At 35.7% G+C, this 144,179-nt stretch overlaps 6 protein-coding genes and 3 pseudogenes across 9 annotated transcripts; 7 read left to right on the forward strand and 2 right to left on the reverse strand.

Moving 5' to 3' along the window:
- Positions 1–16,259: 16,259 nt before the first annotated feature.
- On the reverse strand, positions 16,260–17,170 carry LOC148122818 (olfactory receptor 4C46-like; annotated as a pseudogene).
- Positions 17,171–29,382: 12,212 nt separating this feature from the next.
- On the forward strand, positions 29,383–30,315 carry LOC125399501 (olfactory receptor 4P4-like). Its single transcript, XM_048432919.3, has one exon. It carries the CDS (start codon positions 29,383–29,385, stop codon positions 30,313–30,315), a length of 933 nt encoding a protein of 310 aa, XP_048288876.3.
- Positions 30,316–46,680: 16,365 nt separating this feature from the next.
- On the forward strand, positions 46,681–47,607 carry LOC146895369 (olfactory receptor 4C11-like). The gene has a single exon (XM_085685949.1). The coding sequence runs from the start codon at positions 46,681–46,683 to the stop codon at positions 47,605–47,607; it is 927 nt and encodes a 308-aa protein (XP_085542075.1).
- Positions 47,608–61,194: 13,587 nt separating this feature from the next.
- On the reverse strand, positions 61,195–66,014 carry LOC146895368 (olfactory receptor 4C46-like). Of its 2 annotated transcripts, XM_085687429.1 has the most exons (2): positions 66,004–66,014; positions 61,195–62,113 (listed from the first exon to the last, which is right to left on the reverse strand). In XM_085687429.1, exons 1-2 carry the CDS (start codon positions 66,012–66,014, stop codon positions 61,195–61,197), a joined length of 930 nt encoding a protein of 309 aa, XP_085543555.1. The 2 variants fall into 2 exon arrangements, with proteins under 2 accessions (XP_085543555.1, XP_085543554.1); XM_085687428.1 differs by lacking the exon at positions 66,004–66,014 and having other exon boundaries at positions 61,195–62,133.
- A 10,680-nt stretch (positions 66,015–76,694) lies between these two features.
- On the forward strand, positions 76,695–80,702 carry LOC125399284 (olfactory receptor 4P4-like; annotated as a pseudogene).
- Positions 80,703–94,326: 13,624 nt separating this feature from the next.
- LOC148122819 (olfactory receptor 4C11-like) lies at positions 94,327–95,253 on the forward strand. The gene has a single exon (XM_087896746.1). It carries the CDS (start codon positions 94,327–94,329, stop codon positions 95,251–95,253), a length of 927 nt encoding a protein of 308 aa, XP_087752872.1.
- Positions 95,254–111,304: 16,051 nt separating this feature from the next.
- Positions 111,305–112,207, forward strand: LOC148122820 (olfactory receptor 4A16-like; annotated as a pseudogene).
- An 11,927-nt stretch (positions 112,208–124,134) lies between these two features.
- Positions 124,135–125,062, forward strand: LOC146895367 (olfactory receptor 4C13-like). Its single transcript, XM_085685948.2, is given in 2 exon segments — positions 124,135–124,863; positions 124,865–125,062. Coding segments are annotated over 2 exon segments (927 nt in total).
- Positions 125,063–133,462: 8,400 nt separating this feature from the next.
- LOC146895366 (olfactory receptor 4C46-like) lies at positions 133,463–141,211 on the forward strand. Of its 3 annotated transcripts, none has more exons than XM_087896761.1 (2): positions 133,463–133,477; positions 140,297–141,211. In XM_087896761.1, exons 1-2 carry the CDS (start codon positions 133,463–133,465, stop codon positions 141,209–141,211), a joined length of 930 nt encoding a protein of 309 aa, XP_087752887.1. The 3 variants fall into 3 exon arrangements, with proteins under 3 accessions (XP_087752887.1, XP_085542068.2, XP_085542072.2); XM_085685942.2 differs by lacking the exon at positions 133,463–133,477 and adding an exon at positions 137,645–137,656 and having other exon boundaries at positions 140,294–141,211; XM_085685946.2 differs by lacking the exon at positions 133,463–133,477 and having other exon boundaries at positions 140,270–141,211.
- The last annotated feature ends 2,968 nt before the right edge of the window (positions 141,212–144,179 follow it).

Consider the following 144,179-nt stretch of genomic DNA (forward strand, 5'->3'; position numbering starts at 1 on the left):
AGTATTGTAAATGTTACTAAAAATACTCAGTCATTACATAGCAAGTAATTCATTTCCTTGATTTTTTAAATAATAAATTTTTATTTGATTTGATGACTCAGGTTTGTAAAAGGACACTTTATAATTTGCTGTATTGTAAATATAAAATTTCTCACACAGTTTTATTGTCTAGTTTCTTGAGTTCTTTGTATATTTTGGAGATCAGGCCTTTATCTGATGAAGGGTTGGTGAAGATCTTCTCCCAGTCAGAAGGTAGCCTTTTTGTCTTAGTGACAGTGTCCTTTGTTTTACAGAAACTTCTCAGTGTCAGGAGGTCCCATTTATTCATTGTTTCTCTTATTGTCTGTGCTACTGGGGTTCTACCTAGGAAGTGGTCTCCTGTGCCTATGTCTTGTAGACTACTTCCCACTTTCTCTTCTATCTGGTTCAAAGTGGTCAAATTAATGTTGATGTCTTTAATCCATTTGGACTTGATTTTTGTGCATGGTGATTGATATGGATCTACTTTCATTCTTCTACAGGTTGACATCCAGTTATGCCAGCACCATTTGTTAAAGATGCTTTCCTTCTTCCATTTCATACCTTTAGACCTCTTGTCGAAAATCAAGTGTTCATAGGTTTGTAGGTTAATATCTGGGTCTTCTATTTGATTCCATAGGTCGACTTCTCTGTTTTTATGCCAGTACCAAGCTGTTTTCAATACTGTAGCTGTGTAATAGAGTTTGAAGTCAGGGATGGTTATACCTTCAGACGTTCCGTTATTATATAAGATTGTTTTGGCTATCCTGGGCTTTTTGTTTTTCCATATAAAATTAATTATTATTCTCTCAAGATCTGTGAAGAATTTTGATGGGATTTTGATGGGGATTGCACTGAATCTATAAATTGCTCTTGGTAGAATTGCCATTTTTACTATGTTGATCCTCCCAATCCAAGAGCAAGGGAGATCTTTCCATTGTCTGGTATCCTCCTCAATTTCTTTCTTCAAAGACTTAAAGTTCTTGTCAAATAGGTCTTTCACTTCCTTGGTCAGAGTTATCCCAAGATATTTTATGCTATTTGTGGCTAACGTGAAAGGTGAAGTTTCTCTGATTTCCCTCCCTGCTTCTTTATCCTTTGTGTATAGGAGGGCAACTGATTTTTTGGAGTTGATCTTGTATCCTGCCACATTACTAAAGGTGTTTATCAGCTGGAGTTCTTTGGTAGAGTTTTTGGGGTCGCTCATGTATACTATCATATAGTCTGCAAATAACAAGAGTTTAGCTTCTTCCTTTCCAATTCGAATCCCCTTGATCCCCTTATGTTGTCGTATTGCTATTGCTAGAACTTCTAGCACTATATTGAAGAGGTATGGGGAGAGTGGACAGCCTTGTCTTGTTCCTGATTTCAATGGAATGGCTTTGAGTTTCTTTCCGTTCAGTTTGAGGTTAGCTGTCGGCTTGCTGTAAATAGCTTTTGTTATATTTAGGTATGATCCTTGTATCCCCAATCTCTCCAACACCTTTATCATAAAGGGATGTTGGATTTTGTCAAATGCTTTGTCAAAATGGGGTGCTGATCTGAACAGAGAATTCTCAACAGAAGAACTCCGAATGGCCAAAAGACACTTAAGGTCATGCTCAACATTCTTAGCGATCAGGGAAATGCAAATCAAAACAACTATGAGATACCATTTTACACCAGTCAGATTAGCTAAAGTCAAAAACACCAATGATAACCTATGCTGGAGAGGATGTGGAGAGAGGGGAACTCTCATCCATTGTTGGTGTGAATGCAAACTTGTGCAGCCACTGTGGAAATCAGTGTGGCGGTTTCTCAGGAACCTGGGAGTCAACCTCCCTCAAGACCCAGCAATTCCACTCTTGGGAATATACCCAAGAGATGCCCTATCATACCACAAAAGCATTTGTTCAACTATGTTCATAGCAGCACTATTTGTAATAGCCAGAACCTGGAAACAACCTAGGTGCCCCTCAATAGAAGAATGGTTAAAGAAGGTGTGGAACATATATACACTAGAGTTTTACTCAGCGATAAAAATCAATGACGTCTTGAATTTTGCATGCAAATGGATGGACATAGAAAACGCTTTACTGAGTGAGGTAAGCCAGACCCAAAAAGAGGAATATGGTATGTATTCACTCATAAGTGGATTCTAGCCATAATTAAAGGTCTTTGAGCCTATTATTCGAGATCCTAGAGAAGGTAAATAAGAAGGTGAACCTGAAGAAAATCATTTACTTATCCTCCTGGAGATTGGAAATAGACAAGAGTCCCAGATAACCTCGGGTGCATGGGGTGGGTGGGTGGGAGGGTTGTTGGAAGGGGAGAGGGTTAGAGAGAAGGGAGTAGGGGAGGAATGGGGAAAACTCGGGGGACTGAGATAGGGGGTGGGAGTAAGGATGGATATGGGATCAGGGAAGAATACATCTCAACTAAGGGAGTCATTTTAGGGTTTACAAGAGACTTGATTATAAATGGGATCCCAGGTCCAAGAAGAGATCCCCAGATTGTTCTCTGGACAGAGGAGAGGGTGCCTGAACCGGCCTTGGCCTATAACCATACTGATGAAGATTTTGCTTATCACCATAGATCCTTCATTCGATGATGGATGGCGATACAGACGGAAACCCACATTGGAGCACCAGACTGAGCCCCCCATGGTCCAAATGAGGAGCAGAAGGAGGAAAAACATGAAAAAAAACCTCATGACCGCGAGGGGTGCGATCACCCTCTGATACAAGGGGATCCAACCAGATTTTCTGAATGTGGCCGGATTCTCTGAATGTGGCTGGCCCGGAGACTTTCTGAAAAGCCATTGACAATGACACTAGGACTTGTTTCCTCTGCATATACTGGATTTTTGGGATCCAGTCTGTTTGGATACTCACCTTCCTGGACCTGGAGGGAGCAGGGAGGAACTTGAACTTCCCACAGGGCTGGAATCCCTGACTGCTCTTAGGGATGGAGAGGGAGGAGGAGGGGGAGGGGGGAGAGGGAGGGTGTTGGGATGAGGGGCGGAAATGGAAACTTTCATAATTTAATAAACTTTGAAAAAAAAATTTCTCACACAGGCTTTTGTTTTTGAAAAGTTATTCTACCGGTCCTATAGAAAGAACATTGCCCCAATAACAGCTGGAGGTTATTCTAGAAGACGACATCCTTTCTCCCAACAAAGTTTGTCCTCAGGGTTAGGAACATCAATTAGGGATTGATTATAACTGATATAGAGGTGGGAGTAGGGGTCAAAATTATGTAGGTTCAGGAATTTCTTTTGGAAAAAAGACAGGAAATTGAAGAGGATAATAGGTAGATTAGTGTGAGTTTACCCACACTAATAATAGTATTGAAAAATAGAGTGAATACTTGTGATCTTTTTTTTATAGACAATTTACATTGCTATAGATTCCTGTATATTTTACAAATTCAAACTGTATTTGTTATATTGAATATGTTCCTATTTCTGTTTACAATAGTTGTAGACTTATGCAGTTATTTTGTCATATTTTATGCATGCAAGTTTCTACCACTGTTTAAGACATTTTATACTGATACAATTTTAGGACATATTTATCATATTGAACTATACATTTCTACCTTTGATCAAAATACTTATATACTGTTTATATTTTGAGATCATTGTCCTCATTTGTTTAACAATTGTCTAATATTATAATGTAAAACCTTAGTCCTTAAGCTATATAGGTATTAAGAACAATAGGTTAATAGTCATCCATGTTTACCATACTTATAGTTAGACTAATTGGGTTCTCTAGATACATAGAGAATATATTCCACATAGATAGATAATCTTCAACCTCTGCAATAGATTGTAGCATATGACATTTAAGTAACTTAGGGTTCTGATGACTTGAGATACAATTGCTCCTGATGAATGTCTATATCCCAGTACTTGGTAGAGAGTATCAGCTTGATCTCCGTGAGTTCAAGGCCGACCTGATCCACAAAGCAAGTTCCAGGACATCCAGGACTGTTACACGGAGAAACTCTGTCTTGCAAAAGAAGAAGAAGAAGAAGAAGAAGAAGAAGAAGAAGAAGAAGAAGAAGAAGAAGAAGAAGAAGAAGAAGAGAGAGATTTCTTGTGCTTTTTATAAATGGTAAGATAGAGAGGAGGCAGGAGACTTAAATGGACTCAGCAGGCAAATTTCCTTGCCCCAAGAACCCAAAGTCCTGAGTTCAGACCCATCATGGCAGCTTTTGCTTCTGTGAAGAATTCACTTATATCATGGAGTTTTGCACTAAATTTTCTTAGACTGGAAGACAAAACAAAGTTTTAGGACAAATTCTGCATACCATCTGCCAAGATGATATGTGACACTAGGGGTGTGAACTCTAAGCTTCACTCTTTATCAAAAGATTTTTGCAATTACAGCAGTAGATTTGTTACAAGGAAATGTTGTTGGCCCAAGGGGCAGAACCTGTGTGGAACAAAAGAAAAGGACTTGGCAATGCAGACATTCAAGGCCATTGGCACAAGCATCATCACAATATATTGCTACATTTTGAAAGAAAGGTACAGGATTTTGGTTTTGTTCAGTTTCATTTTTCTTTTGTTTTGTTGTAACTGTTTCTTCTCACAATCCTGTTCCTTCTTTTTGTAATAAAAGGTTTATTCTGTGCATTATATACATTGAAGAATATTAAAGGTGGGCTAAATAAATTTTTTGTGTGTCAAGATGACAATAAACCTCTGTGATTAGAAATAGATTGTTATACTTTGAGTGAGAAACATCCGTGTAATCTCTTGTTTAAATTATTGTTTCCTATCACCTACCAGATGGCTCACGGTCACTTCAGGTCCAGTGCCTCCTTCATAGGCACTGCGGATATGTGATGCACAGGTATATATGAAGATAAAACACACATACACATAAAAAATAAAAACACATGAGATATTATTTTTCTCAATTTTTTAGTTTAATGTGCATCCCAAATTAGTCTGTCTAACTATAACTGCATACCATTCTGAAAGAACTGTAGCCAGCCTGAGCATGGTGAACATTATACATGGCTATGAGTTGAAATGTGAAACTATGATAGAGATAAAGAAGACAAATAGGTACATGCATGATAAACAGGTGGGTAGAAGATGATAGAGGAATAATTTATTCTCTGAAGTTATTTAAAATATATGACATATTACTATATGATCTAGAGTCATAGTGATGTTCAATAGATCTAAAGTCATTCATTGTGTCTAACAATGTCCTCTTACCTACATATAAACACCACTCCCTGACCTTTACAAACCATGAATCTACTATGCCTCTGTTCTACAGTCTTATGTTTCAAGTGTAACTGAGATCACATGGTGTCTATCTTACGTCAAGCTTATTTCAGTCAACACAATGTCCCTAGCATTGTTCCCATAAACAAAATCTCAGTTATACTAAAATCCATGACAGATTCTCATCAGAGTGATAGTTTCTAAAACACTGGGATGTAGCAAACAGGTGTTGGTCAGAGGACAAACATAGACCTGAATAACAACTTGAGATTTATTATACAAATGTTACCTATAGATAACAATAGTAACATACTGTATTTCAAAATGTCAGAGCACATTATTATTGCCAACAATAACAACAATATTATTGCCACAAAATACATAAGGTGATGAATCAGTTAAACATTTTAGTTTAATCATATCTATCTATCCACCATCTTGCTTTTTATGTATCTATATATCTATATAAACCTTTATCATCTTTTTCTTCCGTTCATCCTAGTATCACCTAACTCAAAGCTATATGTAATATGTAATTTTAATTTTTATAAATGAAAGACCTTAAGTAGAATATTACAAAATGAGTCGGAAACTTCCATATGCATTTTACTCTATTTCACGTGTTGATAAAATTAGGAGCTTAACTCACCTAGCTGTAAATTGAAATAAAAATTCAGAGAATTGTTCTGCGGCAGGGTCATCAGTGTTCCACGGGATGCTTCCCTGCCCCCACTGTCGCCCTTTTGTCTCCTGTGTCCTTGGAATACCAGCTGTCCCTATTTTAGTGCTAAGGAGTTCTATCTAGAGAGGTGAGTAGGTGCTAGCCAGTGTGGACTGTCCCGGAAGAGAGCACAGTGCACCCCCCCAGCTTCTGCAGCAGGGTCTTCGGTGTTCCACAGGACGCTTCCCTGCCCCAACTGTCGCCCTTTTGTCTCCTGTGTCCTTGGAATACCAGCTGTCCTTATTTCAGTGCTGAGGAGTTCTATCCAGAGAATGTTGAGGAGTTCTATCCAGAGAGGGTCGCCCTTCTGTCTCCTGTGTTCTTGGAATACTGGCTGTCCCTGCTTCAGTGCTGAGGAGTTCCATCCAGAGAGGAGGGGATGGGCAGGCACCAATGCAAGAATTCCTCCAACAACCTGACAGGCAACATGACATCACCAGAATACAGGAATCACGAAACTAGAAGAATTGAACACCCTACTCCAGAAGAAATAGAAGTAATCAACTCTAAAAAGAACTTTATGAAAATAATAGAGGAACTTAAACAGGAGGTGAAAATCTGCCGTAAAGAAATGGAAGAGAGTATAACACAAAGATTGAAGAAATGAGTAAAGAAATGGAAGAGAAGTATAACAAAAAGTTTGAAGAAATGAATAAATCCGTAATGAAACCCTGGGAAACCAAGAAAAAACAATCAAACAGGTAATGGAAACAGTTCAAGGTTTGAAAACTGAACTGGAGACAATGAAGAAAGCACAAACCGAGGGCCAGCTGGCTATGGAAAATCCAGGTAAATGAACAGAGACTTCAGAAACAAGCATAACCAAGAGAATACAAGAGATAGAAGAGCAATTCTCAGACTCTGAAGACATCATAGAAAAAGAAACACTATGACTAAAGAAAACAGCAAATCCAACAAATTCTCATCACAAAACATTCAGGAAATGTGGGACACAATAAAAAAAATCTAAGAATAATAGGGGTAGAAGAAGGAGAATTGCAGATCACAGGCAGATTTATATTTATGAATATAAATATATTCAACAAAATTATAGAAGAAAACTTCCCCAACCTAAAGAATGATATCCCTATGAAGGTTCAAGAAGCATACAGAACACTGAATAGACTGGATCAAAAAAAAACATATGATCATTTCATTAGATGCTGAAAGAACATTTGACAATATTCAACATCCCTTTATGATGTTGAAGAGATTGGGGATACAAGGATCATACCTAAATATAATAAAAGCTATTTACAGCAAGCTGACAGCAAACATCAGGAATGGATGATTGGAGAGAAACTCAAAGCCATTCCACTAAAATCAGGAACACGACAAGGCTGTCAATTCTCTCCATACCTCTTCAATATAGTGCTTGAAGTTCAATCAATAGCAATAAGACAATATAAGGGGATCAAGGGGGTCCAAATTGGAAAGGATGAAGTTAAACTTTCGTTATTTGCAGATGATTTAGTAGTGTACATAAGCAACCCCAAAAACTCTACCAAAGAACTCCTACAGCTGATAAACACCTTTAGTAATGTGGCAGGATACAAGATCAATTCCAAAAAATCAATTGCCCTCCTATACACAAAGGATAAAGAAGCAGAGAGGGAATTCAGAGAAACATCACCTTTCACAATAGCCACAAATAGCATAAAATATCTTGGGGTAACTCTAACCAAGGAAGTGAAAGACCTATTTGACAAGAATTTTAAGTCCTTGAAGAAATAAATTGAAGAGGATACCAGAAAATGGAAGAAACTCTTTTGTTCTTGGATTGGGAGGATCAACATAGTAAAAATGGCAATTCTACCAAAAGCAATCTATAGATTCAATGCAATCCCCATCAAAATCCCAACAAAATTCTTCACAGACCTTGAGAGAACAATAATCAACTTTATATCGAAAAACAAAAAACCCAGGATAGCCAAAACAATCTTATACAATAAATGATCTTCTGGAGGTATTACCATCCCTGAATTCAAACTCTATTACACAGCTACAGTATTGAAAACAGCTTGGTATTGGCATAAGAACAGAGAAGTCGACCTATAGAATCGAATAGAAGACCCGGATATTAACCCACAAACCTATGAACACCTGATTTTCGACAAGGGAGCTAAAGGTATACAATGGAAGAAAGAAAGCATCTTTAACAAAAGGTGCTGGCATAACTGGATGTCAACCTGTAGAAGAATGAAAGTAGATCCATATCAATCACCATGCACAAAAATCAAGTCCAAATGGATTAAAGACATCAACATTAATCTGACCACTTTGATCCTGATAGAAGAGAAAGTGGGAAGTAGTCTACAAAACATAGGTACAGGAGACCACTTCCTAAGTAGAACCCCAGTAGTACAGACAATAAGAGAATCAATGAATAAATGGGACCTCCTGAAACTGAGAAGCTTCTGTAAAGCAAAGGACACTGTCACTAAGACAAAAAGGCTACCTTCTGACTGGGAGATCTTCACCAACCCCTCATCAGACAAAGATCTGATCTCCAAAATATACAAAGAACTCAAGAAACTAGGCACTAAAACTCTAATTAACCCAATTAAAAAATGGGGTACTGAACTGAACAGAGATTTCACAACAGGTGAACTTCGAATGGCCAAAAGACACTTAAGGTCATGCTCAACATCCTTAGCAATCAGGGAAATGCAAATCAAAACAACTTTGAGATACCATCTTACACCTGCCAGATTAACTAAACTCAAAAACACCAATGATAGCCTATGCTGGAGAGGATGTGGAGTAAGGGGAACACTCAACCATTGCTGGTGGGAATACAAACTTGTACAGCCACTGTGGAAATCAGTGTGGCAGTTTCTCAGGAAACTGGGAGTCAAGCTCCCTCAGGACCCAACAATTCCACTCTTGGGAATATACCCAAGAGATGCCCTATCATACTAAAAAAGCTTTTGTTCAACTATGTTCATTGCTGTACTATTTATAACAGCCAGAACCTGGAAACAACCTAGGTGCCCCTCAATAGAAGAATGTTTAAAGAAAGTGTAGAACATATACACATTAGAGTTTTATTCCGTGGTAAAAAACAATGACATCTTGAATTTTGCATGCAAATAGATGGAAATAGAAAACGCTTTACTGGGTGAGGTAACCCAGAACGAAAAAGAGGAATATGGTAATATGGTATGTACTCACTCATTAGTGGATTCTAGCCATAGTTAAAGGTCTTTGAGCCTGTAATTCGTGATCCTAGAGAAGCTAAATAAGAAGGTGAACCTGAAGAAAATCATATAGTTATCCTCCTGGATATTGGAATTAGACAAGATTGCCAGGCACACTTGTGTGCACAGGGGGTGGGGGCATGGAAGTGAGGGGAGATGGTTAGAGAGAAGGGAGAGGCAGAGGATTGGGAATGACTTGGGGGAATATAATTGTGGGGAGGGAGGAAGGATGGATATGGGAGCAGGGAGGTATATATCTCAACTATGGGAGCCATTTTAGGGTTTGCAAGAGACTTGATTCTGAAGGGGTTCCCAGGCTCAAGGAGAGATTCCTCAGGTTGTTCCTTGGGCAACAGAGGAGAGAGTGCTTGAACTGGCCTTGGCCCATAACCATAATGATGAATATTTTACATATCACCATAGAACCTTCATCTGGCGATGGATGGAGATAGAGACAGAGACCCACATTGGAACACTGGACTTAACTCCCCAGGTCCAAATGAGAAGCAGAAGGAGGGAGAACGTGAGCAAGGAAGGCAGGATCAGAGGGAACCTTTATTCGACGATGGATGGAGATAGAGATGGAGACCCACATTGGAGCACTGAACTGAGCCCCCACGATCCAAATGAGGAGCAGAAGAAGGGAGAACATGAGAAACGAAGTCAGGACTGCGAGGTGTACGTTCACCCACTGATACAAGGGGACTGATCTAATGATAGCTCACCAAGGCCAACTGGACTGGGACTGAATGAGCATGGGATCAAACCAGATTCTCTGAATGTGGCTGACATGGGGGCTGACTGAGAAGCCATTGACAATGGCACTGGGTCTTGTTTTGTCTGCATGTACTGACTTTTTGGGATCCTAGTCTGTTTGGATGCTCTCCTTCCTAGACCTGGATGGAGGGGGGAGGAACTTGAACTTCCCACATGGCAGGAAACCCTGACTGCTCTTAGGACTGGAGAGGGAGGAGGAAAAGGAGTGGGGGAAATGGGAGGGTATTGGGAGGAGGGGAGGAAGTGGAAATTTTTATAAATAAATAAATAAATTAATTTAAAAAAGAATTCAGAGAATTTACAGCAGATATGCATTTCAGTGACGTCCAGAAGATTCTCCCTAGAATTTTAGAAAGTCTTTTACCTTGGTCCAGATTCATTGGGTGTGTTACAAAATCCATTTTCACACTGTATTTTGATAGCCTGACTTTTTCCTTTGCACTCCCAGGAGTATTTTACATTAATGATGTAAGGAGTCTAGGGGAAGTCATTTTGTAATAAGTCCCCATTCTCTCAATTAAGAAATATAAGACAAAATAATTGAATTTTTTATCTTCTCATACTATGGAAAAGCTGATGGAATATACTTATGATTATAGGTATTAATGGAGGAATCTAGAAATTAAACCTGAAAGTCATATCCTATCCATATCTGTTATCTTATTGCCATTCACAAGAATAGCTCTACAGCAATCATGAAAGTGTCCAAATTTCTTCAACATGTTGATTTTAATCCCCTTGAAAAAAATAAAAAATTTCTAACTCATGAGTGGGGTTGCTAGATGATATGACAATTCTGTTTATAAGTTTTAGAAGAAGGTCTGTTTTTTTTTTCTTTTTCTTTTTTTTTTTTTAGCGAGAGAGATTGTACTGGCTACATAGTTTCTGTAAGGACCTGGGAATTTTTATGGAACTTTTTGCTTGCTTAGGAGCTGGTAATGGCACTGGGTTCAAATGCAAGATGTCTAGGGCTAGTTGAAAACAGGATGTCTAGCTAGGACACTGAGCTCAAAGAGCAGACCACAAAGTGTTCCTGGTGACAGGCTACCTGTTAACACCTAGCTCTGTGGTCTATCAGGGAACAGTAAAATTGACCAGTATGGGGAGGAGGGCTTGCTAGAGATAAGTGAGCATGTTACAGATAAGGTACACCTTCTCTTTTGAAAGACCAACTGCCTTGACCCAAAATGAACCTAGCTTTTTTTTTTAATTAAAAATTTCCACCTCCTCCCTTTTTCTTTCCCCTCCCCCCCCACCCCATCCCCCTCCCTCTCCAATCCAAAGAGCAGTCAGGGTTCCCTGCCTTGTGGGAAGTCCAAGGTCCTCCCCCTCCATCCAGGTCTAGGAAAGTGAGCATCCAAACAGACTAGGCTCCCACAAAGCCAGTCCATGCAGTAGAATCAAAACCCAGTGCCATTGTACTTGGCTTCTCAGTCAGCCCTCATTGTCAACCACATTCAGAGAGTCCAGTTTGATCACAGGCTCCATCAGTCCCAATCCAGCTGGCCTTGGTGAGATCCCTTTAGATCAGTCCCACACGTCTCAGTATGTGGGGCCCACCTCTCATGTCCTGCCCACCCCTTGCGTCCTGACTTGCTCATGTTCTCCCTCCTTCTGCTCCTCATTTGGACCTTGGGAGCTCAGTCCAGTAATGTCAACCCCAAATGATAAGGAACCTCTCCTACCTATGTGCTGTGTCCTGAGTAGTTGACGAGTCCCCAGCCTGCAATCTTTGAATTTGCTCAAAATCTTCATCATTACATGCTATCTTTAGTCTTTTCAAAGTTACTTAGCTTTTTTAGAAATATCCCCATGAATATTGCAATTGCACAATTTCTATTCTTTCTTTGAACATGGATAAAAAATAAAATGATAAATTAGAAAAATCAGTAAATAGGAATCATGATTAAATTTTGACAATGCAGCATACTTAATATAAAATTATAACTTGGGAAACTGCATATGAATATATATTCATATGTTTATATTTATATGTATATATATATGCAATTGGTGGTATTTCTACAAACTACTTTAAAATATAACTCTATTTAAAATTTGAACTAATCAAAAGAAAAAATTTTTAAATGTTAGCATATGTGCCTTATTGACTTGATAATCCAACTAAATCCATCAAAGATTCAAATTTTTATTTGTCTTATTGGTCTACATTTTGAGAGCTATTAGGTAGAAAAGCATGATTCTATAGAGAAATTCATCACTCATATTTTTCTTTGTAATGTTGCTGTAATTTCACATTACATAAAAGATATTATCTTACCCACTTACAGCAAACAATTCATTATTATGTTCACTCACACTGTTAGTAATTATCAGGCCCCACATCTTTTCCCTTGATCGATTCCTTCATTCTGAGGCTATGAAGGTCAAACTATCAGAATATTAAATTCAAGAAAACAAATGTCCTTTTCGGTGCACTAAATCTGCATGCCACCCAATCACAACCACTTCCTAGCCCATTTTAATACAGAACTCTTCTTTTTCTCTAAAAAATTACATCTGCTATGTCATTTGCTGCTGTTTTTCTGCCTGAGTCACGTTATTCCTAGAACACCAGTAACCCTCAAAGATGACCCTGGAGATTAAATCCACAGGCAAAAGCAAAGAGCCTTTATTCAAGTTTGAGTTTGGAGATCCTCCATGTGTTTGATGCAGCAGTATGATCACCAAGTGCTGAGCTTGGGCAGGGTAAGGTTTTCATCATAGTAGAGGTTGGGGGTGAAGGGATTTCCAGAGTTCAAGACCCTGTTTGGCTGATATTTATGAGGGTGTCCTAATAAAAGGGGAATAGGTGTGTGCCAGACTCAGGGGTGCCTAGTGATCTTATCAAATCTTATCTAAAGGTTGGAATGCTCAGAATATCAGGTTCTTTGCCTTAGATATTGTCCAGGTCCTGAGTGGTGTCAGTTTATAGCTTTTCCTGGAACCTGCCAGTAAACTGAAAATCAGGACTACTCTCTTGACTGGTTGCTCAGTGTTTTAAACCTCTTCTTGGCAGTCATAGTAGTTTCTGTTTCTTCCAGACAGCAGGACTTCTCATAGTACTTCCAGCTTGCCTTGTCTAACAGTAATTTCATTAGTTTCTGTTGTTTACTCTTGATATAGAGGGTTTAGTGACTTTGGTGAGATTAGGAACTTCCTGAAGCTATCTTTTGTTGTTTACTTTCTGTCTTAAGGTGCTTTTCTGTAGGATGGACTATCTCTGAGAAAATTGTTATACAATATAAAGTGTTCAATATCATCAGTTTCTTTTTTTTTTGTTCTGCATCTTTTTTTAAAAATTTATCTATTATTTATTTATTAAGAATTTCCACCTCCCGCCTCTCTTTTCCCTCCCGCTCTCCACCTCCCCCTCCCTTTCTAATCGTAGGCACTGGGTTTTGATTCTACTGCATGGTCTGACTTTGTGGGAGTCTGGTTTGTTTGCATGTTCACCTTTATAGACCTGGATGGGGGTGGGAGGACCTTAGACTATCGTCAGTTTCTAAAGAATGAAAATGACAATTGCAAGGAGATGCTATTTCAACCTAATTACAAATGCTTCTATCAAGAATACTAGAGATTACAAAGGATGAAAGGATGGTAAAGATATAGAAAAAGTTCAACTACTGAAACATTGTAAGGGAATGTATTTTAATATAGCCATTATGAAGTACTGCTGTTTGGAGATTTAAACACACACACACACACAGAGAGAGAGAGAGAGAGAGAGAGAGAGAGAGAGAGAGAGAGAGAAATACCGATGAGCCAGCAATTACACTGAGTACATATACACATGACAGAATACAGTATTTCTAATGAGATATTAATATTGCTGATTACTGTATCTTTATTAGCAATAGACAAGGTATGTAACCAATTGAAGTTGCCATCAAAAACAATTTTTTATAAAATTTTATAAAGAATAAAATTTTTATAAAGAATCAAAATTTTATAAAGAATAGACAATGAAGTATATATATATATGTAAAATAGAAGTAAATCTTATCAAAGATGGGGACATTTGTTGACTGAAATAAGACTGACATAAAATAGACATCATGTGATCTCAGTTATACTTGAAATATAAGACTGTAAGAAACATAGAAATGGTTAAGTTATGGATTTTATAAGTCAGAGAGTGGTATTTATAAGTAGATAATAGGACAATGTTAGACACAAGGAGTGACTTTAGATCTATTGTACAGCACTGTGACTCTAGGTCATATAGTAACATGTCATGGAAGCTTTTAGGACTAATTACAATGACAGGTAAAATAAGAACTGCTGCCAATGGAAACATGACATTCTGAGTCCTAAATCTGTGACTCTAATCACCAAGTTGGATAAGACAAGGGTCAAAAAACTTGCCACTAAACTCCAAGTGCACAATTCTATGTTTTCTGTAAATAAATATAAATTATAAAATTAGAAATATATATGGATTTTGGCTTTTTTTTACAACACAATTTCCAACAATTTTGAGATGGTCTTAAATAAGTTTCTTTCATTTTGTCAGAAGTAGTGTTTAAAACATTGTTGATTATAAATTCATAATTTTGTCAACTCTGAAAATACATCAAGATGCTATGTGCTGCACAAAATATTTAATCAAAATTTAATATTTATGTTAAAGTTGACAAGTATATCTTACCCCATATAAATTTTCTATCTTCTGTGATACATGATAAAATTATAAACATACTAAAAAATTGTTCTAAGAAATAAGAAATTTTACAAATAATTTTAATCCATATTATTGAATATTTGATTTATATACCCATTTTATTACTCAATACTTGAAATAATGGAAAAGTTTCTTATGTAGTGGGCTTATCAGGAGAAGGGTTTAATAAAGCCCTGAGTTTGACAAAGTTAGGTTTTACAAATCTTACTTTGTTAAAATAATACTAACAGGATTAAAATATCTTGTAAAAATTAATGATTTTTTTAAGGTTCAAAAACATTTCATTATATAATTATATCACATTTTCTGCATGCAACCATATGGCAATAGGCATATAATTCTCTATCATATATGGCTTATTTTGGGTAATGTTTTATGGCATTAAGAACATTCATTAGCTTGTGAGTCTCATTTCCATGATTTTGTATAAAATCTCGGAATTGTACTTTCCTGGATCAAGGTGTGATCTCTGTGACTCCCATATGCAGTGGGAAGGTTGGTCCTGCCTCAACTTGTTATACCAAGCTTTGTTGACAACCATGCAAGGCTCTACCCTTTCTGAGAACTGCATGGGGAATAAAAAGGAGGTGGGGGAGGGAACAAGAGAAGAGGAGGGAGGGAAAACTGTGGTTGATATGTAAAATAATAAAAATATTAGTAAAAAATCAGATTCCCATTTCAGGTTTAAAGAATTCTCAGATTATTATGCAGAGATTATAAAGAGTCAAGCCCCAAGTTTTGACTTATATTCCTGAATGAGTTTAAAATAATACAATGGAAAAGATAAATATTTTTAATGGTTAATAAACTTGTCTTTATATGCAACAAAACTGTCTTTAAATTGCACCTTGTAGTCTCAGGTCAGAAGGATTTTTTTTTTTGTCTGAGAAAACTATCATGGCCTTCTGTGAGAGCAGGTTACTGCAAGACAGCACTTATCCTCCTTTGGGATTACTCCCACCACCCACACTCACTTCTACATCTAGGTTTACATTTATCTCAAAATGAGATCGGTGAGCTGATATACTACATCACAAAGGCCTGTATGAATAGACTAATTTATCCAGAGACTATGAAATTGATAAAAACTGTGAACTTTTGTGAATGCCTTAACTAGTTCTCTAATCACCATTCTCTTCAGTCAAAACTTACTCTAGGAAAAGTCACTGAATTGGAAAACATCTACGCTAATATACAAATGAAATTATGGGATGGCAAAGGATCACTGATCAGGACATAACTTCCAAAAGCATTGTTTGCACAGTTACATAATGAACAACATTGAAAGTAGAAGCCAGAATTTTCTGACCTGAAAAATTCTATAAATTTAGCTTATCAGATGAGAGCTTTTCTAGAAGAGTGTTAATATAGTCAGTTGGAAATCGGCTAATGGCAGATGAATGGTGTTTGCGTGTGTGTGTGTGTGTTGCTTAGGTTATGTGTCTATTGTGACAAATATGGAACCTGAGTTAGCCTCTTTGCATCTGGGGCACTCATTTCTGCTTACCTCAGTACAACACACATTTAACAGTTATTTATGTATTGTGTAAGTCTTCCATACTGAGATCATCCAAACTATCTACTCCATTTGGTCTCCAGTTCATCTGAAGTTGCATGATTGCTGGTTTATTTGTTGTCTGGCTGAATTTTTCTACTAAACAATCTCTTAATGGCATTTTTCATCTGATTATTTCTCAAGGTGTAGATTAATGGATTTAGCATGGGAGTTATCACAGTATAAAAAATAGCAACTGCTTTATCCATGGGTAATGTAGCTACAGGTCTCATGTACACAAATATGCAGGTACAAAAAATAAGATCACCACTATTATGTGAGAAACACAGGTAGAGTGGGCTTTGCGTCTTCCTTCTGCACTGTGGGTCCTTAGGGAGCACAGGATGACCATGTAGGATATGAGCAGAAGGAGGAAGTTTAGCAGACAGATAAAGCTACTGTTGGCAGCAACAGAGACCTAGAATATGTGTATCAATACAGGCTAAATCAAGCAAAGGGTTCAGATCACACATAAAGTGATCTATGACATTAGGGCCACAGAAAGGAAGTCCAATAATGAAAAGAATTTGTATATCTCCATGAAGAAACTCTTAGCCCAGGACACTCCCACAAGTAAATTACAGAGTTGTTGGTTCATGATGGCTGCATAGTGCAGAGGTTTGCAGATGGCAAACATGACAGTAAGCAAGATGACCTCAGCACATCCAATGAAATGTTACCCAAAGATTTGAGTCAGGCATCCATTGAATTGAATGGACTTCCTTTCATGAAGTGAATCAACAATCAGCTTAGGAGTACTGATAGAGGAGTAGCAGGCATCAATGAAGGAGAGATAGGCCATAAAATAGTACATAGGGGAACTCGGCAGTTGGCTGCTTGCAATGGTGATCAGAATGAGCAAATTTCCTACCACAGAGAAGATATAGATTACCAAAAATACAGAAAAAACAGTTTTTTGCATGTGTGGGTTATGTGTGAGTCCCAGGAGAACAAACTAAGTCACATTGTTCCTGTATTCCATCTAGTTCATGAGACAGGTAATCATATTTCCTGAGGGAAAATTAACACATCCTCATGTTTATTTAATTTCTGTATTATAATAATTAGTGCTTAAATTCTGTTAATCAATAAAATGCAACAATATTTTCTGTAAAAAATTCAGAAAGAATTCTAGATACTTATGACTACTTAAGACTATAGGTTTCCTCCTTAGTGAAAATAACTGAAAGTTTATGGATATGAGCAATGTATATAAATATACTAGAAAATCTTAAGTGTGCTGAATATTTGGGGTGACTCGTAATATAAGAGGATTTATAATTATACTCTCAGAGGCAGCTAAATCCACAAAGCATAGTAGGGTGTATAGTTTTTGAATGGAGTGTGCATTAAAGTAAAGTGAAAATATTTACAGCTTATTTATAGGAAATGGACTGTAAGAAAAGTTAAATCATGATTTGAGTAGAAATGTATTAGTGAACTCAAGTAAGAAAGAAACATGGACACTAACATCATAAACTGAGCATTGGCCTTGACTTAAACACATTGGCACTCCCTAGTTAGTAGCGGCTAGAGAAGCTAATAGCAGTAGATGTTGGAGAAGAAGTTCTAGTAATAGATTATTAATGGCACCATTTTCAAATTACTTTTGAAAATCCAAATATTTTGAGCCATGTCCAAATTCCATGTTATATGTAATTGCAATAACAATATAAAGCAACAAAGCAGAACAGAAATTGATGCAAAAAGTGTAGGGTAGATAGTGCTGAGGGTACAGAGAAAATATGGGTTATTGTGAAAGAATTGTTAATGCTTAAGCCTACATGATAATTCTGAAATAGTCCATAACAAGACTGTATTCCTGCCATGGCTACTATGTGCCTTGCACCCAGGACTGCCTTTAGCACTTTAAATAGTCAGTATTATTGTTATTCTTCATCAATTAAGAGAAAAGTACTGCTCTCTAAGTATAAAAACAAAAGCATGAAATGAGATCACAAAACACTGGCTGTTAGCTAACAATTTTTTTTAAAACACTTGTTGGTTCAGTTCTTTGTATACACCAAAGAGACTGTTGGAATATTTTTTTACAAATAGTCATGTTTTCTTCTTTGAAATATTATAACAAAGAAATTATGTTTCCTTCCTCATATAAACAAATAAAATGGCAATGTTAATTATACTACTTTGCTTCTTTTTTCTATTTTTATCTTCCAGTTTTAAAGTATTAAATGCTTCAAATCATTCAACTATATAACCATATTATTACTATGTTAAACAAATGTTGGTCTATAAACTACTTCAAATATGGAATAATGACTTACTAGTATATCATTTTAGAAACAATTTCCTTTGGTGAACATATATAGATAGGCTAGATCATAGGGTGGTACATAATGATTTGACACTTCACTCAATAAGACAATGAGTGTTTCTGCATTCTTAGAAAGATTCTTTCATCTTATCACATCTTTTGATCACTCTTCTTATATATAACTATATAAGAGAGGTTGAAAAACTCTTGGGAACACTGGAAAAATGTGCTATAACTGTGATCTAGTACTTTAATTCAAGAATTATAGGGAAAAATTGATAATTCAAGTTCTTCTTCTAGTCACTCACCTTGGGTTTATTTCCTGACAATTCACACACCTACTTATCACCTTCCCTGTTCAAATCTTATTACAGCATAATTAGTTTAGCTCCATTCTCATTCTGCACCATTTCGACAACCTTCCTTTGTTCAGGCCTCTTCTTGTACCCTGTGGCATAGTTTACAAGATTCTTGGTCATTGCTACAATCATTCCAAATTGAACACAAAAATTAACACACAGCTATAATATTGAAGCAAGAGAAAATATTTGGCTTTTCTTTCAGATCCTCAATTACTTTAGTTTATAATTTTTTAATGTTGGGTTTTTACTGCAAATTTCACAGCTCAATTTTTTCTTAATAATGGGTAAAATTATCTTGTACATATCTACTTCATTTTAGGAATCCATTACTTATTTTTTAGCTTACTGACATCTCTGGTCATTCTATCTTCTAGCTTTTGTGAAGAGAGCATCAATGAACTTAAATGTGTATGTATCTCTACCTAAGCATATAAACTCCTTTGATTATATACCTAGGAGTATCTTATAAACATCCAACATATGTTTATAACTTTTGAGAGCCATTTCAATATTGGCTGCATAATTTTACACCTCCCTATGAACAGAAATGCATAAAACTGCCCTGTTTCTCACCAGAATTTATTTTCAGTTATTTTGTAGATAAAGGCCCTTCTTACTAGGATGAGACAAAATCTCAAAATAAAATTAATTTGGCATGTTTTGATGCCAATTGATTTTGTCAATTTTAAAGAAGGGGTTTAGTTAATTGTGATTATTCTTTCGAGAGCTGTTAATTTCATAGATTATTTTTGGGACATTTTTAAGACTTGATTAATTGCCATGGGAATGTTACACCATCAGTGCTGTTACTCACTGGAATCTACTCCTAAAAGAACCACTCTGGCACCCACTGCCACATAATGCAGCATCCTACCCTTGGCCTGCAATGTCAACAGCACTTATAGGCAGGCATGAGCACCACCTACACCAGTTGAAAGAAAAAGTGAATGACTGATCCCCCAGTTGAACTTCCCAAATTCCTAGGCCTTAAACCCCAGGGCACATCCTGTGCCCCTCCCCTTTCCATGTCAGGCTCAGCAAAGCTGCTGGTTCCTCTGCCAACCAAGCACACCATCCCCAGCTTCATCCATGTGGACAGCCCTCTCTGGAAACATCAACAGATCTTATAGGCTCAAGTGCCTCCCACACTGATTGGAAGTACAACAGTCCCAATAAGCACAAGCACCACTTGCAACATTTGGTACAAGAGATGGGTAAATGCCAGTGTAAATGGCATAAAGGTCAATATGACTCTACAAAGAACTATTGGTCCTACAGCAGCAACACCTGAAAATTCCAATGTAGATGACAAAGAAGTAAAAGTCTTAAATATAACTTTATAAAGATGATTTAGGACTTGGATGATGAAAAATTCCCTAAAAGGAATCATGGAAAATACAAACAAAACTGGAAGAATTCAAGAAATGTCTTTTAAAAAGTCAATAAAAAAACAATAAAACTGTTGAAGGAAACCATTCATGACTCGAAAATTGAAATGAAGACAATAAAGATACGACAAACTAAAGAAATTCTGAAAATAGAAAATGTGGCTAAGCAAACAGGAACTACAGATGTAAACATCTCCAGGAGAATGCGGGAGATGGAAGAAAGCAATAGATTTATCAGTAAAGAAAAATGTAAATCAAAAAATACTTAACACAAAATATCCAGAAAATATGAGACATAAATAAAAAGACCAAAATTAAGAATATTAGAATGAAAGTAGATCCATATCTATCACCATGCACAAAATTCAAGTCCAAATGGATTAAAGACCTCAATATTAATTTGACCACATTGAACCTCATAGAAGAGAAAGTGGGAAGTAGTCTACAAGACGTGGGCACAGGAGACCGCTTCCTAGGTAGAATCTCAGTAGCACAGACAATAAGAGAAACAATGAATAAATGGGACCTCCTGAAACTGAGAAGCTTCTATAAAGCAAAGGACACTGTCACTAAGACAAAAAGGCTACCTTCTGACTGGGAGAATATTTTCACCAACCCCTCATCAGACAAAGGTTTGATCTCCAAAGTATACAAAGAACTCAAGAAACTAGACACTAAAACTCTAATTAACCTTATTTAAAAAATGGGGTACTGAACTTAACAGAGAATACTCAACAGAAGAAGTTCGAATGGCCAAAAGACACTTAAGGTCATGCTCAACATCCTTAGCAATCAGGGAAATGCAAATCAAAACCACTTTGAGATACCATCTTACACCTGCCAGATTAGCTAAACTCAAAAACACCAATGATAGCCTATGCTGGAGAGGATGTGGAGTAAGGGGAACACTCAACCATTGTTAGTGGGAATGCAAACTTGTACAGCCCCTGTGGAAATCAGTGTGGCGGTATCTCAGGAAACTGGGAGTCAACCTACTTCAGGACCCCGCAATTCCACAATTGGGAATATACCCAAGAGATGTCCTATCAAACTACAAAAGCATTTGTCAACTATGTTCATAGCAGCACTATTTGTAATAGCCAGAACCTGGAAACAACCTAGGTGCCCCTCAATAGAAGAATGTTTAAAGAAAGTGTAGAACATATACACATTAGAGTTTTATTCCGTGGTAAAAAACAATGACATCTTGAATTTTGCATGCAAATAGATGGAAATAGAAAACACTTTACTGGGTGAGGTAAACCAGACCCAAAAAGAGGAATATGGTAATATGGTATGTACTCACTCATTAGTGGATTCTAGCCATAGTTAAAGGTCTTTGAGCCTATAATTCATGATCCTAGAGAAGCTAAATAAGAAGGTGAACCTGAAGAAAATCATATAGTTATCCTCCTGGATATTGGACTTAGACAAGATTGTCAGGCAAAATTTGGGTGCATGGGGGTGGGGGTTGGGGGTAGATGTCAGGGGAGATGGGTAGAGAGAAGGGAATGGGGAGGATTCGGGAAAGCTTGGGGGAACGAGATGGGTGGGATGGAGGAAGGGTGGATATGGGAGCAGCTTAATTAAGGGAGCCATTTTAGGGTTTGCAATAGACTTGATTCTAGAGAGGTTCCTAGGTCCAAGGAGAGGTCCCCAGATTGTTCCTTGGGCAGCAGAGGAGAGGGTGCCTGAACTAGCCTTGTCCATAGCCATACTGATGAATATCTTGCATATCACCATAGAACCTTCATCTGGCGATGGATGGAAATAGAGACAGAGATCCACACTGAAGCAATGGACTTAGCTCCCAAAGTCCAGATGAGGAGCAGAAGGAGAGAGAACATGAGCAAGGAAGTCAGGACCACGAGGGGTGCGTCCACCCACTGAGATGGTGAGACTGATCTAATGGGAGCTCACCAAGGCCAGCTGGACTGGGAATGATGGAGCATGTGATCAAACTGGGCACTCTGAATGTGGCTGGCAATGAAGGCTGACTGAGAAGTCAAGGACAATGGCACTGGTTTTTTATTCTGCTGCATGGACTGACTTTGTGGGAGCCTGGTTTGTTTGAATGCTCACCTTTATAGACCTGGTTGGATGGGGGAGGACCTTAGGCTTCCCAAGGGGCAGAGAACCCTGACTGCTCTTAAGACTAGAAAGGGAAGGGGAGGTTGGGAGGGGGAGGGAAAAGGGAGGCGGGGAAGAGGTAGAAATTTTAATAAGTAAATAAATAATTTAACATTAAAATAAAAAAGAATATTAGGGATAGGAGAAAGAGAATTCCTTAAAGGCACAGAAAATATCATTCAACAAAACCATAGAAGATAGTTTTCCCAAACTAAAGAAGGATATACCTGAGAAGATAAAAGAAACTTACAGAATACTAAATAAACTGGATTATAAAAAAAGTACCCTCATCACATAGTAATCAAAACACTGAAGATACAGAATAAAGAATAATATTAAGTTCTACAAAGAAAAAAAGGCCAATTAATATAAAAAGACTGACCTATCAGTATTACATCTGACCTTTTAATGGTGATTATAAAAGTCAGAAGGTCCTAGACCTTCTGCAGATACAAAAAGACTATGGATGCCCACCCAGACTACTATGCTCAGCAAAACTTTCAATTGCCATAGACATGAAAAACAAGATATTCCATGAAAGAAATACATTTAAGGAATTAACCTATTCACAAATGCAGTCCTACATAAAGTATTAAAAGGAAAACTCCAAGGAGGTTAGCTGCACCCACAAAACCCAGACAATAAACAATCTTACACAAGCAAAACCCAAAAGTGAAAAACACACACACACACTACCACTGCCACCACAAAACCCAAAATATATCAGGAATTAACAATCACTAGTCATTAATATTTCCTCATATCAATGGTTGTAATTCACCTATAAAGAGGCATAGGCTATACAAAATGGTTACCAAAACAGGATCTATCTTTCTGCTGCATACACATCTCAACCTCAATGGCAGACCTTAACTCAGAGTAAAGTATTGGCACCAAGATTTTAAAGTCAAATGGACATACGAAGCAAGCAGGTATAGCTATCCTAATATCTAACTAAATATACTTCAAACTAAAATTAATGAATTCTGAATTATACATTACATTTTTAAATGAGCTACACAATCACAATACCTTAATCAAGATCAGAAATATACAGATAGCAAGATTGACCTTAAATTTGTATCAATAAACCAAAATCCATACCAATGCAAATTATTCCTATCTATAGCATATCCCCTTTTAATCTAAACAAATAATTATAAACAATATTTGGGAATATGGGTGTGGTTCTGTCCATACTGCTTCCTGCTGTTTGGGGCATTGTTAATCAGGTCTTTCATTGTGTATCTTGTGTGCTAGGTTCATCTCAGTCAGCAGTTGGGCAAAATAATTTTGAGCAAAGTAATTTTTTGGGAGGTGTTCTCAGCGACCATTCAGGAGGTTGTGCTCTATCAAATATTTGTCTGGAAGGATTCCACAGATTCTCATCCTCTGTGGGAACAAAAGAGAAACCTTTTTTTTCAAAGCAACATATCCTTAGACCCAAATTTGGAAGTCATGATACCTTCATAATATACATGCTGGTTTAGCTTAGCAGCCCATACAATGAAATATCTCTTTGTATTTAGCTCCTTCACAGTCAAAAAATTCAAAGAAATCACAATAATATACATAATCCAGACTCTCTATTAATTTTCCCTCTTTATGTGGCTTTTTCTTTATTTATTCCTTTTAATCTATGACTGTTTGTACTCTGTCTCTTTAAAGATTTTATTCTTTTTTTAAGCATTAACTTTATTTTATGACTCTCTATACTCCTTTTCTTCTCTCTCCCAAGCCTACATACATTTATCAAACAGTATGACTCATCTGGATTTGTCTTTATTGCATATCTGTAATTATTTACTGTCCAGGAATGATTTTTAAAAGGGCAAGCACTCCTAAAAATTTAAGCTGTGTCATTACTAGATTAAATACAGTAAAACAATGCTTGCTCTACCCAACCCAGCATGGCAGAGCCACTTGTGTCTCTGAGCCATGGGTATACTGCCCTACTTCCTGGCACTTAGCTGATTCATTTGCCACCAAGCAAGCAAATTTTGTTCACAAACCCCATCCAAATGCTCTGTCTCCAGAGCCAGGGGTCGCACTGGTAGCATAGCCCAGAAAGCCACTTTTTTCTACTATGGCTGAATCAGGAAAATCTCTCTTAACAGAGATGTGGTATGCCTCCATCAAACAGCAAGAAGCTGTGTTACGCTCCATGTTTTTGTTTCTAGAATTCCTTTTCTAGCTCTTTCGGGTTTTAAGTGGATTCAGTTGTCCATGAGGGCAACAATCTGTAGGAGGAGGGCCTGCTTGTTCGTTCCTGGCCTCTGTCTAGGTTAGAACCAAAATAACCACACAGAACCTATACTAATTAAAACACTGCTTAGTCCATTAGCTCTAACTTCCTATTGGCTAACACTTATATTAATTTAACACATTTCTATTATTATGTGTGTTACCATGTAGCTGTGACTTACTAGGTAAAATTCCCAGCGTCTTCCTCCAGCCGCAGATCCATGGTGTCTCTGACTCCACCCGTCTTTCTCCCAGCATTCAGTCCAGTTCTCCCTGCCTACCTAAATTCTGCCCTATCAACAGGCCAAGGAAGTTTTTTATTCATTAATGGTAATCACAGCACACAGAGGAAACTCCCACAACATTGCTCCTTTCTCAAGAGTCAAACAATTCAAAGACAACACAAAGCATACAGCTCTCAGACTTTCTGTGCATTTTCCGTGGCTTTTTTTTAACTCTTTTTTAATTGCTAATTTTAATTTTTGCTTTTCTGAGATGTTTTCTCTGTGTACTTTTGACTGTTCTGGAACTCACTCTGTTGATCTGGTTGGACTCAAACTCAGAGAACCAACTGCCTCTGGCTCCCAAGTGCTGGGATTAAAGGCATGTGCCACCTCTTCTATTTTTAAGGACTTTTTCTATCCTTTTCTCTCTCAAGCCTGTATGTATTTTTAAAAGCATTGTAAACCATTTAGAGTTTTCCCCCATCTTAATCTGTCCTTCATGTATATCTGTATTTTTTTCTGACCATGTGAGTCATTAATCAGCTAAGCATTATGGCAAGGATTAAAATTGCTGCTTTACCAGCTTGCTCGACCCCTTTCCTTATGTTTTTGAAAGTTTAGCTTGTAGAGGTGCAGGCAAGAAGCACGTGTTTTGCCAAAACTCTGTGGAGTTTCTAGATCCATGTCATCACCAAAAAAGCATGCTAGTGACTGCTCATAATTATCATTTAAGTGTTTGTTGGCAGACCCTCTTAAAATAGCTGAGAGGTTTATGCCATTAATGCTGAGTCAAAAAGCCCCTCTAAAAAAAAGGTGCACTTCTGCTCACCAACACAAAAAACAGAGTACTAGAGAAAACCAAGCTGTTGCATTTGACTCTGTTCTTGTCAGTCTCAAACCCGTTTTTGTAAAGCTTTCTCAGGTTTTATGTGGAAATTCTTAGCAAGCATTTGAGCGCCAATGAATTATTCACAAAAATGTGCATCTTAAGTTGCAAATATCATGCAAGTTGCTTCTAATAAGAGAAAAAGTAATTCTGTATATTAAAAATAACAAGAACAATTATTTAGGTACTGGAGATTTTTCCACTTTAAGCATTACCCTAATGTTAGTGAGTACTTTTAAACACAAAGTGTTATATAGGTCATCTAAATTTCCAATGAACATAATTAAACATTGAGGAAGAATTTTAAAACCTCCATAAAATAATGATTTTTAGGATAATATTGATAAGGATAATTTAACAGTTGAAAGTTATTCCCTGAACAGGGATATAGTTACATTAGAAGAAATCCAACATTTATTACATATGTCATAAACACATCACCTATTGGCAGCTTCTGTTTTTTTTTTAAAAAAAATCTCAAAACAAAAAAGTAAAAAAGTTACAGGACTTTATTACTACCAGCATAAATATTGGAGAATTCATGTCAAAGATCTAATACATGTATAAAATAATTATTTAATGTGTGAACACTCCATAGTGTTGACTTTACAATCAGAGCTGTAACTACTGTCCAGGCCAATTGCAAAATGTGCTCCTGAGACTGTTCCCCTTGGGTTCACCAGTCTTTTAGCTTAAAGTATTTTAGGCAATGAATCTATAAAAGCTGCAGTGGACTAAAGATTCATGGGAAAAATAGGTGCTTTTCACATCTATTCTTTTGTTTCATCTAAAGGTCACAGAGAAAAAAGTGAAAAAATTTCAAAGAACACAAGCTATCCCAGAAAAATTTCCTGAGAGAAGTAAGTATTGTAAATAGTGCTACATATATATAGCTATGATTATAAAAATACTTGGGGTATTGTTTTTATTCTACATAAATTTTAATATTAATAAATATCACTTGTAAATTCATTTCCTGAAATATCTTTGCTCACAGTTTTTTTTTTTAAGAAAATAAGACACGTACTATGGAAATTTCTAGGGAAATTTAGTTTGACAGCCAAGATTTCAAGTCATTTTTAAAATTACGATTTTCAGAAATATGCAAACAATGTTGAGCTACAAGTTCCCTGTTTGTCCTATGCAGCCTTGCTCTGTTGTGTGCCTATTTAGAAAACAGGCCTAAGTTAAAATGCACAGGATTCATCAAGTCACCATGAAGAAACAATAGGAAAAGTGATGAAAGCTATTTAATGCTATGTTCAAAAAATTATTCAAGTTAAATATAAAACATGTAAACTCTTCTTTTCCTCTAATTGCATGAGTCATTGAGATTATGTAATTTTACAGTTTCTTTCAATAAGGTAAGCTTATTCAATGTAGCATAAAAATCATAGAACAATCTTCCTGAAAGTTAACACTGATAAGATATTCTCTTGGTTTTAACCTTTTATTTAAGTCTCAAGTGTTACATTTCAATGCTGTATATCATTTCTATTTTTTCCAGTCATAAACTGGTTAACATATCTTTGTAAAGATTTTGATTCAGAGGACTTTCTGAAGAGATGAGAAAATGGGGAGAGTAAAAGTCGGGTAGAAAGAGAGAGAAAAAGGAGAGAGAGAAGGAGGGAGATATTGATCTCAGTTGCGTAGGAATATAAAAATTAAAAAAGAGAATAGCATGTGTCTGACATGACAATCATCAAGTAAATGTTAGAAATAGAGGAAGGAGATGAGCTGGATGGGATTGGGTCATAGAAGATGAAGGACCATACAGAAAAGAAGGATAGAAAAACCTACAAATTAAAATGCTGTTAACGGAACAACACTATTCTCTCCATTTCCTGAATTTGGAAATGCAAAAAAGCGATCCACTTCATACTTCTGACTGCATAGTTAGAGACACTCTTAATGCTATAACTTCTCTGCCATGATTAGGTGTATCTTCAAAGTTGGACCCCAAATGAGCATACCCCTTCCTACCTCCCTCATTCCAGAATTTCGTCCATCATCTCCCATCCTTCCTTCTTTGGCTCATCCTTTTTTTTCTCCATTATCCCTTCCCTATCTATTTCTCTTCCTTCCTTCTTTGCTTCTTAAAAGTCAAAGTAAAAAGAGAACAAAAGAGACATTGGGAGAGAGTAGAACTTTAGGATATTTCAACATAATGGTACGTTTTCATTGAACTTCTAGTACTCTATGGAATAACCTTGGAGTATTTCTGTCCATACAGATCTTCATTTGATTAGATAATTTGATCATTGCAAGTAAGATAACCCTAGATTTTTATGTTAAAAGAATTTCATAATTACCTAAATATCTTGGGAAACTTTGAGCTATTAAGATTTGTGCTTTGTACAGTTTTGATTCTCTAGTTTTTTTCTTTGACTTTTCAGTTCACAGATTTTTTTTATATAATATAAACTTGAACTAACTAATATAAAGTTAATACTTTCTTTTTTCTATTTAATAGTTGCTTAATGTGATGACAACAAATATTCTTGTTGGGAAGCATAAAATCCAGAGTATCACATCTTCTGACCAGTTGAAGTATGTTGCATGGAAATTTCCTCACTTGTAGAAAAATAAATTCACAGCATCTGAGCTTTATATTCTTCTGACCTTACAACATCTACTGAAAACCCAGATTTGTTTAAATCTATAGTCTTTAAAAATAAAGTATTGTGTTGCTGAAGAGAACCTTGAAAAACTGTTAAAACATGGTACAAATGAGTGCTTATTCCATTTGTTTTCCAAAATGTCAACATCACATGTCTACAATATTCTCAGCATGCAATGAAAAGAGCAGGTAATGTCACTAGGAAATGAACATGTCTCTGTAGTTACTCTACCATTTCAGCAGTTAGTTCTAAAATGTACTTTTATATTTTAAATGAAATAAAAGAAAATGTAGTTTCTATTGAAAAGGCAGGCATATAGTTACATCAAGTTCTTTATTCATAGACTTTCTGTGTCTTGAACTTCATTAGAATTATCCAAAGAAAAGCCCTGAAAGTCTTGTCAGTTAACTCAGGCTATTTCACTGGTGTAATTAAGAGCATTGCACCTTTTAGAAAATGACTTTTGATTCCACATGATTTATGAAATGCTAATTTTGGCTTTGAGTTGTTATAGATAAGTCATGTATGACATACAGAGAAAGGAATTTTGAGATATTTTATATTTAATAAATGCCATAAAAATGTAATATAATATAATTATTATTCACAAGGAAGAAAAATGGGTGGAATTCTTGTTATTGGACAATATTACAGTGGAATTAATAGAATGGAAGTAGGAAATATATTCAGCACTTAGATATGCTTCTTATGTAACAATGTGTTTTATTTGCTTAGATTGGCTATTTCTATAATTCTTCACATTTAGAATGATTGTCAGAACAGACCTCAATTGGTTCTAAATGAGTTAAATATATGCAAAATATTTATAAAATTTCTAGGAAGAGAAAAGTAATTAATAATATTTAGTAAAACATTGGTAGTATGATTATATATTTTATCTCAAGGAATTAATTAATGTTATTTAAAAAATCGAAATATGATGATTGTTATTCAATCTGCAAATTTCTAGAAAACTAAAAGTGCTATAAAAAATGTGCCATTAATTTTTTTTAATTTCGGATGGACTTAGTTTCAATTCAGCATTTTGTACCCACCTAGAGTTCATGGGAAATCATAAAAATATCACTGAGTTCGTTTTCATAGGCCTTTGGGAAAATAGACAAATTGAGCTGTCGTTCTTTCTCTTGTTCCTGTTGTGTTACCTGGCTGTCTTAATGGGAAACTCCATCATTCTAGTCACCATCACCTGCAGTCACTTAATTGAACAACCGATGTACTACATTCTATGCCACCTTTCCCTCATGGACCTCTGCTACACATCCACTGTGGTTCCCAGGCTCATTAGGGACTTGGCTCCTACAAGAAAGAACATTTCCTATAATGAATGCATGACCCAGCTCTTCACTGCCCACTTGCTGGCAGGTGTGGAAATCTTCATCCTGGTGTCCATGGCCTTGGACTGCTATGTTGCCACTGTCAAACCCCGGCACTACATGATAATCATAAACAGAAAGAGGTGTCATGTGCTGATTGCTATGGCCTGGGTAGTGGGTTTCTGGCACTCTATTGCTTTACTTCTTATGGTGCTCAGTCTGCCTTTCTGTGGTCCCAACCACATCAATCACTACCTGTGTGATGTCAAGTCTCTTTTGAAACTGGTCTGCAAAGATATCCATGTCGTTAGCATTTTAGTAATTGCCAATGCTGGGATGGTGGTCGTTGCCATTTTTCTTGTTCTAGTTTCTTCTTACATACTCATACTGTATAATCTGAGGACAAGATCATCTTCCGGGCGCCGCAAAGCTCTCTCAACCTATAGTTCTCACGTGACTGTGGTAGTTTTATTTTTTGTGCCCTGCATTTATATTTACATTCTACCTGCAGGAAGTGAGAACAAGGATAAGGAAATTTCTGTGTTTTACACTGTGATTGCCCCCATGCTGAATCCCCTCAACTACACTCTGAGAAACAGGAAGATGAAAAGTGCCATGCACAAGGTGTGGTCTCGAATGTCGCACTCAGAGCTGAATAAATGAAACATCCCGGTGATTCTTGTCCAATGTTCCCAGGTCAGATATCATTTGAAAGATCACAGAAAGCACAAGTTATATGTGTATGTTTGGGGGAGATGGAAGTGGGAGTTATGCATCCAAGAAGCAACAAGTTCTCCCAGAGATGATCACATGGATGTGAAAACTGCAAAAACGGCCTTGGTTTGGTATAGTGTTTGCTTAGGACAGAAAAACCCTACATTCCTTTCCTAGCCACCCCCTCAACACACACACTCAAACTGAAGCTCATCTTTACCTACTTCATTCTGCTGTCTCAGAAAAAAATTGTATGAAACTGTTTTTTTTTTTGTTATAGGAATTTAATCCATCTTTCTCACTTGTTTATTTTTACTCTTTTCTTGGTTTTATGTTTACCTATTGTCATGTATTCATTGTACATGATACTGAATTTTCTAAAACAATTTTCTCATATGTATATGGCATACTTTGAACACATTATGTTTCCACATTTATATCTCCTTACCCTAATATCTCTTCCACAGCTAATTTGGGTCTAAATATATAATGTGAGGGCTCACTATGCTGGAATAGGTATAGTGCTATGATTATAGACTTTGGGATTTGGGGAGTTTTGGGAGACTTTTTGTCTATGTAACACTTGTTCTCTGTGTTTACTATTCTGTAATAGTTATATGAGTATATTTTCATGGTATATATATCAGTCTGTAATATTTCATAAATGGAGGATCTCAGTTAATCAATTGAAGTCATAAGACGGCTTGTGTTATGAGATACTTTCTTTTATCCCTTCCTTTCTTCAAGTCAGGTCCTGCGTGTGAATGTACTCCAGTATTTCTCCCAGATCCAGTGCATTTTTACTTCATCCCGTCACCCCAGCTTTCTCTGTTTACTTGGATTGAGAGTCCATGTCTTATATATAACCTGTTCTTACATTCTCAGGAAGATTCTGGAAACGTATAAATAGGCCTCAAACTCCTTCCTATTTCCAATATTTCTATGTCTGAAGATTTTTCTATTTTTTAAATAATCCTGTATTTGGGAACAAAATTTCTTAAAAACAAAATATTCACAATTTGATTCAGCCAGGTTATGAATATAATTTACCCATATTCACATAAAATAAATGTATAATTGTTTGTACCTTATTTTTCCATGAAATGACTATCAAAAATTAAGGGCTAAATACACATACCTACTGACACTAATATATGCTGGATTTTTTATATTTATGTTCATTGCAATGTATCACTGAATTATAACCTCTATTTTTGTGGGTCTTTTATGAAAACATATTTTCTATGCTTTTAATTCTGTATTGTATTCTGATGTCACCTGAAGTCATTTATTATGATAAATAACTTTCAGAAAAAATGAACTCAATCAATGAATGATTCCACAAATCTCTCAAAGAGACAATAGAGTTTAGCCTGCTCAGAGTTCCTTGTAAAATATCACTTATTTTCTACACTAGAAAGATATTGCTTCTCTACTTGTTTTCCCATGTTTTATACAGTATTAGCAATAAGTATTCTGTCTCTCAGAACAGTATATTTATTCTCTTTGTTTAGCTATTTTCCTCTACCAAGCAATCTGTATTTCTTCGGTCAGAATTCCTGAATTCATTCTGTACATAATTCCTTGAATGAGCTGTTTCTTTCTTAGGACCATGTGGATATGAGGAAGGGGAGAATCTTAAAGTCATTGCAGTACATCTGTGGTGTCATGAACTCTTCTACCTTTTTTTTAAAAAAAATAAATTACATAGTATCCCCAGGTCCCTCTCTCTCTTCTTTCCCCACCCTCATTTCTTCCATCCTATTATCTCTAAGAACTTAATCATGAAGGATTGTTGGATTTTGTAGAATGCTTTTTCAGCTTCTAGTTAGATGATCATGTAGTTTTCTTTTTCAGTGTGTTTATATGATGGTTTATTTTGACAGATTTTTGTATCTTGAACCAACTCTGGAATAAAACTACTTGTTCATGGTGGATGATTATTTTGATTTGCTCTTGATTCAGTTTGCCAACATTTTATAGAATATTTTGCATCAGTGCTCATGGTATGTGATTATCTTTTTTACTTCCATTTTTGTGTGTTTGGACATCAGACTCACTGTAATCATGTAAAAAGAGTTTGGCAATGTTCCTTCTGTTTCTATTGTGTGTAACAATTTGAGCAGTATGGGTTTTGGCTCTTCTTTGAAATTCTGGTAGAAATATGCACTGAAACTGTCACTGGCACTGGGATTTTTTGGTTGGGAGACTTTTGGCAACAGCTTCTATTTCATTATTGGGTTATAGGTCTATTTAAATTATTTATGTGGTCTTGTATTATTTGGGTATGTATTATCTATCCAGGATTTTTACCATTTCTTTTAGATTGTTCAACTTTGTTGAGTACAGATTTTTGAAATATGGCCTAATGATTCTCTGGATTTCTTCAGTGTCTGTTTTTATGTACCCCCTTTTATTTCTGATTTTATTAATTTTGATATTTTCTCTCTGCCTTTTGGTTAGTTTTGGCAAAGGGTTTGTCTATCTTATTGATTTTCACAAAGAACCAACTCTTTGTTCCATTGATTCTTTGTATTGTTTTCTTTGTTTCTTTTCTATTGATTTCAACTGTAAAACTAATTCTTTTCTGGCAACTACTCCGCCTGGGTGAATTTGCTTCTTTTTTTCTAGAGCATTCAGGTATGTTGTTAAGTTGCTAATGTGAGCTTTCTCTACATTCTTTATGTGGGCATTTAATGCTATCAGATTTCTACTTAACACTGCTTTCATAATGTCCCATTGCCTCATAAAAAGAGTTTATTGTGCACAACATATTAGGTATGTTGTGTTTTCATTTCATTCTAGGATTTTTTATTTCTTTCTTTATTTCTTCCTTGATCCAGTGATGATTCAGGTGAGCATTGTTCAATTTCCATGAGTTTGTAGGCTTTCTACAATTAGTGTTGGTATTGAGCTATAACTTTAAGCCATTGGGATCTGATAAGATACAGGAGGTTACACAAATTTTTTATATATCTTTTGAGGTTTGCTTTGTTACTGAGTATGTGATCAGTTTTAGAGAAGGATCCATGAGGTGCTGAGAAGAAGGAATATTTTATGTTTGGTGGGATGGTCTATAGATATCTGTTGAGTTAACATATGTTAGTTCCCCTAATTCTTGTTAAGTTTCAATCTGGCTAACCTGTCTATTGGTGAGAATGGGGTGTTTAAAACTCTCATTCCTAGTGTGTGGGGTTTGCTATGCAATTTAAGATTTACTAATGTTTATTTTACAAGTGTATGTGCCCTTGTATTTGGGGCCTAGATGTTCAGAATTGAGATTTCATCTTGATGGATTTTTCCTCTGTTGGATATGTAATGTGATTCTCCATATCTTTTGATAAATTAAAGTTTGAGGTATATTTTGTTACATATTAGTATAGATACACCAGCCTGTTTCTTAGGTCCATTTGATTGAACAATCTTTTTCCAACCTTATACTCAGGGGTAGTATCTGTCTTGACGTAGCGTGTCCTGTTTTCATACCCATTCTGTTATCTTGTGTCTCTTTAGAGACAAAATGCATCCAATGATATTAAGATATATTAATGAATAGAAAATTTTAAGTCCTGTTATTTTTTACTTTGTTGGTGGTAGTGGTAGTGTTTGTATGCTTCCCTTCCTTGGGATTTCCTGATGTGGGGTTATCTTTGTCTGTTTTCATTTTTTTTCATGAAAAATTCCTTGGGTTTCGATTTTTCTTCTGTTACTTTTTGTAGGGTTGTATTTGTAAACATATATTGTTTAAATCTGGTTTTAATATAAAATACCTTGTTTTCTTCATCTATGGTTACTGAGAATTTTGTTGGGTATAATAGTCTAGTCTGGCATTTTTTTCTCTTTGTAACTGCAGAATGTCTATCCAGCATCTCGTGGCTTTCAGAGTTTCTATGAAGAATTTGGGTGTAATTCTGGTATGTCTATCTTTATAGGTTACTTGATTATTTTTTCCTTTAAGGTTTTTAATATTCTTTCTTCATTCTAATGTTTGTATTTTTATTATTATATGGTGAGGGTACTTTCTTTCCATGTCTATTTGGTGTTCTCTAAGTTTCTTCTAACTTCATAGTCATATTCATCTTTAAGTTCAGAAAGTTTTCTTCTATGATATTATTAACCATATATTCTGTGTCTTTGAGTTAGAAATATTCCCCTTCTTCTATTCTTAATATTCTAAGGTTTGAACTTTTTATGGTGTCCCAGATTTCCTGCATGTTTTGTGCAGCCAGATTGATAAAAACTCAGCCCCACATTGGGTGTCCTATGTAGCTCAATTAATAAAATCCCAGAGACAGATATTGGGGTTTAACCTGAAGGTCATAAAAGCAAAACTCCTGGCCACTGGCTCCTAGCCATATCAGTCCAAAATGACATTCCTGTCTCTAGGAATATTCATAATGAGACTGTTAGGAGCGGTCTCCTACCATCTTATATCCCCCCCTAATGCTGGGAATAAAGGCAAGCACCCTTACCACCCAGTTCCTATGACAAAATGCTGTGACTACTGGGATTAAAAGTGTGTGTCACCAATGTCTCATCTGAGCGACTGTTTAACTCTCTGATCTTCAGGCAACCGTTATTAAAATGCAAATTTATTAAAATACAAATGAAATATCACTACAGTTTTGTGTTAAGAATTTGTTGGATTTTATATTCTGTTTGACTGATGAATCTCTTTCCTTTCTTGCATCTCCAGTGCCTGAAACTCTGTCTTTCCTCTCTTGCTTTTTCTTGGTTATGCTTACAGCTGTAGTTGTTGTTCATTTACCCAGATTTTCCATTTAGAAAATTCCCTTATTTTATGTTTTCTTTGTGTCTATTTCAATTTTCAAATCCTGAACTGTTTCCCCCACTTGTTTAATTGTTTTATTGGATTTCTTTAAGGGATTTTTGATTCCTTCACATTTTCTGTTCATCTTTTCCTCCATTTTTAAGAGAATTTTTTTTCTCTTTAAAGACCTCCATCATCTTTGTTATATTATATTTAAGGCCATTTTATTCTTCTTTATCTTGCTTGGGTTATTAAGGTCTGGCTGTTGTAGAATCACTAGTTTCCGGCATTGCCATACTGCTCTGTATGTTTTTGAATGTATTCTTACACAGCTGTCTACCAATGTCTTACTCAAATCACTGAAGTTGGAGCCTATGGATCTGGTGGTTGCCAATGCAGCAGGGGATGGTGAGGGAGAGTGGAAAGAATCCTGTTGCTTGGTAGTGGATGGATACAGTATGTGGGGGTATGGCACTGGATATGCTGGGGAGACAAAGTCTAAGAGAGCAGGGCATTCCAGCTGGTAGTTCAGATGATCTTCACTTCCTCCATGTATAGGAAGGCCCTGTGTTTCAGTTCATCACCAATTCAGTAGGGGATGGTGGGGATGTGTGAAATCTCTTCATGTTTTATCTAAAAATGTTCATACATCTAAAACTTTATCCATGCAATGGTTCAAAAGTGTAGAACATAAAGGGAAATATTTTGCACCTACCAAGAGAAAATGAGCTCTTTCATTATTTATTCATATGCTTTTTCTATTTGCTTAACATGATGTGTAGGTTTTCCTTGTAGGTTTTCTTATGTCGAATATTTAGTGGTTAAGGGGATGGGTCCATAGGAGTGTCTGTATCATAGAAATACTGCTATTCAGCAAAACAAAGCAGAAGAAGAAATAATATGCTATGATTAATTTTTTCAGACATGCAATTTGGGAGAAATATGGTGTTATAAGAGTGAAAATTATATTGAATTGTGATTAAATTACTATTTGTGTTCTTTTTAAACTTCCTTTGGGATAAAGTAATTTTGTAATGATTATTTATTTATTCATTATAATTATAATTTTTAGTCTATTTTCTTGCCATGAATATGGGTCAATATTTTCTATGTCACCATATATCTATTTATGACAGTCAATTCTAGTATCATGACCTAAATAATATAAATTGATACTCTTTTGATTTCCTCTAGCTCTTTCTATTTCTCTTAATGTCTTAAAAGATGTTCCTTGAGGTTTATGAATGTATATATGAGTATAATCCTTTTAAGAACTCTTGGATTCTATGCCATAGTGAGAACCACCTATTTGTATTTTGATCTGTTTTGATTCTCTGTTGTAACTACTACATATTTGTAAAGACTTTTCCCTCCATGAACAAGGTTGATGACAAAAATAGCTAATTGACATAAAGACAGATATTTAGAAGTCATTTGACATACATTGAACAGCTACTTAACAAAAGAATGGAAGTTAACTCCTGGCTGGTATTTATTACAGTTCCACACATGTTTAATTTTTATATATTCTCTCTTGTTTCACAGTACAAAGCTCAGGCTCCCTTATTGCATTTCATGTAATGGCATGTAGAAATAAGTGTAGTCTTCAGTCACAAATATCTAACATACAATCAATGGCCTCTCCTGTGATTTTTGCACTTCTTGACCAACAGGATGAAACCAGTCCTAAACATACTCATTTGTAGGGTATACTCTTGAGTGAGTACAATTTAAGTTATACTTTAAAGGAAAATCATATTAAACACATGAATTGGGTTGTCTTGCTTAGCTCAAAGTCATGAAGCACATATATAAAATATTTCATTAATGTACTGAATTTCCCCGAGTGCACATAGCTTGGACCATAAGGTTTTAGCTTGAAATAAAAGAAAATATACTTTCAAGATACAGTCTTAACAGAAAAGTATGTTTCTGAACTGCTTGCCTTGCTTAGTCACTAATACTTACTATAAATAAGCTAAAAGGAAGCCTGGGCATATCCTGAGACAAAGGGCAGGCTTACAACTAAGAGAGGGATATGTCTGAACTCAAAAACAATAGATGCAATGGCCTTAGCATGGAATTTTCCCATTCTTACTTAAGGAATCTTTATAAGAAGAATATTGTTCACATCTAGGTAGCATCCTGTATCTCCTGACTGATTCCACAGAAGAACATCCACCTAAAAGCATTATTTAAATATGACAAAACCAGTTATGCAGCAAGAAACTGCTTTATTCTCTAAACCAATGTTAAGACCTTGCCAAGACACACACGACACTGGAGGATCAATTGCTGCACTTTGCCAAGTCAAAGTAGGTCACTCTCCCCAAATTCCTACCCACAGAGAAGTCTGTCAGTTCTTCTGAACTTGGCATCTAAAGACAGTCACTGCTTATGGATGTTTGGTCCCACAATAACCACGGAGAAATATGGGACTTCCTAGGTAGTTGGAAATCTGTCTCACTTATGCTTATCCTTCTCAGTTCTGATGGCATTGGATGAGTAGGATACTGATAGCCTTACCAGTTTTGCAGCTTCCCCTCCATTTTCCCCCATTAATGCTACAACCAGCTTGGTAGCTCACTGGTTCATTAGTTAAGTTTCCTGTTAAGAGTACAGACAGATTTTCCTCATTCACAGGCTTTGTGGTAGAAGTTAAACAGGTTTCAGATATAACTTCATTAGTTCAGAGTTTTAGCACTGAAAATGCAATCTTGCTGAACTGATAGGGCCCTGATGGCAAACAGTTTTCAGGAGTCCTTAATTTTCTGTCGATTTTACTCATCCCAGGTTTTAGACACAGATTAGCATAAGAGAGGTTATAGAACCCTACAAGTATATTCAGCTCCCTCTTCCTCCACTCACTCAACCTCTTTTGTTTAATAAATTTAGATTTAAATGTGTATTTCATCTAACTAAAACCATTCCCTAGGAAAAATGTTTATTTATTTTTTGATGTCCATTTTTTAATCCCAAAACCATAGCCTTTTGTTTTGACACCAAGGTGAAAATCTGTTCCAGTTGTTTTACATGTATCTGCAGGTTCTTGGGAAAAGTTCTGATTCTATATCAAGAAATATGGTATGTTGGAAACTACAGTCTCCAGATCCCCTCTTTGACCCTACCTGTTTTCAAGCATATTTTACAGCTTCACTCTTCTTGCCTAAGCCAAGAACAACCCACATGGGACCCTCAAGATACATAAGTCTTGCATCATCTTAGAGGAAACTAACTGGATGAATAATGGCAGCTTGATCTCACACACACGACCACTAGTAAAAAGGTTACATTATCTCTTAATTCTTCTTAACACCTTCACAGGATGGATGTATTCACCACCTCCATTGAAACAGCAAATGTAATGCCTCAAATACTCCTGAAGAACACATCATTCATACATTTGGCATGCCATCTCCTGCTCACAAGCTCCTGGGACATCAGTGCTGGTACCACCTTTCCACACTAGAGCACACACCTATCCAGCAACATGTTTGGTTTTTCAAATAAGTCCCAATAATGAGCATATCTACTCTCACGTCTCACTCTTTTACCCTTGTCTCTTTTGTATAGCCAGGGTATGTATCCATTCCATTCTTTGGTGGTCTTTCTTCTTCACATGGCTATCCTGGTTCATAGGGCTGGTAATAATCTATTCTTTCCCTAGTAATTTGCTTTCTCTGTCTCCTCAAAGAACAGATGCCTGAGGTCCCTAGGATAACAATTAGCCGCTTTTCCATTCATACCTCCTGATGAGCCTGGGCCCACAGATTCCTGTCCACCACTTCCCCATGTTGTCCCGTGCCTGCAGGAAGTAGTCAGACTTTAAAAAGTGCCCATATTCCCAAGGACTCTATACCCTGGGATGTTTATGTGGAAGCCCTACCCAGCCTCATTCCTCCCATTTCAGACTACACCTCTGACAAAACTTGGCAAGGGTCAGCTCCTTCCCCACAAGTTCAGTACCATAAGATGCATTACCCCATCTGCCACATAGTTTCCCCTCATGGTTTTCTCCTTCTTCACCAAGGCCACCTGGAAGAAGCTTTGTATATTAACCCTAGACTCTTAATTTGGCTTGATTTGATTTACTGCATCTGCAGAAAGATTTAATATTGGTGTATGGAAACATTTCAGTGATAATTTGGAAATTATTACATGAAAGTTTTTAAACAACTGGATGTTATTTTTAGAAAAATGTATTATTCAATATGTCTTTTTACCGAAATTGCTAGGTAGCTAGGTTTCAGTGTCTTTTCACCAAAATTGCCAGGTATCTAGTTAAAAGTTACTAGGTTTGAAAGCTATAGAAAACTGGATCTCTATTTAACAATGGCTTTGTATGTAATACCATGTGTCCTTGTTAACACTTAACTTTTTAAAGAAGGAAAAAACATCAAATAATCACTTTATGGATTCTAAAATATCATGGTCAAGCACCAGGAATCTTCTTGACAAAAGGTTCATTTGTGTTGGAGAAGGGGCTTAGGTACTTGTTTATTCCCGGACATCCGGCTAACTTAGACCTGAAATAATCACACAGAAACTATGTTAATTAAACCCCCCGCTTGGCCCATTAGCTCTGGCTTCTTATTGGCTACTCTTACATATTAATTTAACTCATTTTTATTAATCTGTTCATCGCCATGATGCCATGGCTTACTGGGTAAAATTCCTAGTGTCTGTCTCTAGAGGCTCCATGGCTTCTCCGTGAATTTACATCCTTCCTCCCAGCATTCAGTTCAGTTCTCCCCACATAACTCTGTTCTACCCTATTAGGCCAAGTCAGTTTCTTTATTCATTAACCAGTAAAAGCAACACATAGACAAAAGGACCTCCCACACCATTTCCTCTTTTCTGTTTAAACAAAAAGGAAGGATTTAATTATAAAATAGTAAAATTACATGTAACAAAACAGTTATCAAGCAAGAATTACAATTACAAAATTTATATCTATTTTATTTTTTATTCTAACTAAGGAAAACTATAACTATAAACTCTTAAATTCCATTAAAGACTCCAAAAGGATATACTATTATCTAAATAAATAATAAATTCATTGTCAAAGCTCAAGAATTGGCAGAGACATCTCACTGCCTGGACAGTCCCCCAAAGTTCCTCTGTATCATTGGGGTGTCCATCTTCATCCCACTGGCCCATACTCTCCAGCAGACTCTTTAATAAAGCAGGAAATTTCAAGAACAGTTCAGCCTCAATTGGCAGTTTGTCAGTCATTTTCTTCTGTGTCCTGCAGAAAGTCTCACAGACTCTTTTATGAAGCAGGAACCCTCACCTTTAGACAAGTTCAGCAGTCATCTCTCTTTGGGCTTTGCATGTCCAGGCCAGCAGTCTTGGCAACAGCAGGTTCTTGCCCAAGTGGCTAGCAAACTCTATAAGGAGCCTCTTTGATTCCCATCTTCCTCTTGGAGTAGATTTGTGCTGCCAGGAGCAGATGTGTTTCACTGTCATGATAAGTCCTAAATTCTTCAAACACTTTAAATGCCATATTCTGAAGGTCACTGAAAGATTTGAATACCTATCTAACTGAAATATAACTCATACATCTAGAAATTCTAACAGAATTCAGATTTATATCTGAATCTGTCCTTATTACATTATCTTTAATTCTTTACTCTTTGAAGAACTTGATAACAGCTGCTCTGGATGCTGGCTCTGCCTCTCTGTGCTTTTAAAATGGTGGAGGTTTCATTACTGCCAGGTCTATTGCCACCAGGTAGGAACCACGCTCGGCACTTTAACTCTGAGAATGAGCATGCAGCACGTAAAACCTTTTAATCCGAGTAATTGCTAAATCTGCCCCCACAGAACACTGCACAGCCTGGAAATATCGCGGTGTATGGCAGTGGAAATCTGCCATGCTCTCCTGCCTGAGCAAGCCTGGGAGACCTGATCCAGTCTCCTCTGGCAAGAAGCACTGAGCAATGGGCATCGTCTCAGGTACTTTTCTCTCAACCCTGAGTGGGCACACAAACACCCAGGCCCACAAATGCTATTCAAATACTCCATAGCTGGAGTTCGTGCTGGCAGCATTTTAAAACTGCTTGGCTCCCCCCGCGCCCGCCCCTGATATGGCTGAATATGGAACACAGCACACTACCAGCTGAAAAAATCATGAAGCTAAACTTTGTTTTTCTGTGTCTTGAGTTCCTTTTCAAGCTTTTTTAGGTTTTACATGGACTTAGTCCACCACACTGGCACGCCAAATCTGTTGGAGAGGGGGCCGAGCTGCTTGTTAGCTTAGACCTGAAATAATCACACAGAAACTATATTAATTAAATCCCTGTTTGGCCCATTAGCTCTTGTTTCTCATTGACTAACCCTTACATATTAATTTAACCCATTTCTATTAATCTGTGTATAGCTATGAGGCTGTGGCTTATCCAGCAAAATTCTTAGTGTCTGTCTCCGGAGTCTCCATGGCTTCTCCCTGAATCCACCTCCTTCCTCCCAGCATTCAGTTTAGTTCTCCCCACCTAACTCTGTTCTACCCTATCAGTCTAAGCCAGTTTCTTTATCTATTAACCAATAAAAGAAACAAATAGACAAAAGGACGAACCACACCACATTCGGTTCATAATACCTTTTGAAAGGACTCCAGGGAGTTTCACTGGAACAACTGAAGACGTCTATGAATGATGCACATGAAACATCGTAAGATGGGAGGACTGTCTTCTGGATGAGATAGGCTTTCATATGCCCCAGAAGCCCCTCTGACTAATGTAGTTGCTTACAGACCGTTACTGCTAAGATACCTGTTTTATGCCTTCCAACCTAGAAACATTTCCTTTTTTCTCTCTTTTCTGGTCCTATTTCAGCACAATGGACCAAATCCTAAGCTGCATGCCCTGATACCCTAGACATTCTTTCTGAAGATATTCCATTTCCAATAAGACAGAATTCTCTTACTAAACCTGAGAGTTTTCTTGTATTATAACTTAAAATGCCTAATTTTCTCTACTTACTCCTCAACAAGGAGCTGGAGCTATCTCTAGCTTACCTACTTTATTGTTTTGGTTTGGTTTTTGTTTGTTTGATTTTTCTCTTTCATATTCTGATGTAATTTAACTCAAGTATTTGAGTAATATTTAATGTATTTTATATAACACTAAGACCTGAAAAATGGAACCAACTGTTTCCAATGACCTGAGTTTGTAAAACAAATGTAGAGGGTTTTTTCTTAAAGAGAGATTCAGAGCTCTGTATTGATACTAATCCTCAGAAAAATTATTATCACTTTTGAGATCTTGAAAGGTATCTTCTGTAGACCACAGAATAGACTTCTGGTTCCATCACTCAACACTTCCTTATTTGATTATATTTAGCAACTACCATGCAAATTCACCGTACAAACTACTACAATCTCTCTACATCTCGATTCAAGATAGTAAGGCTAATTTAAGGCCATACATAGCAAGGATTCATGATTCAAATTCTCTTGTACCAATAATATTTTCTCCTTTTTTTTGTTACTACTATTGTCTTCACTACCCATTCATACATTTGCTTTTTTTCTACTCTGGCAACTTTAATGCAAATTAAAATTCCTTTGTACCATAATTCCTGTCTTAATAGTGAATTCAAAAACAATTCATTTAATATTGATATAGTCTAACAGACAGTATAAATTAGACGCATTATAGTCTCTGGAGTGGTTTGACTATCTGGAGAGGAGAAAGTTCAGGTGATAATGCTACCAACAACATCCATGTTCTGTACCAGTATGTGCTAATATAGTCCCTCTGGAGGGCAAAAAAAAAAAACATTTTCTTTTAAGCATCCTATGGGATAGCTGCTATCAAAAGGTGTTGGACGGGTGAGACTCATGTACCCAGTCCTCTAACAGGTGAGAGAGCTTATTTACATGTTGTGAGTTCATAGATAAATTATTCCAGTTTTGGTAAATATGCATATTTTAATATGTTTCAATATGCTGTGTGGATATGTGATTACTTAGCTAAACTTTGGAAAAGAAACATTAAATTGAACAGCCCAGTATATTTTTAAAGGGTTATTGTTATGATAAATACAAATTCCTATCTTTGAAATGAAGTGATGCTCTAAAGTCAATGAATTCCATATAAGAGGCAGGTATGTGAAAGTCCATCAATATTGTGTACAAAGAAAAAGATGCATTTGATATATAAAAATTTAAAATTTTTTTCTTGACATGTTAAAGTAGGGAAACATACTCAAATATTTCCATGTAAAGTTTCTGGATGAGATTAGACTGACCAAGAACTATTCATGTACACACAAAAAAAAAAAAACCTAGAAGATTCTATTTCTAAATAAATTTGAGGAAAAGTTTGATGTGGAATAATGGACAGCACCTCTGGGAAGTGGCAGCTTTGTGATGAACAAGTACAATACTTGAGCAGAGTATATATATCATAGCATAGATTAATATTCTTTACATGCTTCTAAAATAAAATTACAAATCTTTGACTTACAATAGACATACACCTGAGTTGACTAACTTCTTAAAATAAACTAGTGAGGGCACCCTTTAAGTATGTAAATAACAACAATAATAATAATAATAATAATAATAATAATAGCAATAATAATGTATGGGGGGGTTCTGAAATCTCAATAAGAAGCTGCTTCTTTAAAAATGTCAGGTATCATATTTTCAGTCCTAAATCCTTCAAAAACCACCTGCTATCCGTATAGTTGGACTCAAAAAGAAAGACTGCATGGTAATATCTGACAATTGAGGAAATGAGATGCAGAAAGTGTACTTTAAATGTACTGAATTTGTGTGTTTCTGTATCTCTGCCCAGGTGTCTCCTAGTTCTCGTTTTGAGCATGAATCATGGGATTAAGCATGAATCATGGGATTAAGTAACATAGCTTGAGAGTTTTGAGAAGTGTTTATTATGTGACTTTTTAATTTAAGCACTTAAATGCTAAACGAATTAAGGCAGCTAGTTAATATTCTCAGACTGTGATAACCTATGCATAGAAGTGTATTTAGGAGTGAGAGTCTATGAAAGACACAATGTCAGTGCCACTGTATTCAGGACAGGTGATTCTTTAAGACAGCATTTTGGAGAAGCAGATTCTCCCCAGTGCAGTCTCCTCAAGGCAATGTATTTCCACCCTTCTGTATTTGTTGCCTTTTCTGGTTTGTTGTTATTTCAGATCTTATCCATCACAACCAACACCTACAAACTCTGAGTTTACTGTATTTTAACAAGTGTAGCCAGTCTAAAATTTTTTATCTTATTTGAAAAGTTAAGGTAAGTAAAGTTGTTTCTAGAAGTTATGCTGTATTCTGCTGCTGTTTGTCTTGAGGATATTGTGGTACATGTAAATGACTGAAAAGAACCTAAGAACTGAATTCATTGCTACTTATGAAGAGGTATGGGAACGGATATGGTTTATAGGCATAAGAACCAAGATATAAATAAAAAATAAATAAAAACCCAAACTTAAACAAAACACCCACAAAAACAAAGAAAAAATAAACAAAAACACATAGTACAGTCAAAGAAGAAATTTTTTTAAAGATTATCCATGCATGACTCAACGATTAAGGATTAATGTTCTCTGTTTGTTATGTTAAGACAGCCATTTTTCTGGAAGTCAACATCTTATGCTATGTTAAACTGTTCATTACATGGGACCTTCCATTTCAAGTTTATTAGAAAACTAATTAAGATATTTCAATGAATCTCAATTTGTAGTGCTTCAGTTTGGAGTTTTGTCTTGGCTTCATAAATTTTGAATGTATTTGTTATCTTCTGTACATAACATATAAAGTCATAAATACATTAGCTATATTAATATATTCATAATGTGAATGACATTAACAATATTAGATAAGTATCATAGTATTCAAAATGTAATAGAGACTATTTCACTTGAGACATCATGAACCTTCTACATTGCAAAGACACTGAATTTAGCTCTGAGAGCATTGTTGAAGATGCATAGATTTCCACAAAAGGAGCTATGTGAAAGATACACATAATTATATTTTCCAATAGTGCATAAATTTATGAAAAAGTTAAAAAAATGTCAGTGATCTCTTTTAAAACTGTCAGGAATCATGCACACATATGATGTGGATATACACATGTAGGCAGAGCATTCATGCTTCTCAGGAACCAGGCACACATATGGAGTTCACACACACATGCATGGCAAATGTTCATACACATAAAACTAAATAAACTGTAATTCATTTAAAATAGTGGGAGAAAAATCTTTTGAAAATTTGGTGAAGTGGTTCAGTTTCCAAGGATGAGGTGAAACATGCATATAAAGGTAATTTTGTGTCTCTCTCAGTTATCAGATTCTGCCTTAGAGCAGTTCACAGTTCTCATTACAATGAACTGCAGGTGTTAGCAGAAACCAGAAAGAGCACTGTGGATAACTGAGTCTTCCAGAATATAATAACCGTATTACATCTCAGTTTGCATGATGATAACGACATTTTCATAAGCAAAAGCTAGAAAATGTTGAAAGTTTTACGAAATTTTGCCTGCTAAAAAATAGACTTTGCTTAAAGAAATGATATTTCATACTTGACATCATCATAATTTTCAGATCTAAAAATAGGTTGAACAAAAAAGTCAAATATAGACTACCCTTCTTCCCTTTCTATAAAACCATACTTATCATCATCTTTGAAACATTGCTTTTACCCGAGAATGTGGAATTTTTAAATATCTGAATATAAAATACTTTACTAGAGATGATTACTATGCTCTGACATTAGAACAAATTTGGCAATAACCATTAGGATATTCTAAGCATTAGGATATTTATTTTTCAAATATGTACAATTAGACAATATACAACATGACTTCCTTTTAGTAAATTCTCCAAGTCTTTGAATAGTCTAAGGTATGCTTTTCAGAAGTAGAAGAAAAGTAGACACTGAGATATTTAATAGTCTTATCAAGGAACATTGTTTCCTGTCTACAACACAATTTGCAAGATATCATTTAGAATTCCTTAAGATATTACTAGATTATTTGCATTTTACAGGCATTTCTTGTTCTCATTTCAGAGAACACTATCTACAAATGAGTTTATTATTGCTTATAAATGTAGGTAATTAATGTGTAATGTAAATGGAAAATAAGACTTTTATATAATGTAAGGCCTAGACAACTTTACATGACTACTTTAAAGGACACTCAAAATATCCTAAATAAAGGAAAATAAATTATATAAATGATGTAACATCAGAGTTTTTTGCCCATTAAACAATTAGTTAAATAATAAACAAAAGTACACATTTTATTTGATATTAATTGAACTGCAAAATTAATCAGAACAATGCTAAAGTCAGTGAGTTTATATATGGATAGTATTATGGAGAACGTGTTAATTTCATTAGCTTCTGTGATACTATAAAGATCTTGAAACTGAAAACAGAGATTGGAAAGCATAGTTATGAGAAAGAAATATTTTTATTTTATATAATCTATTTTACCACTTGTTCAAATTAGTTCCTTTGTCTTTTGCAGATGACACATTTCATACTCTTTCTTTCTCATTCATGAACCATGCAGCTGAGTATTAATGTGACCAATTTCCTTCTCCTTGGCTTGACACAGGACCCCAGGAAGAAGAACATAGTGCTTGCCATTTTCCTGCTCTTTTATATGGGGATATTAGTGGGTAACTTGCTGATCATTGCTACCATCAAGACAAGCCAGACACTTGGGAGTCCCATGTACTACTTCCTGTTCTATTTATCCTTGACTGACACCTGCTTCTCTACAACTGTAGCCCCTAGAATGATTGTGGATTCCCTCATGAAGCAAGCCTCTATCTCTGTCAGTGAGTGCTTAATCCAAGTCTCTGCATTTCATTTATTTGGCGCCCAGGAGATCTTCATCCTCATCCTCATGGCTGTTGACCGCTATGTAGCCATCTGTAAGCCTCTTCACTACATGACCATCATGAGCCGCCAGGTCTGTGGCATGCTGGTGGCCATAGCTTGGATGGGATCCTGTGTGCATGCTTTAGTTCAGACACTTCTGGCCTTGAGTTTACCTTTCTGTGGTCCCAATGAGATTGATCACTATTTCTGTGACTTGCAGCCACTGTTGAAACTTGCCTGTTCAGACACCTATATGATCAACCTTCTCTTTGTGGCTAACAGTGGGATTCTTTGCACAGTGAGTTTTCTCATGCTCATGGTCTCATATGTAATCATCCTTTATTCCTTGAGAAACCACAGTGCTGAAGGGAGAAAAAAAGCCCTCTTCACATGTGTCTCCCACATCACTGCAGTCATCTTGTCTTTTGTGCCTGCCATATTTATATATACACGTCCTGCAACCACCTTCTCCATGGACAAGATGATATCGGTGTTTTATACAATTTGTACACCCTTTCTCAACCCTCTGATATATACACTGAGAAATGCAGAGGTGAAAAATGCCATGAGGAAACTCTGGAGTAGAAATGTGTCAGGCGATATATAAACAATCAAATGTATTTATATTAATAATGAAAATCTTACTTTTCAGTTATATGATTAGAACAGCCATGGTCTGAGAATGCTGGCTTGGTTCCTTCAAGAAAATGGGAAAATGGATGTATCCTTTAGTAAATATAAAGATATTATTTTGTTAAAGAAGATATAAGAGGAAGAAGTGAATATTTATCTCAGTCAAAGTTTTAGAGATTTTGATGGCTTAGTAGGCCCATATTTAGAGAAAAAAAACTTAGATTCAGAGCTTGTGATGTTTATCCTCTCTCAAATGACTTCCTTTAGTCTAGATTCTTTTCTTTCCAGCTGTGGTAATGTTTTCTCATGAATTTTCCATTAATATCTTCTTCAATCAAAGAAATGTTTTGTATTCATAAATTTATAGATGTTTCCATTCAAGGTGCAGTCATTGTGTATTAGTTTTGAGTGTGTGTGTGTGTGAATGAGTGAGCATATTTTAGCATGTTCTTTCTTTTCATGTACTCCTTGATTTTTTATGAAATTTTTATTGGTTCTTAATAAATTTCATATCATGCATCCCAATATCTCTCATTCCCTTCCTTACTACTACCCGCTGCCTTTTCGATCTCTGCTGTGGGAGCTCTTTCTGCTCCTTCAGCCAATAGCATTTGAGATACCAGCCCATTGGGGCATGGTCTCTCTCTCTTTAAAAAAGCAGTGGCTGTCTTCTATTCTCTCTCTGGCTTCTAGCTCCTCGACTCCTTTCCTGATCGCACAGAGGGGCTGTTGTCTGGGACGGTGATCTGTAAGTTTTCCCCCTTTGAATAAATAACCATTCTATTATTCATAATTCCAAACTGGTGTGGAATTGTTTGTGACTTACGCCTTCAAATCTCCCCTCAAATATATATAAAATCTTGGTATGGAATGAATGGTATGGTGTTGCCTCCTGAGTCACACAGTATACCTTTTAGTTAACACACCTTTACTTGTAAGTGTTCACTGCATTGAGTCATTGGTCTGGATCGAGGCCCCTGGCTTCAGCTATGCTGTTGAAAGTCGGCTCTCACTGGGCCTCTTCTTGGATATCCTGTTGTTGCCTTGTGTTCTAGGGATCCTGTAGTTTTGGTTCTGCAGATCTGCCCCCATGTTCTAGAAGTTCCTAGTTGAGAGAGTTGTTGGGGTTGGGTTACCTATTAGTCCTTGTTCTAGGCCTGGCTAGTAGCTGAGTTGGTCATTCTGTCAGCTTTTCCTCATTGTTAGCATCCAGAGGAGCTCTCTAGCACTGCGCTGCCTAGCTCAGATCAAAGAGAAGAGATCAAGGAGCAGTACGATTTCTCGTGCTCTCACAGCTCGAGTCCAGCTCACCAGTACTCACATAACCAGAGCCAGCTCTACTGTTTTGTTCAGATGAGGTACAGGGCATAGTATCCAATTACTGTACTTTCTGAGGAGCAGACACAGCTCTTCTGTTCTCATGCCTCTGAGGTTGACTCTCCTGTCTGTCATAGGCACGAATTGATGAGGGGTGTTGTGGAATTTTCCTTTATTCTCTGTAAAGATGTGTCACTGTGGTTGGTTTGTTAAAGAGCTGGATGGCCAAGACAGGGAGAGGTTAGGCATGACTTCTAGGGACCGAGAGGTCTTGAAGTAGAATAGTGAAGTACCTAGCCAGATGCACAGGAAGCAGGATGTGCAGGACAAGATAGGTAAAAGCTATGAGCTTTGTGACTGGCTGTTAACAATGAGGGGTAGGATCAGCTCTCCTACCCTCATGGTTCTGGGACCATTTTTTTCTACCCTGCTGTAGGGATCAAGGGATCAGGTAATAGAAACAAGGAGGATATCTCTCCTTCCCACACACCAGAGCATGACAGACCAAGGGATTAACTCCTCAACTCTCGCATATTTAGGGCCAACTTACATGCATCCTCACCAACAGGAACAGTTTCACTCTGATGCCCAGGGGAAGTACAGGGTTATGCTGTCATCCAAAACGGTGTACCTGGTGAGTGGTAGCACCAATTCTACACAGCCCTATCCTTACTGCGTGAGGAGCCATGTTCAGGTTCAGGCAGAGCCAAGGAACAAGACATATCCCCAGTTACAGCTCAGGATAGCATGAGGCTCTGGCCCTGAGTGGCAGCGCATATTACTCAGGTTGGGATGGGCCCAACAGCAACATAGCCCTCAGGAATCAAGAAAACCACAGGAAGTCCTGAGAAACAGTGTGGCCCTTTGTGGCAACATGGGCCACAGATAACAACAGGGACTCAGGCTGCTGTAGAACCACGGCCACAGATATGATCCTTGGCAACAGCCCAAACTGGATGTCATCGTGGTCTTGCTCGGCCCTGCGAGATTGCTCAGATCAGCATGATCAAAGAAACTGCATCATCCCCAAACACTAGTGCGTCCCCAGGTCCACTCAACCTTAGATGGTAATAGGAGCCATAGACATCAGCACAGACTCTTGCTGTGGTCGGGCCACAGACACATATATGGGCTACTTCTGCAGTTTGGGACTGGATGACACCATAACCCTGTGTTATATTATAGGCCACACATTTCTGTATGCACACATTTCTGTGGCAGCTAGACCCTGTAAGACCGACATGGTCTTAGGTTTCAGCCTGAAACGCAGTTCTCAATATGAACCCCTTTGGCAACAGGAGTCATGGATATCAATTCAAACTCAACCACAGCAGAGCCACAGACATGGCCCCTGGCATGGATCAGAAGTTATCATTGTTCTAGGAGGCAGCATAGGAATCCTGGATTTGAGTGGCCGCTGTGAAGGCTCATGCCTTGGGCATCAACTTAGTCATAGATAGTGGCCCAGACTCTGCTATCACCAGGAGCCTTGGTGGGAAAGGGGGCAACAGATATCAATACAGACCCCTCACAGCTGTACTAGGGTCATGAGTCAAGTAAGGACCGTTGGAAGAAGCCCAAATCAAGACATCTGACCCTGGGTGGTAAGTAGGACCTGTACCTTAGTTTATTCTTCTTTGCCCTCCATCTCTTCAGAACTGCCTCTCTCCTCAGCATGTGAAGCATTCTGCACGCCGCCTCTCACTCCCATTTTGCCACTCTGTACTTACCATGGAGGTGCCCAGATTGCCTGGTGTGGTAGGTGCAGAGCAGGCTCCTGGGTGAAATTCTGTCCCAAGTCTAGAGACCGGGGGCAGAGCTGTGCTTAACCTCCAGAGTCTGCCAGGCTTGGAAATGCCATGTGACTCTAAGGTAAAATTCTTCCTGCCTTGATTCTTATTCTTAACAACTAACTAGATAATATATCTGCTTACATAGAGAGATGTGTATATATACATATAAATTCATATATACATATGTGTATATATATACACAAAAAAATATATCTATATTTATTATATGTGTGCTAGACAATTTTCATTTAGTTTTGAGATTATGTTCTGCGGGGTTTTTTTTTTGTGTGTGTGTGGTATTACACAGAGACTTTAATAATGTTAGAATAAGTAGAGTGATGTCACCCATGAACAGAAACTCTGAATTTAGGAAGATTTCACTGTTTTTAAAATTAATAATCTGACACTTTGAACTTTGGGAAAACATTTCATCTTCAAGCATAAGCATTATACTCACTTTCTTTTCTAATGCAACATTAATAAGATTGACATGTGTGTGTGTGTGTGTGTGTGTGAGAGAGAGAGAGAGAGAGAGAGAGAGAGAGAGAGAGAGAGAGAGAGAGATTTTAGTGTTTAAATTTGTGTTAAGAATTTCTCTCACCTGTGAACCACCAGTGGACTGCTGGGAATCAAACCTTGATTCTTTATAAGATCAATGAGTGTTTATAACTGTCGCCCCATCTCTCTAGCAAAGCCATTGATTGAATTTGCACTATATCCTACAGGTGAATGTTTTGAATGCTCTTGATTAGGATGCATTGCCTTAGTGAATACTTTAGAAACTGTGTTGTGGAACCTATTTCTGAAAGTATGTTATTAGGTTATAGACTTTGAGTATATGTCCATTTCTGTTTCCTTTTCTGAGATCTCTGGCTCAGTCTGATATATTATGCCTGGAATAAACATTTCTATTACAAAAGGATGGAACAGAAAGGTAAGAAAGAATGATTAAGTCAAAACAAAATAAAGTTTAACAAACATAAAACCCTTTAGCTTTCTTCCAGAATGGAGCAATATGCTGTGAGGATGTGTGTGCCAATGGCTTTGAATAGCTTCATTTCCAAGTCTTTGTCTTCTGCTCCACATAGGTTCTTTTTCGTGGACCATTATCAATCTCTTCCTTCAGTTTCCTTGTAGGAAATTCACTATTATTGGAATTGAAAAATCAAATGATCACCAGTGCAGCTTAGAGTTTATGCCTCCAATGTCACATATTACCTTGTTAGAGGCTTTACAGAATGCGTTTTAATGTAGTTGGAAGTTATCTGTCTTGCCTAGTTCCACCAGACCAGTTTATTTTTTTTTCCATCAGTCCCCACAACTGCTTATGAATCATGGAGAGGCAAATATTAAGTACAATTGTTTGGCCGATGGCAGGCACATTATCGATTACCTCGAACAATTAAATCAACCAATTCTTAGTAATCTTAGTATTGCACATGACTGTGACTTACCAGTCATGTTCTGGTATCTTTCTCCTTTGGCCGTTACATGGTATTTCTCTTCTTGTGTGTCTGACTCACATTCCTCTTGACAGCGGCCTTGTGTTCCTGTATACCTGTTTGAATTTTCAGCCTAGCTATATTCTGTATTGCCATAGACAAAAAAGCTTTAGTTATCAACCAATGGGGACAACATATATTCACAACATACAGAAGAACATCCTACCTCATCTCCCCATTTTTTGTCAAACTAAAAAGGAAGGTTTTACTTTAACATAGTGAAATTATATAAAACAAAACAGGTATCAAGCAAGAATTACAGTTACAGTATTTAGTCTATTTCTATTTAACAAATTAAGAAAATGCTCCGTCATCTATCCTTGCTTTGCAAGGCTAATGCTTTGTGTCTAATTTATCTTTTATCACAACTAAGGAAAACTAATTATAACTTCAATTGTAACTATGGTCTTCAACTCCATCAAAATGGCAGAAGGATATAATATTATCTAAGTAAATAGGAAGTACATTGGAAGCATCTTTCAAAACTCTAAAAATGACAGAGTTATCTGGCTGCCTGGACAGTGACCCAAAGTTCCTCTATAACATTGGGGCATCCATCATTAGTTTATAGGCCTAGAATATCTGCCAAATTTCTCAGAGAAGCAGGGAATCTGAAGGACTGTCCCACTTATTTAGGCAAAATTCATTAGTCACTTTCTTCTGTGTTTTGCAGAATCTCTGGGAGACTCTTATTAAGCAGGAAACCTGGAGGACTGTCACATCTTGATTTGTTAAGTTCAGCAGTCATCTTTCTGCGGGTTCTGCACGTGCACTCTACACAGCATAGTCAAGCAATCCAGGCCAGTGCAGTTTCTTTTCCCACATGACTAGTTTTTGCTATAAAGAAAACAAACACTTTATGTAGATTCTCTGATGCCAACCATCTTCACTGAAGTAGATTGATATTGCCAGGGGCAGACATATCTCATTACTGTGAAAAACCTAAGTCCAGAAAAATTTCAAATGCCATTTTCTATGGGTTTTTGAAGTATTTGAAGATTTTCTATCCATCTAAAATATATCTCTGTAAATCAAGAAAACCTAACTTTGACTACAAAAGTTGACTATGAATGTGCATGTCTTAACTACAAGTTACATTTTTATATGATCTGCATAAACATTATACCTTAAGAATAAAAAATATATAAAGAGTATAACCAAATTCAGCTTTAATTTGTATCAATAAACCAAAACAAAAATTTATACCAATGTATTCTATATCATATCCCCCTTTACTTTTAGGAAGAGATTGGCTGTGCCCATTAATTATTTATAATCAACACCTTTGAATGAAAATAAACACTTATAAACATATTTTGGTGAAAGATTTTATGTTGTATAGAGTGGCCCACTTGTTCATTCCAGCCGCACAGCTAGCTTAGCTCTGAAAGCTTTGTGAAAAACACAAAGAAACTGTATTAATTAAAACATTGCTTGACCCATTTAGCTCTAGTTTCTTATTGGATAACTCTTACATATTGGTTTAACCCATCCCCATTAATCTATGTATCGCCACGTGGAAGTGCCTTACCAGAAATTCTAACCTGTGTCCATCTCAGATGGAGGATCCATGGCTTCTCTCTGACTCTGCTTTCTTTCTTCCTGAATTCAGTTCTGTCTTCTCCACCAACACATAGAAAAAAGGCCCTCCTACAACATTTTTATACTACTTCCTGCTGATTGTTGGGCAGAGATCTTATGGGGACTTTGAGAAAATTTAGAATTGTGGTTAAATTTTGGCTATAGTAGTCTATGAAACTGCATCATCTTAGACAGTTGTGAAGCTGTTCTGGATGTTGAATTACCTGAGTCATTGATCTCATGGAGGCCTCTCAGGGATTCTTAATTGAAATCATGTAAGATTGGAAGATATCCACAGCTCTTAATCTTCTCTGAAAATAAAAGCAGTACTTCTTTTCCAAGACAACATATTCTTACATCCAAATTTTGAAGTCAAGATATGTTTATGTTGATTTATCTTAACAGCTCTTACAATCAAGAATCATTCTGCAATTAGAACATTAACAATCAAAATATTTAAAGTAAACACAATCAATACTAAATATAATCCAGACTCTCTATGTATTTTCTATATTTTTATGATCTACTATATTTTTTACTCTATTTTTTTCTTTAAGAACTTCAGGTTATTACCATTAAATTAATTTTTATCAATGACTTTGTCCATCCTCTAGTCTCTTTCACTCAAATCCAGGTACATTTATCAAATACACTGTGATCCATTTAGAGGTCTTCCTTATTTGTTTGTTTGAATCAATTTTAATTGTATGTCTCTTTTTTCTGAATGTTTTTGACCATTTAAAGTTTGAAGCAAAATGGTCATTGTGACCCTGGAAGTCAGCTTCACCCTGCTCAGCCTTCCATCATGGTAGAGCTATGTTTACTGACAGATCTGGGACCACAGAGTGGGAGCTGTGCCCAGTGATCCAACTCTGGACAAAAGCATGAAGCACACTGTCCACAAAACATCCTTGTGTATAAAAGTAAAAGTTAAATTTATCATGTAACATGCTGCATGACTGGAAATACCTCTGTATACTACAGTGAGAATCTGTCATGCTTTGCTCAAGACTGAATATTTTAGCATCTGTGCACCATGAACTGCATGAGAGACAGAACCAGAAAGCTCTCCTTAGTTCTGTTTATTTGTCCTAGAACCACCTTTATTTGCAATGCTTTTTCAGGACTTATGTGAATGTATGTGCACTGCATTGAAGCACCAGACATAGATGGAAGTTTTCTCTGTCTCACTTGATCTTTCTGGACTTGTTTCTTTTCTGCCTTTTGGTCACCACAGCCACTTTTAAAATAATCACCCAGAGATGAATATTAAATATACCAATATAATATCCCAATGGCTCAGGCATATTACTGACTAGCATTCAAAAACAAATTGATCCATTGTTATTAATCTATGTATCATCATGTGGCTGTGGCTTGCTGGTAATATTCTGGCATCTTTCTTTTTTGTTGGCTATATGGTATCTCTCTTCTTGGGTGACTGGTTTGCAGTACTCTTGATCCTGCCATTGTTACCTTTTACATCTGTTTTGATTTCCTACCTAGATTTACTTTGTCTTGTCATTGGCAGAAACAGCTTTAATGATCAATGAATGAGAACAGCATATATTCACAGTTGCAAAATGACATCCCACCTCACCCTAATAAACTGCTTTGTCTTCTGGTCTTTTATATGAAAACATAGTGAAAAGTTTTATAATACATGTTCATTCACACAAAAGGAAAATCTGCCATGAGTGGTCTGATCTCAGCACTTCAGGTTCTGGGAGAGTGACTTTATCTCCTGAGCCTGTTGACTGAGGTTTTTGTCCTGTCCAGTTGCTGCAATCGTTAAGTTCCAAAGAAATTACACAGAGGTCTACATTAATCATAAACTGATTGGCCCATTAGCTCAGACTTCTTATTAACTCCTATAATTTATATTAACCCATTATTCTTATCTATGTTAGCCACAGAGCTCGGTACCTTTTTCAGCAGGGCAATCATATCTTCCTTCTGTGGTTGGGACAGGACTGGGGAGGAATGGGCTTCCTCCTTCCCAGAATTCTCCTATTCTCATTTACTTGGCTCCACTTCCTGTCTGGTTGTCCTGCCTATAGTCCCTGTCTGGCTACTGGCCGATCAGTGTTTATTTAAAACATAATTGACAGAATATAGACAATTGTTTCACACAATGAGCCCATTCAACAGCCTTGTGTTCTGACTAGCTTGCCATTTATATAAACTACAGAAATTTTCTGATTTCTTCTTAAATGGATCATAATATCAATGGAGGAGTATTCTGGTTGTTTTATTATTCAGCATAAAATCTCTGAATATGACTAATAATTTTGGGGCTCACAGTCCTGCATATGATGATAAGTGAACGAATAATTAAAAGAAGTAATTTAACTCTCTAAGTACTTTGTTAAAGACAGATCTATACATTTAGAAAGAGCTTTTAGCAATAATTTATGACTATGTAAAAGAAAACTAAAATATAAAGTCTGTCTCTCTTCTCTCTCTTTGTATATATATATATATATAATGTATAAATATATATATATATATACATAAATGAAATCTTGGTGAGACAGTATCAAGCAAATTATTTGTTTTCTATTTACAAACTCATCTGCAAAGACTTTCCCATTCTTCAGCAAAAGTGACAGTGAAAATCAAATATACTTCTCCTTATAGCTTAAGCTAAGATATTTCTTGTACTCTGAATCAAATAAGGGGGAAATTAATTTTTATATTCCATGATAAATATAAACTATTTATCATGTTTATTTTATTTATATGGAATTAACTTTGATTCATTCATTTAACACCTTAGAAAATATTTGCTGATATTTATTAAATATTTTAAGAAACAAAGCTTTTATTCTTTTTCTTTTCTTTTTTTAATACTACCACCTTAACCTTGTGGCCACTCTGACATCTGAAAAAATGTTTTATTTAATGTCATGGTCCCTGTCTGACACTTAAATGTGCTTTAATTTAAGCTACCAATTTTCATGATGATATTTTAGCACAGATAATATTAGCAACACAAATGAGCTCTAAAATTTATAAGAAATTTAAAAATGCTTCAGTCCTTGATAGTTATATTAGTAATTTAGTGTCTCATTATTCTTAGAGCCTTCAAGCATTTTGATGCTGTGATTTACAGGCAATATAATAGCATGAAGTAGAAACAGGAAACTTTTATTAAATGTAAGAGTCCAAACTCAAGATTTCATTGCTTTAAAAATTTCCACATTTCTAAGTGTTGGAATTAGTTAAAATTGACATGGGTTTCATTTTACCCTTTTCTCTATGCCTGATAGTCTGGTAAATATGGAGTAAGAGGAAACCTCAAGCAATAGGATTGGGATTTGAAACACATAGTCAGATTCCATGCAACAACTTTTGTGGTTATATACAGCTATAATTCTAACACTTGACTGTGAGTTTGAGACCACCCTGTTCTTCACAGTTACACCTTACCTCAAACAAAATGGAACAGGACACAAAAATTAAAATACATTTTTAAAAAAAAACATAATTTTAATTACTTTGTATTTTGACTCTGCACCCCTTTTCTTATTTCCAATTTAGATTTTTAAGGAGATAAATAGTGATAATTGGTTGTGATTTTTATTTGAAATGGTCAGATGATTATCAATGTGCATTTTAATGTTCTTTGCTGTCCAAGAGTTTATCACATTTTGTGAATTTCTACTTTTCTATTAACATAGTTTAAAAGTAGTGATTGTGAGATTTTTCTCTTGTGGTTTTAATTATTTTTAGTGTTCTTAATGTTATAGTTTTGTCTCTTATTTGATTCGTGTGTACATATATGTATGTATGCACTATGGGTGGATGGATGAATATATGTATGAATGTATGTGGAATTAATTTTTATGTTTTAAAAACCACAAAGTTACTTATTCTATATTCAATTACCTTACTAGAAACTATTCATATATTCTTTGAACAACCTGTTGAGTTTAGAACAAATAGATGAAAGAAACTCTCCATAAAAAAACCCAAAAGACTATGTGACCTAAAATGAGTATTCTCATTATCTTGTTTATTTGTTATTGTGATAGGAATGACATATTCATATCCCTGCAGAGTTTTTAATGTCTAATATGGTATCAATTGGCTAGAATTTGTAGAAAGTATATGTATATAACCCTCATATGTGTTCATGTTGTTCAACCAAGAATTTGTAATCTCTGGCTAATATTTCCCCTTATTGTTTATTTCCCTTTATTGTTTTACTTTCTGACTACATCATCTCGATGCCAGCTGCTTAAACTGTGGTAGAGAAATCCATATGAAATTGGAAGTAATTGTAAAGTTTGCTAGAAAACTTAGAACCATCTAAACATCTCTGAAAGTATAGCAACCAAAACTTAACTAAAAATTATATTGATAAATATGAGATATTGCTGACAGTGCTTGTTTAAGTTATGCTGTGATTTTTCACTGCTGTCTTGGTTAAAGCCATCAAACATTACCTGAAAAACCTTAGCCTAGAGTTGAGTTCAGAGAATATTATTTGAATAAAAAGAAAATGGTTTGTTTATAGAAAACAGATGTATTTTCTTATCATTAAATAAACCAATTAAAGTAGTTTTGGATCATAGAACATTAATATGTTTGCCTTAAAATTTTCTTGCTGAGGTACCAAGTTGAGATTCATAGAAGATTATTAAATGTTGCAATAGGGGCCCCCAATTTTCAACACAGGACAAAAAGGAAAACCACCAGCTTAATCAGAAATAAACCATGAGCAATCACAGGAAGATACTAATCACTGTTGCCGTCACACAGTTTAATTTGGAAGACAAGGGCACTCTCACTAAGCTGGTGGAAGATACTGGGACCACTTACATTGAAAAATACAATGACAACTGCCGCCATTGGGAAGGTAGCAACCTGCCTCCTAAATCTGTGATTCTTATTGACAGGTGAGAAAAAGAAAATCCAAAGAACTTCCCACTAAACTAGGTTATGCGTACAATGCTCAACCATCTTTACATAAATATAAATTACAAAATTAAAAATAAATAGATATTGGATTGGTTTTACAACAGAATTTTCAAGAATTTCTGAAATTGTCCTAAATATATTTCTTTCATTTTGTCAGAAGTATTCTTTTTAACATTGATGATTATAAATTCATAGTTTCCCTCAACTATGAAAATAGATCAAGATGTTATATATTGTACAAAACATTTTTTCCAAAATTTAAGATATCTGATATTATTTGAAAGATAGAAAAGTATATTTTACCCCATGTAAATTTTCTTCTCTTGATAAATTGTAAAATTATAAACTAAAGGATTGTTTTAAGAACTAAGACGTTTAAAGAATAAATTCATAAATAACTATTGAGCATTTGATTTATACACCTCTTTTATATATTTAATACCAGACATAATGGACAAAAATTTTTTTAACAATGGGTTCCATGAGAAGGAAAGTTTAATAAAACCTTGAGTTTGATAATATTAGGTTTTCCATATCTTTCTTTTCTTAAGACAATTATAACAGGATTCATATATGTTGTTAAAATCAATGTATTTTTAGGTTTTATAATATTTCATTATACAAATATATCACATTTTCTTTTCCCAGACATATGACAATTAACATAACATTTTATCCCATATTTTGTTATTGTGGGTGATATTTTTAAGCACTAAGACATTCATGAGCTTGTGAGTTTGATTTCTAGATCTTTACATAAAAATCTGGGATATACTTATTGGATCAAGTGGTGGTCTTTGTAACACTCATATGGGCTTTTAAATTCTTCATAGTATACATCCACAAGCAGGGGGGAAGAGCCTTACTTTTTACAAATCTTTGCCAGTATTTGTTATCTATTGCTGAAACACCATTCTTTCAGCTGACATTAAGCATCTCATTATGGCTTTGAACTGTAGTCTTCATCATTGTAGTTGTCATGGAGTGTAGTGAGGGGCTACGGGCAGGCCTGCTTTTCGCCTCACCCGGCTCTCGCACGGCTAGCTTAGTCCCAGAAATAACAACACACAAATTGTATTCATTTAAGCACTGCCTGGCCCATTATCTCTAGAGAGTTAGTTACTGGCTAACTCTCACATCTTGATTAACCCATTTCTAATAATCTGTATAGCAAGACGAGGTGTGGCTTACCGGGAAAGATTCAGCATGTCTGACCTGGTGACAGGCTCCATGACTTCTGCCTCATAGCCCTCTTCCCAGCATTCTGTTCTGTTTTCTCCGCCTACCTAATTTTCTGTCCTATCAAGGGGCCAAGGCAGTCTCTTTATTGACCAATGAAAATAACACAATAGACAGATAACCCTCCTCCATCAATGGAGCACATTTTTCTTTAGATTTTGCACAATGATTTATCTTCTTTGGAACAACATACATTCAAATTTTAAGTTTATTTAATTTTTGTTTTTATAAATTGACATCTAAGTAAGAAGTTTAAATATATTTACAATATACAATTTATATTTTGAATATTGTAATATGCTTAATTCAGGATTAAAACGTTTTTCTTCTCAAACACTTATCTTCCTTTAAGCTGGTGATATTTTAAATCTTTTTGTATAACATTTTAAAATGCTTAGTATATATTATATGGAGACAGAATAGTACAGTTTTCTATATTTGAAATTTTATCAATCAGATCTAGTCTCACCAACTAGATCCATGCCTACTACCCAGAGACTTTTCTTCTAACAGAAAGAAACAAACAGAAAAACAGAACTATAGAACTCAAGATAGGTGAGTGATGAGAACACTGCTATTTGATCACCAAAAGCACTGTCTCTATGAAGAGGTTATCAAATAGATAAAACAATAATTAACCTAAAAATTTGTCCAATTTTATATATTAAACGTATTAGTTCTATTTCTAATTTGCAGTTACTGCTGAGGGGATGATCACACACATGAATATGTATAAATTAATACACACAAACACACTCTAAAAGATCTTTTCATAAAGAAAGATAGTTACTGATATTAAGTACATGACAGAGACAAGACTGACAGAGGAGTAGTGAGTTACCACATGATTTGAGTGTACAAGACTGGAGCTTGGAATATGATCTTACAGATGAAGATGGAGAGCAGATTAACTCTATATATTTAGTACATTAGATCAGATATTTTCTAGAAGACAGGAAATATAGTCAGTTGAAACTTGGCATAAAGGAGAGGCAGTGTGTGTGTGGGGGGTGTGTTGTGTAAATTAAACAACCTGAGTTAGGCTCTTCCCATTTGGGGCACTCATTTCTGCTTATCTCACAGCAACTCAAATTTAGGATTTATTTGTTTCTTCATTGTGTAAATATGATTTCCATACTGAGGTCTTCTAAAGTATTCATTCTATTCTTTTTACAGTCTATTTGAAGTTGCATGACTGTTGGTTTATTTGTCCTTTGACTGAATTTTTCTACTAAAAAATATCTTAATGGCATTTTTCATCTGACTATTTCTCAAGGTGTAGATTAATGGATTTAACATGGGAGTTATTACAGTATAAAATATAGCAACTTCTTTATCAATGGGCAATGTAGCTGCAGGTCTCATGTACACAAATATGCAGGGTACAAAATATAAGATCACCACTATAATGTGAGAAACACAGGTAGAGAGGGCTTTGCGTCTTCCTTCTGCACTGTGGGTCCTAAGGGAGCACAGGATGACCATGTAGGATATGAGCAGAAGGAGGAAGTTTAGCAGACAGATGAAGCCACTGTTGGCAGCAACAAAGAGACCTAGAATGTGTGTATCAATACAGGCTAAATTCAGCAAAGGATTCAGATCACACATAAAGTGATCTATGACATTAGGGCCACAGAAAGGAAGCCCAATAATGAAAAGAATTTGTACACCTCCATGAAGAAACCCTCCAGCCCATGACACTCCCACAAGTAAATTACAGAGTTGTTGGTTCATGATGGCTGCATAGTGCAGAGGTTTGCATATGGCTACATAGCGGTCATAGGCCATGACAGTAAGTAAGATAACCTCAGCCCCTCCAAAGAAATGTTCTCCAAAGATTTGAGTCAGGCATCCATTGAATTGAATGGACTTCCTTTCATGGAGTGAATCAACAATCAGCTTAGGAGTACTGACAGAGGAGTAGCAGGCATCAATGAAGGAGAGATAGGCCAGAAAATAGTACATAGGGGAATTCAGCAGTTGGCTGCTTGCAATGGTGATCAAAATGAGCAAATTTCCTGTCATAGAGAAGATATAGATGACCAGAAAAACAGCAAATATAATTTTCTGCATGTGTGGGTTCTGTGAGAGTCCCAGGATAAGAAACTCAGTTACGTTGTTCCTGTATTCCATCTAGTTCATGAGACAGTTAATCATACCTCCTGGGGGAAAATTGATACACTCTCATGTTTATTTATTTTTTTAATTTAATTTAATTTCATTCTATTAATCAATAAAATATAACCAACTACTCTTTACTATTCCAGAAAGAGTTCTAGGTATTTATGACTGCTTGAAACTATTGAGTTGCCTTCTGCTTCAAGATAGCTGAAAAGCTGAATAATATGGCCAAGATATATAAATATTCTAGGCAGTCTCAAGTATGCTGAATGTTTGGGATGAATCATAGTTTTAAAAGGGTTCAAATTATTCTCCTAGAGTCAGTTAAACTCACAAAGGATAGTAGGATGTATACTTGTTCATTGCAGTAGCATTAAAGTAAAAGCAAATTTCCCACAGTTTATTTACAGGAAATGGAGAGTCAGAAAAGTTAAATCATTATCTGACTGGGAGAGTACTAGTGAATTGTAGTAAAAAAGGATCTTGGAAACTAGCATCATCAACTGAGTTTTGGCCTTGGCTGAAACACACTGGTATTCATTAGCGAGCAGTAGCTAGAGAAGTTAATAGCAGTGGAGGCAGAAGGAGGAGTGCCACTAAAAGAATTTAACAGTAGCATTTTCTAATTATTGTGAAGGTACAAACATTTTTATCTAAGTCCAAGTTACCTATGCTTTATGTAATTACATAAAAAGCAACTAATCAGAACATAATTCGGTTCCAAATTTTCAGAGGAGATGGTGCTGAGGGTACATTGAAAGTAGGCATATGTTGTTTTAAAAGAAACTGTAATACTTAAGTTCATGTGATAATTCTGAAATAGTTCATAACAAGACTATGTTCATGCATTGGTTACTACGTGCCTTGCAGAAGGACTGCTTTTAGTGCTTTAGATAGCCTGTGTTGTTGTTATTCTTTATCAACTTATAGAGAAGTACTATTATACAGATATAAGAACAAAAACATTAAATGAGATCACTAAACACTGGCTGTCAACTAAGGGTTCTTTTAAAGACTTCCTAGTTCAGTTATTCATATACACCAAACAGATATTTGTCATCATTTTCTACAAATTTTCATATTTCTTTCTATGTACTATGGTAACAGAAATATTATGTTTTCTGCCTAGCATAAGCAGAAAAATTGACAATGTTAATTATACTATTTTACTTCTTCTAGTTTCTTTTATCTCCCAAATTTTAAACTATTATGCACTTCAAATCATTGAACTATATAATCATATTTTCATGTTAAAAAGGCATTGGTCTACAAACTGTCTTGTATATGACTTAATGATTTACTTACTTATACACCATTGCAGAAATATTTTCATTTGATGCAGATGTATAAATAAGCCATATCATAGGGTGAAACATAATGATATATTTAAAATTTTACTCAATAAGAGAATGATAGCTGCTGTGCCTTGGAAGAACTCTTTCATTTTACCCCACCCTTCCTATATATCACTATATAGTAGAGGTGGCAAAACTGTGGGAATGTGCTGAAACAGTAATCTAGTACATCATTTAAAGAACTGTAGGAATTAAATGAGAGTTCTTGCTCTTCCTCTTCTCACTTACCTTGAATTTATTCTCTGGTACTTCACACACCTTTTTCATCATCAGTCTATAAAATGAGAATAAGATTGGTATTGCATAATTTACCATGAGAATTGGCTAAAATGGGAAGGCATGCTTAAAGGACTACAATTTCTGTATTTAGAATGAATACATTTACCAGATAAACATAACTGCTAATTTGAACAGCAACATGGAGAAATATTTAACCTTCCAAAAACTTAGGAAGAATCCTTTTTAATAGTTTAAAAGAAGCTACAGAAATTTGTAATAGTCATAAACACAACCCCAAAATTAATTGTCTGTGTTTGTAATTAGAATAATAAGCTTTTTTTGCTCACTCAATATTCTTATTTAGGACTTTTAATGTCTGGTCAAGCTAAATTCTGTTCAACTTCATCATTAACCTTAGTTGCTAAAAGAGGTATCTAACGGTAAAGCAGTGATAGGTGGGTCTAATCCATCTCTTCATCTTTGGATTACATTATCTAACATTAAATAAATGTAGAATACTTACCAAATTCCATGAAAAGAATGGGTGAGGATGAAACATACTCTATCTTTATTTGACAAACCTTGAAAAAACAAACTCTTGTATACAAAATGTCATAGTATCAACTAATTGTCGCAGTGTTGAAAGATATACCTCAGAGGCTCTAGCTCTCAGTGTGAGTTCTGAGTGTTCAGAAGAGACTTCGGAGGGTAGAGTTTCACAATTAAATCTTGACATCTTTGTGGATATCCTAACAACATGCATTAAATAGTATCTCCATAGAAAAATCCTTCCCTTTTTCCTAAAAGATAAGAATGTTTCACTGACCACATGGAATTTTGATCTATAATGTAGTCTTTTAAGACACTATGTAGAGATGATCTTTGATTTCTAATTCTGGTTCTTCATTCTGAAAACCATTAGCTTGCAAGGTTGCAGAAAAGTCTCCATAGAATCCACTCTACTCATGGTGAATCTTGCTATGGACACAGGATGTGGGAAAAAACCAACATTTGTATCCTGCACTATAAGCGTATTTAAAGAAGTTTCCATGAATTTCAATGATCTTGTTATTGTGCTTTCTCTCTGGAATTGATTATCTCCATTGATGGAACGGGTCTGTCTTAGAATTTGTGTTTTTGAAGATATATCTGACTCACCCACTATTCAATAGAGAATAGAATTCCCCATGCTAGGAAAGAAAACATGTAGTAGATCCCTTCCTCTATCTAATACTGTCTTGTTAAGAATACTGAATGCCATGTAAGTAAGCTACAAGGTCCTCATTCTACTAAGAACAATAAGAATGCAGCTTCTCTTGTGATGAATAGGTCATGGGGACTACTTTTATTCTTACCAATATGAAACTATCTTTAAAAGGCTGCTTAATATCTAAACTGATAAATGCAAGAACTTGACAATAATTTTAAAGTAATAACTTCAGAAATTTTACACTGACATTTTTAAGACTTTTGTTCTTTTTAAGATCTATACAATTCTCTATATTACATTTATCTCCAAACTATTGTTATCATAAGGGCTAGATTGAGAGCTCTATTCCAAAACAAAACAAAACAAGCAACTTTAAAGAGTAGGTTTTAAACTTATTCCTTTGTATTAATGGATATTAAACATACAATCATCCATTAAGTTTAACAATTATAAATAATTGTAATCATTATTTTTAATACACAGTCACATCTAGTTTAGCCTGGCTTTGTACTCAGTATAGAGCAGAAAACTAGCTGAACTCCTGATCTGCCTACCTCTACTTCCCAAGTGAGTGACCTTCACCCCTTATTGTCATTAATCCAATTATATCTTTGACAATTTAATACACATAAATAAATCATGCTGGATACTGTGGTGTTTTTGTTATGAGTTTAATCATTAATGGCTCAGCCATCTCTCCATCTATCCACCTCTATTATGACTACTCTCACCAACTACCCTCGATTTTCTGTTCCTTAATCCATGTTAACCCAACCTTCCTACTAATCTCTTTCCCACATTTATCTCCATCGCCTCTTCCTGTTCCTGCTCCCCACTCATCTTCCTTCCATCCTCCTTTTCTTCTTCCTCTTCTTTCTCTCTTCCTGCTCCTCCTCTTCCTCCTCCTTCTTCATCTTCCCCATTGAATTTAACCAGGGCCATTCAAGTGACTATGAGGATATGAGGGTAAAAATATCTATTGGGATCTGGTAGGGTCACTGGTCCATACACAGCTGAATGCAGTATCATACCACCCTTGACAACCATCAATAGTTTACAGATAAATTGGTAGGAAGGGGATGTATGAACCTTTTACCACACAAGGACTGATTTAACATGAGTTGATTTTTCAGACCTAGTGCAGAAAACCACAGAATTCTGTATTTATTATTGCAGTGGATGTGCCAAACACCCAAATTAGTTCACTGTCATTATCCCTTTGCTATGGCTTTCATAATGTCTAGTCTCCCATTTTAGCAATGTGATCTAAATCTAAGATGTTGTATAAATGTACTGAATAGGGTTGAGCACTCACCCATCACTGATTTCTAGTTCCTTCATTAGTCATAAGATTCTAAAATAACTACTATTCAATGAAAAGAGAACCTTCTCCTATTTTGGCTGAGGATAGTATTTAGAACCACTTTAATTCTTCTTAAGTTAACAACAATGGTGATTTTTTTCCCAGGGCTTATGACCCCATTGGTCAAGGGTGTTGTGTAATGTTTCCAATACTAGGCATAAATTCTTTCTTTGAAGTAGGCATCAAATCTAACCAGAATTTAGTTGGTTATCCCCAGCATAGTCATGCCAGCAATGTAAAAGCAGGCATACGTTACACCATGTGCAGCTTGGTGAATGTATGCATCTCTCTGCCCCATAATTTTGGATAACAGCTTTCAGAATTATGTACATCAGTTGGGAAAGAGAGAGCTTCCAGTTAAGCTCCAGCTTGATTTCTCAGTGTCCTACAACCCAGATGTTTGATATCTTCAGAAATTAGGTCTAGCTAGCTTGTTTCTGTTAGGCCTCCAAAAACAATGGAAAGAGACTAGATTGTGTGGGACTTCTGGGGACTTCCTGACAAACAATTTAGAGAAATATATCCCATGGCACTGGAATTGTCATTTGATTATTCATAATTTCTGCAATTGATTCTATCCATCCACACAGCCTACTTCCATTCAAACATACTTTATTGTATTTTTAATTAGTTTCCAGAGTAGTGTGTTTCCATGTGTCTTCTTCTTATACCCCAATATAAGTTAAAATTCATCTCTAGCTATGTCCTGTTTCTCCTACATCTTTCATGCCTTATTCAGCAGAATTTCTCTCATTCTACTTTCATTCTGCATCATTTCTAATATCTTCGCTTTTTCAGACCTCTTCCCATGACCTGTGGTTCTTTTTGTTTGTTTGTTTTTAGATTCTTGGTGATTGCTACAACATTCCAACAAACACAAAATTAATTTATAATTATAGTCCTCATGTGATTGAGAATTTTTTTTTTACTTTTTATTTCATATTCTATTCTGGATTACCTTCCCTTATGTATTCCAATTTTAGACTTTAACTGAAAATTTCAAAAATTCATTTTCTTTCATCATGGATAAAATTCCATTCTGCATATCCAACTCATATTACCTTCTAATCAGCTGATAACATCTATGATAATTCTAACTCCTATATCTTGTGAATAGAGCCCAAATTAACATGAATATATATGTATCTCTACCAAAGACTATGAAGTTCTTTGAGTATATGCTCATGAGTGCTGAATCTTGCACAATGGAAGATCTGTGTATATCTTTCTAAGGAGCCAATTTTTATTCTGGCTTCATAATTTATACCTCCTTATGGACAAAAAGAGCATAAAGCTTCCCTGTTTCTGTTTTCTATTCTTCTTCCTTAGTTAGTTACTTTTGAATATCTCTGGATGTTGATTATTTCTTACTCAGACACAGACAATTCACATGTAGTCTCAGATGATAATCTGGAATTCATTTTCTTTTTCATTGCATCTTTCTATTCTCCCAAAATTACTTAGTTCTAGTAATAAATCAAAGTTATAGGTCCAGGTACATTGATCATGTTCTAAGAAATTTGAGAATGTTCTTAATTTCCATGAAATAATGTTTCTTCTGGGAATCATCCAAATTGAACCCCAAACTTCGGGTTATAAAGAAAATGTGACAAAGGCTGATACTGGGCCATTGAATGTAGAATGAAAAGAAACCAACAAGGCAACCCATTATCATCAGGAAAATTTTTGAGGGTTTTCTCAGTGTCCCCCAGGTCAAATATGGTTAGTCATTCCCAGTCACTGTGGAGGGCATGCCTCCCCAAGAAAATTGGAAAAGCCAATGCCTGTATTAAAGCTGTACTGCAATGAATGGTAGAAAAATTGTTGAGGATGAATCTAAAGTTCCAACAGAAAATAGAAAAATGTATATTTTTAGAAACTTCTATATGTGATAAAAGACCAAACCTGAATGTACAAATATGAAAAAAATATAATGGAAGGATTAGAAGACACTGGGACAGATGTGACTTTTATAACTCCAGAATCTTGGCATCCAAATTGACCTCTTCAGGAGGCAGATATTCAATTCTCAGGAATTGGAACTCTGTCTCAGGTAAAACAAAGCACAAGATGGGTTGAATACACAGGTCCAGAAGGAAATAGAGGAAGGCTGAGGCATATGTGGCTAAAATAGCAGTGAATTGATGGGTCATGATCTGTTTCATCAATTGAATAGCCAAGTAAAGATTGCTGCAGTCCAGGCACAGTCCATAGACCAACTCATGATTCTGGGAAGGATCTTAAAATGTGCTGTAAAAAATAGACATTAACCATTTGGGCTGTGTGGGGCAATGTTATACAGACCACAAATTTCTGCATTGTATCAGCAGCCAGCCTCTCTAGCCACAGTAGCAACAGAGGTGCTAAAAGCATCTTAGGACTGGCTGTCTCCAGAGCTCAGGATATGCTACTCCTTTCAGAAGATCTCCTGAGAAGAGGTGTCAATTCCAAGTTAGTAACAGAGCTGCAGATATGACATTAGTCCTGCTACCCTGGAAAAATGCTAAAAACATGTTTGGAAAATAAACGCTGGTGATCTTCAGGATTTGAATGAACCCTGGGACTCCCTTCTGATACTGCTGAGTGAACTATGTCTCAATTATCCCCATGCCTCCATGCTGGTCCAGAAAGATAGTTTATGTTGGGGTTCTGGCCCTGACAGGGCTGTACAAAAATCCAGAACAACAACTGGCAAATTCTCAGAAGTATGCATGCCCTACCTTTAAGATAGTTAAATAAGAAACCTATATGGGTTTTTAAAAAAAGATCTTTAACAATAGAGCAACTGCATGCTTTATAACAGGTGGTTCAGAAGCAAATAGGTGCTCAGTATATTGAAGAATCAACTATCCCTTGGAATTCTCCTGTGTTTGTTGTTAAAAAGAAATCTGGTAAATGGAGAACAGCAATAGATCTAAGAAGTTAATAATGTGATTCACCAAATGGACCCTCTACAATCTGGAATTTCTTTGCCTTCCCTATTGTCTAAAGTATGGCCCCTTATACTTATTGACTTAAAAGATTGTTACTTCACTATACCTTAATAAGAAAAGGACAGAGAAAAATTTGCCTTCACAATGCCTACTCATAATAATAATTCTCAACCTACTAAAAGGTATCAATGGAGAGTTTCTCCCACAGAGAATGTTAAATACCCTAGCTGTGATAATATTTTGTAAATCAGTCATTGGAAATGATATATAAGCATTTTCTGAATCTATAGTATATCATTACATAGATGATATTTTGCTATCTGATACAAATACAAGTACTTTAGAAAGAATGTTTAAAGAAGTAAAGAACATTTTGCAGTGTTGAGGATTACAAATTGCTCCTGAAAAACTACAAATAGGGGATTCTATTAATTACACAGTTTATAAAGTAGGGTTAAGAAAATTTGACCCCTAAATGTACCAATTAGGAGAGATTGATTGCAGATTCTTAATGACCTCCAAAGGCTGCTAGGTGGTATTTCCAATATAAAACTCTCTATTGGGGTAAAACCTGATGAACTTATTCACTTAAACAAAACTTGCCAGGTGGTGGTAGTGCATTCCTTGAATCTCAGCACTTGGGAGGCAGAGGCAGGTGCATCTCTGTGAATTTGAGGTCAGCCTGGTCTCCAAGAGCTAGCTCTAGGATAGGCTCCAAAGCTATAGAAAAATCCTTATCTTACCCTCCAAATACTTCCCTACAGGAATTTTAATAGACAGGAAAGATATTATCTTAGGATATTTATATCACATAAACTGAGTAAAAAATTAAAATCTGATGTGGAAAAGATATTTGAGCTAATTAAAAAAGGGAAAATTAAGATTTCATTATTTTTATAAGAAAAATACCCAGCACAAATTACAGTTTCTTTTTTACTAATGATTAAATTCACAAATTATGGGGAGAAAGTGAACACTGGAAAAGAACTTTTAGTAATTTTTGAGAGACATTGACAGCAACCATCTCAAAAGCAAAAGAATTCATTCTATAAACATGTCTAATTGTATTCTTCCTTACATTGTATGGGACACATCAAAAAGTCAAGCTCCTACACTCTATAATGATACAAATAAATGATGAAAGGCAGGTTACAAATTGGAAAACTTAAGTAAAGTGGAACAAAGCCCGTATGATTCTTTCCAAAAGACATAATTATGTGCTATTCTCATGGTACCAAGGGATTTTTAAAGAATCTCTCAACATAGTTACCAATTTGCAATATGCATATTGAAACCACAGAACTTATACCAGTTTATCCAAAATTGATTTATTCAGGTACAAGATCTAATCAGGCAAAGGTTTGTCCCTTATACATAATACACATATAATTCCAAATGGGTCTGCCAGGCCCTCTGGCACAATGTAATGCAAATATTGATTGATTATTGATTGAAAATGTGCTGAAGGCCTCAGAATTTCACAAGAACAATAATTTCTATAGCAAAGGTATAGGAAAGGATGTTTCCATTACATGGCAACAAGTCAAGGAAATTATAAAGAAATATTCTACTTGTTCTTTGCACAACCAAACACTGCTACCTACAGAAAGAAACCCAAAAGGAACTCAAAAAATTAATAAAATCTGGCAGATAGATGTGTTCCATTCTGTAGAATTCAATCAAGTCAGTTGCCCATTGAAAACCTGAATAGTTATCAATGGTATGATGTACGTATTTTAATTTTCCAATTCTACAGGCTAGAGTCCACTAATGAATGAGTACATACCATATCCATCTTTTTGGGTCTGGGTTATCTCATTCAGGATAGTATTTTCTATTTCCATCCATTTGCATGAAAATTCAAGATGTCATTATTTTTTATTACTGAGTAGTACTCTAATGCATATATATTCCACACTTTCTTTATCCATTCTTCCATTGAGGGGCATCTAGGTTGTTTCCAGGTATCCAAGAGATTAGTGATACAAATTTGAAATTTGGATAAACATACTCTAGATTTATTTTTAGTTTTGTTCAAGGTATTGTACAGCTCATTTAATCATATAATGCAAGTTTATAGTCCTTGAAAAGTATTATTACCTCTTGTTTAAGATAATAAAAAGGAATAGGTTAAACATTAGTCACCTATTAAAATTGAACTTGGAGTAATACTAGGTATGTTTTCAATGTTAAATAAAGGTATATTTTAGATAACTGAGTAATCTTCAAACACTTCAAAGCTCTATAGAATATGACATTTAATATGTTTTAATAACAGGCTGTTTTCATGACAATAAAACATGACTGCTCCTGGAAGCACCAGTCTACTTCAGAGAAGTTAATGGGCATTAAAGGAACTTCTTATAGACTTTAATTTACTGGTCAAAAGTAAGTCACTTGGTAAGAAAATGTCCCTACCTCAACTGCTGACAGTATGTTGTCTTAATTATACAATCAGGACACAAAGAAAGTGACTGTCAAACATTGTCAAGACAAAGAGTGACATTCCTTCAGAATAGCCTGCTTCAAAGAAATGTCTATCAGATATGCTAGGCCAGAGATAGATGTGCCTGTATTGCAGAGGCACCTTTGGTGGCTGTCTAGGCAGCCAGCTGTTTCTGTCATTACTCACATTTTATTGGATGTAGCCACTAGTGCTTTGGGGGTCTGAGGGAGTTTAAGACTGGATAGCTCTTAAGCTACGGTTATATTTTTCCTGACATAGAAGTCAAGTTATTATAGAAAGTAAATTAGGTTCAAGACTTCGAACGCACCAAGATAGGATAGATATGGAGTATTTTCTTTAATTTGTTAAATTCAAATGGACTAAACATTGTTGATTTATTCATTGACTGTATATATTGTATACTTATTATACTTATTGAATGTAGTTTTTGTTATTTTAGTTATAAAGCTTCTTTTTCATTTCAGTTAGACAAAAATGAAAATATAGTGGCAGTTCATTTTTATTTTAATAAATAAAGCTTGCTTGAGGATCAGGAAAGTAAATCAACAATACTGTCCAGCCTTACAAACCAAGCAGCAATGACATACACCTTTAATCCCAGTAGCCACACTTGTTTGCCTTAGAAACCAAGCAGTGTTGGTGCAGGCTCTTAATCTCAAAACTAGAGAAGACTATATAATTGGAGGAGACAGCTCTCAATCTCAATCTCATTTTGAACTATCCTGAAGTCAGGATTGTCATTTCAATCTGAGATAGAGGTACGAGCCAATGACTGGTTCTTTTGCTTTTCTAACCTTCAGCTTGAACACCAATTTTTGTCTCTCAGTTTTTATTAATTTTGCAACATTTCAGTCTCTTTGTGGAATACATACATAGTTATTTTATTTAGTAAATTATATTATATTGTATGCACATGTATACACACACACACACACACACACACACACACACACACACACAAACACACACATTATATAGTTAACAGGTTATGATCCGGGGAGTACAAAATTGACTTTCTATCAGTGGAAGTTCCAAAAATCCAATATTTTTTAGTATAAAAGTCTGGATTTTTCAGATAGTCTCACTATGAGTCAGAGCCCCAACAATGTAGGCTTTAATTTCAGTGAATGTGTGAACTTGCTTGTGAGAGCAAGCAGGCAGAATGAAAGAGAGAGAGCTAGCAAGGTTTCTTCTCTTTCTTTTATATAGGCTGACACAGAAGGTGTATGACAGATTTAAGACACATTTTAGCACCTCAAAGTCTCCAACTTTACATGATTTAACTAAGAAAACAGTCCCTCATAGTTATACATGTGATTTAATTCTAGATGTGATCAGTTGGTAGCCAAAAATATCAATTACATTTGGTTATTGGTTAAATTTGGCCACCTCTGTAAGGGGCAACAAGTTTTCATTATTTTCTCTTATAAATGTTCATATTTCTCAGTTATAATTTCATCTCCAGTTTAAAGGATGTAACATAAAAGTTTGTTTTCCTCTTCATTTATACCAAAAATGAAAAACATCAAAAAATCTAAAACACATTAAAGTACAATATGTTTAAATAAGGTTAGGAATTTTAGCTGTCTTTCCTAAGTGAATAATTACTATCCAGAGTAAAGCAGAAAATGTGCTTTATATGTATTTAGTAATCAAATTGTATGTGGATATTCAGAGCGAGTCTTATTAGTACTGGCTTCTTTTTTATGGAATAGAAAGCCTTTACCATCTTGTATGTGGAAATTAACTGAAAAGTAAATTTAAGGTGCAACAATTGAGGATATGAGGAATAATATCTACATATTGATATCTCAGAAAAAGGAATATTGAACAAATCCAGCAAGTATAAAGATGGAAAACAGAAAATAAATGAATTTCAAAATCAGTAAAAAGAAATATTCATGAGTGTGTGAGTGATGTGCTGTATGGAAATATGTGAGAGTGGCATATTAGTACAACTGATTTCCAAGATTGCTAGTAAAAATCACCATGTGTACCACTGTTATTTTATGTATGTGTGTTTATATGTGTGCATGAATGTATGTGTATTTAAGGAGTTATTCTTTTCTATTTTGAAAAAGGGTCTAACTATACAATCATGCCTGGAGTGAAACTCAGGAGGTTGACCAACTTGTTGGAAAATTTACAGCAATCTCCTTGTCTCAGCCTCCTAAATGATATATGATTTCACACATATGTCTCTATGACAGACTTTAATTTCTAGTTTTATATCCAGGCTTTATCAAAGTTAGAAAATATTTGTTAAAGCAACTGAATAACAGGAATAAATTATTCATAAAAATGTACAGATTCATTTGCACATATCATACAAGCTACTTCTGAAAAGGGGGAAATTAGTTCCACATATTAAAGATAAGAAAACAATTCAGATGCTGTGGATTTTTCCACTTTAAACATACACTAATGCCAGTGAGAACATGTTTAAGCACATTGTATTATGTATATCTTATAAATTTCCAGTGGGCATTATTAAACATTGAGGAAGTATTTTCAAATCTTCATAACAACAATGATTTTTAGGGTAACATTGGCAAGTATAATATTAATAGTCTTAAATGACTCTCAGCACAGAGATGCAGTCAGATGAGACTTAATCCAGTATTTATTAGATATGTCATACATACATCATACATCAGCAGCTTCAGACTTTAATGAAACTTTTTTTGGAAAAAAATGACAACAAGTCATAGGACTTTATCAACACCAATAAAAACAATGAAGCACTTATATCATAGATTTAATTAATGAATAGATGAAATCTTTAACATGTGATCACTCAAAACTGTTGGCTGTACATTCACAGCTGTAACTAAAGCCTAGACTTGAAGCAAAAAGTTCCCTTGAGACTATTCTTCATGGGTTTCCTTGTCATTTAGCTAAAAGTATTTCAGGCAATGAATCTTTAAAAGGTACTTTAAATTAAAGATTCATGGGAGAGATAGGTGCTTCCCACATCTTTTGTTTCTGTTTAGTCCTAAGGTCATAGGAAAGAAAGAGGTGCTACTTCAAGAACAAAAATACATGATATTCCAAAAATTCATGGTAGAATTAAGTATTCTGAATATTTATATATGTGTACAGATGTGATTATAATAAAATGTTTCAGGTGTTTATATTTTTCTGCATAAAATTTGATATTAATAAGTCCCACCTATAAAGTCAATTCCTGACAAATCTGTGCTCATCGTTAATTTTTAAAATAGGATATTTTAAATAGGATAATATTTAAATTATCCTATTTAATTAGAATTAGATAAAAATTCTAGGCAAAATTAGTTTGATAGCCAAATTTTTAAGTCATTTTTTGAAATAAAAATTTCAGAAATATGCAAACACTGTTGAGACAACAATCAGCTGTTTGTCCATGTGCAGCCCTGTCCTGTTGTATATCTATTCATAAAACAGACAGAAATAAAATGACATATGGACCACCAGGTATGATGAAGAAAAAACTGAGAAAAGGATAAAATTTACTTAATACCATGTTCAAAGCTTGATTAATGCAAAATACAAAACATGTAAATCCTTCTTTACCTTTAATGTCACAAGATTACATATCATGGTTTTACAGTTTTCCTATTAAGAGATTATTCAAAGTAGCAGAAAACTTACAGAATATTATTCCTGACTGTTCAGACAAGTCATATATTCTCATGGTCTTAGCATTTTGTTTAACACTCAAGAGTTATATTTCAAACCTGTTCTTCCCTTTTATATTTTTCTGGTAATTATGTAATTATGTAATTAACATAAGATTGTAAAGAATATGTATTCAAAAACTTTCAATTATTAAAATCTAAATTACAGACTTTTAGAAAATATGTTTTAGTTAAAGATATGTTACTAAATAAGGTAAAAATAGATTACTCTAAACTTGATTATATTTTGATCTGTATTTTAGAATGATACTGTAAAAGGAGAGAGAGGGAAGACAGAAAAGGGGAAGGCAGAGATAGGGAGAGGTGTAGAATAGGAGAGGGTGAAAGAGGCAGAAGAGAAGTGAAAGAGAGGAGAAAAGGAGGAGAAAGAATATGAGACAAAGACCTCAGCCAGCAAGATAGACAGAAAAAAGAGAGATGAGAGAGAGGAGGGAGAGATTGATTTCAGTATTATAAGAATAAAAAGATAAAAGAATAGCATGTATATGACCTGACAGTCATCTAGGAACAATTGAAATTATGGGAAGGAAAGCAGCTAGATGGTGTGTGGTGGTAGCAGGATGGGGAAAGAACAGAAGAGAAGGATGGCTAAACCTAGATATAAAAAAGCTATTATTGGAACACCAGAATTATTTTTTCCTTTTTCCTGGATTTGGATGAAATATGATCATACACTTAATTCTTCTCACTTTACAATTACAGGCTGTCTTACTGCTGCAACTACTATGCAATGATAAAGTATATCCTCATAACTGGTCCCCAATTAAACATACCTCTTTTTCTATCTTTCCTTTCTGGATTCCTTCCATCCTTCCCCTCCTTCCTTCCTTCCTTGGCTCATTCCTCTCTTCTTTCCTCCATTATACTTCCTATCTATTTCTCTCCTTCCATCTTTGCATTCTTAAAAAGACAACAAAGGGGGTTTGGAATAAAGTTAAACCTGTGGATGATTTGACATAATGATATGATTTAACTGGACTTCTAGTAGTCTATGAAATATCCTTGGAACATTTCTATACATAAAGATCTGCATTTGGTTAGACAAATTGATCACTGCAAATAAGAGTCATGGATATTCATGTAAAGATAGCTTTATAATTACATCGCTATCTATGAAACATTTGAACTTTTAACATTTTTGCTTTCTACAGTTTTAACTCTCTATGCAAATTTCTTTGATTTTTGTATTCACAGATTATTTCACAAAATATAATATATATAAGCAAATATGATGATTGTTATTTAATTTACAAATCTCAATTAACTAAAAATGATCAACATTGCTTTATTTATTTTCTTTTATTTCAGATGAACTAAGTTTCAGGTGTGCTTTGTTTACTCACTAATGGAAAAATCATAAAAATATCACTGAGTTCGTTTTTATGGGCCTTTGGGAAAACAGACAAGGAGAGCTCCTGTTTTTCCTCTTGCTCCTGCTGTGTTACCTGGCTGTCTTAATGGGAAACTCCATCATTCTAGTCACCATCACTTGCAGTCACTTAATTGAACAACCAATGTACTACTTTCTATGCCACCTTTCCCTCATGGACCTTTGGCTACACCACTGTGGTTCCCAGGCTAATCATAGATTTGGCTGCTACAAGAAAGAACATTTCCTATTAGAGTAGGAAAGTCATCTGTCTATGTGTTACTTTCATTGGTTAATAAAGAAACTGCTTGGCCTGATAGGTCAGAACATAGGTGGGTGGAGTAGACAGAACAGAATGCTGGGAAGAAGGGAAGTTAGGCAGATGCCATGCAGCCAGCCACCAGGTCAGACATGCTGAATCTCTCCCAGTAAGCCACGACCTCATCGTGGTATACAGATTATTAGAAATGGGTTGAATCAATATATAAAAGTTAGCCAATAAGAGGCTAGATATAATGGGCCATGCAGTGTTTAAAAGAATACAGTTTCCATGTAATTATTTCGGGTAAAGCTAGTCAGGCGGGTGGCAAGAAGCGGCCTGCTGCTCATTCTACAGAGTGGCACCCATCGTGGTAACTACATCCACTTAAAAACCTGAGAGAGCTTAAAAATAAGGGAAAGAGAGTTTAACACAGCTTTTTGTTGTCTGCTAGGATGTGCTTTAGAGAGAGTTCCTGATTCAACAACAGCAGCAGAAAAAAAGCTGTGTCATTTTAAAATGCAGCTTCCTGGTCCCTGTTGGTGGTGCAAACTCTGGCTATGGAGCATTTCTGGGCCTGGACTATTATGTGTCCACTCGGGGTTAGAAACAAAGTAGCTGAGACCATGGCCATGGCTGGACTCTTCCTGCCTGAGTAGACAACGGGATCATGTCTACTAGAAAGTGGCAGTTTTGAAATAGCAGTTTCTGGGCTGTGCTGCCATTGCAATCTCTGCCTGACTCCTGCAGGAGACAGAGCATTTGAATGGAACATTGGGAGTAAAGTGCTACAATTTGTTTGATGGCAACTAGACTCACTGTGTGCCTAAAAGGAGGTCATTGTGTGCTGTGACTCAGAGGCACAGTGCCTCTGCCATGCTAGCAGTGCAATGTGCAAGGCTCAGAGGCACGAGCAGCTCCACCATGTTGGTGTGGGCAGGACAAGCAGACAGTACTTGTTTTTGACCTAGGAATGTCATATCTTAGATTATTAAGTACTTAGTGATTTAAAAATGCAAAACAAAAATGATCCTGGATAGTAAAAAATTAGAGATTCACAATAAGACAAGTTTAGACATAGAAGACCTCTAAATGGGTCACAGTGTTGGATGAGCATAAGTAGGCTTGGGAGAGAGAGAAATATATATATATATATATATATATATATATATATATATATATATATGTGTGTGTGTGTGTGTGTGTGTGTGTGTGTGTGTGTGTGTGTGTGTGTATAAAATAAAGTTAATGCCTTAAAAAGGGTAAAGTCTTTAAAGAGACAGAGTACAGATAGTTATAGATTAAAAGAAATAAATAAAAATAAGCCCGTAAAAATGAAAAATTCACTGAGAGTCTGGATTAAGTTCATTGTGTTTTCTTTAAAATTTTTGACTGTAAAGGAGCTAATTACAGAGAGACATTTCATTGTATGGGCTACTAGGCTAAACCACCATGAATATTATTATAAGGATATAATGACTTCAGAATTTGGGTCTAAGAATATGATGCTTTGGAAAGGAGGTCCTTCTTTTGTTTTCACAGTGGATGAGACCCTATGGATTGCTTCTTTCCCAATATGGTATGATAGATCATGCCCTCCTGAAAAGTTGCATGAACACCCTCAAAAAATTACTTCACTCAACTGCCGACTGAGATGAATCTAGCAGACAGGTTATACCATGAAAGACCTGAGTAACAGCGCCCTACACAGCAAGAAGTTTGGAGAGAAAAAAACTATGTCCATATTCCCAGATACTGTTTATAAATGTTTTTTTACATTTAAAGGGGGATATGATATAGATATGAATAATTTGCATTGGTTTGGATTTTAAGGTCAATTTTGTTATATGTATATGTATTTCTGCTCTGTATTAAGGTACTGTGATTGTGTAGTTCATTTAAAAATGTATTGTATAATTAGGAAATATAGGCTGTTAATGGATAATCATTGATAATAGTCAAGCTTGTAGTCATGTTAGTTAGATTTTCTAGATGTGTATAGATGTATTGCAAATAGGCATTCTTCACATCTTTCAAAGACTACAGAGCATGGCATTTAATGTTTTAATAACTTAGGGCTTTTTATGACAATGAGACATGTCTACTCCTGGCAGCACCAGCTACTTCAAGAGGAAGATGGGCATTGAAGAGGCTCCTTATGGAGTTTGATAACCATGTGGGCAAGAAACTACTCTTGCCTGGACTGTTGTATAAACTGGACACAAAGAACCCACAGAGAGAGGACTGCTGAAATTGCCTAAAGGTTAGATGGTCTTTCGGGGTTCCTGATTCATGAAAGAGTCTGTGAGACATTCTGCAGGACACAGCAGATAGTGACTGAACTGCCTTTGAAATTTCCTGCTTCATGGAAAAGTCTACTGGATACTATGGGCCTGAAGGCCAAAGATGGATGCCCCAACGGTACAGAAGAACTTTGGGTGACTGTCCAGGCAGCAAGGTGTCTCTGTCATTTCTAGAGTTTTGGAAGTTGCTTACTTCTTGTTTACTTAGGTAGTATTATATTCTTCTGGAGTCTTTGATGGAGTTGAAGATTGGTTAACTATATTTATAGTTTTCCTAAGTTATGATAAAAGATAAAATAGATATAGATATTATAACTATAATTCTTGCTTTATAACTGTTTTGCTATATGTAATTTTACTATGTTAAAATGAAAGCCTTCTTTTTTGTTTAAATAGAAAAAGGGGGAATGGAGTAGGAAGGACATCTATCTATGTGTTACTTTCATTGGTTAATAAAGAAACTGCTTGGCCTGATAGGTCAGAACAAAGGTGGGTGGAGTAGACAGAACAGAATGCTGGGAAGAAGGGAAGTTAGGCAGATGCCATGCAGCCAGCCACCAGGTCAGACATGCTGAATCTCTCCCAGTAAGCCATGACCTCATAGTGGTATACAGATTATTAGAAATGGGTTGAATCAATATGTAAGAGTTAGCCAATAAGAGGCTAGATATAATGGGCCAGGCAGTGTTTAAGAGAATACAGTTTCCATGTAATTATTTCGGGTAAAGCTAGCCAGGCGGGCGGCAAGAAGCGACCTGCAGCTCCTTCTACATCCTATAATGAATGCAAGACCCAGCTCTTCACCTCCCACTTGCTGGCAGGTGTGGAAATCTTCATCCTGGTGTCCATGTCCTTGAACCGCTGTGTTGCCATTGTCAAACCCTTGTACTACATGATAATCATGAACAGAAAGAGGTGTCATGTGCTGATTGCTATGGCCTGGGCAGTGGGTTTCTGGCACTCTATTGCTTTACTTCTCATGGTGCTCAGTCTGCCTTTCTGTGGTCCCAACCACATCAATCACTACCTGTGTGATGTTAAGCCTCTTTAGAAACTGGTCTGCAAAGATATCCATGTCGTTAGCATTTTAGTAATTGCCAACGCTGGGATGGTGGTCGTTGTCATTTTTCTTGTTCTAGTTGCTTTTTACATACTCATTCTGTATAATCTGAGGACAAGATCATCTGCAGGGTGACAGAAAGCCCTCTCAACCTATAGTTCTCAAGTAATGGTAGTTTTATTTTTTGTGCCCGATATTTATACCTATGTTCTACCTGCAGGAAGTGAGAACAAGGATAAGGAAATTTCTGTGTTTTACACTGTGATTGCCCCCATACTGAATCCCCTCATTTACACTTTGAGAAACAGTGAGATAAAAAGCGCCATGCACAAGGTGTGGTCTCAAATGTCACACTCAGAGCTGAATAAATGAAACATCCCTGTGATTCTTGTCCAATGTTCCCAGGTCAGAAAACCTTTGAAAGATCATAGATTGCACAAGTGATAAATTGCCTGGGGTTGGGAGAGGTGTGCGGGTGGGAGTTTTTAGTCAAAGAAGCAGCTTGAAGTTATATGGAGTGTAGATAGCAAAAGTAAAACCAGAGATGACCAGATAGACATGATGCCTGCTAGAATGGCCTTGGTTTGGTAGAATATATGCTTAGGATGAGAAAGTACTAGTTTCCTTTCCCAGTCACTCCATGCATTGCACACACAAACACTAAAACCCTCTGTCTGAGAAAAGATATATAAAACTCTGTTTTTGTTTAGAATTTAATCCAACTTTTTCTCTTATTTATTTTACCTTTATTAATTTTAGTTTTTCCTACTGCATGTATACATTGTACATACTGAATTACATAAAAGAATTTTCATATTTGTATATTGTATACTTTGAGCACATTAAGCTTCTATGTTTCCACTTCTTTACCTTGATACCCTGTTCACAGATGATTTAGGTCTAACGTCGTAACCTCAGACATCACTATTCTGGGATAGGTATGGGGCTATGATATTAACCTTTGAGGTTTAGGGAGGTCTGGAGGACATCCTGTCTTTGTAACTCTTCCTGTGTTTGCTTACTTGTTTGTAATAGTCCTGTGAGTATATTTTATGGTACCTGTAAAATGATGCAATAGTTTACGGCCGGAAGATCTCTGTTAATGCACAGAAGTCTTAAGAGGACATATTTTATGAGACACTTTCAGGATGAGTGGGTTTTTTCTCATTCCCCTCTTTTTTCCTATGATGCCCTTTATGTGGATGTACTTCAATTTTTCTCTCAGATCCAGTACAATTTTCCTTCTTTCCCTCAGCCTAGCTGGCTCTGTTTACTCTGGTTGATATTCCATGCCTTACATTTAATCACATGACTGCGCTTAGTTTCTTAAGGAAGATTCTGGAGATCCATTAACAAGTCACCAAAAAATCCCCAATTTCCAATATTTTTGTGCCTCAAGACATTTATTGTTATTTCAAATAGTCCTGTATTTGAGAGAAATGCTTCTTAAAAACTATATCTTCACAATTTGATTTAGCCACATTATCAACATAATTTGCAAATATTCAAATAAAGTAGATATATCATTTTTCTCCTTTTTTACTGTAGTAATGACTCTCAAAAATTAAAGGTTAATTAAACACAGGAATCACATTAAAATAAGATGTTTATTTTCATTGTAGTATATCAGTGATTTATACCCTCAACTTTTATTTGTCTTTTATGTCATATTCACTGTGCTTCCAATTCTGTGTAATACTCTGATACCAAAAAGGTCATATATTATGAGAAATATTTTTAAAAAAACAAAAACAAACAATAAATGACTCCATTTACCTATCTAAGAGAGAATGGCATCCTATATTCTTAGAGTTCCTTGTAAAATAACACTTGTTTATTTTCTACAATAGGGAGATACTGCTAATCTACTTACAGTTTCTTCCATGTGTTATTACCATTATACATTCAGCTCAGTGTTGTATTTCCCTTTGTTTAGCTATTTTCCTTTACAAACAAATTTGTCTTTCTTTGATTCAAATTTTGAATGCATTCTGTACATAATGCTTTGCTGAATGTTTCCTTTTTCAGCATCATGAAGAAATTGGGAAGCAGAGAATCTTAAAGTTATGGCAGTTTGTCGGCAGTGTCAGAAACTCTCCATGTTTTATCTCAAATTTTTTATATATCTAGATCATTGTTTCACTCATGCAACTGTTCAAAAGTCTCAAATATACAGGAAATATTTACCTCTTCCAAAAGAAAATTAACTCTGTTGTTAATTTTTATATGCTTTTAAAAATTTACTTGATATTATGTGACATCTTTTCCTAAAATAGTGGAGTTTTCAGTGATGAATCAGGGTGTAGAAGTGTACTGTAAGTATATGTGTTAGCATGATGAGTTTATGCATTCTTTTCCCACTTGGGATATATGATGCTTTATAGGGTGATTCACAAGAAGTGTCTGTACTGTGGTAAGACTGTGTAGTGATAAGGAATGGCAGGTTGTGTTCCCGCCGCCCGACTAACTTTACCCAAAATAATTACACAGAAACTGTATTCATTTAAACACTCCCTGGCCCATTAGTTATAACCTCTTATTGGCTAGCTCTTACATATTGATTCAACCCATTTCTATTAATGTGTATTGCCACTTGACTGTGGCTTACCAGGACGAGTCTAACTGGCGTCCATCTCGGAGAGGAAAGCTATGGTGTCTGCTTGCCTCTGCTTTCTTTCTCCCACAATTCTGTTCTGTCTACTCCACCCACCTAAGTTCTGACCTATCAGGCCAAGCAGTTTCTTTATTAATTAGCCAATGAAAGCAACAGAAATACAGAAGACCCACCTACATCATTTCCCCATTTTTTGCTTAAATAAAAAAGAAAGATTTTCATTTTAACATAGTCAAATTACATATAGTAAAACAGTTATAAAGCAAGAATTATAGTTACAATATCTATATCAATTTTATCTTTTATCATAATTAAGGAAAACCAGAACTATAACTAGCCATTCTTTATCTCCATCAAAGACTTCACAAGGATATAATATTACCTAAGTAAACTAGAAATAAGCAACTTCCAAACTCTAGAAATGACAAAGACATCTCGGTGCCTGGGCAGTCACCCAAAGTCCTTTTGTACCATTGGGGCATCCATCTTCAGCCTTCAGGCCCATAGTATCGAGCAGACTTTTCCATGAAGCAGGAAATTTCAAAGGCAGTTCAGTCACTATCTGCTGTGTCCTGCAGAATGTCTCACAGACTCTTTCATGAATCAGGAACCCCGAAAGACCATCTAACCTTTAGGCAATTTCAGCAGTCCTCTCTCTGTGGGTTCTTTGTGTCCAGTTTATACAACAGTCCAGGCAAGAGTAGTTTCTTGCCCACATGGTTATCAAACTCCATAAGGAGCCTCTTCAATGCCCATCTTCCTCTTGAAGTAGCTGGTGCTGCCAGGAGCAGATGTGACTCACTGTCATGAACAGTCCTAAGTTATTAAAACATTTAAAATGCCATATTCTGTAGTATTTGAAAGATGTGAAGAATGCCTATTTGCAATACATCTATGCACATCTAGAAAATCTAACTAACATGACTACAAGCTTGACTATTATCAATGATTATCCATTAACAACCTATATTTCCTAATTATACATTACATTTTTAAATGAACTACACAATCACAATACCTTAATCAAGATCAGAAATACATGTACATATAAGAAAATTGACTTAAAATCCATACCACTGTAAATTATTCATATCTACATCATAGCCCCCTTTAAATGTAAAAGAACATTTATAAACAATATTTGGGGATATGGGCACAGTTATTTCTCTCCAAACTGCTTCGTGCTAAATGGGGGCGCTGTTGTTCAGGTCTTTCAATGTATAAACTATGTGCTAGATTCATCTCTGTCTGCAGTTGAGCAAAGTAATTTCTTGAGGGTGTTCACAGCAACGTTTCAGGAGGACGTGGTCTATCATACCATATTGGAATAGAAGCAATCCACAGTGTCTCATCCTCTGTGAAAACAAAAAAAAAAAGAATTTTCCCAAAGCATTATAACCTTAGATCCAAATTTTGAAGTCATAATACTCTTATGATATCTGTTCTGGTTTAGCTTGGCAGCCCATATAATGAAATGTCTCTCTGTACTTAGCTCCTTCACAGTCAAAATTTTTAAAGAAAACACAATGTACATAATCCAGACTCTCTGTGAATTTTCCATTTTTACGTGGCTTATTTTTATTTATTTCTTTTAATCTATAACTATCTGTACTCTGTCTCTTTAAAGACTTTACCCTTTTTTTAAAGGCATTAATTTTATTCTCTATTTTTTTTCTTCTCTCTCCCAAGCCTACATATAGTCATCCAACACTATGACCCATTTAGAGGTCTTTTATGTCTGAATCTGTCCTATTGTGAATCTGTAATTTTCTACTATCCAGGAGCATTTTTATTTTGCAGTTTTAAATTACTAAGCACTTAAGAATTTAAGCTGTGACATTCCTAGGTCAAAACAGGTACTGCCTGCTTGCCTTGCCCAGTCCAACATGGTGGAACCACTTGTGTTTCTGAGCTGCAGAGCCATGAGCTGCTCTGGATGTTCGCTCTACCTCCTCAATTTCAAAATGGTGAACGTACCATTTCTGTTAGCTCTGAGGCGATCAGGTAGGAGCCACAATCAGCAGTTTAACCCTGAGACTAAGTGTGTAGCACAGAAACTCTTTTCATTCAAGTTACATCCAAATCTGACATGCAGAGCACTGTGCAGCCTGGAAACATCTCTCTGTATGGTGGCAGGAATCTGCCCTGCTCTCCCACCTGCCTAAGCCTGATTCCACAGTCTGTCCAGGTGGGGAGTGCTGAGCCGTTGGCATAGTTTCAGAGTACTTTCTTCCCGAATCTGAGTGGGCACACAAACATCCAGTCACATAAAAGCCATTGAAATGCTTTAAAGCCAGAGTTTGCACTGGCGGCACAGCTTGGAAAGCCGCATTTTAAAATGATGTGGCTTTTTTTCTGCCACTATTTCTGAAACAGGAAATTTCTCTACGGCATGTCCTAGCAAACAGCAAAAAACTGTGTTAAACTCTCTTTTAGTTTTTTTTAAGACCTCTCAGGTTTTTAAGTGGTTAGTTACCATATTGGGTGCCACTCCATAGTGATAAGGAATGGCAAGCTGTTTTCCTGCCGCCCACCTAGCTTTACCCTAAATAATTACATGGAAACTGTATTCATTTAAACACTCCCTGGCCCATTAGTTATAACCTCTTATTGGCTAGTTCTTACATATTGATTCAACCCATTTCTATTAATGTGTATTGCCACTTGACTGTGGCTTACCGGGACGAGTCTAACTGGCGTCCATCTCAGAGAGGAGAGCTATGGCATCTGCCTGCCCCTGCTTTTTTTCTCCCACAATTCTGTTCTGTCTACTCCACCCACCTAAGTTCTGACATATCAGGCCAAGCAGTTTCTTTATTAATTAGCCAATTAAAGCAACAGAAATACAGAAGACCCACCTACATCAAGACTGCTATTCAGCAAAACATACCAAAGGAAGAAACAACAAGCTACGACCCATTTTCTTTTTTCAGTTGTCCAATTTAGAGAGAGAGATCATATTATAGTTTGTGATTGAAAATTATATTGAGCTTAGATTAATTTACTATTTTTGTGTTCTTTTTAAAATTTACTTGGTAATAAATTCATTTTGCATTGTTTACTCATTTCTTTATGATAATGATGACACTGACAATCCATACGACTGTTGTTTATTTTCTTTTCCTGCTGATAATATGGATCAACATTCTTTATGACATCACACATCTATTTATGACTGTCAATGTTTATATTCAGTATAAACACTATAATCAGACACTTTTGGCTCCTACAATTGTTCTTAAGCTCTTCCAAAATGTTCCTTGAAATTTGGAAAAGTTGATATGAGTATGATTCTTTCCTGCACACTTGGATTCCATGCCATATCATGGTTCACCTATTATCAGTCTTTTGATCAGCTTTGATTCTCTGTTATAACTACTACCCGCTATATAAAGACCTATTCATCGATGAACATGATAGCTGACAACAGTTGCTAACTGATGTAAACACAGATGTTTAAAAGTCATTTGACATACATAAAGCATTTATTTAGCAAAGCAATAGTAATAGTTAACTCCTTGCTGGGATCTATGATAGTCTCACATGTTAATTATTCATATATTTTGCTCACAGCACCAAGCTTAGGTTCCCTCATTGCATTTCATATAGCAATGTGTAAAAAAAAATGTACCATACAGTCATAAATAGACTGCACACAACCATTGGCCTCTTCTGTGGTATTGGTTACCATCCTTGAACAATTACTAAGCATGCTCATTTAAGGAGTATACTCTTGAACAGGCAAAGTTTAAGGTCATACTTTAAAGAAAAATCATAGTAGTCACATGGGTAGGGGATGCTTGCTCAGCTCAGAGTTTGAACACATCTATAAAATATTTCAGTGATATACAGAAATGTCCCTGAACATGCTAATCTTATAATGCAAAGTTTAAGCTTGAAATAAAAGAAAACTAACTTTGGAGATACATTATTAACATAGAAATATGCACTTGAAGGTGCCTGATTTGCTTAGTCATTAATAATAGCTCCAAGTAAGCTAAAAGAATGCCTGGGAATACCCTGCAACTTTTAGTAAGCTCTTAATCATGGATTAAGTATCTCAAAATGGACAGTCTTATAGATAAGAGAGGAATAGGTTTAAACTCCCAAACAATGGGTACTCTTAAACATGCTATTTTACCTTCTTATTTAAAGAATTTTTATAAGTAGAATATTGTCCACATATGGACAAACTTAACCATAAATTTTGTTAGCTGTGTCACAATCTTCAATTCTTAGATTTAAGATACTTCAAAAAGACACCAAGGTAGAAAACTCTTTTTCTTTCCATGTTCCCTTGATTTTCTCTACCTTTTTATTATATCTCAGAAATTGACAACATATCCCTGTTACTCACCTCTTTTCTGAACTGATTTTTTATGCTTTGATTCTCCAAGTAGTTTCTAAATATAACATCTGACTTTTCATCACTAATGCCTACACCCATAATTCCTGTCAAAGGTAACTTTGTGTGACTCAGATAAAAGTATTTTATTATTTTCCCTTTGTCCTCACTTCTGTGGATGCTTTAGCACATTACATTCCTGAAATACATTTATTTTAAGTATCTTGTAAGGACATTCTTTCTTGGTAAAGATAATGCCTTATTATGTAATCAGCATAGCAGATAAGGATCTCCTGCTCCCCCATCCCAACCTGCCAAAAGCAATGTGTTTCCTGATATTAGGAAGTAGGTGGTTTTATCCAGTATATCTTTACTTAATGATCAGTATACATATAGATGTGAGTACATCGTCATCCTAAGCATAGTCTGATAAACCAACCCACCCCACCTTATGATTAAAAGCGATCATAGTAAAGACAAAATAGATTTATTCTTCTTTATGCTTATTTTTTTTCCTCAGGGATTAGGCTATGTCCCTCTAGTAACCTGAGCTACAAAGGGTTTTGTTCTGCCTTTTTCAATAAATGGCAACCATATTTTTGTCCAAAAAGTTACCCTGACCACCTACTGTTTTGACCACCTTGCTATGAACACCTCTCAACCACGTCTCTGTTTCACAGTTATGGCCAACTTGTTAGGTTCTGCTTCTGTAACCCTATCTATTTCCCTGACAAATGTCCCCTTTAGAAACTCCCTATCCATGAGTGATAAAATCCTTATCTTTCTGATATCCAATGCTGATTTCTTGAACCCTACCTCTACAAAGATAACCTATGTGCAAGAATAAGAAAGATAGCTTAAATTAATTACTAACTTTAATTAATCTGGTCATGATACTTCAGTTGGTATTCTTTCTCCTTGCATCTTTGGGATTAACTTCATGACTATAATAACCACATTTATATCTATCCCAGTGAGGTATAGGCACACATCATCTCTTTAGTGATGACTTCTCTCATTATAATTTCTACCTATTTCTCTTCAGAAAGTAGTCTACAAGAATGCAGCAGCATAGCAAGCTTCTACCTCCAATCTATGAAAGAAAGTTAAACAACACTATTACTATCACCAAGAACTAGATATTACTATATTGTTAAGTTCATTTCTTTTCTATGGCTACCAGTCTAGCATACACTAGATTTTCACAGCAACTTCTGTCTTAATGACTGTTGAGCTGGTGGTGATCTCACAAATTGTGATAGACTAGTTCCACCTCAACAGAAAGCTACATAACCTTTGCAGGTTCAGTCTCTCATGCACACAATGTCAACTTTCACATGATGGACTAGAGATATGGATATAAAGATGAATGTGATAATTGGGAGATTATTACATGAAGGTTTTAAAAAATGTTGATGTTATTTTAAGAAAAACATTCTTCAGTATGTCTTTTTACTAAAATTGCTAGGTAGCTGGTTTTCATTTTTTTCCTTAAAATTACCAGGTATCTATTTAAAAATTAGCATGTTTGAAAGTTATAGGAAAATGGGTCTGCTACTAAACAATGGATTTGTGATAATTGCCTGTGTTCTTGTTAACACATTAATATAATGAAGGAAAAATTATCGAATTGTCCCTCCATGTATTTTAAAATATCATGGTCAGTCACCAGTTATCTTCTTTACAAGTGGATCACTCAGTTGATAACATCCTTTGACAAGGACCTCAGGGAACTTCAGTAAACCAGTTGAGTTTGAAGACCCTTATCATTAGAAGAAAATCTTGTTTTACATCCTGATCGGAACAGCATGACTCTGAAAGAAGAGAAAAAGCATAACGCATGTGAAACATGGTAAGATGGGAGGGCTGACTCTCTCCTGAATGAGATAGGCTCTTATAGTTCCCAGAACCTCCAATGACTGATACAGCTGCTTACACACTTATTGCTACGTCTACAGCTTTATTCTTTCCAACTCAGAAAATGTTTTCTTTTTTTCCCCCCTTTCCTATTCCTATTTGTGCCCAATGGACCCAAACCTGATATTTGTACCATGATACTCGAGACCTCTATGAAGACATACAATTGCCAGTGAGACTATTTACAGAATTCCTTTACTGAGTGAACCCTCACTGTCTCTACTTATTCCTTCTATAAGAAGCTCGGCATAGCTCTAGTTTGCCTACTATATTATGTTTTTGTTTTTTTTCCTCTCCTATATTCAAATACAATTTTCCTCAAGTTTCTAAGTAATTTTGAAATTGTTTTATAAATAAGACTATGACATTGAAAATGGAATCGTTTCTGTTGAAATGGGTTTGTAAAATTCTTGAAAAGGCTTGTTTTCTTAACATGAAATTGAGAGCTCTGTATTTGTACTAATACTCAGTGAAATTATTACCAATTTAGGAATCTTGAAACTTATCTTCTGTAGTTCACAGAGCAGACTTCAGTTTTCATTATTCAATACTTCTCTCTATGATAACATTTACAAATAACTTTCAATTACATTTTGGGAGATAAAGTCTCTATACCCGTGCCCCCAATGTAGCAAGGCTAATTTAGGGTAGTTCATGAAAATAGGGATTCATTATCTAAATTCTCTTGTCCAAATAATATTTTCTTATTTTTTCTGTTCCTGTCATTGTCAACATCATTACCCATCATATTTTTCTTTTTTCTCCTTTGGCAATTTTAATTTTTTATTAGTCAATATATATGAAAGTTATATATTAAATATTAATATATATATAATTTTTGCTATAGTCTAAAAAGACAATGCAAATTAGATGTGTTATAGCCTTTGGAATGGTTTAGATTAGCAGAAGACAGGGAATTTTAGATGGTAATGGTACTCTCCACATGAATGTCTTGCACAATTGTGTCTTAATATTCCCTCTGGAGAACAGAAAAAAACATTTTTTTCTAGCATCCTGTGGGATAGGTGCTGTCAAAAGGTTTTGGGCAGGTGAGACTCATGTAGTCAGTCCTCTAGCAGGTGAGAGAGATTATTTCCACACTGTGATCTCAGAGACACCTTATTACATTTTTGGTAAATATGCATATTTTAATATCTTTCAGTACATTTACGATGATAGTATGCTACTGGTCTTTGGAAAGGAAACATTAAATTTAATAGCCCAGTATACTTTTAAATGTTTACTATTATGATAAATAGGAAATACTGTCTTTGGAATGAAGCAATTCTCTAAAAATGTTTTCCTTATAAAACACGGATACGTGAAAGTCAATCATTACTATGTGAGAATAAAAGGATGCATTTGATATATTAATGTTTAAGGTTCTTTCTTGAGGTGGTAAAGTATAGAATCATTCTCAAATATTTTCATGTAAAGTACCTAGATGAGATTAGACTGACCAAAAACCTCCATTTACACAAAAATCCTGTAAGATAACATATCTAACAAAATTTGGAGAGATATTTAATATAGAATAATAACTTTGACAATTCTTTTGGGAAGAGGCAGTTTTGTGATGAGCGAATTCAATTCTTGATCAAAGTAATGTATGTTACAGTATATTATGAATGTTTTTACATCCTTCTAAAATGATATTACTTTTTACTTACAGTGGGCATACACCTCAGAATTATTTTAAGAAGTTGACTAACTACTTCTCAGACAAGTCAGACCAAACCAAACAGTGAGGATACTTAAATATATAATAAAGAATAATAATACTACGTATAGGAGTGTTCTGAAATCTCACTAAGCACCTGCTTCGGCACAAATGTCACATATCACCTTATCAACCTTAAGATCTTCTCAATGCACCTGCTATCTGTCTAGTAAGCATAAAAATTTATTGCACTATAATTTTTTGACAATTGAGGGAACTAGATACAGAGCATGTACCTTGTATACATTGAATGGTGTGAGTTTCTGTATTCTACCCAGGCTATTTTCCAGGGTTCCTTTTGATGATATAGCATGAATCATGGATTAAGAAACACATTTTGAGAGGCTAGAGGAGGGTTTTGCATGTAACTTTTTAATTTAAGCTCTTAGTTAAAGAAATTAGGACAGCTAATGAATATTCTCAGACTATAGTTGCCTATGCATAGAAGTAAATTCAAGCGTGAGAGTCTCTGAAAGACACCAATCCAGTTTCACTGAATTCAAGATAGGTGATTCTTTAGGACAGCACCCCGAAGAAGCAGATTCTTCCCAGTGCAAGTTCTGTCACACAGAAGGAGCCTCAGTTTGTGATGTTAAGATAATCATTGTTCTGGAAGTCAGAATCATATGCTATGTTAAGGTATACAGCACATGGGACCTTCCATTTTCAGTCATTTAGGTAACTCATCAAGATGCTTTGATGAATTTCACTTTTATTGCTCTTTGGTATGTGTATTTTTCTTGGCTTGATAATTTATGAATGTAGTTGTCCTCTACTGAACACAATAGATAAAAATAATCAATTCCTTAGTTATGTTAATGTTTTTATAATCTGAAGGGCAGTATCAATATTATATGAGTATCATTGCATGCAATATATGGTAGAGAGTATTTCACTTGAAACAGTCAAGTACTTTCTACATTGCAAAAGACTCTGAATTTAGAAATGAAAGCATTAAATACTGAAGATGCATAGATTTCAATGGCTCTAATCTCACAAAGAATGCTATGTGAAAGGAACACATAATTTTATTTTTCCAATAATAAAGAGAATTATGAAAAATATGAATCTGCTTAACAGTAACTTTAAAAGCAAAATTTAAGTAGAGTGTTTATTATTTGAAATATATTTTGATTTAAGTACTTCCTAACATCTCTAAGAAAACTAATTCCTTTCTTTGCTAAACATGAAACATTCTACATTCTTACCTTCTCACCCATAGAGCTATGCAGTCATTCTTTTTAAAGAGATCCAAACCAATTTTCATATGTCAAAAGGCAATCATCACTGTCTTTGCCAGAAAGATTTTTGACTGAAGCTTTTTCATAAATGTAGCATGTATGAAAAAATGTCCAAAGGAGGAAGAGAGCATTGATTATACTTGTCATTAAATGCTTGATGAAGACTCACAATTATTTTCATGTTAAAGAATATGAATTTATTCTTTGTAATTTATTTGACTGAATGTGTAAGAAAAATAACTTTGTTGCAGTCATTGACAATATATGGATTAATCATAAATAAAGCAAAGGTAAACAGTCAATGAAATGGTTAAAATCATGTAGCATTTGATGAGAGTGAGAATTTTTAGCATTAATTGGCCTTAAAAGACCGGCAGATTCTCAGGTTAATTGTTCATTTTATACAATATTTTTAAATAAATAAGACTTAAATTATAATTTTTAAAATCAGTTATATAAACTGTTTCTTTTTGGTTTATTTCTTATCAGAGATCATACATTGTAAATGAATTTTGTTATGCTTTTATTATTGACACTTAAATGCAAGTACCTTAATTAGACATTTTCATAATTCTTATTTAAATAGTGGAAGAGAGTTCTGGAGAAATAGTTTAGCAGTTAAGAAAACTTATTGCTCTCAAGGAGCTGGGTTTGAGTCCTAGTCTCTAAATCTACTTCCTGGAATCAATTCTCAGTTTTAAAGCTCTCAAGGATTAGACACACACATAGGGTACAATCACACATGCAAGCAAAGCATTCATGCTTCTCAGGGACCTGGCACACATATGTTGTTAATACAAACAATCAGGTTAAATGCTCATACACATAAATTTTTAATTTATTTAAAATAGTGGGATAAAGATATCTTTCAAATTTGGTGAAGTGAATCAATTTCCAAAGATGAGGTGAAATATACATACAAAGGTAATTTTGTGTCTGTCTCAGATATCAGATTCTGCCTTAGAGCAGTTCACAGTTCTCTTTACAATGAACTGCAGGTGTAGCAAGAATCAGAAAGAGCACTGTGGATAAGTGAGTCTTCCAGAATATATTAATTGCACTATATCTCAATTTGCATGATGATGATGATGACTTTTTATAAGCAAAAGCTAGAAAAGTTTTGGTTTTGAACGTCTGTTACAAAATATTCCAACTATAAAAATAGACTTTAATGAAAGAAGTGATGTTTAATGCTTGATTATGATGATAAAAATTTCCGTGTCTGAAAAATAGGTTGAACAAAAGAGATCAAATATAGACTATCATTCACTCCTTCCTTAAAGTCATAAATTCATTTTTGAAATTTTCTTGTTTTCTAAGAACATGAAATTTTTAGATGGCTGAGTATTAAAATATTTTACTTGAGATGATTACCCTGATCTGATCCTACAAAAAATTCTAACACTAAAGTATCCTATGTATGAGGATAATTGGTTTTCAAACATGTACAATAAGATATTATAAAATACCACTTCATTTTAATATATTCACAGAACATGTGAGTAGTTTAAGGTATGCTTTTCAGAAGTAGAAGAAAAGTAAACATTTAGATATTTAATAATCTATCAAGGTCTATTGGCACCATTTACAAAATATCATGTTAAAATACTGCCAGATTATTTGTATGTTTTTGGCACTTCTTCTTCTTTGTTAAATGAATAATACATAGAAATAAGTGTATTATTACTTATAAATGTAAGTATTTAATGTGTAACATAAGTAGAAAATGGAAATTTTATAGCATGTATGCCTAGGCAAATTTACCTGATCACTTCAAAGGATAGTCAAAGTTTTCTGAATAAAGAAAAAAAAACTTACATATGTGATACTTTGCCAGAATTTAATAAGTTAAATAATCAAGGAACTTTTACATTTTGTTTTACATTAAATAGACAGGACAATTAGTCAGAGCCATGTTAAATTTTGTGGGTGAAGAGTTCTGTGGAGAATGTGTCACTTTCATCATCTTTTGTGAGAATAGTAAAGATCTTAAAATTGAATGCAGAGAGGAGAAATAACAGTTTAATAATAAAGATGTACAATAATTTTATGGGAAATAAATATATTTTTAAGTTATCTATCATATCACAAGCTAAAACTAGCTCCTTTATCTTTTGCAGATGACACATTCCATACTTTTTCTTTCTCATTCATAAACCATGCAGCTGAGTATTAATGTGACCAATTTCCTTCTCCTTGGCTTGACACAGGACCCCAGGAGGAAGAACATTGTGCTTGCCATTTTCCTGTTCTTTTATATGGGGACATTAGTGGGTAACTTGTTGATCATTGCTACCATCAAGACAAGCCAGGCACTTGGGAGTCCCATGTACTACTTCCTGTTCTATTTATCCTTGTCTGACACCTGCTTCTCTACAACTGTAGCCCCCAGGACAATTGTGGATTCCCTGATGGAGGAGGCCTCTTTCTCTTTCAGTAAGTGCATAATCCAAGTCTCTGCATTACATTTGTTTGGCGCCCAGGAGATCTTCATCCTCATCCTCATGGCTGTTGACCGCTATGTCGCCATCTGTAAGCCTCTTCAATACACGACTATCATGAGTCACCAGGTCTGTGGGATGCTGGTAGCCATAGCCTGGATGGGATCCTGTGTGCATGCTTTAGTTCAGACACTTCTGGCCTTGAGTTTACCCTTCTGTGATCCCAATGAGATTGACCACTATTTCTGTGATTTGCAGCCACTGTTGAAACTTGCCTGTTCAGACACATACTTGGTCAACCTTCTCTTTGTGGCCAATAGTGGGATTCTTTGCACTGCGAGTTTTCTCATGCTCATGGTCTCATATGTCATCATCCTATATTCCTTGAGAAACCACAGTGCTGAAGGGAGGAAAAAAGCCCTGTTTACTTGTGTCTCTCACATCATTGTAGTTGTCTTGTTTTTCGTGCCTTGCATATTTATATATACACGTCCTGCAACCACGTTCCCCATAGACAAGATGATATCGGTGTTTTATACAATTTGTACACCCTTTCTCAACCCTCTGATTTACACACTGAGGAATGCAGAGGTGAAAAATGCCATGAAGAAGCTTTGGAGCAGAAAAGTGTCAGGTGATATATAAGGAATCAAAATATACCTCAATAAAGAAAATTTTAGCTTTTAATTATATGTTTAGAATAACACTGTCTTGGAAAAGGAATTATTTATTTTGGAAAGGAAGATGTAGCAGGGAGTTGTGAGTCTTTATCTCGTTCACTGTTTTAAATGTCGAAACCTATTAGGTCCATGTTCTGATCAAACATTTCATATTCAGAACACTGGAATGTTTACCTTTTCTCAAATTATTTTCTTTTTCTTATAGATGTTTTTTATTTCTGATTGTGATTATGTTTCCTCAACATTCTTCCATTTGTGTCTTCAATCAAAGGAATGTAATATAATCAGAAATATATACTTTTTTCATGGTACAATGTGAGTGTGCTGTATGTGAATTGTGTTTGTGTGTAAAAGTTTTTCTCTGTGTGTGGGTGTGCATGTGTGATCATGTTCTTCTTCTACATATTCCTTATTCTTATCACCTAACTATGGAATATCTTTAAAGTTTATCAGCTTTTAAATGTACTTGGATCTCATTTTGTATAAGATATCTCTTAAAGGAGCTATGCCTCTGCTTGCTTCTAGCAAACAGACCCCACTCAAGAAAATGCAGCTACCAAACCATGCTTAACTTTGTTATTTTGTGTCTAGGATTCCATTTTCAGCTTTCTCAGGTTTTATGTTGATATAGTCAACTACACTGGGCTCCAATTTGTTGGAAGAGGCTGCTTGGTCATTCCCTCCCGGCTGCTCAACCCCAAAATAATCACACAGCAACTGTATTAATTAAATCACTGTTTGGCCCATGATCTCTAGCTTATTTTCTAACTCTTATGCTAACATTAAACATTAACCCTTTTGCATGTCACCATGTGGTTGTGGCATACCAGGTAAAGTTCCCTGTGTCTGGCTTTGGATGGGCTACTTCGCTTCACTCTGACTCCACCTCCTTTCTTCCAGCATTCACTTTACTTTTCCCCACATCATTAAGTTCTGCCCTATCAACAGGCCAAGGCAGTTTCTTTATTCACCATTGGTTTTCACAGCGTATAGTGAGGAATCCTATAACGATACCTACATGAAGAAAAGAGAAAATTCAAACTAAAAACAGCAGAGCAAGTACTCTGCAATTTATCACCAGCTTTTCTTCCTATATCTTCCTGTTTACTGTTTCATGATACTTAACACCATATCAGTCCATGTGGACAATTTTGAATCAATATTTCTGGATGAAGTTATCATTCAATTGAACTTGATGAGTCTAAGGAGAAGACAAAGTTTAGTTTCAATAGAAGTATCTTCAGCATTAGAATCACAAGCATTCTAATTGGTGTCATTGATAACGGAATGCACATGTACATGAGTTTTGATTAATAGATGTTTCAAGATTCTTTCTCAAATCAACACATAGATGTAAATTCTTTCTGTGGCCGTTATGCTGTCCTTTAGGAAAAGCATCTTTCAAGGCCATTGTGCTTAATTCTTTCAGTTGCAGAAGTAGCAAGCCAACCATGAGCCTAGGGAAGCTGTATGTGTTATACATCTTTAGGTCTTTGTCCTAGAGTTGTAGGTAAGTCAGAATACATCTGTCTCCTCTTGTGTATTATAGATTAATGAGGAAAGTTGACAAGAAAACAATAGTTGTCCCAGCACATTTGGAATCAAATTCAATTATATTTTGATGTAAAATTTTTTTCTTCATTTATTCATTTATTTATTTATAAAAATTTCCACTTCCTCCCCTCCTCCCAATACCCTCCTGCTTCTCCCACTCCCTCTCCTCCTCCCTCTCCAGTCCTAAGAGCAGTCAGGGTTTCCTGCCCTGTGGGAAGTCCAAGTACCTCCCACCTCCATACAGGTCTATAAAGGTGAGCATCCAAACAAACCAGGCACCCACAAAGTCAGTGCATGCAATAGAATAAAATCCCAGTGCCATTGTCCTTGGTTTCTCAGTCAGCCTTCATTGCCAGCCACATTCAGAGTGTCCATTTTGATCACATAGTCCATCACTCCCAGTCCAGCTGGCCTTGGTGAGCTCCCATTAGATCAGCCCCATCGTCTCAGTGGGTGAAGGCACCCCTCGCGGTCCTGACTTCCTTGTTCATGTTCTCCCTCCTTCTGTTCCTCATGTGGACCTTGGGGGCTCAGTTCACTGCTCCAAAGTTGGTCACTGTCTCTATCTCCATCCATCGTTGGATGAAGGTTCCCTCTGATTCTGCCTTCCTTGCTCACATTCTCCCTACTTCTGCTTCTCAGTAGGACCTAGGCAGCTAAGTTCAGTGCTCCAATGTGGGTCTCTGTCTCTATCTCCATCCATCGCCAGATAAAGGTTCTACGATGATATGCAAAATATTCATCAGTATGGTTATGGGCCAAGGCCAGTTCAGGCACCCTCTCCTCTGCTGCCCAGGGAACAATCTGGTGACCTCTCCTTGGTCCTGGGAACCCCTCTAGAATCAAGTCTCTTGCAAACACTAAATTGCCTCCCTTAGTTGAGAAATACACTTCGCTGCTCCCATATCCATCCTTCCTCCCTCCCCCATTCCATTCCTGTAAGCTATCCCGAATCTTCCTCTTCTCCCTTCTCTCTAACCATCTATCCTTAAATCCACCCCACAACCCCCCTTGCAGCCAAGTTTGCCTGGCAATCTTGTCTACTTCCAGTATCTAGGAGGATAACTATATGATTTTCTTCAGGTTCACCTTCTTAGTTAGCTTCTCTAGGATCACGAATTATAGGCTTAAAGACCTTTAATTATGGCTCGAATTCACTTATGAGTGAGTACATACCATATTGCCCTTTTTGGGTCTGGATTACCTCACTCAGTAAAGTGTTTTCTATTTTCATCCATTTGCATGCAAAATTCAAGATGTCATTGTTTTTTTCCTCTGAGTAAAACTCTGATGTATATATGTTCCACACTTTCTTTAACCACTCTTCTATAGAGGGGCACCTAGGTTGTTTCCAAGTTCTGACTATTACAAATAGTGCTGCTACGAACATAGTTGAACAAATGGTTTTGTATTATGATAGGGCATCTGTTTGGCATATTCCCAAGAGTGGAATTACTGGGTCCTGAGGGAGGTTGACTCCCAGTTTCCTGAGAAACCGCCACACTGATTTCCACAGTGGCTGCACAAGTTTGCATTCCCATCAACAATGGATGAGTGTTCCCCTTACTCCACATCCTCTCCAGCATAGGCTATTATTGGTGTTTTTGAGTTTAGCTATTCTGACAGGTGTAAGATAATATCTCAAAGTGATTTTGATTTGGATTTCCCTGATCACTAAGGAGGTTGAGCATGACCTTAAGTGTCTTCTGGCCATTCGAACTTCTTCTTCTGAGAATTCTCTGTTCAGTTCAGTACCCCATTTTTAAATTGGGTTAATTAGAGTTTTAGTGTCTAGTTTCTTGAGTTCTTTGTATATTTTGGAGATCAGACCTTTGTCTGGTGAGGGGTTGGTGAAGATCTTCTCCTAGTCAGAAAGTAGCCTTTTTTTCTTACTGACAGTGTCCTTTGCTTTACAGAAGCTTCTCAGTTTCAGGAGGTTCCATTAATTCATAGATTCTCTTATTATCTGTGCTACTGGGGTTCTACTTAGGAAGGGGTCTCCTGTGCCTATGTCTTGTAGACTACTTCCCACTTTCTCTTCTATCAGATTCAATGTGGTCAGATTAATGTTGAGGTCTATAATTCACTTGGAATTGAGTTTTGTGCATGGTGATTGATATGAATCTTCTTTCATTCTTCTACAGGTTGACATCCAGTTATGCCAGCACCTTTTGTTAAAGATGTTTTCCTTCTTCCATTGTTTACTTTTAGCTCCCTTGTTGAAAATCATGTGTTGATAGGTTTGTGGGTTAATATCCGGGTCTTCTATTCAGTTCCATAGGTCGGCTTCTCTATTCTTAGGCCAATATCAAACTTTTTCAATACTGTAGCTCTGTGATAGAATTTGAAGTCAGGTATGTTAATGCCTCCAGAAGTTCCTTTATTGTATAAGATTGTTTTGGCTATCCTGGGTTTTTTTGTTTTTTGATATAAAGTTGATTATTGTTCTCTCAAGGTCTGTGAAGAAGTTTGATGGGATTTTGATGGGGATTGCATTGAATCTATAGATTGCTTTTGGTTGAATTGCCATTCTTACTATGTTGATCCTCCCAATCCAAGAGCATGGGAGAATTTTCCATTTTCTGGTATCCTCCTCAATTTCTTTCTTCAAAGACTTAAAGTTCTTGTCAAATGGGTCTTTCACTTCCTTGGTTAGATTTACCCCAAGATATTTTATGCTATTTGTGGCTATTGTGAAAGGTGATGTTTCTCCGATTTCCCTCTCTGCTTCTTTATCCTTTGTGTATAGGAGGGAAACTGATTTTTTGGAGTAGATCTTGTATCCTGCCACAGTACTAAAGGTGTTTATCAGCTATAGAAGTTCTTTGGTAGAGTTTTTGGGGTCGCTTATGTACACTATCATATCATCTGCAAATAGCGAGAGTTTAACTTCTTCCTTTCCAATTTGAATCCCCTTGATCCCCTTATGTTTTCTTATTGCTATTGCTAGAACTTCAAGCACTATATTGAAGAGGTTTGGAGAGAGTGGACAGCCTTGTCATGTTCCTGATTTTTGCTTAATGGCTTTGAGTTTCTCTCCATTCATTTTGATGTTAGCTGTCAGCTTGCTGTACATAGCTTTTATTATATTTAGGTATGTTCCTTTTATCCCCAATCTCTTCAACACCTTTTTCATAAAGGGGTGTTGAATTTTGTCAAGTGCTTTTTCAGCATCCAATGAAATGATCATATGGGTTTTTTTATTTCATTTATTTATATGATGGATTAAATTGATAGATTTGCATATGGTGAACTAGCCCTGCATCTCTGGGATGAAGCCTACTCGATCATAATGAATAATTTTTCTAATGTGTTCTTGGATTCAGTTTGCCAGTATTTTTCTGAGAATTTTTGCGTCGATATTCATGAGTGAGATTGGCCTATAATTCTCTTTCTTGGTTGTGTCTTTGTGTGGTCTTGGTGTCAGGGTAACTATAGCTTCTTCAAAAGAATTTGGCAATGACTCTTCTGTTTCTATATTGTGAAACACATTAAGGGATATAGGTATTAGCTCTTCTTGGAAGTTCTGGTAGAATTCTGTGTTGAAACCATCTGGTCCTGGGCTTTTTTTTGGTAGGGAGGTTTTTGTTAACAGCTTTTATTTCTTTGCTAATAACAGGTCTATTTAGATTGTTCACCTGTTCTTGGTGCAACTTTGGTATATGGTACTTATCTAAAAACAAGTCCATTTCTTGTATATTTTCCAACATTGTGGCATATAAGCTTTTGTAGTAAGATCTAGTGATTCTCTGAATTTCCTCTGTTTCTGTGGTTATGTCCTCCTTTTCATTTCTGATCCTATTAATTTGTGTCTTCTCTCTCTGCAGTGTGATTAGTTTGGATAGGGGTTTATCAATCTTGTTGATTTTCTCCAAGAACCAGCTTTTTGATTCATTGATTCTTTGGATTGTTTTCTCTATTTCTATTTTGTTGATTTCAGCCCTCAGTTTGATTATTTCCAGTCTTCTACTCTTCCTAAGTGAGTCTGCTTCTTTTTTTCTAGAGCTTTCAGGTGTGCTGTTAAGTCTCCAATGTGTGCTTTCTCCATTTTCTTTAATTGGGCATGTAGTGCTATGAACTTTCCTCTTAGCACTGCTTTCATTGTGTCTCATATGATTGAGTATGCTGTGTCTTTATTTTCATTAAATTCAAGGAAGACTTTTATTTTATTTCGTTATTTCTTCCTTGACCCAGTGGTGATTCAGCAGTTGACTGTTCAGTTTCCATGAGTTTGTAGGTTTTCTGGGGTTAGAATTGTTGTTGAATTCTAACTTTATTTCATGGTGATCTGACAAGACACAGGTGGTTACTAATATTTTTTTGTATCTGTGGAAGTTTGCTTTGTTACCGAGTATGTGGTCAATTTTTGGGAAGGTTCCATGAGCTGCAGGGAAGAAAGTATATTCTTTCTGATTTGGATGGAATGTTCTATAGATGTCTGTTAAGTCTATTTGATTTATTACCTCTATTAATTCTCTTATTTCACTGTTAGGTTTCTGTCTGATTGACCTGTCCATTGGTGAGAGAGGTGTGTTGAAGTCTCCTACTATTAGTGTGTGTGGTTTGATGACTGCCTTGAGTTCTAGAAGTTTTTCTTTTACATAAGTGGGTGCTTTTATATTAGGGGCATAGATATTCAGGATTGAGGCTTCCTCCTGATGAATTGTTTCTGTTATGAGTATAAAATGTCCATCTCCATCTCTTCTGATTGATTTTAGTTTGAAGTCAATTTTGTTGGAAATTAGAATGGCTACATCTGCTTGTTTCTTAGTTCCATTTGGTTGAGAAACCTTTTCCCAACTCTTTACTCTGAATAGATGTCTGTCTTTGTGGTTGAGGTGTGTTTCTTGTAAACAGCAGAATGTTGGATCCTGTTTCCATATTCAATCTCTTAGTCTGTACCTTTTATAGGTGAGTTGAGTCCATTAATATTAAGTGATATTAATGACCAGTGGTTGTTGGCTCTGTTAACATTTTTTATTTTTTATTTTTTTTTGTGTAGAAGAGTTTGTGTGTTTCTCTTCTTTGAGTTGTGCTTGTGAAGGGTCGCTAGATGTCTGAGTTATTATAGGCAGTGTTGACAATGTTAGATTCCTTGGGTTGTGATTTTCCTTCTATTACTTTCTGTAAAGGCTGGATTTGTGGCTACGAATTGTTTAATTTTTTTTATCCTGGAATATTTTGCTTTCTCCATTGATAGTGAATGATAGCCTGGCTGGTTATAGTAGTCTGGGCTTGCATCCATGGTCTCTTAGTTTCTACGGTACCTCTATCCAGGACCTTCTGGATTTCATGATTTCCATAGAGAAGTCCAGTGTAAGCCTGTTAGGTTTACCTTTATAGATTACTTGACCTTTTTCCTTTGCAGCTCTTAATATTCTTTCTTTAATCTGTATGATTTGTGTTTTGATTATTATATGGCGGGGGGATGTTTTTTTCTGATCCAGTCTATTCGGTGTTCTGCATGCTTCTTGAACCTTCATAGGAATATCTTTCTTTAGGTTGGGGAAGTTTTCTTCTATAATTTTGTTGAATATATTTTCTGGAACTTTAATCTGGAATTCTTCTCCTTCTTCAATCCCTATTATTCTTAAATTTGGTTTTTTTATTGTGTCCCAGATTTCTTGAATGTTTTGAGATGAGAATTTGTTGGATTTGCTGTTTTCTTTGATCAGAGCATTTATTTTCTCTATGGTGTCTTCAGAATCAGAGATTCATTCCTCTATCTCTTGTATTCTATTGGTTATGCTTGATTCTGTAGTCTCTGTTCATTTACCTAGATTTTCCATATCCAGCTTGCCCTCGGTTTGTGTTTTCTTCATTGCCTCCATTTCAGTTTTCAATTCTTGAACTGTTTCCATTACCTGTTTGATTGTTTTTTCTTGGTTTCCCAGGGTATCATTTACGAATTTACTCATTTCTTCAAACTTTTGTTATACTTCTCTTCCATTTCTTTACTCATTTCTTCAAAATTTTTGTTTTACTTCTCATCCAGTTCTTTAAGGGAGTTATTCATATCCTGTTTAAGGGACTCTATTGCTTTCATAATGACAATTTTTCCACTTCTTCTGGATTAGGGTGTTCAAGTCCTTCTGTTGTAGGTTCGCTGGGATCTGGTGTTTTCATGTTGTTTTTCAGATTGTTGGAGGAATTCCTGCCTTGGTGCCTGCCCATCTCTTCCTTCAAATGTTCTCTAATGGATCTTCTGGTACAGGGTCAGGTTCCCTTGTTGGCCAGGGACCTCACTGACAAAATGCCTACCTTTCTGCAGGAAGGCTATTGAAACACGGGAATTCCCTCCTACCGGGTTGCACTTACCACCCAGTTCCAGCACCCAAGCCAGCTGAGCTGGGGGATTTTATGGCCCCAAGGAAGGGGAGTAAGAGAGGGGTAAAGGGAGGGATTCCTGGGTGAAAGCTGGAATGGGATAGGAGGCAAGAGGGCTTAGTAGGGGGGAGCAGCCCCTAAAGAATGACCAGTGAGTCAAGGGGTTCGGGGAATGTCTGAGCTCCTCCTTGCCGGGCTTCTGCCACAGGTCAGGAGCAAACTCACCCCTCTGATGGATTTTCTGCTATAGGATCAGTGCCCCTTGCTTGTCAAGAATCTCGCTGAGCTGACAAAAGGCCTACCATTCTGCAGGCAGGCTATTTAAACACAGGAACTTCCTCCTGCAGGGGGTTACACTTACCACCCAGTCCCAGTGCCCAAGCAGGCTGAGCTGGGTGATTTTATGGCCCTGAAGAAGGGGAGGAAGGGAGGAATAAGGGAAGGGGTTCCTGGGTGAAAGCTTGGATGAGATAGGAGGCGAGAGGGCTTAGCAGGGTGCAGCAGCCCCTGGAGAATGACCAGGGAGTCAAGGGGGTCAGGGAATGTCTGATCAATCAATGGTTTTACAAACTGTTATTCTTCTTCGCATCTTACTCACTTAAAAATACAAATTATTCAATACCAATGAGGTTTTTTCTTAGAAGTTTGGAGTAAATGATATTGTGTTTCCTGATTTGTTTATCTAGAAGAGGTAAATACTTACAGACTAACTTGATCCTTTTCCTGTCCTGTCTAAAGCACATAGGACTAGGAGAACCATCCTTTCTCTAAACAATGTTCATCTTAAAGCCCCTTTCTACTTTTTTCAGCACTTGAGACTTAATATTCTTTCCAGTGACTAACATTTTCTTATTCCTTTATGATTCCCTATCTGAAAGGTAGCACAATATAGATATGTCATTATTTTATCATTGTCTTTATAAACTTTTACTTCCTTTTCTTAAAAACATAGGGCTTTTGAATTTTATTGTAAATGCAAAAAAAAATTGATAACTCACTCCATTCCACAAACATTGTTTTCCTAGTTTTAAAAGAAGGTACTTTACAATTAAAGCTTAATCAATTCTCAAATAATAGACATAATACAGAAAAAATAGCAAAAAGAAGTATATTATTTTACATTTATTACTTGAGTTAATAAACACTGACACATATATTAACATATTAAAATATATTTATTATATTATCCAATTTATATAATTTTTGGTTTGAATTGCCTGACTTCTAACAAACTAATAAAAACAGATATGAAGAAAATCACATAGAGAAATAGTCACTCTTAAAGTACTTGGCCAAACATGGTAGTAAACACTTTCAATCATAGCACTTGGGAGGCAGAGATATAATGATCTCTGAGTTCATGAAAAATTTGATATACATAGGGAGTTCCAGGACAACTATAACTATATAGTGAGACCCTGATTCCTTTTTTATTTTTTTGGAAAGGCAAATAAAAGAAAGAATGAAGGAAGACAAGAGGTGAAATAAAGATTTGTAGCTGAGCTGAACTGTAACATACTAATTCACTGGAAAGCTTAAGGTATATATAACCACAGACAGTTGGGTATCCAACAGTAGAACCAAAAATCAATTTAAAAGCTATTAACAAAAAATAAAAAAGAAATATGAATAAAATACTCCATCTTTCATCAGAGTTTTAGAATCCCACAATGTCACTTTAATTTTCTCTTTGCTTCATATGCAAATGTCCATACTCTATGTCCTAAGTAGGAAATGGACATTGTTTCTGAAATAAAAGTGACAATTTTATGTATCTATTTTAACCTTGTAGCATAATGTTTTGGGAGTTTGCCATGCAGTTTCATTACTGGTGACTTGTTCTTATTTAGTACCAAGAGGCACCCTACACTATACTCATTCCCTTGAGGATATTTGTATATTTGTATTGCTAGCTTATGGCTGTTATGAACAATACTTCTGTGAAAATTTCTATGCAATTCATGTACACACACACTTTTAATTGTCTTGCATAGGAACCTAGAACTGTAACCATAAATAAGAATAGAATTATGTTATTTGCAAAAATGTGGTTAGAGCTCATAATAATTATAGTAAATAAAATGAAACAAACACAGAAAGAAAAAGAATGTTACATTTTCAAATTTTTGCTTTAATGTAAACTATTTATCCATCTATCCATGTATCAACCTGTCTATATATAATCTAGCTATTTCTTCATCTATTAATGAATTACATGGACTAGGAGAGGAACTATAAAAGGGAAGACTCTGAAAGTAGCTAATAAAAAGGAACAACATAGAGTTGTAGAAGGAAGGAAACAAAATTATCACATATTGTCATCATATACTGGTTATATATTTATCTTTGCATAGAAAACCATGCATTTGTATATCTGTGTATTTTGAAATACACAAAAAGTGGAGAGACAGAAGAGGGTCTGGAACAATGGTAATGAAGAAAGTAATGTTGCAGAGGCAAAATAAAATCTACAATCAAATAAAGACATAGAGAAAGAATAATGGATAAAAGAAATTGTAGAGATAAAATAAAATCTATAGTTGAATACATACATAGAGGTATACATGTGTAAATGTCATGATGAAAATCATTATTTAATTTTATTTATATTTTTATTTATTTATTTAAGTGTTGGTATAGGGTAAAATCAGGCCATAACAGGAGATGGAAGGTCAGTGTCCAACTTGCAGGAGCAGATTCTCTCTGATTACTTGGGTTCTTGAAATCATAGTTCTTCCGGCTTGAGAGCACATTCCATCACACTAGCCCAAAAGCCAAATATTTTATATGCTAGCTAAAAAAATCGTTTTATACTAATTAATTAATTAACTTTGCATACTGCTGAATTTCTCCTCTCTCCACTCCTACCATTTACTTCCTCCTTCCCCTCTGTTCCCACCCCTGAAACTTCTCCTCCTTCCTCCCTTTTCAGGAAGTTACAGGCCTCCTATGAACATTTATCACTGCTAGGAGCCTTAGCTGGAGTCAGCCTTGTAGAGTCCTGTGAGATTCCCTTGCATTCTATGTTTACATGACTTCAAAATCTCCATCACTTTTCAGTCTTATCTTTCAGTACTCACCCTTTCTTTCCCCATAACCTAGTAATCTTGGAAATTAACCATCATTTTACTTTCACAGGATCCCATACAAAGATTATCATCTCCATGACAGTTGGAAGTAATTCTAGAAGTCAATGTCCTGTCTCCCAACAAAGTTGGTCCTCAGGGTTAGGGACATCATTTAGGGGGTTAAATGATGAGGATAATCATTAAACAAACAGGATAAAGCTTCTTTCTATTAGGCCTTAAGGTGATGATCACATCGAATTGCCAATTTGAAGGTGTAGAGAACTAACTCTACTAAGGCTTCTCTCGCCCCCTTTCTCATAGGCGGGAGAAGATTGAAGTCAGTTAAGGGTGTATAGCTGTAAATAAAACAGTTCATAAGTTTAATTCCTATCTGACTAATTGAGGCTTTAGCTTAATAATATTAATTAATTTGTGCTCATTAGTTATAAGATGGAGTCTTGAAGCCCTTATCAGAAGTTTAACTTTATGAGTTTAAGGCTTTGAAGGCTCTTGGACTGAGTATCCTAAACTTCTATTTATAGTAATAGTTGAGGGGATAGTTGGAGAATTATGGTGCTTATGATTATTAATGGTGGGACAACCTGGAGCCTTACTGGGTGATGATCAATCTATAATACAATAGAAGCAGTCCATGCATTTGTCATAATCTTCTTTACAGTAATGCCAATGATAATCGTGGCTTTGGAAACTGATTAGTTCCCCTAATAATTAGAGCCGCTGATATAGCATTCCCACAAATAAATAACATAAGCTTCTGATTACTACCTCCATCATTTCTTCCATTTCTAGCATCATTGATAGTAGAAGCTGGAACAGGAACAAGCTGAACTGTATATCCACTATTAGCTTGTAATCTAGCACACACAGCAGCATAAGTAGATCTTACCATTTTATTTTTACTTTGCTTAACAGGAGTATCTTCAGTCTTACAGACAATTAACTTCATCACAACAATTATTAATATAAAACCACCAGCCCTAACACAATATCAAATCCTCCTATTTGTTTGATCCATCCTAATTACTGCCATCCTTCTCCTTTTGTCCCTTCCAGTATTAGCTGCAGGTATCACTCTGCTCCTCACAGACCAAAACTTAAATACCACTTTCTTTGACCCAGGTGGTGGTGGAGACCCCGTGCTTTATCAACACTTATTCTGATTCTTTGGCCACCCAAAAGTGTATATCCTTATTCTCCCTGGCTTAAGAATCATCTCACACTTTGTTACCTACTATTCAGGTAAAAAAAAGAACTGTTTGATTATATAAGCATTGTATGAGCCATGATATCAATCAGCTTCCTTGGATTTATTGTATGGGCTCACCACCTGTTCACAGTAGGATTATATGTATACACACAAGCCTACTTCTCCTGTTCTGACAGGAAATGATCAGGGGATTTCTGAAAACTGCTGTATCCATGATGGAGGATGTCTTAGCATTTAGTCTTTGATATGCTGTGTCATCTTGTAATCTTTACTGCTTATCCAGTCCTGGAAGATATCTGAAACTTAAGTGAGAATGGTGAAAAATAGGGACAGCCTTTTAGGTCAGGAAGAAAGACCTTAGGAATATTGTGAATGGATGAAAAGCTGTAGAATTCTAACCTGTGTAAGAAAAACCCTATTACTGACTTCTATGACTTCATGATTTTCTACTGTTATATGAAAACTTTAGTACCTAGGCAGACAGATACTGTTGCCAGTCTTTAACACAAACTATTTTTGCTGTAGTAGTTTCACTATAACTGTCCAAAAAAAACCACTATGCATATATAATATTGTGGTTTATATTTACTTTATTTGTATGATAAATACTAGGCTTAGACAAGATGATTTCCATGAACTAGGTCAGTTTCATACAAATTTGGCTTCATTATCTTCCTTTGAAAGTATTTTCAGTAGGTAAGGATGGTCGATTGCCTTCATATATAAGCAATGATATAATACTTAATGATTTAAAATTTTTCTACAAAAGTGTATTTATAGCATTATATCCAGTACTCACCCTCAGTAAAAGAGTCAATGGTTTTCCCTAGTAAAGGAAAATCAAATGTGAGTTATTGAAGCTATCTGTGGATAGTAGGTGAGTATTATTGTGAAGAGCTGAAATGCAACAAGTGTCTTAAAGACAATATTGTGGTGTCTGAATTGGGAAAATTAAGGTTGAACAATACAAAAATTATTTGGAATACATACAACATACAATTTTAATCCTGACCACTCTTTATTTTACACTTACTTAACATGTGTTTCAACTTACTTGTGTACTACTGATAAACTAATTTATCTATGACTTTGTTTCTGGTATTGTACTTCTCAATATCAAAGAAGTGTAATTATCTTAAACATCTGTATTAGAGAATTTAAAATCTCATACATCAAATGTGAAAGAGTGCAAAAAAGTTTTGTGTGCATAATATATAGATTTTTTTCTTAGTAATTCATAAAATGACCCAACAAGCATTTTAGTAACTCTGCACAGAGAAAAGCATAATCAGAGATCGCATTATCTCCTACCACATATATTTTAAAATTTGTTGATATAATACTTTGTTTGTATTTGTGAAGCCATGTTTATTGCGACAACACTATGGTGTTTCAGGGTTACTGATACCACCAAGAAGCATGCTGTCTGCAATTCATAAACACCATTTAAGTGTTTGGTGGCAGGGCCTCTTAAAAGAGCTGCAAGATTTTGCAGGTAAAGTTGAATCAGGAAGCCTCTCTTAAATGAGATACTTGCCTCAAACAGAACCCAGCTGAGAAAGTACTGCCATCAGTAAGCTGTACTTTATTCTTTGCTGTCTGGAATTACTTCATAAGCTCTTTCAGGCTTTATATGGATGCAGTTGTCCATGTGGGTGCCATTTGTTGAATGAGGTTTCTGTTCCACCCAGTCCCACAGTCATTCAGTCCTGAAGAAATCACACAGAGGTCTACACTAATCACAAACTCATTTGCCTATTAGCTCAGGCTTCTTGTTAATTCTTATAACTTATATTAACCCATAATTCTTGTCTGTGTTAGCCACGTGGCTTGGTACCATTTTTCAGTAAGGCAGTCACATCTTGCTTCCTCTGTGTCTGAATTACGACTGCAGACTGAAACTTCCCTCTTCCCAGAATTCTTGCAGTTCTGCCTCTACTTCCTGCCTGGTCACCCCACCTATACTTCCTGCCTGGCTACTGGCCAGTCAGCTTTTATTTAAAATTCAAGTGACATGGTATAGAAAATTGTCCAACAGCAATGGTAATTTTTGAGCTATTAATGAAGAACATAAAACTTAGTTGCTCTATTCATATTGGGTATTCTCATTAAATTAATCTTCTCAGGGCTCAGAGAACTTTGTGGAAGAGGAGGCAGGAAGATAGTAAGAGCCAAAGGGGGATAGATGACTGCAAGAAAATGTATCATTTCATTTTTAGGAAAGTAAATTATTTTTCAACATTATATATGATACTATTTAATGGAATTTTTAAAGTATGTTTTTGTTAAATCTTTGAGAATTTTGTTCTTAGTACTTCAATCTTAGTTACTCTCTTCTCTCATTTCTGTCCCAGATCCACACTTATTCAGTATACACACACAAAAATATATATATATATATATATATATATATATATATATATATATATATATATATATATATATGTGTGTGTGTGTGTGTGTGTGTGCTTCTTTTATTTTCTAACCTGTTGACTGCAATTAAGGCTGTCTATATGTTCTTGGTTGTGTGGCCATCCACTGGAGCTGATGAGACCTACTGGGGACACATTCCAAAAAAACAACAACTAACTCTCAATCACCTAGTAGCACCAATCATATAGCTTTATCCCTCAGTTTGAGACTCTGATGAAATAATTTGCTCCTCCTAAAGCTTTGAACTATCTGGAACATCTTCCAAGAATTAGATCATAGATTAAAACATAATAAAGTTGCAATTACTTAGACTTTATGCCATGGAGATTCATGGGCAGAGAGAATCAGGACATCATGGTAAGATAAAATTTTGCTAGGGTGTTTTTGAGTAAAGCACTTGTGACCTCTTCCTTCTTTGTGGTGTTTTAATTGCAGGTAGAACAATTGGAACGTATTTAGATTAGGAAATCAATCACTCCTTAATAGCTCTCTTTACCTGAAAAAATCTCTATGAGAAAATGATCTGAATCTTGACAAGAAAGAGTAGCTAACTACTCTACAGAATATAAAAATTATAATGTGAACAAATTATATTATAGCTTTTTGATACAGTTTAAAGTCAAGTCCCTTGTAATTTAATATAAAATCTTTAAAGAACAAAGTCATTTGAGATGTTTAGGACAGATTGAAAGGGACAGTATCATATCTTAGAAACGGATGTGCCTGGAGCAGAGCTGTCTGGGGGTTACATAGTATTATAAATATATTCAATACAAAATAACATTAAACTCAAATGATAGACATTATGTCAGTTGATATATTCTAATTTTATTTTCATAAAAGAGTATGGATTTCTTTGTTTTTTTGTTTGTTTATTTGTTTGTTTTTTAGACAGGGTTTCTCTGTAGCTTTGGAGCCTGTCCTGGAACTAGCTCTTGAAGACAAGTCTGGTCTCGAATTCACAGAGATCCTCCTGCCTCTGCTTCCCGAGTGTTGGGATTAAAGGCATGTGCCACCACAGCCCAGTTGATTATGGATTTCTTAACAATAACACTCTTCTTATGTCATCGCTGACATTTGTGAAAAAATAATATTTTAAATAAGAAGTCTACGTGTATTAATGACTGTGGAACTTTTGTTTGGTCTCAGATACAAAGATCAAAGTCATGTTAACAAACCTGTTTGCAGGGGATTCAACAAAATCATCAAAAGAGAAATAGTTGTTATCAATATATCAGTGATGATCCATGGAAAAGGAATTTGGCACATGCTTTTAAAAACTCAGTTGAGATTTGCATCTAAAAACTAAGAATGCTGTCAGTGTAAAAACATTTCTTGGCCATGTTCACAATTTCATTGCAGGCATTTTCCTTAAGTATTATCTCTGGATCTACTCTTGTAAGAAAATGGAGCAGAGCAACAATGTGACAGAATTTATCCTGTTGGGTCTCACAGGCGATTCTGCAGAGAGAAAAGCATTGTTTGTCATTTTTTACTCATCTACATTGCAACAATGGTGGGCAACCTGCTCATTGTGGGGACAGTGATTGCCAGTCCCTCATTGAACTCCTCAATGTATTTCTTCCTTCCATGTTTGTCTCTCATGGATGCTATTTATTCCACTGCCTTCTCACCCAGGTTGCTTATGGACTTGATCTGCAGCAGAAAAACAATTTCAGTTTCAGCCTGCATAGGTCATCTCTTTGTAGAGCACTTATTTGGTGGTGATGAGGTTTTCCTTCTGGTTTTCATGGCCTATGACTGCTATGTAGCCATCTGTAAACCACTGCATTATATCACCATCATGAATCGTTGGGTTTGCATTCTCCTATTAGTGGCAGCCTTTGCTGGAGGTTTTGCCCACTCTTTTGTTCAAGTTATCTTTGTTTACAACCTCCCCTTTTGTGGCCCCAATGATTCTGATCACTTTATCTGTGACATGTACCCATTACTGGGATTAGCCTGTACTGACACTTATTTAATCGGTCTCACTGTGGTTGCCAATGGTGGAGCAATTTGTATGACTGTCTTTATCCTTCTCCTAGTCTCCTATGGGATTATTCTAAACTCTCTTAAGGTCTATAGTGAGGAAGGGAGGCGTAAAGCCCTGTCCACTTGCAATTCCCGCATCATGGTGGTTGTTTTTTTTTTCTTCCCTGTATTTTCATGTATGTTAGACCTGTCTCAAACTTTCCTATAGATAAATCCCTGACAATAATTTATACAATTATCACCCCATGTTAAGCCTTTTAATATATACACTGAGAAATTCAGAGGTGAAGAGTTGTATGGAAAAACATTGGTATTAAGGACTAACTATGGAAAGATTAAGAATCTTTCCTTGTGTTGATCCTGAGTCCAAGGATCCCCAAGAACCACCACATTTCCGAATGTGAAAGCAAGGTTTTGTTTATTAAGTATGGGCTAGCAGGGGTCCTCTGCCTCACAGTCTGACCCCTTCTAATTTTGTAAGTTGTTTATAAAGACAAAAATCACAAAGTAGTCACAAGGTTACAGTTTTAAAGTTCAAAATTCTTTATCATATATCACAATTTTCTAAAGGTTAGGTAAGACTTAGCTGTTATTTTCTGATAGGCTGACATTGACTAGGGTGGGCTTGTTCACCCATAGCAACTGTCCCCTGGTCACATCCTCAGAAAATCTGACCCTGTGTTAACCACAGGGGCAAAACAGTGGTTAATCAAGTACTTACAAGGACATTTGAAGCAAGCAGATGTAAATAGATGTTTGAGTACCCTGGCAGGACAGACATAGTTTCTCAGGAATGTTTATGAATTTGCTGGATTGTATTCAGGTCCCTAGTTAGGTCCTGTCTAAAATGGAGTTGTTTTTCAAAATGGAGTTTGTTTTTCTCCTTCACTTGCTGAAAACATACTAATTCCAAATCTACAAATTGAAAATAAATTCTAACAAAGAATTATGCAGTATGCTCAGGAAGTTCTTTTGGTATGCCTTTCTTATACAAAGTCATTAAGGAGAATAATCAATATTCCACTGAGATTAAAATTAATCTAATAGATTTTTGAATAATACATATAAAGAAAGAACTAAGCTAATATTATAAATATTTTTTTAAATAATTTTAAATAGGGCATAGACAAAGGTGGTTATTATTTTCTAATCAGTCAACTAATCAAAATTTTGAAATTATGATCAACTGCATTCATAAGAAATCAATGAGAACAATGTCTAGATAAAGTTCTTGAAAAAAATACATTTTCTAAACTAATTATATACCATACATTTCTAATGTAATATGATCTGCATGTCATATTTTAATATCTGTGCACTGTTTCAGGTTTCCTTCTTTTTCCTGGGTCAGTGTTAAAACAGTTTCCATTTCATGTACTCTAATGATGGATGATATTATGATTAGTTAAAGATGTGAATCGTTTCATTGTATGAATTTCAGTTGAAGATAGCACTAGATTACAGTTCTTGTTGACAGAATAACTATTATTTAAAACCCATTTTATGACAAGCTATGAACCCATTTTTGTTTTTTGTCACTAGTTACCTATATTATATGTTCAATTTAAAAAACTCAGGTATATGTTATAATTATTTGCATCACTAGATAACTGTTTTCTCACATCTTCATTCTAGACACTGGCACCCATCATTTAGTAGATTCACAATTTGTAGATTCTATAAACACTGATTTCTATGCCTCGATTATTTAACGTAATAACCTTCAGTTTTGTTTATTGTTACTACAAATTAATGGTGTTCCTCTTTCTAAAGGCTAAAACACATCTTACAGTGTGTTTTACTAAATATTGTTTTCTTCTTTATCCATACACTGATTCATTATCATGTAGGTTGATTCCATCTTGACTAAGGTAAATAACATTAGTATGATAAGGAAACCTGTCTTAGTCACACAGGTGTTCATAAACTCCTATCCTTGAATGTGGCATGAATTGCATAGTACTGTTTTCTAACACAGCTATACATTTCTGTGTTGTCACCAACAGTATCTAAGGATTGCATTTAATGAACAACCTGGTATTTCAGGCATTAAGAAGAAGATCAGGTACTACCTCAAAATATTAAGGCTTCATTCCACCCTGATTGATATTAGAGAGTTTTGCTATCTCAAAGTTATTGTCAACATGTGTTGCTAATATCCAGACCTGGCATTTCAGGTATTAAGAAGTAGATCTGTTCCTACCTCAAACAAAAGTCTAAGAAACCAATTTATTTCCTACTCCTGTAGGGAGCTAATAAAGGATTCCAAACAGGGAGTTATTTGCCTTCAGAATGTTTTGGTCTATGTTGTGAGTGTTACATGTCTTGTTTTGGCAAAATAATGTTTAACTAAGAATGTAGTCCATAATCCTTCAACTGGTCTGTTCATTCTTTGTATCAGGTTAATTCAAGTTTTTATCTTATTTCTACATTTTGGGATCAGCATATTTAAGTAAATGGAAATTAAACATGGACAATTTCAGACTTCACCAGAACTCCCTCCCAATTTTGAAATATAATGTTCACTTTTACCTTCATTCTCTTCACTTATTTTTCTAATACCTATGCCCCTACCCAGTAAGTGGTATCTTTTTCGAAGCTGGTCTCAGAGGTAAAATTACATATAATATTCTCTTTTTTATTGTGATTTCTTCGGGATAAATAATTAGCTATAGTAGTTAGTTTTGTAATAACAATGAAAATCAATAATTGATAAAAGTATGATAATGCAAACAACCATATGACTTTGCACTGAAAACTCTAAAGGGTAGAATAAGTGAGTACATAGCCATGAAATTTTCAAGAAAATGTAAGAAGACACCAGGTGGAAGAAAATGAACCACACATACTGTGGAAGGAAGTAGAGTTAGATAGGAGGTAAGGCACCTACCTATATGGCAGATAGAAGAAGGTTATCATCACCTTCTCAAAGTTACTCAAAGTTGAAACTTATTTCACAACATTGATAGAGTCCATTTTTTTCTTTAATGTTGACAAGCAGAAAATGTTTATTTTTAATCTTTATCCATTTTTAATTTCTTCAATTGCAGTGAAAGAGCACCCCGAGGGTGTCTCACACGCGTGGAGACCTGTGCCCAAGAACCAGGTCTGAGAGCCACTGGATGCAAGAACAAGAGGCAAACTTTATTGTTCACAGGCCTGTGGGTGCTGTAGTCACATGGAGACCTGAGCACCCCGAGCTGCGCTTTGGGGTAGCTTTATATAGGGAGAATCAAAGTTACAGAAGTAAAAGAGCGGTTACAGAGGTCCCATTGGCCAGTTTGAATGAGGCGAGGGGTGAACTTGAGGGCAGGCCTCGTGGTCCTTGGCCTGGATCAAAGAAACCAGATAACTGACCTGACACTATCTCAAGCACATATGGTCGTCTTTTGAAGTCTTTGTTTCCACCCACGCCAGATGTCTGACCATAAATCCCCTGTCCTGCAGCCTGATAAGGCTGTCCTCATTCTGACCTCAGGTATCCTGCTTTGCTCAGCATTCCGGGGTTAGGGGGTGTCCTTCCCTGAACTGAGCTCCTTTGCAAAATGACATGATTGTGGCTAAAATGAGTTGGGGTCTTTTCATCAGAACGAATTTCATAATGCTTTTAAAAGTGTCTCATGATAATACATTTATATATTTTTATACTTACTCTGTTCAGAAAGAATGAAGAGAATTCTAGAGCTAATATCATTATCTTTTTCTGAAAAACCTCAGAACTTCCCACAGGGCAGGGTACCCTGACTTCTCTTAGCAATGGAGAGCAAGGGGGAGGGAAATGGGATCATGGAAGGAGGTGGAAATTTTTAATAAATAAATGAATAAAATAAATAGATTTTAAAATTAAGATTTTTACAAAAACAAAACAGAAGGACATGACAGTGAGAGAAGGGCCATCGAAATTGGGATTTCTCAGGGGGATTTCAATGGTAGGAGGCAGTAGTAAGGAGATGGAATGGGAAAAACATATTTCATACCTATATAAAATGGTAGGGACATATTCCATACTTGTATAAAATTAGAAAAGAATAAACTAATATTTAAATTTTTTAAAAAAATTGCTTTTATTATGTTTTAATCTCAAATAGTAAATACAGGAAAGAATCTTAGAGTCGGAACTTTAATTTTATATTTGCTTAAAATGTAGGGATCACTTATTAGATGAAGGTCAACCCAACAACCCAGCAAAGAGTATGTTATCAGCTAATTCTTACTGCTAAAATATTTTCTACTTCATCTTATTGTAGGATCCCAGGTTTTCACCCTGCTTCTTGAGGTGCAAATTGCAAGGGCTATTTATGTTAGCCAGCCAAGCTTCCTGCTAATTTCTGTGCTTGGTCTGCTCCAGCCTGGGGATTTAGCTGCAGGGCTTTGTATTACTTTTGGTATGATAATTTCCCACCTGCCCAGGAGAACATGGCACCAGGTCCCCTCTCCATTGTCTGCTGCTGCACCCCCTGCCTGGGAAGATATCCACAGGGCACTAGTTCCCCTTGCCCACCCTGGCTGGGTGGGAATTCCTTTACTGGGGCAAAGGTATATTAACCTTGTAGAAAGCTAAATAAATGGGCATTCGGCTATTTCTTGACGAATGACCCAGGTCTCTTTGTGTATGTCTTTTGTTTGATCCCCAGGCCTTCGCTCAAGCTCGTGGTAGGTACGGAAGGTGCGCAAACCGTACCGGGAGGATTTACAAGTGTATATATATATGTGTGTATATGTAAATATAGTGTATATGTAAATATATATATATGTATGTATGTATATGTATATACGAGAGAGAGAGAGAGAGTACATAGAGTCAAAGTGATGCCATGTAGCCACTGAAGGAGACAAATATCAGCTACTTACTAGTAAGTTATAGCATCATGCTCATACACAGATTAATAGAAATGGGTTGACTTAAAATGTAAGAGCTAGCTATGAATATGTTCAAGATATTGGCAAAAGAGTGTTTTAATTAAGATAGTTTCTGTGTGATTTAATCATCTGTGTGTTTATTTGGTCTGGGTGGTCAAAACAAGCAGTCTCCACTAATAGTCAAGGTTATTGGTTGCTCTCCACAAATCAAATTGAAGGTAAGGTCCTATTGCTGAAGACAGTGCCTATACAACTTTTTAAAACCTGAGAAGCTGAGCTGATGGCTATCTAGTGTCTTCAACTCTATGGACAAATGTTCATGATATTGGAATGAACTTTAGATGCTACCAAGTAAAAAGGCAAACATTAAACCTCCTACGCTGAAAGATATGCTGGTGCAACTACTTGTGGGAGAAACCAACCAATATCTAATTTGATTTAAGACCCACTCCATGAGATTCAAACCATACCTGATACTGCTTGGATAGCCAAGAACCTGAGACTAGATGTAATGGGACTTAATGTAAAATGAATACTACAGTTTTCCAAAGGAACACAGCAATGAAATGATTCCTAACTGCATTCTGCTGTACTCATCAGAGAAGCTTTCCCTATAGCTGAGGGAAACTAATATAGAAATCCACAGACAAAAACTATGTAGAGAATAATAGACTTGGTACACCGAACAATAACAGAAATGTTTTATCAAGCCTCTCCCCTCCCTCGTTGCTCAAGAAACTCTGCAGAAGAGTAGGCAGAAAGAGTATAAGACCCAGAGAAGTGGATATAAGCAGCCGTACCTAACCCAGAAGCAATCTTCAAATAATAACTACTTGCAGATGAAAAATTAGTTTTCTCCAAAGGAATATCAGTGGAAACACAAACCACCAGCAGGTGATGATCAACACAAAATGAACTAAGTGACATATTTGGAGAATCTTTCTTTTAGGTACAATGTCATGCTGATCTCTTCTTCCTTCTTTTCTTCCTTCCTTCCTTTCTTACCTCCTTCCTTCCTTCTTTCTTCTCTCCCTCCATTTCTTTCTTCCTTTCTTGTCTATCTGTATGTATGTTTTTCTCCTATTGGTCCTTTTAAATTATATCATGGCATCTAGTTTTGTGGATTATTTTTTTCGAGACAGGGTTTCTCTGTGGCTTTTGAGCCTGTCCTGGAACTTGCTCTTGTAGACCAGGATGGCCTAGACCTTACAGAGATCCACCTGTCTCTCCCTCCCTAGTGCTGGGATTAAAGGAGTGCACCACCACTTCCCGGTATGGAATTGCTCTGTGTACAATCTTGTGTCTCTGAGTGCATATGGGCTTCTAATGTTTTTTTCCCCCCTTTGGCTCTTTTTTTTTCCTATTTATTTGTCCTAATCTGATTTGTTTGGTTTTGTTTCATTTTGTTCTATTTTGTTTCATTTAATTATTATTATTCCTTAGATGCCTCTTTATTTTCTAAGAGACACAGAAAGGGTGTGGATCCACATAAAAGTATGGATACAGAAGAAATGAGAGAAACTGGGGGAGGAAAAGTCATAATCAGAATATGTTATATGAAAAAAGTATTTTCAATGAAACAAAACTTAACTAAAAATAATAATTTTCTGAATTACTTCCTTGTAGAAGGTAAGGTTCTTTTCACACAGGTTTATAGTGACAGTAAACCAGAGCTATTAGATCATTTTTAAAAAGATAGATTAGGGAAAGGAAAGCTAGAAACTTTCTTATGATGTGAAATGGTAGGCATCTTTTTAAGCAATTGATTAACTGTGATGCTAAAGTTATATGAAGTTTCCCCTCTATAATATTATGTAAAAATAAATAGCTCAGATTGGAGTTATTAGCTATTGTATCTTTTTTGCTAAACAACAACAGAAGCATATAAAGCTGAGAAATAATTAAGGACAGAGAAGACTTACAGGAAAAGCAGAAAATAAAATTTATGGTGTTCTGGTTCATTTTCTGGACTACAGAGAGTCTGGTAATTATAATTGTGATAATAATAATAACCTGTTAAAGTTCAAATATATTTTAGAGTTCAGTCCATAGCACTGTCTTAATGCCAGTTTAAAAATTATACTAAGTAAACTATGAAAATGTAAATTTTGACAAAGGGTAAATAGTATGTGAGTTTTGGGGACTATTTATTCCTTCAAGTTTTCTGCATGTCTAAATTTATCCCTAAGTACATTTCATTTGAAATTCTTCATCAACATTTGAAATTTAACTGACCATACACGTTCTCTGGTATAACAGTTTTGTCCTAAAGTATTTCCAGTCATAGGTCAAAAGTGGATGGTGAGTGGTGGAAATAATCAGGAAAATGAACCCTGCTTTACTGGGTAGACTGACTTTACTGGTGTTTATCTAATGCACAATTGGTTTCAAATTAAAATAGATTTTGTAAAACTACTTTTTCATGTAATATCAAAATGTTCAAACATGTAATTAAAATTGAGAGCTTTACAGTGATGGTCATAAAATTATTACAATTTTTCATAACTGTGATTTTCTGTGTATGTTTTTGAAGTTATAGTTATTTGCAACATTGTTTGTCATCTTGGATTTCCTATTCACTGTTGCACATGAACATTACCTATGGCTTTAAAATTCTTGCTGCTTATTATATTGCCCAAAGAAATCTTTTTATCTAGCTGTAAGACATAGGATATATACATAGGCAAGGTAATAAAAATACAATTTAAAACATAGCATTATGTTAATGTCTTGTTCAAATAATCAGTTAAAAATAGGCAAAAATCAGTATCAGTTTTGTTAGAAAAAGTTTTGTAGAAGAATAGGGGACTTAGAAGCTTGTAGTATAAGAATGAGTTTCACATCACCCCGAAAAGCTGGAAGTGGTTGCACATGTGTGTGACCCCAGCACTAGGGTGTGATTTGAGGCTGTGGCAGAGACAGAACAGTCTTGGTAAAAAAAAAAAAAATAGCAACATCCAGGTTCTGTGCTAAGTGCTGCTGGTATGTAGATTCTTAACAAGAAAAACTAAAATAAAGAAAATGGAATAAAAACATAAACTTTTCAAAAACAGGAAACTCAGTTCTCAGCTGAAAAACAGGTATGAGTCAAATAGATTTCCAGACACCAGACTTTAAGAGATCTTCATATCACAGGAGACAATCTCAGATATAAAACCGCAAAAATCTGAAAGCATACAGCTGTAAACACTCTTTTAAGGTAAGACACAGCTATTTCCTCACTGAAAAATTGACCAGGAATGGATCCAGTTGGAAGTTTTACAACTTTGCTACAGCCTATCTAGCAGAACCAAAATCAGAAAACAAAAATCATTTCTCTAGAGTGCACTACATGCATCAAAGATCATGATTTTTCAGAAATAATTTTTATTTGAGGGGAATGGAGGAAAAGTTTTCTTGTAAAGACACTTCCTTAACACAGGCCTATATGTTAGGAAGCTATCTTGGAGTTTCTTAGCAAATGTATTCATATATTTCATAGAATACAAAAAGTTTCTTTTCTCTAAGGAAAGTTTCACTGAAAGTGGTATTGATGTGAACACTGAACATTCACAACTATGGCCAAGATAACTACCAACTGTTAAGGTATGTTTTTCAAATGTGCTTTTTAAGTACTAAGATTTTTTTTCACATATGGAAATAATCATCTCTCAATCTCCATCAAATACAGTCACAGAGGTTTTCCTGTTCATCATAATTTTTAAAATTTAACAGAAAAATGTTTTATCATTGTCATTAGGTATTGTGAAACTAACAAAAATAAAGCAATGGATAAGACCCACCTATCTATCTTATGACATATTATTTTGCCCTTTGACATTTCCTTTGATAATCAGCATAAATCATGAGAATACAAATGTTTAGTTGGACCTCTCACTCATAAGTCTCAAAGATTAGTATTAATTGCTTTATTATTAAGTTCTTGATTATGAGTAAAAACACAGACAAATCACTGTGAGACCCATCTTTGTGGCTTCTTAGAAAGTACAGTTGGGGATGATTCTTCAGTTCATGACAGGGTCAAATGTTTCTTCATGTTTTTGCCCACCCACTTAAGATTTTTTGTTATGTATACACAACTTTACAAAACCAACTTGAAGCTTTATACTTGTTACCGTTGTGAATGTTTTGCTATTTTAACCAGTTCTCACAATAAATTATAAGGCAAGTTTCACTTTATAGACAGATGATGAAGCAGCTTCATGAGGTGCGAGGTAATGAATGCAAAATGAGAGGAGTGAAAGGAGGGAAAACTGGCTTCTTACTTTCCCCTTTCAATTCTTAAATGGTTATATCTGGTCACTGCTGTGATAGTTCTTAGTAGGTTAGAAAAAGAGGGTAGAAAGGAAAAGGGGAGGAAGAGAGGGGAGGGGAGTGTAACATGAGGGCTGGCTTGTTGGGGTTTCTGTTCCTGCCTGGTACCCCACAGCTGGCAAGTCACAAGGAAAATCACACACAGGTCTCCATAAGGTTATAAACTGATTGGCCCATTAGGTCAGGTTACTTATTAGCTCTTATAACTCATGTTACCCCATTATCCTTATCTACGTTAGCCCATGGCTCAGTACCTTTCTCAGCTGGGCAAGTTACATGCTGCCTCTTTGGTGATCTGGACAGGAATGGCGGAGAGAGCTTCCTCCTCTCTAGCCTTCTCCTATTCTCATTGCCCCACCTCTACTTCCTGTCTAGTTGACCTGCCTATACTTCCTGCCTGGCCAATCAGCATTTTATTAAAATACATGATTGACAGAATGCAGACAATTCTCCTGCACCAGGGGAGAAGATATATAGATCAATAAAAACAATACAAAAAATTCAGGGGCCTCTCTTTATAATCATGTTAGAGAAAAATGATCTTTAGTTAGGCCAAGATAAAATAACTAATTCGAGGCTCAAGCAGCATATATTTCTTAGTACCTGGAATGTAAATATATCATGAATCATCTATATGTTCACTGACATAAGAGGTCAAATATGGTTTATTCAGAGTTACTGAGTACCAGCCTCAGTACTCCCACAGGTTTCAGACTTCTACAACAAATGAAAGCTGGCTTGGGAGTGGGATCTGAGGTGTAGAACAAACTAACTTACTCAGGCACATTGGACCAGCAAAATTCTTTATTCCTTGGGATAAGAAGAAAGAAGGGGGGAACAAAAAGAAGCACAGGGGCATAAGGCCTTAGGGTAAGGAGAGGATAAGGCATAAGGTTGAAAAACGGGGGTGATCTCCACAAAGCTTTTAGATTATATAGGCATACAAACAAGTTAACAATTCCCTAGATGATAACAATTCCATCAAGTATGCATTTTCACAAACTTACAAGAAACTAGTGAATCTGACAAGGAGACACCTTATGTCTCAAAGAGGACATGGCTGTGAAGTTGCCCTGTAACTGGAAATACAGCATAGGTAGCTATTCTAACCTCCAGGCAGGCTTGATTTGCATTAACATCTTGATTTGCATCAACAAAGGAGTCTCTTCTGAGGATACAGCTTTTGACTCCAGCAGGGTGCCCAGGTGAAAATTTTTCTCTCTGAGGCTAATTTTACAATTTAGGCCTTTACCTTGTATAAAGACTTAATTCCCTGAGCTATAATCCTGTTAATTGAAACCAATTTAAAGGTTAATACAGAATATTTGTAACTTGTTAAGTCAGAGCAGAAGACCAGTAGATTACACCTTCCTGAGGCTCCTAATTTATCAGTGACTACTGTCAATAAAGAAAGTTTGTGGGGACTGTTTTTATGTAGATTTTTGCTATGAGAATAGACTTTACAGAATCCTTTCCACACCTTTTCAGGACATCATGGTATGTGGAGAGATATTTTGATTGCCCTACAGGAGTAGTCAGGTTTATACACTCCTGGGATATTACAGAAGGGAGAAAGGCCATGATTCACAAGATTTTTACAGACTTGACAGTGACTTATTTGAAAGACAAACATTGCTGTAGCTCTGCAAAAAATGGATTACTCCAGGTGAAGTACACATGTACACTTCCTGTGGATAGTCAAGTAGAAGTGTCAGCTGTACATTTACTGTAAAATACTTGTGGGCTCACAACAGATGTTGTCACTCAAGTCATATGAAATAAATGAAACTGTTAGAAGCCCACAAATTATAAGCCAATATTTGTATAAAATGATAATTATGGAGTTTAACGGTAAGACTTTTAATAATAATATATGTTAAGAATTTCCCAGACAAAATTAAGCAAGAAAAAAAATGAAAGTCATTATTTTTCTTACGATTTCCAGCATAGAAGCACAAACTTTCTGGTTTTATATTATGTAACAATAAAACTCTTATACAATTATATGTTATATAATTATAAAAATAACTATATAAATTGCAGAAAAAAATAATGATATTAATCACCAATTTCATTTACAACTGGGATTGAGTAAGAAAATACCCATAAGAAACTTCTACTATGAGACAGTATGTTTTGTCAATTTATTTAATATTGACCTTGAACTTATACATGTTCCTATCAATCATTTTCTTATCTCAAAAATAGATAAATCACAGCAGCTACACAGAGTTTTAAAAGTATTCAAAGAAATGAGGAATAATGTGTAGTACATAGAATACATTCTTATACCTTTTACAAGGGATTCATATATACTGTCAATGATTGTGCATTATTTTATAGTAACTCATTTACTCCTTTATTAAGTAGTTTTGATTATTACTCTGACTTTCTTCATGACCACTATTGAGTTGTTTTACTTTCTTATTAATATTTATTTTGAAAAAGCAAATAAAGATAAATAGTTTTTTAGATCCTGGTAATTTGTTTGAAAAAGATAGAATCATAATTTATCTGTATTTGTTTTTTGTAAAGGAAAAAACCTTTATTAAATGATGAAAAGAAAACATGACAAATATTAATACCTGAGCTTCCTTTACTGGATTTTATTTAGAACTGAACTCAATTCTGTTTCCTCCAAGGCACTAAAGTCAATTAATTATATTGGTGCCCAGGGTTTCCTATTTTCCCAGCAACTTATTAGTTTTCAAGTTGTATTTTCAATTACCTTTTATGGTTCCTTATCTCATAAGACCAAAAATAAAACAATTTAGCTACAATTTAGGACCATTACTTAGATCCTCTACTTATTTGAAACTCTCCATCTCCAGCATTATTTACAAAGGTTATTTTTGTTTTGCTTTGTTTTTTATATTCTTTGCAGTCATCTTAATCCAGTCATCTGAGAGTCAATTTGAGTGACACAAAGAATGAAGACCTGTATCTGTATGTGAAAGCAGCAACAACAATACTCACAAAATTTTATACCTGAGTAGCATTTAAATGTTAATTATGGATGATGTATTACTTTTCCTCACCAAAAAAAGTGATTAAATTTCCAAAAAAACAGATGGAAAAGAGGAATGTGACCGAGTTTCTTTTTCTTGGACTCACACAGAACCAAAATATGCAGAAAATTGTATTTGTTGTGTTTTTGATTATCTACATAGTCTCTGTGTTTGGGAATTTGCTCATTCTCTTCACCATCATATACCATCAAATGGTAAGGTTCCCTATGTACTTCTTCCTTGCCTATCTCTCCTTTATTGATGCCTGCTATTCTTCTGTCAATAATCCTAAACTGATTTTTGATTCACTTCATGAAAAAAAGACTATTCAATTCAATGGATGCCTGACCCAAGTCTTTGGAGAGCATTTCTTTGCAAGTGCTGAAGTCATCTTGCTTACTGCAATGGCTTATGATTGCTACGTGGCCATCTGCAAGCCCCTGCACTATGCAGCCATTATGAACCGAGTAGTATGTAACCTGCTAGTGGGGGTGTCATGGATGGGAGGGTTTCTTCATGGAATCATACAGATCCTGTTCATTATTGATTTACCTTTCTGTGGCCCTAATGTGATAGATCACTTTATGTGTGATCTGAACCCTTTGCTTGAACTGGTCTGCACTGATACCCACATTCTGGGGCTCTTTGTTGCTGCCAACAGTGGGTTTATCTATCTATTACTATTTCTCCTTCTTCTGGGCTCCTACGCAGTTATTCTGTACTCATTAAGAAACCACAGTGCAGAAGGGAGACACAAAGCCCTCTCCACTTGTATTTTCCACATCACAGTGGCTGGCTCTTTTTTTTGTTCCTTGTATATTTGAGTACTTGAGGCCTGCGACTACTTTACCTATTGATAAGGTAGTTGCTGTGTTCTGCACAATGATAAGTCCCATGTTAAACCCTTTAATCTATACCTTGAGAAATGCTCAAATGAAAGATGCTATTAGAGGATTGTTCAATAGAAAAATATACCCAGAAGCCAAATAAATATGTTTTGATTCAAATTTGAAAATGATTGAGTGTACATTTTAGACTGATTTAATATAGAACATTTAAATCATGAAGAATAAAAGAGCAGTAATTTATGGGGTGGCCTTGAAGGAAGCAGAAAAAAATACCATAGAATGGAGAAACCAACCCATTCTACGTTATAGTTGCACTACTATTAAGACACACATTTGCTGTTTCTAATGCCCATTCAGGACTAAAAATTACTCTGTACAATCTATACCTTTTGAAGTTGAGATTTGCGATTGACACCTTCCACCTAAACTCCATTAAAAAATCTTTCATTAATATTTCTTGATTTTGTGATATTTTTCTTCGTAAGTTCCCACTAAGAGTAAATTTTTATAACAGAAAAATACATGGTTCATCTTCTTGATCAAAGCTATCTTTCTCAAAGTTTTTGTCAAAATAGGTCATCCAATCTCTGCTAGGTTGAATAATAGGGTTTACATGACAAATGGCACTATCATTCCTATTTCATTGACCCTTGAACCTCTCCTTCATCATCTTTACATGAGGGAGTTATCAAAATTTGTAATTTACTCACTTTCGCCTCCTCTTTTATAGCCATGTCACAAACAAATACATAAACACAGACCTTATCACTACCTAAGCAATGACATTAAATGAATATTTTTGTTCTAGTGAGTCTTCATTGTTAAAGCTGATTCTATATAGCTTGATGTTGGTTCTATTATATTCACACATATTCCTAGAAAAATTGAAGAAATCATGAAGTTCTTTGAAATGTAGTACACCTGCATAATACTATACTAATTGGTTATTGCTTGAAGTAGAGTATAGTTTTAGTAATGTTTTAGAAAAAAAAAACATTAAGGTTGTGGGAATGATTTATATAAACTATTTTCTTTAATTTTTTTGAATCAACTCTTTTCAATTTGAGATAGTAATTACATCATTTATCTTTGGCAAAATGTTGGAGGAGGGTTGCTTGTTTGTCCTAGGTGCTGAGAACCAAATTAATCACACAGAAACTATTATTTAAATCACTGCTTTGCCTATTAGCTCTAGCTTCTTATTGGCTAACTCCTACATCTTAATTTAACCCATCTCCATTAATCTGTGCATCATCACAAGGTCGTGGCCTACCAGCAAAGTTTCAGCATATCTATCTCGGGTGGAGGATCCATGACTTATTGCTGACTCTACCCTTTTTCCCAGCATTCAGTTCTTTCTTCCCTGCCAATCTAAATTCTGCCCTATCAACAGGCCAAGACAGGTTTTTTCTTAACCAATACAAGCAACACATAGAAAGAAGGACCTCCTACACCTCTAAAAGTCTCCCATTATAGTCATTCTTTTTCTCTTTCAAATACATGGTCTTGTTTTACAGTATTGTCTAGTAGGCCCATTCCCTCAGAGCTTGCCATAATAGTTTCCTCAGAATGTGTATTTAAATTCTTCAGGTAGACACTTGAAGGTTCTTCTACTGAGTAGAGAGAGGGAGAGAGAGAGAGGGAGAGGGAGAGAGAGCGCGATTTGCCCCCAGAAGAAGCCAATGAGACTAGGAGTGGATTCAGATTCTCTTAAACGAACAGGGTACAGTTTGCTATAGAGGCGAGTGCAGGGTCTAACCTGCTATGCCAGGGTGTGCCTGAATACTAACATTCCTCACTTCTTTTTTTATTGAAAACTTAAGGAATTAGGCATGGCAGGTTAAGGGGATGAGGACTCAACACTGTTTCTTGCTGATTTGTGGGTGTCAACATCTTGGGTACTTGAGAAAACTGAGAAGCTGGCCACACTCTGGGGTTAATGAATGCTTCACTGCAGTTCGAGCTCTGTGGAATTGTCTGGTGTCTCTTTGACCTGGAGAGGAGTTGGCAGAACAGAGGAGAAGGTTGATTTATTAAGAAAAATAATTTCTTTAGGTCCTGGTGATTGAGTAGGAGGGTATCAGAATAAGGGGGAGGTGCTGAGGCTTAGAACACTTAAGGTCTTGCAATTGAAAAAGAGGTACATCTCATCTGTTTGGGGTGAGTTCCCTAATTCAGCTCTTTGGAATTTAAAAGAGTTATTTGAGTGTATTAAAATATAAACTTTAGGCACATTAGCATTTTCTTGTTTATAATCTGTACTAAAATTTGTTTTGTAGAAACAACAGTATACTCATTTCAGAAATGATTGTGACTGATGTATTTGCACAATGAAAACTGTCTTTAGAAAGTCAAAAGAGAATCAAAAATCTTGATCTTGCAGAATAATAGTGGTAGTACACTGTCAGAGCTAAATCAGTAGCTTAACAGAATTTTATTGATTAATATTAAAACTATGGTTGGCAGCTTAATGAGAGTGATATCTGTTTATTTTCTTTTGTATAACTTAAAACATTTTTTATAATATGATATTATAAAACATTCTTATTATCAGATCTTTATAACTTACAGATACACAGCTTAATAACTTGCATTTATGTAAACTAAAACAACTTTTGGACTATAAAACATAGTTATATCAAAGTATCTTGAGCTTTGCATCTTAAATACCTTTTATTTAAACTTGGTAAGAAGTTATACAGAAATCTGATTTTGTGGTTGTCCCCTTTAAACTCGCAAACTTCTCAACCATCAAACTATATCAGAATTTTTGAGAAGGATTAAATTATACCCAAGTTATTGATTTAAAAATGATAGAGAACTTACTTGGCTATCTAGACAGTCATTCCTCAGGGTCCCCCATGGTCATTGATGGCAGGGACTTCAGTGCAGATTTGTCTTCTTCAATTATCAACAGGCCTGCAATACTTCAGAAGATTTAGTGGTTTAGGAGCATTGAGAAATACCAACATACCTTGCCCTGGGCAACCAGGCAGTTGATTACAGTTTTCTAATGTCTACTCCTGGAGATCTTCAGCAGTTCAGATAAAAGGCAGTTTTTCCCAATGGTTAGTGCTCTTACTTAAAGAAAATTACAGATGGACACTGTTCAGTCCTCTTATGGCTTATGTTTTTTTTGGGGGGGGAGGGGGTGGGGTGGGTATAGGGGTAGTGCCAGGAGCCAACCTGTCTCTCTGTTATGAAAAGTCTTTTAAATGTTAAACATTTATATGCCATACTCCCCAATCTCTGAGCATTTGAGGGCTGTCTATTGGGTATATTACAAGTACAGTATAGGATCTGCCTGAAGAGCTGGATCTAAACTGAGAAGTTGTGGAGGAATATTTTTGAAGAAAAAAAAATTGTTTCCAATAGAAGCTTATCAGTAAAGCTGACAATAATGATAAAGAGCTTACAGGAAAGAATGCTTTTGTTAATCGGAAATACATCTTAATAACCTTAAATTTTTATCACTATATAGGATATATTTTAAAGCAGAGTTGAATCACATGTACAGTATGTTGGAACAGATTTACATATATATATATATATATATATATCATCATCATCACTTAAATTACATACCAATTTAAAATATTTGAGACTTACTGCTTTCTTAGTCTGAGAGGAGAGACAATATTCAGAATCCATTAAGACTGATAAACCATTATGGCTCTTTTAAAGCATTTTTTTAATGATAGGTACATGTACACATACATGCAGTTGAATTTAAGTTTCATACACATGTACACACACATACAAAGTTAAAGCCAGCTTATATTCACACAAAAAGTTAAATCAAAAGTCACATGCCTGCATCCACACATATATGAAACAGGAATTGTGTACAGAGGATGCTCTGGTGAGCCCTGCCAAAAGCATGCCACTGTGTAAAACACACCACGTGTGACAGAGCCAGTAAGAGGAATTTAGAGACAGAAGTGTAAATAAAAGGTGAAGAATGTCCTTAGTAAAGATGGCAACTATTTTACCTGACTTGTTCTTAGTCAAGATGGCGGTGGTAACCTCTTTGTCATCCTTAGAAATGATGGCTGTGACCTCATCTAGCCTGTTCTCCTTTCCCTCATTCAAGATGCTGGCAGTCACATGGTGAAAGGCACATAGAACCCATGTGATTTTTAGAGCAGTCACGGGAATTTTAAATATATTCAAATAACAAGAGAGAAATACAGAACAAATAAAACATACTTGTAAACTATTATCATGTCTGTGTGGCCACACATTATTCACATATTCTTTAATATATGAAACAGATAGGACACTTCTTCAGTGCTGCCAGCCACAATAGTACAGGTTGTGGGACCTGTGGTGGCAGCAGCGACAGAGACCCTGAATGGTGGTAATAGGAGAGTTAGAGGAGAGACAGATTCTGTCCCAGACGAGCTTAGCCACAATGAAAGGCAGCAGGGGCACCGGCAGGATAGAGTTTATCATGGCTGGATTATATGCTGGGAATGAAAGGCAGACAGAACAATATAGAGAAGGAACAAAGAGTAGAGGCCACACTTCCAACTACCAACCACTGGTAGAATGTTAGTGGATGATAGGAAGCTATGCAGTTTGATATCTGAGTGTGGGGGCTCAGTTTCTATGACTAGAAAAGAAGAAATTCCAAGATACTGAACTCCAGCTTCTGAGAGGTTTCCGATGGACCGTGGCTCATACTGGCCTTAGGTCGTTACTTACAAGGTCCAGGGACCATGGGAATGAGTGGGCAAAAAATAAATTCTTATGTAATCACTTTGGGTCAGGCACCAGAGGGGCTTTAAGCTTGATAGACAAACAGCTGACCATTACTGGCTCTTTTCGCAGGCAATACTGATCTATACTCATGGCCAGAAGTGGAGTGGGGGACTTTCTGGTAGTGTCGATGTTGGGTGTAGAATTCCAACAATTTTGAGTTGGAAAAGTATAGAAGGGGTAAAGGTTAAAGGATTCCCAGTGTTCCTCAGCAGCAAGGGAGAGACTGTAGAGTTCAGAGCACCAATGAAAGATTACAGAGCAAGTTAGGACCTTTGCAGGTCCCATTGCATCTGGGTGAGGTCCAATCCACGGATGTTAAGGGACAGACAAATCTGCCATTTGGACAGAGATTGGGTGTGAAGTTTTATTAAAAGGTGTTGTAGAGCAGAGACAGGAAGGGAAGGAAGGGAGATTGAAGACAGATGCTAAAAGGAAATCCCACACTAGCAAAGAATTGAGTATAATAAAGCATTATTTATTTAGGGGTAGACTCACAGATCACAGTCCTTTGCTGGAATGAGGAACAGCAACCAAATCCAGCAGCCAGAAGTGAAAGAAAGAGCACACACTTTACATTGGCATTTATAGAATAAGAGGCTACTCCCAAATGGACAGAAAATTTAAAGGCTTCTTGCTGAAGGATTTCCTACAGCACATCCCTCTTTTGTTTAAATAGAAGAGTTCTAAGCCTAATACAAAATTATATACAATAAGAACAAATATGAAGTGTAAAAATTAGAATTACAATCAGCATAAACAATATCAAGCAAGAAACATGTGATAAATGATTCAATGATTATCCTATCCTAAGTAGTCTAATTCTTGCATTGTAGATAACTTTGCCAAGTAATGAGAAGGAAATTACTATGACTACCTAGTCTTTAACCCCATCGGAGACCCGAGAAGGGAAATAATGACTTGAGTAAGCAGGAAGTTCAATCAAGCAACTTTCAAAATTTGCAAAAAATGACAGAGACAACTGGCTACCTGGGCAATCACCGAAAGTCTCATATGCAACAATGGAGCAAACAACTTTGGCTAAGGTCAAGCATAACTGACAGACCATTTTCAAGGGCAGAAAAGTTTTCAAAACCATCTTGTCCTGTCTTGGCAAGATTCAAGAGTCTTTTATTTTTCTTGTATCATGCTTGTCCTGTCCAGACATTATGCATTTTGTCAGTGATCAATGCATGGGCAGTTCCTTGTCCGAAAGCCAGTTTTGTTAAGAGGCAAACTAGTTCCAAGTGGAGTGTTTTCAGTGCTCAACATTCTCTCAGGAATAGATTGGTGCTGCAAAGAGCAATAGTGTCTCAGGTCAAAAGAATCCTAAGTTATTTAAATGCAACATTCTAGAGCTCTGTGAAGTGCTTGTAGATTATCCATCTATGAAGATCTCTATGTATCGAAGGAACCTGATTAGTCTAACTATAAATATGATAAAAGGATGAATATTGATCTATAATTCTTGATACCTATATAGCTGAAAGACTAAGACTTCATATTAGAATAGTAAACAATCTTTAAACAACTGTGCAACAAATGAGAACAATATAAACAATGAATAAGCATCTTGATCAGAGATAAAAATGTATATTGCAATATGATAAATATATCCTAAAATTGTATAACTATACAATATGTATTAAGCAGAGTTAGAAGCATGCATGCATACAATATGATAAAATAACTTTGCTAGGTATACAAATATTGTAGACAAAAATAGGAAGATATTCAGTATAATTTAAATCTGTATCAATATACATGAATCTATACCAATGCAAACTGCCTTTGACTTTCGATGGATACCAACTCAGCCTAGATATAGTCAGGAGGGGCTTGGCGCTTCCTCAAAGCTATGTGCCTTACCCTCTCTGAGGTGGGGATGGGGTGTTTGGTAGAGGCAATAAGAGAGGGAATGAGAGGAGGGGAAGGAGTGGGAATTGGAATTGGTATGTAAAATCAAAAAATATAGTTTGCTTTTCTTTTTAAAAATTTAAAAATGAAAGTTGTCCAGATAGGGTTTCTCTCTAGCTTTGGTAACTTGTCCTGGAACTAGCTCTTGTAGACCAGGCTGGCCTTGAGCACACAGAGATCCCCCTGCCTCTGCCTCCTGAGTGTTGGAATTAAAGTGAAGCACCAGCACCTCCCCAAAAACTTGCCTTTACTTTTATGGGGAAAGTTTTTTTTCTATGATTCTGTTGAATATGTTTTCTGTAACTTTGAGCTAGTATTCTCTTCCTTTTATTATTTTATTATCTCTTTTATTCTTAAGTTTGGTTTTTTTAATGGTGTTCATTGATATTTTGTGTTAGAAAAATTTTGAATTTAACATTTTCTTTGACTGATATATCTATTTATTCTCATATCTTCAAATCCTGAGATTCTGTCTTCCAATTTTTTTATTATGTTGGTGATGCTTGTGTCTTTAATTTCTGTTCTGATCTGATAATAGTTGAACAATTGCTTCATGAAGCTGTGATTCCAATGTAGGAAATTAAGCTATAAGATAAAATATTACTGTGACTACTACATAAGATCCAGACAGATCTATTCTTTTCAATCATACATTTAATTTAAATATTATTTCATATTTTTAATTTCAAATGTCCACTTGTGGGCATTGGTAATGATATTTCAGAAAAAAAGTGATTAAAAATTTAGCTGAGAAGTATTTATTAATAGGCATTTTTATGTTTTTATTTATACCAGCTTAAAGATTAAATTTTATTTATAATTGTTAGCTCTCTATTTTATTTTCTGTTTGATTTTGTTTAGATGTTATTGGATTCATTAAAATTGTTTTAGTGTTGGAACAATAAAACTCTGCTTATTTAATATGTTTATTTTAGGTGTTATATTTATCTAGTGAAGTTTTTCTTGAGACAGGCTCTGTTATATAGCCCTTTCTGGCCTGAAATCTCACATTGCCCACATGGTTTAGCGTTCATAGACATAGCCCTGCCTGTGCCTCTTCAGTGCTTAAATTAAAAGCATGAGCCCGTATGTCTGGCTGTATTATCAGGATTTTTGGAAATACATTGTGAGTGTTAATATGAGTAGGAAAATATGTATATATCTCTTAAAGAAGGCCATAAAGAGAAGGTTTCTAAATAAAATGATGAGGTTTTAAAGAAAATGCTTCATTAAAATTTAAATTTGATTTAAGCAGTGCATTGCCAAGAATCTTTCGTGTTCTCTCTAGTATAGTATTGTCATTACTGTGGGAATTGAATTATCTTCACACCTATAATGTCTCTTATTCAGTAAGAATTCTTTTCTTGCCTCTTGTTTAAAATGGTATTATTTTATTTTCTTCCTAATCTTCTACCATCAGTAAGTAAAAAAAAAACTATAAAAGACAATAATACAAATATCTTCAATAATATGTAAAATAAAATCTTGGTCTTTGGAGAGTGTTCATTTGATGAATTGCTCACTGTACAGTGTGAGAATTTGAGGTCAAATACCTAGCTCCCATATGAAAAGCCAGGAATGGCACTTAATGATAGGGAGATAGAGACATGATTATATCCAAAGTTCAATGGTCGGTAAGCCTAGCTGAATAGTTGAAATTGAGATTCAGGGAAACCTCTTCCTCAAAAAGTATAATGAAGTTAAAGAGAAAAAGAAATAACATTGGGTATCTGTGCCTGTATTGTCATATGCACACACAAAGATACTCTTGTATGCATCAAACAGACATTAAAAAATAGGTTTTGGAGCATATGTTGGAATAAAATCAACATACATAGATTTAAGATAAAATGTATTAAAAGACATGAAAATGAGAATTGTGAGTGTACTTATGATGAAGATAATTAAACCAAGCTTTAATGGAAATTAGAAGAAAATTTTTGCTGCATGGAAATGTATGAGAAAAGTGAAATCACTAGGTACTCACTCAGTCATCTATATCAACTTAAATTTTTTTTTCCTGACTGAAAGCCATAAAAATAAGATTTAAATTTTAGACCATCTTATTTGAAAATTTCCAAATTTGAAGTCATGGAAGAAAGTATTAACTTTTATTAGTATTGCTATGAGACTGTGGCTTACCAGTGAGATTCTAACCAGCGTCTGTCTCAGGCAGGAGATCCATGGTGTCTCCCATTCCCAGCATTCAGTTCTGTCAACTCTGCTTACCTAAGTTCTGCCCTATCAGGACAAGCAGTTTCTTTATTGATTAACCAATGAAAGCAACACAAAAATAGAAGGAACTCCTATACCATCCCTTTATATAAATGGACTCAACTCACTGATAAAAAGGCACAAGTTAACAGATTAGATAAGAAAACAAAATCCATCCCACTTCTGTATACAAGAAACAAATTTCAACCTCAAAGACAGACATCGTCTCAGAGTAAAGGGTTGGGAAAAGATATACCAATCAAATGGACCTAAGAAACAAGCTGGTGTAGCTATCCTAATATCTAACAAAAGAGACTTCAAGCTAAAGTCAGTCAAAAGAGACAAAGAAAGTCATTTCATATTAGTCACAGGGAAAATCTTGCTCAGGTAAGATTTCGGAATCTCAGAGCTGTTTTGATTTGCATTTCTCTGATGACTAAGGATGTTGAATATTTCCTTACATGTCTTTCAGCCATTGTAGATTCCTCTGTGGAGAGTTCTCTGTTTAAATCTGTACTCCATTTTCTTTTTGGATTATTTGTTCTTTTGATGACAAATTTCTTGAGTTCTTTGTATATTTTGGAGATCAGACCTCTATATGATGTGGGAATAGTAAAGATCTTTTCCCATTCTGTAGCTTATCATTTTGTCTGTTGCACATGTTCTTTCCTTTACAGAACCTTCTCAGTTTCAGGAGGTCCCATTTATTAAATTTATTAATTGTTTCTCTCAGTGTCTGTGCTACTGGGTTATATTTAGGAAGTGGTCTCCTGTGCCAATGCTGTCAAAAGTGTACTTCCCACTTTCTCTTCTATGAGGTTAAGTGTGGCTGGCTTTAGGTTGAGATCTTTGATCTATTTGGACTTGAGTTTTGTGCATGGTGATACATATGGGTCTATCTTCATTCTTCTACATGTTGATATCCAGTCATGCCAGCACCATTTGTTAAATATGCTTTCTTTTTTCCATTTGATATTTTTTGCTTCTTTGTCAAAAATCAGTTGTTTGAATTTGGATTCATTGTGTCTGTGTGGATTGATATCCAGTTCTTCAATTTGGGTCCATTGGGCCTCCTGTCTGTTTTTATGCCAATGCCAGGCTGTTTTCAGTACTGTATCTTCCCGATATACAGATGATAAAAGGGTTGGAAAGAAATCAGAGAAACATCACCCTTCACAATTGCCACAAATAGAATAAAATATCTCAGAGTAACTCTAATCAAACACATAGAAGACTTGTATGACAAGAACTTTAAATCTTTGAAGAAAGAAATTGAAGATGAAATAAGAAAGTATAAAGATCTCCCATGCTCTTGGGTAGGTAGAATTAACATAGTAAAAAGGGCAATCTTACCAAAATCAATCTACAGATTCAATGTAATGCCCATCAAAATTCTTTACAGACCTCGAAAAAGTGGTTCTCAACTTTATATGGAAAATCAAAATACCCAGGATAGCCGAAACAATCCTGTACAATATAAGAACTTCTGGAGGCATCACAATCCCTGACCTCAAACTCTACTACAGAGCTACAGTATTGTATCTAATTTTATCAGCTTAAACAACAACAGAAACACACAAAACTGATAAATTATTAAGATCAGAGAAGACATACAATGGAAGCAGAAAATAAAATGTAGTGTGGTGGTCGGTTTTATTTTCTGGACTACAGAGAGATTGGTAATTATAATTGTGATAATGACAATAACCTCAGTGAAGTCCAAATATATTCTAGAATTCAGGTGATAGGGATGTCTTAATGCCCATTTTATAATTATAACAAGTGAACTATGAGAGTGTAAGATTTGACAAAGCGAAATTATATATGATTTGGGCGAACCTGGTCTAAAAGAGCTAGTTCTAGGACAGTCTTTAAAGCTACAGTGAAACCTTGTCTCAAAAATCTAAAAAAAAAAAAAAAAAGGAAAAAGAAAGAAAATAAAAAAGAAAAAGTTTTCTAGCGAGACAGGAGAATTAGAAGCTTGTTGTATAAGAATGAGCTCCACATCAACTTGAAAAGCTGGAACTGATTGCACATGTGTGACCACAATATTAGAGTATGTTTTGATGCTGTGGCAAACACAGGAAAGACTTGATAAAATATGACAACATCCAGGTTTTGTGTTAAGTGCTGTTGGTATGTGGATTCTTAACAAGAAAAACTCAAATAAAAAATATGGAATAAAAACATAAACTTTTCAAGTATAGAAAATTCAGTTCTCAGCTAAAAACTGTCAAGTGTCAAATAAAGGTTTCCAGAACACCAGCTTCTAAGAGAGGTTCTTTCTATCACAGGAGATAATGAATTCCTGTGAGACAATCTCAGATATAAAACCGCAGAACTCTGAAAGCACACAGCTGTAAACACTCTTTATAGGTAGGGCACAGCTGTTTCCTCACTGAAAGACTGACCAGGAGTTGATCGGTTTGATTATTTTGCAAATTTGCTACCTCTTATCTAGCAGAAGTAGACTCAGAAAACAAAAGCCATTTCTCTAGAGTGCCCTACAAGCATCATAGGTCATGATTTCTCTGAAATAATTTTAATTTGGGGGGAATAGAGGAAGAATTTTCATGTGAATATACTTCCTTAATAAAATCTTATTTGATAGTAAGTTATCTAGGAGTTTCTTAGCAAATGTATTCATATATTTCATAGAGAAAGTTTCTTTTCTTTAAGAAAAGTTTCATTGAAAGTGGTATTGCTATGAAGACAGAACACCCACAACTATGGTCAAGACAATTTCCAACTGTTAAGGTATGTTTTTCAAATGTGCTTATTAAGTACTGTGATTTTTTTTCACATATAGAATAATCATCTCTCAATGTTCATCAAATACAGTCACAGAGGTTTTCCTCTTCATCATAATTTTTAAAATTTAACAGATAAATGTTTTATTATTATCATTAGGTATTGTAAAACTAAAAGAAATAAAGCAATGAATAAGACCCTCCTATCTATTTTATGAAATATTACTTTGCCCTTTGACACTTCCATTAAAAATCAGAATAAATCATGAGAATACAAATGTTTAGTTGGACCTCTCACTCATAAGTCTCAAAGATTAGTATTAATTGCATTATTATTAAGTTCTTGATTTTAAGCACAAACACAGACAACTCACTGTGAGACAGCTCTGTGTGTGACTTCTTAGAAAGTACGGTTGGGGATGATTCTTCTTCAGCTCATGACAGGGTCAAACGTTACTTCATGTTTTTGCCCACCCACTTAAGCTTATCTGTTATGTGTACACAACTTTACAAAAATAACTTGAAGCTTTATACTTGTTACCTTTGTGCATGTTTTCTATTTTAACCAGTTCTCAAAATAAATTACTAGGCAGGTTTTACTTTATAGACAAACGATGAAGCAGCTTCATGAGGTGCAAGGTAATGAATGTAAAATGAGAGGAGGGAAAGGAGGGAAAGATGATTTCACTTGTTCCTTACATTTCTTGAATGGTTATATCTGGTCACTGCTCTGATAGTTCTTAGTGGGTGAGGAAAAAGAGGGTAGAAAGAGAAAGAGGAGGAAGGGAGGGGAGGGGAGAAAATATATAGATCAATAAAAACAATATATAAAAGATAATTCTGGTACCCCTCTTTATAATTTTGTTAGCGAAAAGTGATCTTTAGTTAGGCCAAGATAAAATAACTAATTCAAGAATCCAGCTGCATGTATTTCTTAGTATTTGAAATGTAAATATATCATGAATCATCTATATGTTCACTGACATAAGAGGTCAAATATAGTTTATCTAGAGCTACTAAGTACTAGCTTCAGCACTCCCACAGGTTTCAGACTTCTACAACAAATGAAAGCTGGCTTGAGAATGGGATCTGAGGTGTAGAACAAACTAACTGACTCAGGCAATTTGTACCTGCATACTTCTTTATTCCTTGGTATAAGAAGAAAGAAGGGAAAAGAAGAAGAAGAAGCACAAGGGCAAAGCATAAGGGTAAGGTAGGAGATAAGGCATAAGGTTGAAAATGAGGGGGTGATCTCCACTAAGGTTTTAGTTTATATAGGCTTACTGCAATAGGATCAAGTATGTATTTTCACAGACTTACAAGAAACTAGTGGATATGGCAAGGAGACAACTTATGTTTCAGAGAGGACAGGGCTGTGAAGTTCTCCTGTGGCTGAGAATGCAGCATTGGAAACTATACTAACCTGCAGGCATGCTTGATTTGCATTAATATCTAGCTGGGTGAGTTAAAAGGAGTCTCTTCTGAGGACCCTGCTTTTGACTCCAGCATTGTGACCAGGTAAGAATTTTTCTCTCTTAATCTAATTTTCCCTATATAAACAGTTAATTTTCTGAGCTATGATCCTGTTAGTTAAAACCAAGGTGAAGGGTAAATTCAGAATATAAGTAACCTGTTAACTCAGAACAGACGACCAATAGATTACACCTTCTGAGGTTGCTGTTAGAGCAGACATACTACCTCTATGTGTCTCCTTTCTTACCAGTGACTGCTGTCAATAAAGAAAGTTTGTAGGGACTGTTTAATGTAGATTTGGGCTATGGGAACAAGACTTGGCTGAATCCTTTTCAAACCTTTTCAGGACTTCATGGTATGTGGGGTAAGGTATCTGGTTGCCCTACAGGAAAAGTAGGTTTATACACTCCTGGGATACTACAGAAAGGAGAAATGCCATGATTTCACCAGATTTTTACAGACTTGACAATGACTTATTCAAAAGACAAATGTGCCTGTAGCTCTGTAAAAAATGCATTATTCCAGGTGAAGTATACATACACACTTCCTATGGATAGTCAAGTAGAAGTGTCAGCTGTATATTTACTGTATAATACTTGTGGGTTCACAACTGATTTTGTCACCCAAATCATGAAATGAAGCAAAATGTCAGAAGCCCATTTAAGGTAAATTATAAACCAATATTTGTATAAAATGACAATTATAGAGTTTAATTGTAAGACTTTTAATAATAGTATCTGTTAAAAATTTTCAGACAAAATTAATTAAGAAAAAAAAATCAAAGTCATCATTTTTCTTCCAATTATCAGCATGGAAACACTGACTTTCTGGTTTTATAATATTAACAATAAAATTGCTATACAATTATATGTTACATGATTATACATAATGTTATATAATTATAAAGCTAACTATATAAATTGTAGAAAAATGATATTAATCAGCAATTTCATTTTTAACTGGGATTGGATAAAGAAATACCTATAGGAAAATACCACTAAGAGACAGTATGTTTTATCAATTTATTTAATATTGACTCTGAAATTATACATGGTACTATCCTTCATTTGCTTATCTCAAAAATAGAAAAATTACATCAGCTACAATGAATATTAAAAGTATTCAAGTAAATGAGGAACAATGTGAGTACATAGGAGAATTACTTTTTTATAGTGTAAATGAGGAACAGTGTGAGTACATAGGAGAATTACTTTATCATAGCTCTACAATGTGAGTACATAGGAGAATTACTTTATTATAGCTCTACAAGGGTTTCACATACACTGTCAATTAGTATGCATTATTTTATAGTAACACTTTTATCCCTTTACTAAGTAGTTTTGATTATTACCCTGACTTTATTTATATCCATTATTGAGTTGTTTCATTTCTTATTAAATTTTATTTTGGAAAAATAAATAAAGATGAGTATTTTTCACTACCCTAGTATTTGTTTGAAAAAAATAGAATCATAATATATTTATATCTGTTTTTGTAAAGCAAAATACATTTATTAAGTGATGAAAGAAAACATGACATGTAGTGTAATCTCTGAGCTTCCTTTTCCGAATTTGATTTAGAACTGAACTCAATTCTATTTCTTTCAAGGCACTAAAGTCAGTTTATTAAATTGGTGCCCAGAGTTTCATCTTATCCCTATGACTTGTTAGATTTCAAATTATATTTTCAATTTCATTTTTAGGTTCCTTATCTCATAAGATTACAAACAAAAAGCTTTAGCTTTATATTTGTGCTTACTACTTTGATCCTCCACATATTTGAAACTTTCCACCTCTAGCATTATTTACAAAAGTTCTTTTTGTTTTTTTTTTCTTTTTTATAATCTTTGCAGTTATCTTAATTCAGTCATCCAGGTGTCAATTTGAGTAACACAAAGTATGAAGAGCTGTATTCTGTATATGAAAACAACTAACAACAGTATTCACAAAATTTTATACCTGAGTAACATTTAATTGCTATTTTTTTTTAATTTTCAAGACAGGGTTTCTCGGTACCTTTTGGAGCCTGCCCTGGAACTTGCTCTTGTAGACCAGGCTGGCTCGAATTCACAGAGATCTGCCTGCTTCTGCCTCCCAAGTGCTGGGATTAAAGGTGTGCGCCACCACAGCCTGTCCCTGGGTAACATTTAAATGTTAATTATGAGAATGCAGAAGTAAAAGGAAGTTGATGATGAATTATTCTTCCTGGCCAAAAAAAAAAAAAAAGTGATTAACTTTTCAATGAAGCAGATGGAAAAGAAGAATGTGACCGAGTTTGTTCTCCTGGGCCTCACACAGAACAAAGACATGCAGAAAATTGTATTTGTTGTGTTTTTGATTATCTACATAGTCTCCGTGATTGGAAATTTGCTCATTCTGTTCACCATCATATACCATCAAATGGTAAGATCCCCTATGTACTTCTTCCTTGCCTATCTCTCCTTTATTGATGCCTGTTATTCTTCTGTCAATAACCCTAAACTGATTTTTGACTCACTTCATGAAAAAAAGACTATTCAATTCAATGGATGCATGACCCAAGTCTTTGGAGAGCATTTCTTTGGAGGAGCTGAAATCATCCTGCTTGCTGTGATGGCTTATGATCGCTATGTGGCCATATGCAAGCCCCTGCACTATGTAACCATCATGAACCGAGCAGTATGTAACCTGCTCATGGGGGTGTCATGGATGGGAGGGTTTCTTCATGGAATCATACAGATCCTGTTCATTATTGATTTACCTTTCTGTGGCCCTAATGTCATAGATCACTTTACGTGTGATCTGAACCCTTTGCTTGAACTGGTCTGCACTGATACCCACATTCTGGGGCTCTTTGTTGCTGTCAACAGTGGGTTTATCTGTGTATTCACATTTCTCCTTCTTCTGGGCTCCTACGCAGTTATCCTGTACTCATTAAGAAACCACAGTGCAGAAGGGAGACACAAAGCCCTCTCCACTTGTGTTTCCCACATCACTGTTGTTGTTTTATTCTTTGTGCCCTGCATATTTGTGTACTTGAGGCCTGCAACTACTTTACGTATTGATAAGGCAGTTACTGTGTTCTACACAATGATAACTCCCATGTTAAACCCTTTAATCTATACCTTGAGAAATGCTCAAATGAAAGATGCTATTAGGGGATTGTTCAATAGAAAAATACACGCAGAACACAAATAAGTATATTTTGATTCAAATCAGAAAATAATTAACTGTGCATTTTAGATTGACTTCATATAGAACATTTAACTCATGAAGCAAAAACAGCTGTCATTTACGGGGTGGCCTTGAAAGAAGCAGGAAAAAAAAATACCATAGAAAGGAGAAACCTAACCCAGTCTAGGTTATATTTGCACCACTATTAAAACACACATTTCCAGTTTCTAATGCCTATTCAGCACTAATGAATTACTCTAAACAATCTATGCTTTTTGAAGTTGAGCATTTGCAATTGACCCATTCCACTTAAAACCCATTAAAAATCTTTCACTGATATTTCCTGGTTCTCTGATATTTTTCTTCTGTACGTTCCCACTCACAGTAAAGTTTGGTAACAGAAACATTCATGGCTCATCCTTCGGTCAAAGCTATCTTTCTCAGTTTTTGCCAAAATTGGGTCATCCAAGCTCTGCTAGGTTGAATAGTAGGGTTTGCATGACAAACAGCACCAACATTCCTGTTTCATTGATCCTTGAATCTCTAATTCACCATCCTTACATGAGGGAGGTACCACCATTTCTAATTTACTCACTACAGACTCTCCTTTTTCAGTCATGTCAAAAACAAAAGTATAAACAATGACCTTATCACTACCTGAGTAATGACATTAAATGAATGTTCTTGTTCTAGTGAGTCTACATTGTTAAAGCTGATTTAATATAGCTTGAAGTTTGTTCCATTATGATCATACGTGTTTCTAGGTAAATTTAACAAATCATAAAGTTCTTTGAAATGTAGAACACCTGAATAACACTGTACTCATAGATTATGACTTGGATTAGAGTATAATTATTGTTTCAGAAAAAAAGAGTAGGGTTGTGGGAGTGATTTATTTAAACTATTTTCTTTAAGTTTTTTGAATTAACTGTTTTTATTTTGAGATTATAATTACATCATTTACTCTCTGGCAAAATTCTTCCATTATAGTCGTTCTTGTCTCTGTCAAATATGTGGCCTTGTTTCACAGTATTGTTTAGTAGACCCATAATCTCAGAGCCTGCCATAATAGTTTCCCCAGACTGTGTATTTAAATTCTTCAGGTAGACACGTACTTCAGAAGGAAGGTCCTTCTACTGAGTGGAGAAAATTGATCACATTTAAAGATTCTTATTTTCTGTTCATTTTTCTTAGTCTCTTCCTCCATTTATTAATGGAGTCCAGGAAGTAGTATTCACCTTTTTCTAATCATCTTTGTATTAAAATTTGTGTGTCTTTGAGAACTCTTTTTCCCCACGAAGCTTCTCTAATTGCAAAATATGGTGTTTATTTTTCTTTCTGAATCTAGATATATAAACTTATATTTTTCTCTTAACAGAAAAGTATCAAAACAATTAATGCCATATAGCCAGGGTGTGTGGACCTCAGCCAAGCAGGAGCTGGGGACCCTCACCATGGCCCAATGGACCCTAGCTAAGCACCTATCCCATGGCATGTGGCCTAGGTGCATGGAACTCAGCAAAATGCACCAACCAGGAGCCTGCCCAGTACCATGGTGCAGGGCAGAAGGGAGGTATAATGAATTCTTTGTGAGGAGGAAGTATGGCCCTGTCTAGTATCATGGCAACCTGAGTGAAACAAGGAGACCCGCACACAGGCCTCTTCACTGTGCTAATAGGAGTGGGAGATCTATCTCCAACCCCACCAGCTGCAACACTCAGGAGAGCGGGTCCTGCTTTCAGCGGGGCAGCACAATATGATCAACCTTGTTAGCTGAGGTGCAGAAGAATCACACAGTTGTGAACATAAGATATATGCTCTCATTCTCTCATCTGTCTTATGTCAGAGACAGGGGAATGATGCCTTTCCCTCAGCCATTAGTTCCTGGGACAGGTGGGAGGCTTGGCCCTGTGGGCATAAGTGTGGGAGAGTTATGTGACCCCCTTCAGATGCTACACTTGGAAGACCATGTCTTGCTCTTTCACCATGGCAGCATAGTACAGCCAACCCTCTTAGATCAGGTGTGGATGAGCCAAATCTAAAGTTATGAGCATGAAAGAGCTGTTCCCATTACCCATCCATCTTGTAGCAGCATGGGCACAGGAGAGTTGTGTCCTCCCACCTTCCTATCAATGCCTGGGGAAGGTAGGTAAGATACATCATGAGTAACTCTGACAGGTCCCACTGTGGGTGGGGGAACAAGGGCAGGCAACAGAATATGCCACGTGATTGGACATTGGAAGTGAAGTTTAATTAGAAGGGGTTGTAGAGGGAGGAGGGAGAGGAGGAAGGGAGAAAGAGACAGAAATAAAAACCAAAGAGAGAGAGAGAGAGAAATTTGCCTCCAGAAGAAGACTAAGAGACTGGGAGAAGGCACAGATTCTCTTAAAAGGAATGTTTACCATTTGTTATGCAGGTGAGTACAGGGCGTGATCTGCTGTGTCAGGGTGTGACTGAATACTAACATTTCTCATTTCCTTTTTTCTTAAAAAGGTAAGGAACTGGGTGTGGCAGGGTAAGGGGGGGTGAGGATGAGTTCTCAACACTGTTTCCTGTTGATTTGTGGGTGTCAAAATCTTGGGGGACTTGAGAAAATTGGAATGCTGATCACACCCTGTGTTAGTAGTTGCTTAACTGGTGTCCAGGCTCTTTGGAATTGTACAGTGTCTCTTGGACCTGACAAAGAGTTGGCAGAGTAGAGAAAAATGTCAATTTATTAAGAAAATTAATTTCTCTAGGTCCTGGTGATTGAGGAGGAGGGTGTCGGGACCGGAGGAGGTGGAGATGCTTAGAATATTTACTTAAGGTCTTGTTATTGTGGGAGAGGTACATCTGACCTGTTTGAGGCGAATGCTCCATTCGGCTCCCTGAAACTTAAACGAGTTATTTGAGTTTATGACAATATGTGTTTTAGGCATAGTAGCATTTAGCTTATTTACAATCTGTACTAATTTGTTTTGTAGAAATAGCAGTATACTCATTTCAGAAATGA

This window comes from Myodes glareolus, chromosome 2 (assembly GCF_982192425.1).
Source record: "Myodes glareolus chromosome 2, mMyoGla1.1, whole genome shotgun sequence".
In the NCBI taxonomy this organism is placed as follows: domain Eukaryota; kingdom Metazoa; phylum Chordata; class Mammalia; order Rodentia; family Cricetidae; genus Myodes; species Myodes glareolus.

Bases quoted from the DNA above. Each gene is read 5' to 3' on its own strand.
- LOC125399501 (XM_048432919.3), top strand. From the start codon at position 29,383: ATGGGAAATCATAAAAATATCACTGAGTTCGTTTTCATAGGCCTTTGG.
- LOC146895369 (XM_085685949.1), top strand. From the start codon at position 46,681: ATGCAGCTGAGTATTAATGTGACCAATTTCCTTCTCCTTGGCTTGACA.
- LOC148122819 (XM_087896746.1), top strand. From the start codon at position 94,327: ATGCAGCTGAGTATTAATGTGACCAATTTCCTTCTCCTTGGCTTGACA.
- LOC146895366 (XM_085685946.2), top strand. From the start codon at position 140,276: ATGAAGCAGATGGAAAAGAAGAATGTGACCGAGTTTGTTCTCCTGGGC.